At 52.2% G+C, this 116,780-nt stretch overlaps 4 protein-coding genes and 1 long non-coding RNA gene across 13 annotated transcripts; 2 read left to right on the top strand and 3 right to left on the bottom strand.

Annotated features, from left to right (window-relative positions):
- Window positions 1-1,950: 1,950 nt before the first annotated feature.
- AIFM3 (apoptosis inducing factor mitochondria associated 3) lies at window positions 1,951-36,656 on the bottom strand. 8 transcript variants are annotated; one of them, XR_009728021.1, is made up of 21 exons: window positions 36,480-36,656; window positions 28,107-28,249; window positions 23,430-23,643; window positions 20,711-20,820; window positions 18,901-19,010; window positions 18,109-18,153; window positions 16,843-16,939; window positions 16,123-16,235; window positions 13,958-14,044; window positions 11,484-11,575; window positions 9,794-9,924; window positions 9,114-9,229; window positions 8,707-8,778; window positions 8,334-8,397; window positions 7,996-8,072; window positions 7,305-7,422; window positions 5,983-6,081; window positions 5,533-5,608; window positions 3,075-3,250; window positions 2,567-2,587; window positions 1,951-2,153 (listed from the first exon to the last, which is right to left on the bottom strand). XR_009728021.1 is itself a non-coding variant. In XM_061370446.1 (21 exons), exons 2-21 carry the CDS (start codon window positions 28,135-28,137, stop codon window positions 2,114-2,116), a joined length of 1,818 nt encoding a protein of 605 aa, XP_061226430.1. In that variant the 5' UTR covers window positions 28,138-28,249; window positions 36,480-36,656; the 3' UTR covers window positions 1,951-2,113. The 8 variants fall into 8 exon arrangements, 6 of the variants coding, with proteins under 6 accessions (XP_061226430.1, XP_061226431.1, XP_061226432.1 ...); XM_061370446.1 differs by having other exon boundaries at window positions 3,075-3,179; XM_061370447.1 differs by lacking the exon at window positions 36,480-36,656 and adding an exon at window positions 35,211-35,650 and having other exon boundaries at window positions 3,075-3,179.
- A 3,249-nt stretch (window positions 36,657-39,905) lies between these two features.
- Window positions 39,906-47,328, top strand: LOC133221532 (caspase recruitment domain-containing protein 8-like). Its single transcript, XM_061370444.1, has 7 exons — window positions 39,906-40,791; window positions 40,874-41,094; window positions 42,069-42,328; window positions 42,903-43,028; window positions 43,673-43,817; window positions 45,483-45,524; window positions 46,154-47,328. The coding sequence occupies exons 1-7, from the start codon at window positions 40,745-40,747 to the stop codon at window positions 46,411-46,413; spliced, it is 1,101 nt and encodes a 366-aa protein (XP_061226428.1). The 5' UTR covers window positions 39,906-40,744; the 3' UTR covers window positions 46,414-47,328.
- An 839-nt stretch (window positions 47,329-48,167) lies between these two features.
- On the top strand, window positions 48,168-77,365 carry POLE (DNA polymerase epsilon, catalytic subunit). 2 transcript variants are annotated; one of them, XM_061370443.1, is made up of 48 exons: window positions 48,168-48,407; window positions 48,542-48,622; window positions 48,708-48,752; window positions 48,897-48,989; window positions 49,659-49,813; window positions 50,709-50,850; window positions 51,165-51,245; window positions 51,525-51,632; window positions 52,061-52,171; window positions 52,456-52,541; window positions 53,083-53,202; window positions 54,002-54,134; window positions 55,201-55,314; window positions 55,962-56,174; window positions 57,033-57,140; window positions 57,748-57,876; window positions 58,739-58,841; window positions 58,936-59,082; window positions 59,665-59,810; window positions 60,468-60,616; window positions 60,994-61,086; window positions 61,348-61,492; window positions 61,995-62,152; window positions 63,271-63,466; window positions 64,177-64,391; window positions 64,663-64,765; window positions 64,963-65,043; window positions 65,128-65,250; window positions 65,338-65,556; window positions 65,862-66,083; window positions 67,291-67,434; window positions 67,718-67,858; window positions 70,708-70,861; window positions 70,944-71,050; window positions 71,834-72,010; window positions 72,383-72,606; window positions 72,736-72,956; window positions 73,379-73,583; window positions 74,060-74,233; window positions 74,387-74,512; window positions 75,057-75,189; window positions 75,306-75,501; window positions 75,611-75,742; window positions 75,839-76,032; window positions 76,207-76,407; window positions 76,695-76,820; window positions 76,945-77,034; window positions 77,226-77,365. In XM_061370443.1, exons 1-48 carry the CDS (start codon window positions 48,168-48,170, stop codon window positions 77,337-77,339), a joined length of 6,918 nt encoding a protein of 2,305 aa, XP_061226427.1. In that variant the 3' UTR covers window positions 77,340-77,365. The 2 variants fall into 2 exon arrangements, with proteins under 2 accessions (XP_061226427.1, XP_061226426.1); XM_061370442.1 differs by having other exon boundaries at window positions 75,303-75,501.
- Window positions 77,366-98,112: 20,747 nt separating this feature from the next.
- LOC133221497 (uncharacterized) lies at window positions 98,113-99,193 on the bottom strand. Its single transcript, XR_009728008.1, has 3 exons — window positions 98,904-99,193; window positions 98,701-98,792; window positions 98,113-98,165 (listed from the first exon to the last, which is right to left on the bottom strand). It is a non-coding gene; the product is annotated as an uncharacterized LOC133221497 (long non-coding RNA).
- A 2,054-nt stretch (window positions 99,194-101,247) lies between these two features.
- Window positions 101,248-116,577, bottom strand: MAJIN (membrane anchored junction protein). Its single transcript, XM_061370441.1, has 10 exons — window positions 116,386-116,577; window positions 112,702-112,747; window positions 111,362-111,437; window positions 110,241-110,366; window positions 108,966-108,997; window positions 108,064-108,173; window positions 106,508-106,562; window positions 103,161-103,233; window positions 102,604-102,748; window positions 101,248-101,734 (listed from the first exon to the last, which is right to left on the bottom strand). Exons 1-10 carry the CDS (start codon window positions 116,484-116,486, stop codon window positions 101,689-101,691), a joined length of 810 nt encoding a protein of 269 aa, XP_061226425.1. The 5' UTR covers window positions 116,487-116,577; the 3' UTR covers window positions 101,248-101,688.
- Window positions 116,578-116,780: the final 203 nt, after the last annotated feature.

Here is a 116,780-nt window from a genome sequence, read left to right as displayed (position 1 = left end):
GTCACCACCAAGGCTTTCCTTACGACATGTGCCAGATCCTATCCAGCACCTTGGCTAATGCTGACCAGTGGTGAGCATGCCTGGAGCTGGGCAAGGCTGCACTGTCTTCTCTGCCACCTCTTCTGGGACACCTCTCAACCCCCCATGCCAGGAGAGAAAGTTTCCATCTCTCACGACCCCCCCTGTTCCCACTGGCAATGAGCACCAGGCTCTAAACCCAGCTGGGGCTCAGGAAGCTGGTTCACAATCCGCAGCAATATGGCACCATCACATGTGGCTTCACCATATCACCCTTCCAGGGTGCTCACCCCACAGATGTGATCGCCCCCCAGACCCACAGCTGGTGCTGTTCTGATGCTGGGATTTTGCCTGTTGCCCTGCCCACATCTCACCCCATGTGCTGGCAGGACCCAGAAGCCACATGTTGGGCACAGCACCCCTTCCCTTCCTGCACACCCGGGACCCCTTTGGTGGCACCACACCAGGGGACAGGGTTTTCTTAGTTCCCTTGTGCCCTAAGCCTTCGTTTAAAACAAAATCTCTGCTCCTCACTAGGCGGTTTCCCAGATGCTGGAACTGGATGATCTTCAGGTCCTTTCCAACCCTAACTTCTGAGGCAGTTCTTCCCTGTGAGGGTGCTGAGGCGCTGGCACAGGGTGCCCAGAGAAGCTGTGGCTGCCCCATGGACCTAGGATGAGACTTGCAGGCTCACATCCCTTTGTGGATCCCAACTGTTACATACAGTTCTGTTGGCTGCTGAGTGCTGCAGCACGCACATCCCCGTCTGCTGTCCCCTCTGGTCACAGCGCCTAGGAAAAGCCTTGCAGTGAAACCAGAAGAGCCCAAGCGCAGACAAACGGGGCTGTTTCTACCCGGCCAAAAGCAGGAAGTCTGGAAATAAACCCAGGTGACCTGGACACAGATGGGAAGCCTCCATACCGGCACCTGCATCAACCGGCCAACCTGCAAGGATGACCCAAGGCCTTGGAAGGAACCGGAGATGATCCAGATCCCCAGAACAGCACTGCTTTAATCCATGGGGGTCCAATTAAAAATAGAAATCATCTTGCTTTGGGCTGGGAGTAAAACACTGAGTGCAGCGGGAGACACCCGGGCAGAGCACTGCGGGCTCTCTCCAAGGGGGGTTCTTGCCCCCCCCTGGCTCTGCTGGGCTGTTTGGCACAGGGCTGTGGGCTGGCCAGGTCCGCTCCTGAGCTGGAGATAAGGCTCCTCTTCAGCAAGGGGCAGAGAACACAAGAGCAGAGCACCGGCATGGGAAGCCAAGATGAGAAATGCCGCCTGTCAGGAAGCAGCAGGAGGGCAGGAGGAGCAAGGAGTGATGGAGGCCAGAGGATCCCCTCCAGCTACTTGTCATTGAGGAACCGATCCTTCAGTCATCGCTCAGGACACACAGCCCAGGGCTGGGGGCTGCCCTCACACCTCCGCAGGGAGACCCCGCTCCGCTCCGCACCGCACTCACACCGACACTGACCGGGAGCAGCGGGAGCAGCTCCAGCCCTCGGCTGTGCTGGGACGGGAGGCGCTGCTGGTGCTGGAGACTGAGGAGCTCCAGAGCCCTCTGCCGGGGCTGGACGGGGCGAGCAGCGTGGGGAAGGGGCAAGACTCCAGAATGGACTGCACAGAGACCCCTCGGTGCGACCCCATCCCCTGCCTGTCCCCCCGCTCCCGGAGCCATGCGGAGGGGAGCAGAGGTCCGGCTCCGCGGGGATGCACATCAGGACTCTGCGGGAACAAAGGGGATTGTGGATGGGGCCACATGCTTGAAAGCACAGGGAGCAGCAAAAGGCACTCACGCTGCTTACAGGGGTAAGGGTCTTGCTGGGGACCCCCAGTCTGTTGTCAGCATCTGCAGCACCCGTGCCCACCACCAGTGCTGAACCCTGCTCTCTGTGGGGGCTGCTTTTCCAGCATCCCATGGGAATTGCCTGGAAGGCAGAGGGGCAGGGGGTGGTGAGTGCGCAGCACCGGGGCCAGGCTCATCTGGATCTGAAGGGGAAGTGACTCGGCCACGGTGTTCCCGCTCCTGTGTGGAGCTCCCAGCCCATGTCCCCACAGAGAGCACAGCACCAGGAGGGCACAGCCACCAGCGGCGTTAGGAGCCTTTTCCTGTCAGCCAGGACATGTCTCCAGTTCTGAAAGAGAACAAACCAGCAGCACTGTGAGATGCTTCCCAGCATGTGCAAGACTGTTCCTGATGCGCCTGGGCACTGCCCTCAGCGTTGGACACCGGTCCCCATGGGCTGTGCCCCATCCTCCACCCTCACTCTTACATCACTACACCTATCCAAACCATCACGTGCGGATCCTCCAGTCCAGCTCAAACTGAGCTCAAACTGTGGTGTTTGGGTTTTTTTTCCCCCAAAACGAGCCCTTCCTGCATTCAGCTGGGAATTCCTGTGGAAGCCACCCAAGGGCAGGCATCTCCCTCTCCGAGCAGCATCCCAGCCAAAAGGCAGCTGCAAAGGGGATGTGGCAGCCATCCCCACCAGCTCCAGCCACCCCCAGCCCCACACCCAGTGCACCCAGTATCCCAAACCGAACGTACTTGCCATGACGAACAAACAGCCTGAAAGGAGCGAAAGCAGTAGGAGACAGAGAGAGAGAAGACATTCAGGTTTAGGTGATCCGGCCTCCTCCAGGCTCGCTGAGCCCCACTGCAAGGGCCAGCCAGGCTGCCCATGAGATGCCACCTCCCTCCCAGCCAGCAATGCACTGGGGGCACGATGCTGCCCAGTGGCTGGGTGGACCCTCAGCATGGTCCCAGGGATGCCTGGTGCACTGAGCACCACTGTCCCATCGCATCTGTGCAAGGATTTGGATCCTGGTGCTCAGGACCAACACCTTGTGTGCAGGATGCAAGAGCTGGAGGCAGCTGGGGGGGACAGTGATGGGGGGACCGAGTGAGCGGGGCAGAAGGCTACAGAGAGGGGAGCAGTGGGAGGAGCTGCCCAGCGCCATCGGGGCCCTGCCCTGGGGTGCTCAGCCCTGCCCTGCATCCCTGGCCCATAGGCCCCTGCCCCAGCACTGCCAGTTCCCACAGCACCACTACTTACTCCACATCACGCTTCCGGATGGTCCTGCCGGCAGCCAGCACCTCGGCCACCTTGGACACGATGGGGTCGTAGTTCATGCTGGCCACAGCCACCACCTCGTCACTCCTAGGGCCAGGCAGAGCACGGGGTTAGAGCAGCCCTGCACAAGCGCAGCGCCAGCACCCAGGAAGCACATGCTGGGGAGAAGCAGGAAGCGGAGAAACATCCTGGACCTGTCCCAAGGTGTGGACACCATGGGGTCCGTGCTGGTGGGGTGGGACGAGGGGCAAGAGAAAGCTGGGAGCTGGCACAGCAGGCTGGCCCCACCGTGTTCTCACACGTGCTGGCGTGGTGAGCATCACTAGGGTGCCCAGGGGATGGAGACAGCTCGGGGCACCCTGGAATCTGTGGGAAAACACCAGCAAAGGTGGATAAAGCCCTGGACATCAGCAGGGATGCCCAGTGGTTGCTGCCAGCCAGGGAGGTGATGCTGGTGCTGCTGCCCTGTGCTGAGAGAGGGAAGAGGAAGGAGGTCAGGATTTCCCTGACAGTGTGCACCGGGAGGAGAGTCCAAACCATCGGGGGGGCACAGCAGAAGGAAGCACGAGGGGATTGTCCGTTTGGGGCAGCATTCTCAATCAAAAGCATCAGCACCAACCAGAAGAACTGACACCAGAGGAGAGAAGAGGAAGAAATGCTTTCACAGAAGCAGGGCTGGAACTGCAGCCAAGCAAAGTGGTGGGGATGAGCTGGCCAGCGCTCCCCCGGCACCTCCGGCTCTCGGGGGAGGGATGACACCCTGGTACCCAAAAGCCATCTCCAGAGCCCCTGCTGGGTGGCAGAACATCAGAGCCCTGGGCAGCGCCCCTGTGTGCTGGTGGGTCTGCCAGGCATGCTGAGCTGGGCTGCACAGAGCAGGGATTATGCACCTTCTGCAGGGCTCTGCTTTGAACAGGCTCTACAGATGTTTAATTAAAGCAGCCTGACATTTCCTCTCTAATCGGGGCTGGAATAAATGGCTGAAAGCTCCAGCATGGAAAGGGGGAATCAAGGCTTCAAAGAAGATGCTATGCTGGAAGGAAACGTGTACCAGGGCAGGTCGTGGGTGCCTGGCCCTGTCATGCTGCAGCGGACACGAGATGGGATGGTGCAATGGCTGCACGGTGGCTTCACAAGGATGCAGTGCACACAGTGCTGCAAACCTCTGCAGCAAACCTGCCAAGCCCGGGGTTTATCCACCCCGGCTGACACCCATGGAACAAACCATTCATTTTAAAACGCTGCTTTGGCACTGTGTGATTTAACTGAACTTCAGAACATCGAGAGGGTAGGGAGTGACAGCCCCATGGCTGAGGCTGGAGAAGGGGGATGCTCCCCTGCAGCAGCTATGCCCAGCATGGGCACAAACCCACCCTGACAGGAGGTTTTGGCCAAGGGGAGCCCAGAGGTGAACCACATGCGGATGGTGGAGCCCTGTTGCCTGCAGCAGGTTTCTATCCAAGGCACCAGGAGAAGGAGGGTGAGCGCTGGGGACCTGGCTGCTCCTGCCGTGGCCTGATAAAGGGAGCCCTGTGTCTCTCCAAACCTGATGGCCACATCCAACTGCAGACAAAGGGAGCAAGTGGCTGCTCTTGGAGAGGGGGACATAGAGGGGATGCTGTGAGGGACACTGGGCAGGGGACAGAGGGGCCGAGAGCCCTGGTGAGATGAGCTCTGCCTGATGCTGCCACCGGGGGTTTGATCACTGCGCCCTGCAGACCTTCACTTCCCTGGTTTCACTCTCCCCATCCCCACATTAGAAAGCACTTGAAGAACTCCCACTCATCTCCAGGCATGGGGAGACCCTGTGGCCACAGACTTCAGTCTGGGACAGGACAGGGGCAGCACAAGAATAAAGAGCAGCAGATATCTGGGGATAAACCCACAGTGGCTCTCGTGGCTCAGGAACACTGGGGCAGCACATCCCGGCTGTCAGCACATCCCCAGCCAGCATTCCCAGCCCGGGGGGCAGAGCTGACTTCCACACAGGTGTAATGGAAGCTCCTGAACTCTTGCTGATCTTCACAGCTTGTCAGAAGAGGGGGTTTGAGCTTAATCTGCCAACCCATAACAGCAGCAGTGATACCCACGCTCCCAGCCCAGCCCTGGCCATGAATCATTAACGCAGTGATGAGATGGGGAGGAAAACTTTGATGGGAATTTCCAGTAACCCATTAATAGAAGCTGTTATCTGCTCTCAGACACTTTGTGAACAGACCAAGTGCTTCTATCTGGCAGAGACATCATGTCCAAAGACCAGATTAACTTGCTTTACTCTTAGTGCATCGTTTCTCTGGGGCCCTTTATTAATGTCCTGCAGTCTCAGTGTCCAGAGAGGAACAAAACCTCAGGCAGAAGCTCTGGCAAAAATACTTTTCAGCCTAATAGAACAAGCTTAGATGAATGTCTGTGGGTGAATGTGGGGAAGAGAAACACTTACTTGGTATAAAATGCCACAAACTTCAGTTCATCTAAATCTCCCTGAATGACAACATCATCGAATCCTTCCCCATGACCTGGAAGGCAGAGAAGAGGTAGATTCAGCAACAATCCCCCTGGATCCAGCTCTAGTCCCTAAAACAGGATGCTTCAATCCAGACCTACAAGAAGAGCATCCTGCAGTCACCAAGAGACCAGCACTAGATGAGGGTACCAAAAAGCACCCCTTCTTCTTCAGAGTTGAGGGACACTGTTCATGCTTGTGACCACAGCAGTCCCTCTGTCCTGCACACATGGCCATGAGCAGACCAGGCTTTGGAGGCAGGAAGGGAAGCAGACCTGAAGCAGAGGCTGGCACGAAGGGTCCGCAGCAAGAGAGGTGGCTGTGGCTGCTCTATCCCAGCACACCTCCAGCAGCACAGACTCTTCAGTAGGCTCAGGGAGCCCTTACCCGCGTATCGGATGCTCTTCCCGAACATCGCGGTCCACAGGTACGGGACTGTGCTGAGCTCCACGCCGTGGGCCAGCATGTTCAGTGCAGCAACACGGCCTGAAAGAGGAAAGCAGCAGAGTGAGCAGGGCAGCTCTGTGCTGGGGCAGGGGCATCAACATCTCCAGCCTCAGAGTACAGCGAGACCAGGACCTTCTGCTTAGGAGAAATAAAAGACTACAAAGCAACAAGCAAGAGCACCAACAAGAAAGCACAGCGCATGGCATCACCTGGGGCTGGGCTTGGACTCCTCCCCAGCACTGCAGCTCCTACTGCCTCATCACCTCCACATGTGCTACTGAGCCTGGTTCAACACAGCTTCTGTAACAGTGGCAAGGCTGAGAGCTCACTGAGTTCCCACCACAAACAGGGATAGGATGGATAACCACCACCACCACCGCCCCCAAGGGCATCATGGAGCTGTAAGGGGACAGGCCTTACCCACAGAGGCATAGAGCCATAGAATCACAGAATGGTTTGGGGATTGGAAAGGAACTTAGAATCATCCAGCTCCAACCCCTGCCACGGGCAGGGACCCCTTCCACTGGAGCAGCTTGCTCCAAGCCCCTGTGTCCAACCTGGCCTTGAGCACTGCCAGGGATGGGGCAGCCACAGCTTCTCTGGGCACCCTGTGCCAGCGCCTCAGCACCCTCACAGGGAAGAGCTTCTGCCTTATCTCCAACCTGAACCTCCCCTGTTTCAGTCTGAACCCATCACTCTTGTCCTATTGCTACAGTCCCTGATGAAGAGTCCCTCTCCATCATCCCCTCAGACACTGGAAGCTGCTCTGAGGTCTCCACACAGTTTCTCTTCTCCAGGCTGAACAACCCCAATGTTCTCAGCCTGGCTCCATATAGGAGGTCCTCCAGTCCCTGCTCATCCTCATGGCATGTCTGGGCCAGCATTAAAGGGGGCTGTGTCCAAAGGTTAATGCTGGAGGTGTGGTTCCAAAACCTCTCACCCAGGACACCCTCACGGAGGTCAACCTCCTCATGGGGCCGTGGCTTTGGAAAGCTTGAGGGCAGACGATCACACCAGGGTTTGCTGGCTTGGAGAAAGGTCTCAGGCATTGTCAGGCAATGCACATCAAGAGGCTGACAAATGAAGGCATAGAACAGCACCAAATACACATGCTTCAAACTGTTAAACACAACTACCCAGCTCCCCTGCTGGCAGCTGCCTCATTCTCTTGCCAGTGGGTTTGGAAATCTCCTGGGGTATGGAAAAGGCTCTTTCCCATCAGCGGTTTGCAGTTGTGAAGCCGAGGGGCTGCGAGCACCTACCGTGCATGTGGGCCATCTGCCAGTGAGGGACGTTCACCTTCTTATTATTCCTCAAGGACAGTGGGAATGTGACGGCGTCACCGGCCGCAAACACTCCAGGGATGTTGGTCTGCATCATCTGCAGGGGGAAGCAGAAGCGGGCGTCAGCGGGGTCTGCACCCTCCCCTGAACCTCCCTGTTCCCCAGGCAGCCTCTGCTCAACTCTGGGAGCCCATGGGGGGATTTGATCCACCTGCCAGCGGGTTAACCAGTAAAGAGACACATGGATTGGTGTCCTGGACCCCTCTTAGAAGGCTGGGGTCTGACAGGGTTTGAAATAGAGCCTGGCTTATTGCATGTATGAGCAAGGAGCCCCAGCGCCCCGACATGCTCTTGCCGCATAGCACACACCATCCATCAGCACCAGCATCACTTGTACTGGAGTCACTGGTGGTGATGAGGGAAGATAAGATCCTCTGGGATCCTTGAAATGAGTTTCCCTCCAAAATACCCACACCATCCCAGGGCAGCTCCGGGCTGGACCCAGGCCACAGCACCCAGGGCTGCAGGGGAGGTCCCGGGCGCTCCAGCATCACGCACCTTGGATAACCCCCCCTGAAGCACCAGTTTGGAGCTGCAAAGGAGCTCATCTTGGAGGAGAGCACTCAGCTCCTGCTGCGCTCCCCTGGCAGGGGCTGCCCTCCAGGCTCACCTTGTTGACCACGATGAAGCCTTTGGAGTCAATGTTTATGCCGCTTTGCTTGAGGAAGCCCGTTGCTGGGACTGCGCCTGTGGGAGCAGGGAAGAGCTGCTGGCATGGCAGCCAGGCACCCCCACAGCCTTGGGGTGACCCCCAGGCCACACATCTGCCCCCTGCCTGGACAACCTGTCTATGGCAAGGGAGAGGGGCCCTACAGAGCCCCACCGCTCCCACTGTGCAGGGCTGGCACATCACCATCACCCTCCAGGACCCATTGCTGCCACGGCCCCTGCACCAAGCACAGCCCCAGCATCCCCATGGGCTTTGCACCTGCAGGCACAGCCCCTTACCAATGCCAACAACACACACGTCGGCACGCAGCACCTTCCCGCTCTTCAGCACCACCTCCTTCAGCTGCGTGAGACACGGGGGGACAGCATGGTTATTTTAGGACAAAAAAAAACAACCCCAAACCTGTAATAGGAACATGCCAAACTGATGGCTCGCTCCCCTTCTGACCTGCAGGGTGACCATTGGCAGCAGGAGGGTGGGAGCAATGCCACCACCCCACATGGCACACTGGAGCACGATGCTCCTGGGGGACAACCCCCAGGAATATGAATTTCAGGGGCTAGGAAAGCTCAGAACCTCAGCAGTGAAGAGAGCAATGCCCCGGGGGGAGGCTGTGGTGGTGACCCCAGGGAGCCCTTGCTCACACCATACCTTGCTGTCCTGCTCCCGCAGCTCCGACACCTCTGTCTGCATGTAGAACTTCACCCTGTTGCTCTCAAACATCTGGAGGGGGGACATGGGACAAAGCAGGGGACATCAGGACCCCAAAGCACCACTGCTCCTGGTGTTCCTGTGCCCCCTGCACTGCCCTGACCACCCTCTGGGCTCTCCTCAACCCATGTTGCAAACAGGGCTCAGCACCAGCTCCATCCCCAACATGTGTCCAGAAGAAGATGCTCTACAGCACACACGGATCAAGAGCTTGTTCATCCTGTCTAGTCACTGCTGCCATCCCAGCTTAATCAATAAACATCAAATAACAATAAATTAGTGCCCCAAGTGGGACAAGCAGAACCCACTGTCACCAAAACCACCCTCCGGTGGGAAAGCAAGGTCACCTTCATGACAGCGCGGCCAACCCTCTCCCCAAAGGACTTCTTGAAGGGCACTTCCTCCAGCTCCACCACAGACACCGAGTGGGCCCTCTCCGTGAGGTAGGCGGCCACCTCCATCCCTGCGGAACAGAAGCAGGTCCAGGCGGCAGTGGGGACAGCAGCAGAGGAGCAGCCTTGCCCCATCCCAGCTGAGGAGGCTGAAGCTGCTCTACAGGGAGATCTGCTGCTCCAACCATCTGACTGGTTTGGGTTGAAGGGACCTTGAGCTTCATGCAGTTCCAACCCCTGCCATGGGCAGGGAATCCCTTCCACTGGAGCAGCTTGCTCCAAGCCCCTGTGTCCAACCTGGCCTTGAGCACTGCCAGGGATGGGGCAGCCACAGCTTCTCTGGGCACCCTGTGCCAGCGCCTCAGCACCCTCACAGGGAAGAGCTTCTGCCTTATATCTAACCTAAATCTCTCCTCTTTATGTTTGAACACATTCTCCCTTGTACTGGAAGGTTGCTCTGAGGTCTCCATGCAGCTTCTCTTCTCTACCTGGGGCTGGAAGTTGGACAACCCCAAGGTCCAGTTTGGGCAAGGGGTTACCTCTAACCAAGCAGTGACAAACCGTGCAAGGGACTGGATAGAGTCTGCAGGGAGATGTGGACAGCGAGACATGGACACTGCAGAATGAGCACTCACCCAGGAAGGATGCTCCCACAATAACCACGTTCTTGCTGGTGGCCAGCTTCACCACACGGCTGGCATCTTCAGGTGTCCGGATGTTGAAAACATTTTCCACCTCCTTGCCTTTGCAGCTGAGAGCTTTGGGCCTGAAAAACACACAGGTGCTTTTCTTGACCCCATGTTGACAGCTGGGACTCAGACCCTCTTTCCAGGACTCCAGCAGCATCTCAGATCTTCCCTTTTTTCACCTTTCTCTGGGCTGGAGACATAACATGGAAAACCCCAAACGCTGGTGGGCCATGGGCAGAGCTGTCCTGACCCCATCCATGGGCTGGGGAGCCCCTGGGGCTGGGGTGAGCTCAGTCCTGGGCAGTGCAGCACAACGCAGGCTGGGCACGGCCTTGCAAGCAATGAGGGTGGTGAGACAGTGGCGCAGGCTGCCCTGTGCCAGAGAGAGGATGGATGCCCCATCTCTGGAGACATGCCAGGCCAGGCTGGATGTGGTTCTAGAAACCTGCTCCAGGTGAGGACGTGCCTATTCATTGCAGGGGCTTGGACTGGGTGAGCTTTGAAGGCCCCTTCCAACCCAAACTATTCTGTGATTCTAAGCTTGTGTTTCACTGCTGGCATGCTGTAAAAATCTCCAGAAGCTTAATGGGACACAGAAATGTCACTGTGTGCCCCAGCAGACACTTTGGAGCCAGACACTGAGCGTTTCATAACCCTCTGGAGATGCAGGTTCCACTATCTGTTCACAGGAGCATGCTGCTGATGCTGTAGCATTTATTCTTGCCCTCCCCATGCACTTAGTGGAGCCTATGTATTTTTAAATATCTGGCCCCTGCATCCTCAACTCACATCTGGAAATGGGACAGATGATCCTAAATAATTCAGGTACCTAAAACATTTACCCAGTGAACCTGAGCTTGTGCATAAGGATTTTGACATTACCACTGAAGGCTTAATCCTCCTGAACCCAATTAGGTGACTAGTGCAGACCCCAGCACCAGCCCTTAGCATTTAGTAGGGCTGCTGCTGTTACTGGTGGCACAGTGGGTGGCAACAGGAGCCCCTGCTCTGGGTGTTCTACAGCATCCCTTTACCAGATTGAATTCTGCAGGGGCTGCACTTCTCCTACTTGGTTTGTGCCCTGGTGTTGGGAGCACAAGGAAAGGGAGCCAGGGTGCCTCACTTTCATCTTAAAGTGCCAGTTTTGACAAATCCCTTATAGAGAACAGGTCAACCCACTACTTCCAGGGTGGTGCTCTTGGGTGACACAGAGGTGACACAAAGGTTTTTCAGCTTTGGCTGAGCAGACATACCCAGTGCAGATTTATAGAGATAGAGATATATATTATATTGATCATGTAGATATGGATATATAGTAAAATCATAGAATAGTTTGGGTTGGACAGGACCTTCAAAGGTCATCTAGTCCAACCCCCCTGCATAGATAGATATAGATATAGAGATGATAGAGATATAGGTTATGTAGATATACAGATAGATATATAGATAAAGATATATCTAGATAGAGATATAGATAGATAGAGATATATACAGATTTATCCAACAGTTATCCCTTGCTTTTCATGCAAGCAAACACTCTTTGCAAACAAATTCAACCACTACATTTGACCCCTCATTCCTAACATTCTCAGATGTAAGTTTCTCTTGCTTTTTAAAATGTGTGTTCATAGCTTACGTGTTTCCAGTTGCTATCAGCAGCTTGTTGTATTCCATCTTAAATCCATCCTTGAACACAGCTGTCTTGTTCTTGACATCCACAGCCGCAACCTGAAATCATTCCTAAAGTATGTTAAGGGATGAAACCCCAGCCATTCACTCAGCTCCCAGCCCAACCATAGAATCATAGAATAGTTAGGGTTGGAAAGGACCTTAAGAACACCTAGTTCCAACCCCCCTGCCATGGGCAGGGACACCTCACTCTAAACCATCTCACCCAAGGCTCTGTCCAACCTAGCCTTGAACACTGCCAGGGATGGAGCATTCACAGCTTCCCTGGGCAACCCATTCCAGTGCCTCACCACCCTAACAGGAAAGAATTTCCTCCTTATATCCAATCTAAACTTCTCCTGTTTAAGTTTTAACCCATTACCCCTTGTCCTATTGCTACAGTCCCTAATGAGGAGTCCCCTCCTCAGCATCCTTATAGGGCTCTTCAGATACCGTAAGGCTGCTATGAGGTCTCCACGCAGCCTTCTCTTCTCCAGGCTGAACAGCCCCAACTTTCTCAGCCTCTCTTCATACAGGAAGTGCTCCAGTCCCCTGATCATCCTCATGGCCCTTCTCTGGACTTGTTCCAACAGTTCCATGTCCTTTTTATGTTGAGGACACCAGAACTGTACACAATGCTCCAGGTGAGGTCTCACGAGAGCAGAGTAAAGGGGCAGGATCACCTCTTCCGACCTGCTGATCACGCTCCTTTTGATGCAGCCCAGGACACGGTTGGTTTCTGGGCTGCAAGCGCACACTGAAGCCGGCTCATGTTCATTTTCTCATTGATGAACACCCCCAAGTCCTTCTCCTTGGGCTGCTCTGAATCTCTTCTCTGCCCAGCCTGTAGCTGTGCCTGGGATTGCCCTGACCCAGGTGTAGGACCTTGCACTTGGCATGGTTAAACTTCATGAGGTTGGCATCAGCCCACCTCACAAGTGTGTCAAGGTCCTTCTGGATCCCATCTCTTCCCTCCAGTGTATCAATCAAACCACACAGCTTGGTGTCATTGGCAAACTTGCTGAGGGTGCATCAATCCCACTGTCCATGTCAGGGACAAATGTGTTGAACAAGACCGGTCCCAACACCGATCCCTGAGGGACACCACTCGTTACTGGTCTCCAGCCGGACATTGAGCCATTGACCACAACTCTTTCTGAGGGCCATCCAGCCAGTTCTTTATCCACCGAGTGGTCCATTTATCAAATTGATATCTCTCCAATTTAGAGACAAGGATGTCGTGTGGGACAGTGTCGAACGCTTTACACAAATCCAGGTAGATGACATCAACTGCTCTACCCCTGTCCATCAGTTCTGTAGCCCCATCATAGAAGGCCACCAAATTGGTCAGGCAGGATTTCCCCTTAGTGAAGCCATGCTGGCTGTCACCAAGCACCTTGTTGTTTTTCATGTGCCTTAGCATGCCTTCCAGGAGAATCTGCTCCAAGATGTGGCCAGGCACAGAGGTGAGACTGACTGGTCTGTAATTCCCTGGCTCATCCATTTTTCCCTTCTTGAAAATGGGGGTTATATTTCCCTTTTTCCAGTCGTTGGGAACTTCACCTGACTGCCATGATCTTTCAAATATGATGGCCAGTGGCTTAGCAACTTCATTCGCCAGCTCCTTCAGGACCCGCGGATGGATTTCATCAGCACCCATGGACTTGTGCATGTTCAGGTTCTTAAGATGATCTTGAACCAGTTCCTCTCCTACAGTGGGCCCAAGGTCTTCATTCTCACAGTCCCTGTGTCTGCCTTCCAAGACTTGGGTGGTGTCGTCAGAGCCTTTGCCGGTGAAGACCGAGGCAAAGAAGTCATTCAGAACCTCAGCCTTCTCCAAATCCAGATTAGCTGGTTCTGATGGCTTCTGGAGAGGGCCCACGTTGTCCCTTGTCTCTCTTTTATTCACAGTGTACCTATAGAATCCCTTTCACATGCCTAGCCAAGTTTAATTCTAACTGGGCCAAACCAAGCTATCTGTTAGTTCTTAGTCTCCTGTGTTCTTGTGCACAGCTTAGTCAACCCAGACCTTAAACATTCCTGTTTGCCTTTCCACAGATCTTTGCAGAGCTTGCAGTATAAATAAAATACTGGGGAGAAATGCTCAAGCCATCCCTGTCTGCATTGCTTGGAGGCTGGTTATCCTCATCAGAGGCCACTTGGTCACCCCAGATCCATGCAAGGAAGTTCCCAAATGGCAGGCAAGGAATGATGGGCACCGCAGTTTGCACAGGGTGTCCCTCCTGCCACTCGATGAACTGCATTGACTGTAGTTTGGAACAATCACAGGCAACCTGTGCTCTGTGCTGGGGGAGACCCAACATTTCTGCAATGCAACCAGTGAGCTACAAACAGAGCCAGCTGCCACATCTCCTAAACACAGCCCTTGTGTGTCAGCACCTGCAGAAGGTGGCCTGCAGGTACACACAGCACTCCCCTTACCTGCATCTCGGTCAGGACTTCAATGTCGTAGCTGCGGAAGAACTCCTTGGGGCGCAGGGCGATCTGCTCCGGGTGGGAATCCATTGACTGCAAAAAAGCCATTCTCCTGTCAACCACTGTGGTTGAACAGGCAAGGAGAGAAATGCCTGTTATGAACCCAAGTCAATAGTCTGAAGTCAGTCCTTATGGCATGGGCTGGAATCAAAGCCTGGTCAAGTAAAAGTCATCACAAGATGCCAGACTGGTTCCTTCTTCCTGCTTGACACTGGGGTGGCACTGACTGTCCAAGGAAGGACTACAGCAACTGCTTTTGGGTGCAAAGCAGCTCTCACTGCAGCTTCTCATAATCCATAGGGACAAAAAAGCACCCCTGTTATTTGGAAGACAACCAGCTGGAAAACAGCAAGGTCCTTATCGCTGGAGCGGCTCAGTCAGGGGCTGGGATGAGCCCTGCAGGACATCCCCTCACCGTTACTCCAGGTGACGCTGTGCTCAGCAGAGACCCGTATCTTGGGACCTGAGGCACGGGCAGGGTCATACAGATCTTACTGCAAAGTCTTTCAACACCCAACATTTACTGAGAGGAACGTCAGACCCACAGCTCAGGAGCACGTGCAGGGAGGGCAGCACAGGGCAGTGCACAACCACCATGGGTTTGCTCCTGCTCAGTGCTCCAGAGACAACGGGGATGGTGCAGCACACCAGGGAGCAGGTCATGGTCCAAAGGGGACAAAGAGGAGCAGTCTGGTGGGACTTTGGGACAGACTGGTGTCAGCCGTTCAGCAAGACAGACAAAGACAATGCTGTAGTTTCCAGGAGGCAAGTCTGCTGCTTACAGCTTTACATGCTCCTCCTCCAATGACTCTTTCCAAGGTTGGTCCCACTCACTATAGGATTAAGAAAAATACCCTTTGTTTTCTAGCCTGTTCCTGAGAGTTTTGCCTCCTCTTCCATGCGCTTTGTGCACCTTCCCAGAGTGACTGCGTGTTGAGTGGAGAGTTTGACAGACCATGCAGAACATCTCTGCTGTGTGAGAGGTTTTTACTACTTAATGGCAAGTGGAAAAGGCAGTCAGAGACTCATATGGTGGGGATGAATGTGGGGAGAGCTGCCTGGCTGGGACAGGCACTGTGAGCTCCTCCGAGCTCCCCAGCCATCCCTGTGACTCCTGGATGCAGGTTTAAGGCAGCTGCTCCTCATCCCAAGCAGGTCCTGTCCAAGCACAGGAACGGATCGAATGTTCTCAAAAAGTCATGTGTGTATCTGCCTTCCTTTGAAATCACTTTGCCTTGGGTCTGGAAGCAGAGTCAGAGCAACCCTGACAGAAAGGGTTATACATACACCACCTGTTCTGAGGTTATCTCCAGTCTTTGAGACCAAGTGCTGCTGTCCAACCTGAGCTGCTCGCTGGTATCGTGTAAAACTTAAGGATCAGTAATAAAAAATGCAATTAGAAGATCATCTTGTGTCTACAATAGAATGCAAACTGAAATGATAGACAGAAAAAGTGATCTTTGCACTGCCATCAAGTTATCCAGTTGTGATAGTGACTGATAATGCCAGTAATCAGGGCATGGAGCACCGCTGCACAGGAAGAACTGTGCAGTCATTAAAGACCTGGCAGACAACACATTTTTTTCACATGTCCTATTTCATTGCCCTAAAGATTTTGATCCAGAAACATGATAAAAGGATCCATCTAGGTGCAAGCTGCCCAAGTCACCTATAGATAGGCCTGTGAAGAATCATAGGCTCATAGAATGGTTTGGGTTGGAAGGGACCTTAAAGCTCCTCCAGCTACAACCCCTGCCACATGCAGGGACCCCTTCCACTGGAGCAGCTTGCTCCAAGCCCCTGTGTCCAACCTGGCCTTGAGCACTGCCAGGGATGGGGCAGCCACAGCTTCTCTGGGCACCCTGTGCCAGCACCTCTGCACCCTCACAGGGAAGAACTCCCTTGTTCCTGTGCTGGAGCACTCCGTTCAGAGGTTTAACAATCCCTGTTAGGTTTCATATTTCAGTCACCAACAGAAAATGAAATTCAAGGGAGAACCCGAGTTGGGATGAACAAGGAAGAAGAAATGTGCTGCTGCAGTGTGTGGGGAAAGGTCCTAGAGCAAGTTTTAGAACAGGGAAGGAATGTGACATTCCCAAAGGGATACAAACCTTACTGAGCTTTGGTCTGTCGTAGGGCAGGTGTCTGTCCATCGTGCACATCACAATCCTGTCTGAGAACCCCTCCTGGCGCAAGGTCTCTGCGCAGAGCAGTCCAGCTGCCCCTAAGGGAGAAGGAAGACTGGTGGCATCTGAAGGTCTGAGCCCTTTGCTCCTAAACCCCACCAGCTCTGCCGCATGCCAGCACAGCTCAGCTGACCTCCGGGACACAGCATCCCACCCTGGCTCTCAGTCACCCAGCTTCATTTCCAACCCATTCCACACACAGGCAGACTCAGTAGATGGGATTCACTCCACCACACTCCATTCACTCCAGCTTTCTACAAAAACCGCATTACACAACTGGAGCTGGGACAAGAGGGAAGAAGTTGGCAGTTTTGCTATTTCCTGCAGGAATTTGGTATTTTCTGGGAAGATGGAAGAATTTATCTTCAGAGAAGCATCTTGGGGTGAGAGGTTTGGAGCTGCAGGCAGCTGCAGTGGGCTGAGACAGAAATGTGCAGGCTCCAAGAGGAAAAGGTGTATCCACATCACAGGATCCCCTCAGAGGGCTTTACACTTATCAGCTGTGGAAATCGGGGGTTACTGATGTACGTGGGGAGGGTGCGGAAGGAAGAGGGTCCAGGGCACCCACTACAAAGGACTGTGACAGGGAACTCCACAGAGCAGGAGGGGACATACATGGTGGTTCCAGCACGTGCTACACAATACCTGCACCGATGATGAGCACGTTGGTGCTGCTCAGGTTGTAGTTGCTCAAGGAGATGCACTTTGCCATCACCTTTGTCCTTCTCTGTGTCTGAAGAGCCTAGCAACAGGAAGAAAAGTCATTATCTTTTCTCAGCTTTAACCTGGGTAGCCACGTTATTGTCATAAAGCAGCTTGAATCAAAAGGAAACTGCCCCTTTCTAGCCAGTGAGGACTGCAAACCCAAGCACATCCAAATACCCTCCCAGCACCCGGTGCATCACCCCTTTACAAGGTGTAAAAGAAAAATTCATCCATTGCCTTCTGCAGATTGATCCAGGTACACAGAGCTGGAGAGGGGGGATAGAAGCAGCCCAGGTGTGTTTGTATGCACCTCTGCAACCAACAGGCAAGATGGAAATGCAGAAGTCCTATCAGGAACTTTATCCTGCACCTGAGCAGAATCTGTCTGCCTCTGATATCCACAGGAGCTGATGGGCTTGTCCAGCCTACCAGAGCACACCCCAAGACCTATGCCACTATGGCCCTGCTCAGAGACCCCCTGTTCCCAGCCATTGGAGGCCAAACTCTATTTGTGGTAGAGGAGATAGGCTCAATCTTCCTCCTTGTATCCCACCCAAATCAGCTGGTGTAGGAGAGCTGCCATTCAGGTGAGCTCTCTGGACCTAACCCAAGTGCTGTACGGGTGCATCTGGTTCTGAGCCACTGGGCTCACACACGTGTATGTGCAAATGTGCACCAAAAGAAGGCTTCTAGTGGAAAGACAGGTGGCAGCGGCTTGAATGGGCTTCACATCTGGGGGGATGAGAGCCCTCCTTGTTCCCACCCCAGCGGGAGCACAGATGACCTCTGCCATCGCCCTGCCACATTCAGACCCAGCGAGGCTGCTGGGAAAGCCCTGTTTCCATGGGCCAACTAAGTTAACCGTTGCTGTGGGCGTAAGGAAACACGACCAAACCCAGGACAAACACCAGCAAGAGCTGGATCCGTGGACACCCCAGCTCAGGCTTCAGCAGCTGTGGGCAGCTCGAGGGGGACACACCACCTCTGCCCTGCTCCACTCGTGCCTCTGTGCAAGCAGCTGCTTGAGACAGGACCAGGCTGGGTAGACCTTTGGTTTCCCCATGTTGGATGCTCGTGCATCCTCCTGTTCAGGCACTGCTTCCTCTGCCACAGGACCAGAAGAAAAGCATTTCCCTCCACCCTGATGCACACAGAGCAGAAACTAAAAGCATGGGGCTTGATTCTGGGGTGCCAGTGGCCTCTTACCTGCTTGCTTGCTCGGATGTACACCTTCTCCTTCTCAATCTTCACCTGAGGGTGACAGAACAGCAGCAGTTTGCAGGGCAGTGAATGCCTCTGGCATGGCGAGGGTGATTGCTCCCTCTGTGAACAGCCCATGAGCAGTGCAGTGGTCCCATCAGTCTCCTGTGAGAGCAGCTCAGGCCATGGCAGAGCTCAGCCCAGCTCAGGGCTGTGGGATGTTTCCTGTCTTGTATCAACTGTGCACTGATGATCACTCTGAAACCTGATTTCTACCTCTGCCTTATGGCTGGTTCCTCAGTCCCCCCCCACTCCTGATCAAAGGCCTCCCAGACAGTGCATCTTCACCTCTGGGTTCCCAGTGCCCACGGGTGGAAGCAAGGGGAGTACCTGTGCTATGAGGAAAGGCTGAGTTTGTGTTATTCAGCCTGCAGAAGGCTCCAGGGAGACCTTACTGAAACCTTTCAGTACTTAAAGAGGGCTTACAGAAAAGATGGGGACAAAAAGGCTTGTAGTGATGGGACGAGGGGTGATGGTGTTAAACTGAAAGAGGGGAGATCTGGATTGAACGTAGGGAAGAAACATTTTACTGTGAGGGTGCCCAGAGAAGCTGTGGCTGCCCCATCCCTGGCAGTGCTCAAGGCCAGGTTGGACACAGGGGCTTGGAGCAAGCTGCTCCAGTGGAAGGGGTCCCTGCCTGTGGCAGGGGTTGGAGCTGGAGGAGCTTTAAGGTCCCTTCAACCCAAACCAGGCTGGGGCTCTGTGATTTCCTGTGCTTCTGCAGAATGAAGGTCTCACCTGGAACCTGGGCAAGCTGTCCAAGCCAGGGAAGTCCTCTATGTCACCGGTGCTGATGTTGAAGCAAGCTCCATGCCAGGGACAGCGGACTCTTCCTTTGGACAAAACCCCTGCAGGGAACATGGCAATGCAGAGCTGCAGCTGTCTCCTGTCCCTGCCTGCAGCCCACGGAGATGAAGCTGCTGTGACATGGGCAGGGTGGCAGAGGCAGGTATCCCTCCGCTGTCCTTGTGGTGGTGGAGTCCTTGCTTTCGACTGAAGCAGGGCTGACCTCCCGACAGCTGAAGGTTGGTGCCCAGGGCCTCCTGCAGTGGCAGGAGCTGTCCTCCTCAAGGGTCACACTCTGTGACACATCCCCAATGCACTCCTTTACCCAGAGGTGTGACCTTCCCTACAGGACATGTGGCAGCTGCTGTGGATGTGGATACTCAACAGCATCTTGGCTACTTGATGTGGAGTTACCTTCCCTCACACATGGGACTGCAGTAGAGGCTGAACAGTTATGAACTGGGATCCTGAATAAGCCTCACTGACAGTGCCCTTCCAGCAGAGTGGAGCACAGCTCCAGAGCTGTCTGCTCTGCCTGGAATATAACCTTGCTCTGTGGCAGGGCCTGGGGCTGCAGCCTTCAGGCTCTTGTCATCACCTCCACGAGCCCCAGGAGCATCCAGAGCAAGCAGCGCCTCAAGCAGAGCATCACTTGTTTAGAGCAGGCGTGTTCCAGAACACATCCTGACACAGCACAGGGGCTGCCCACTGCCAGGGAAGCACAGGACACACCGGAGCCACAAGCTCGCTCCTCACAAGTGCTTGCTCAGAGGCTGCTACCTTGGACTTAGGCCTTTCCTGCCTGAGAGCTCTGGTTCACAGCCCTGGGGCAGAGTGAACAGCAGCAGCCTGGCCATGCTGGGCTGGTCCTGTGCTTGCACCTTTGGTTGCCAAGGCACAGCAGTGCCACATCTCATCACCCACATGCTGGGATGCAGGAGCAAGTCCTGTATTCCCCAGTGAGATCCCTGTGTGAGCAGCCAGCCTCCAGTGTCAGGGCTGTGACTGCAGGTCTCTGAAAGGCAGACGGGCTCCTCTGCCCCAAGAGGGGCTAAGAGCATCCTCTCCTGCACCCGGCACTGTGTAACATGGGAACCCACTTCAACACCCCACCATCCCACTTCAACACCCTATCATCCCACAGCAACATCCCACATTCCACAGAATTCCACCAGCAACATTTCTTTTTGCTACAGAAAGGATCCCATCAGCCTAAAGAGCTCCCTCACACACCCCCCCCCCCCCCCAGATGTGATTTACAGGAGCTGTGGGTCTGTGGGATTTTCTGATGAAACAACATAAGGGGATGCTTTTTCCCCTTTAAGCCATTTTTCAAATTCAGTGCCTGGGACTGGTGAACAGGATGTGAAAAGCCCCATAAAGCCAGGCTTTGTGTGGGGACAGGGAGCTGCAGCTTTTTCACACCACCCAGAGAGGCTCAGCTCCAGCTGAAGAATGAAGCAGAAGCTGAATTTAACAGTGCCCATGCTAGTTTTTAACTCAAAGTCACCCAAGGAACGCACAGCCCTGTGACAGGCAAACAGGGCTTACCAGCAAACCAGACCTGTGGCAAAGTGCTCCCAGGAGGTCTGTGCACCCCCAGCTCTCTGCACATGCTTTCCCCCAGTGAGAACACACCAAGGTGATGCTGAGCGAGGGCACAGCACTGCCCTGTGCCCAGCAGTGCAGCCAGATGGACACTGGGCTGGCTCCTGCCAACATTCCGATGCTCTGAGTCTCCGAGGAGGTGACACAAACTGACCTTTGACCAGTGGAGCCCCATAGTGGGGACACTTGTGTCCCACGGCGTGGAACTCGCCGTTCTCCTTGATGAGCAGAGCCTTCCCGCAGCCCAGGTCCACTTCCCGCATCCTGGGGAGGAGGAGCATGGAAAACACATGGCAGAGCATCCACCACCCCCTCACCCAGCCCTGGTCCCACCAGGCTCCCCCTCCCCTTCAACCTGCTCACCACCAGCTCTAGGGGTCACCCCATCACCAAGCCAGCTTTGGAGCTGGCTCTGCTGCTCCCAGCCTGGGCACATCCAAGCTGAGCCATTGAGGGGCAGCTTCTTCATCCACCACCATGTCAGGCGGTGGCCCAAAGCACCACCTCAGTTGCTCAGGAAGTGACTTGAGGTCTCCACCCGAGTGCAGGGTGTCAGAATAAAGCTTTCCAGCACGTAGTGGGAGCAAGAAACCAAACTGGTTCCAGGGTGACACCTCCCCTCCTCACCCCAGTATAGCTGCCAGGCTGGTGTTCACTCACTCAGAGCAAACAACATTTTTCAGGCTTGAAATCCAGGTCAGGCGATGGGGCTGTGCTGGGGCCTGGCTACACCCCAGGTCACCAAGGTGGGTCACCTTTTCCTCAGAACTCCAGGCACCTCCATGTACCCTCCTCACTACCTCCGGCTGCTGTTTCTACAGAGGAGATCTCTGCATCCTGGAGGGGCTTTGCCTCTGTGCTGCTGGGGGCAGAGCCTTCCAGCTAACCATGGAGGAAAGCCGGGAGACAAGGAGAGAGCCCTCACTCTGCAGGCAGCTGGAACACAGAGCCGCTCCTCCCTGGAAACTTGCCCTCTTCCAGCCAGAAAGCCTGTCCCCCCGTGGTCTTGATCTGGAAATCCTGGTTGCTCCCGTTGCTCGAAGCGCACCATCTCTACAGCAAGGCTGGCGTGTTGCATTTTGTGTACCAAGTACATCACTGTGCACACAGCAAATCCCATGTGCTTAGGAAAGCTATTGGCCACGGTTGAGCCCTCAACACTGGTCATGTACTACAGGTCTGAGGATCTCAGAAGAATGGGACTCACTTTGCATGCTCATTCCTATTTGGGTAACATCCCAACAGAGCCCTGTCGCTTGCACCCAGGCTAGAGAGACACTTGTCCTGCTCTCTGCTTCACAGCTATAGAGAAGAGACCAGGGCCCAATGCACCAGAACCCTGTACAACCTTCAAACCCACCCTGGGCAAGTCTTTGTGCTCCACCTGCACCAACTGTCCCACTGGAGTAACAGCAAACTCTGGTGTCCTTGCCACCACAGGTGAGAACAGCAGCAGAGCTCCTGCCCTTGGGAGCTGTTTTGTCCCAGTAAATTGGCAGCCCCATTCCAGAGCAATGCAGCTCTGCTCCCTCCCTGTGTAGAACATTCAGCACTTGGAAGTCCCTTGGTCAGCACAAGGGGAATAGAACAGTACAAGTCCTGCTGCATTCCTCAGCTGTGCAGTACTTCAGATAAACCCTGTGGTTAAATGACAACCATAACTCTATGGGAAGATAGATAAGATAAGTGAAAGAGTTTACAACTTACCCAAGGACCTGTGTGACCTGAGGGAGTCGAAAAGAAGACCTGGTATCTTCAAGGCAGCACACAGTCACCTGCAAGCTCCTCATCCCACCCTCACTGCAGAGGATGATTTGTGCTGCGCTGCTCCCTGCTGAGCTATTTACACAGCTGGGAATTTGCCCTGTTGCCCCATTCCACCCCACACCAGCTAAAACTCATCTCTGGTCTGCAAAGGACCTTTGCTCACAGGGAGCACTGGGGCTTCTGTCTGTAGCTCACTGATGTCCCTGCAGTGAGCCTGCTGGGAGGCTGCCTGGGCACAGCAGCACCAGTTTGTCCTCCAGTATCTTTTATGGTTACGCTGAGACCATCTTGGTACCAGAAAGACAGAAACGATGGCATGAAAGACTATGTTGAGTGCTTGCAGACTCCACCAGCACAAGATAGAGGTGCCCAAACACTTGTGCAGTGCCCTACATTGCTGCTGTGCCTATGCACCCACTGCCCAGCATGCCCCTTGAGAGGAGGGATTGAGAAGGTTTTCCAGGATGGAAAATCCCTCCAGTTATCAGAGTCAGGAGGGGTTCCTTTGGTCTGGCCCATTGCTTACATGAGCTACGGGACCTTCTTGCAGCACCTCTGTTTTCAGCTAGACTCAGCCCGCTCGGAAAAATGATGTTGTCACCTTGAACTGAAAATGGTCCAAGCCCGCACTGCACTTGGTGGTGTGTTCCAGGACCTGAGGGCACACACAGCTGAAGTGTGAGCCTGCTTTCCAGACCGGTGGCAGTTTGAGCTGCAGAGCTCCCTGCTACAACCACCTGCAGCCAGGTAGGTTTTCCCAGGCTGCAGCCAGCTCCCTCCTCACCATCCCTGTGACCAGCAGAGCTTTTTGAATCATTGAACAGTTTCAGTTGGAAAGGATGTTACAGTCAGCCTGCTGAGAAATGCTGCTACAGAACACCCCATCTTTTGAAGGCGAGGCCCAGTGCAGATCGTGCAGGGAGCAGCACTGTCTGCTTAAAGAAAAGTTGTCGCTTGTCCATGACATCATTTTTTTAAGATGAAGAAAAGAAGCTTATTTTACCAAGGTAAGTTATCATCTCTAAAACCTCTGAAGAACGAGACATGGGGCTCAATCTGGGGTAGAAGGTCTCTCAGTTCTACCTGTAAAGAACATAGACACTTACTGTCCATTCTCCAGGTCCTTCACATGGCACACGGATGCTTCCACCACGTCCTTTGGGTTGTGGTAGGGGTTGCTGGCAATGGGATGCTCCTCGAGATGATAATGCCGGGCAGTCCCATTGACTTTGTAGATCAGGGGGCTGGCTTTCCCATTGGGTGACATCTCCTCCTTGCTTCTCTCCTTCTCAGGTATCACAACTTCAATTTTTACTTCAACTGCAAGAGCAAACAGACACCTTTATTGAAATGCAGCCAAAGGTTTGTGGCCATTCTCCCTCCTTCCCTGCGCTTCAAAAGGGGCTGACACACACCAGAATATTTTCTGTTGGTCTGCTTGGGAAGACAGAACATTTAGTATCAAACTCAGCTTGATTATCCCAGCCCTCAGTCACAGTTCCTGTCTTGTTTCATGGAAAACAGCTTCAGGCAGCTATATGTGAGGCATACCAAGGCATGGGGCTCAGACTTCAGAAAACCCTTGAATTGCTGGTAGGTGACACTAACTGAACGAGAAAGGCAGAACTGTGTGGTGGGTAAAGATGCTTCAGGAGATGGAGACCATTTAATAAGGCACTAGGAATATCCAAAATCATTTTGCATGGGGTTTGCAGCATGGAGTGAACCTTCAGCATCAAGTGAGAAAATCCATTGGTGAGGCGCTGGCACAGAGAAGCTGTGGCTGCCCCATCCCTGGCAGTGCTCAAGGCCAGGTTGGACACAGGGGCTTGGAGCAAGCTGCTCCAGTGAAGGTGTCCCTGCCCGTGGCAGGGGTTGGAGCTGGATGAACTTCAAGGCCCCTTCCAACACAAACCAGGCTGCGATCCTGTGATGCCAAGGCAGCCCCTTTGCTGGGTACCTGCTGGAGCTGCACTGCTGCTGTGGAGCTCCAAGAATCAATCTGCCCACAGCAGTATTTTATCTTGATGTTTTTTAATGCACTTTTGAACATTTGCAGGAGCTCCTGCAGGTGCCACACTGCAACAGAGGTTCACATTGTCTGTTGGTTCAGTGTGGATACACAGAAAACGGCTTTACTGGATCTGTTCATCACACCCCCTGGTTAATCCTGCCCCTGGTGGGTCTGGCACTTGGATCAACCTCCCCCTTGACCTTTTCCTCCATTGTCCTCTCAAGGGACTTGAAACTAAGAGTGTGAGGCAACAGGGGAAGCTGGGAAGACCCAGCACCCTTCTCTTGCTGCAGGGCTTGCCTTGCTCTTCTGAGGCATGTTCTTCCCTCCTTTTGCCTTTCCTTAACCTGTTTATGTCGTGAGCTTTAGTTTTTATCTTCTGCACAGCTTCTCCTGTTCATGACATTTCTAAGATGAGGAAAGCTCAGCAACCTCCAGTTTGTTTGAGATGTTTCCTCGGTCTCTGGCACTTACCCCCTGGCTCTCTATAGAACTCCCTTGGGTTTATTGTGAATGTTAATGGTTCTAGTTCTAAGAAATCCCTGGGAGCTGAGGTGATGAGTTTGACTTTATAATGTGAGAGCTCATCACTGGCTTCCTCTGCTGCTCCTTTAGCCAGCCCACCCCAGGCAATGGGGTACGGGCGTGTGGGCTCCCCCCCACTGCATGGGGATGGGGGGACTGGCAGCACATCCTTGTCTGGCAAGAGGACACGAAGGGGCACCCCCAGCTGTGCCTTGCTCCATCACTGCCGGTGGCGGCACACAGGGTGGCTGGTGGGGCTCAGGGGTCTCACTGGCTCTTGTGTCCCTTCTGATGGTCAGGGGCAGTTCCTGCTTGCCCCTGGGTCCCCTAGTCCGCAGTAAGGGATGCTTTCATTGTGAAACCTGTTCGGTGGTGTACACTGAAGTAAAACAGCTACCCTTGTTTTTCATAGAACCTCAGACTGGTTTGGGTTGGAAGGGACCTTAAAGCTCATCCAGTTCCAACCACTGCCACTGGCAGGGACACCTTCCACTGGAGCAGCTTGCTCCAGGTTGCTGGGCTTAAACCATGACATCTTCCCACAGTCAACACAGAGTAAACACACCAGCATGGGACAGGTCTGGGGGCTCACAGTCCCCCCCCCGAACTGAGCTCTCCAGGCACCCCCCAGGCTCAACCATGCTGCCTCTGAACTGCAAACCTCAATGACAACAACTTCAGGTGGTCTCAAAGAGACTCCCAACCATTTCTATTAACAATAGCAGAGCTATCAACAAAGCAACTATGTCAGACATGCCCAGGTCTACCTTCCTCTTCCAGATGCCCCGTTCAGCACATGCCACACTCCCAAAAAACAGGAGGTAGGGCTTGCCAGCCAAACCTGGGGGCACCTCGGAGCAAAGCATCCCCTCCAGCAGCGGGCAGCATCCCTGTGAAGGGGACGCATCCCCTGCTCAGAGCCAAAGGCCCCTCTGTGGGAGGATGAAGCACCCCTCAGACACGCTGTGCCATGCCAGAGCTGCCCTCCCATCACGAGCTGAGCCCAGCAGAGTGCAAAGGGTTTGGAAGCTGCTCTCCCATGGCCAGTGCAGTGATGGTGCTGCTGCAGCTCCCAGCAGGCAGCCCCTGCAGCCCCGCCACAGGTCCCTTCGCTCTCACCCGGAGCTGGCTGCCTCCCTGGAGCAGGCGCTGGGTCCCACACAGGCTGCCAGCTGGCAGCTGCTGCGGATGCACCACGCTCACACGGGGAAAAGCAGGGCAAAACTGATGCAGAGCCGGAGAGCGGGGCCTGCGGCAGAGGATCCGGCTGCACAGGGCTCTGCAGCACCGGAGGGAGCAGCAGGTGACGTCACTGCCTGAATATGATAAATACTTGAATATAATGAATATAATTAAACACTTCAGCGCCAGGACGGGCTCAGGCGCTGCTGCAGCACTTCAGCACTGGTCTCCAGTACAGCCAGCACAGCTATTTACTGTTGCAGGGCTCCAGCCCCAAGGCTCTGGTACTTGTGATGTGCTCATCAAGAGCTCTTCCTGGCACTCAGCAACGTGCGTGCAGTGTCAAGGTTATCTCGAGATGCACTGAGGATGCCCAGGGAGGGGACCGCGGGTCTCTCTCAGGTATAAAAAGAGAGAACAGACAAGGACCTCCTGTACATATTTCAAAAGCATCTAAATAAATTCGTATGACTTCAGGCTGCATCTGAAATAGTCCCTTCATGTCGCGACAGCGCTGGTGGAGAAAACAGCCCCTGCATGCAGGGGGTAGGTGGGTTTTCAGATAGTGGGAAGCCCACTGCTCTGCTCTGGTGGGGCAGGGGACAGACAACCAGCACTGAAAGCTGTGAAACCTCTTTGCCAGAACAATCAGCATCTGCAAACGCATGTTTACCCCACTGCTTGTATAACCCGCGGGATGGGGCTCCGCAGGCAGCGGTGTGCTAACCGGGGCTGGGGAAAGGCTTCTCAAAAGCCTTTGAAGTCTGCTAATGAAAAGCAGAGCTGCAGAGAAAGCCTTACATTGCAGGGTGGCATTTTCCGTCACTCAGCCCTGCTATGAAAATACAGCGCTCTGTGAAAATCTGCCCTTCAGGAACTGTGCCTGCAGAGCGCTGTTATCCCTCCCATGCCCCAAGACTAAACACAACTTTGCTGATGGTACGTGGAATAAAGTGGAGCTGCCAGCAGAGTGTGTCACAAGTTTAGTCAACAAAGGCATTTATTCCCGGGGGCATTTTCACTCCTTAAACCTTTCAAGGAAGGCTATAGCCAGTGAGGGTTTTCACAAAAGAAAACTTAAGAGCTCACAGTGTCTGATGCTGTTACCTTGGCTCTGCAGTGATCCACAGTCATCACAGTGCAGGTCTAGGGCAGAAAACCACCTCATTATTGTGGGTGCTGAGTGATTCCCCTCGCACTTGGGCACAAGCACATAACAAGGACAAGGTCGTCCTTCAGCTCCCTCTTAGGTGGCCAAAACAAGCTGCAGGATGAGAGCTCTCCTTGTAGGGAGCTTTGGTAACACCGACTGCATCAGCATCCATTTCAAGGGACCAGCACTGGGGTGATGTGGGTGCTGCTGGGTATGATGAGCTTGGCCTGTGTCCACCCTGGCCTTGAACACTGCCAGGGATGGGGCAGCCACAGCTTCTCTGGGCACCCTGTGCCAGCGCCTCAGCACCCTCACAGGGAAGAGCTTCTGCCTAAGAGCTCAGCTCAGTCTCTGTTCTTTCAGTCAGAATTACCCAAAATTATCCATTTGACCAAACTGTGTCACAGCATCACTGGTAAAGGAGAGTGCGAGGGCACCACACTCATGGGAAATCCAGAGAGAGGAGCAGCCTCAGGATCTGGCCTGGTTGGTGGGATTGAGGTGGTCCTGCTCCTTCCCTGGTCATTTTCTTCCAGCAGGAACAAAACTAAGGGCTGCCCAGTGAATGCCAAAGCTGGGGTAGTAAGGAAGGTGCTGGAGCCACGTATGAGGACCATATGGGGACAGACAAATTCACCCTGGGGCATGAGGGGGCAGAAGCAGTGAGGGTAGTGGGGGCATGAGGAGACGGGATAGGGAAGACCTAGCAGGGGGTGGAGGGTGCAACCCACCCCCAGCACCCCCCAGCACCTCTGCAGCCTCAGCACAGCTTCCTGCAGGAGCCAGAGTGTGGAGGAATGTGTGGGGATTAAGGGGCTGGTAATCCTCCCTGCAGGAGCGAAGAATTAACATTCCCCCGAGCAGCGGCTGCCTCTGACCTACTTCTCCCCATGGGCTGGAAGCAGTCACCTGGTTTGGGTTTGGAGAAGCATCCTCCCATGGCGCTGGGTGAGGCAGGGTTAGCGGGCAGGTCAGCAGGGCTGCAGGCACATCTCGGCTGATAGACCACTGCTCACTGCTCCCATCGGCCTGGGCTCCACGCTGGTCACAACCTGCACCGGGCAGAAAAGCTCCATGAGCACTGGCAGCAGAAGGGAGCAGAACTCAAGCCAGCGCCACAGGTGATGGAGCACAGGGGCAAGTCACACGGAGCCCCAGGCACCCTGATGACACGAGTGACGGGGGAAGATGTGACGCTGGGGTTGTCGTGCTGGAGTTGCAATGAATTTGGGTGCCAAGTTCAAAACTTCAACCATTCTTTCAAAGTTTAAAGTTCCAAAACCCCTCCGATCCTGCACATTCAGACTTTAATCACTTTCCAAAGCCCTGCCTTTGGGAATTAAATCTCTAAGCATGCAGGTCACAGCCCAAATACAATGGTTAAACCATAAATGCATCTCTAGTCAGGTTTGTTTCTTTCATTAGTAGGTGATGGAAAAAGAAATCTACTTTATTGCCCAGTGCTGCAAGTTCGTCCTTTCCAGTAATGCTCATTCCTGCAGAAAACTCATTCACTTTGAAACAAATTATTTGGGAAAGGGGGCTCAATATGAGGGCATTTTGCACCAAAACACCATTTTTTGTGTTATTAAGATAAGATTTTTTGATGTTTAAGTGGCACATGCAAAGAGTCCCCTTCAAGTTGTATTTATCTCATTAACTGATGGTGCACTCTGGTAATCACAGACTAATCATGGAATCATTGAATGGTTTGGGTAGGAAGGGACCTTCAAAGGGCACCTAGTCCAACCCCCAAAGGCTAAGAATTAGGACAAACCTTTTCCATTACACTCCTTCCCTGAAAACAGCAATATTCACACAACACAACTGGCAATAAAACAGAACATTTAATTCGTTTTGCCCATTCACACCTGCACTTGCACTGGTTTGCTCTGAGCTCGCCATGTATTTCCCACGAAGCTTTCTGATCTGGGCAGGAAGTTAGAAACGTTCCCAGAGGATATTTTAACCCGGGTGAAGTGTGTGTTCAAGATCTCTGCAGCGAGAAGATGACACAGCAGTGCCAGGAGGCAGCACCAAGCACTGGGATTTCTCCCCTTTCCTTAAACACCAACTCAAAATACCCAGACACATCCCTTTGTTTTCAGCTGTATCTTTCTAAAACAGACACAGCCCTTCCCACAGACCTTCAGACTCCATGCATGGTGTGAGCTCCACCACGTCCTCGGTGCATTGCAGGAGCACCTTCAAACCTGACGCATGCTGAGTAAGTAATGCAGGCTACAGAAGAACGAGATGGGTGCCCTGTGTGCCGGGCAAAGCAGACACTGAGGAGTGCCAGGACAAAACCAGGACAAAGCCCACACAAGCTTGCCTACAGACTACAGAGTGATGAAATGTGTTGGGAGCCACCAAACGAGCTCATTTGCAAAAGGGGGAACATGAAATAGAGCAGGGAAGAGCCAAGACCCCTTCTCGCAAGAGCAGCAGCATCCAAGGGAAGCAGCACACCAGTATTTATGCAAGCGCAAGAAAATGCCATGTAAGAAGGTACATAAACACAGAGGAAGTTTTGGGAGCACCAGAGAAAAACTGAGCAGTCACAGGCAGTAAGTGCTGTACCAAAATTAGCAGGAAAAAAGGAAAAAAGGGCTTTGAACCAGAGAAAGAGAGACTCAAGCCATTAATGTATCAGTGAGACAGGACAATAAATTAGTGTAAAACATAGAATAAAATGGCATGAAAAGGTTGGCAAAACGGGAGGGAGGAGGTGGGTGTCAAAGAGGAGCCAGTGATTGTGATGAGATGGGGGGGGGCAGGGAGGAATCCAGAACATCCCCAGCATCAATCCAGAAGGGAAAGTAAAGCTGCACTTAAGTGAGTTCACACCAAAGTAAGATGCTGCTGTGAGCAGAACGTGAGCCATGAACAGGAGAGCAAAGAGAAAGCTGAAATGAAGATCCTGTCACCTGCACAGATCCTACACCGAGGTCTGCCATAGCCCAGTTCCCCCGGAGCAGCCGCTTGCTGCGGGTTTCCTGCAGCAGAAAGTAGACACCGAGCCAGCAGGACAGGGTTATCCATTTGCCCAGGCAGCACTGGAGCAAGCCCTTGGGATGCTGCACACGTGGGAGAGCACAGAGGGGACACGCACCCATCCACCCCAATCTGCCAGATGGGATGGATAACACAAGAGTGACTCCCAGATGTGCCCCACCAGAGATATTGATGTGATCTGATAGCCCTGGGACTGATTTCCAACTGGTCTGGCTGGTTTTAGAGGGACTCTGGGGGGATGTCCTGTTCCTAAGTGTCAGCCATTCATCTGAGATGCCTTTGCTTTGTTTCACCTTAAGGACAGCAATCTGCAGCCATCCCCCCAGGCTTGCATCACAACTCCTGATTTCCCCACTGATGCCCTGGGCCCTTTGGAGACATAAACTGTGCTCAGGCTGACTAAGGCACCCCCAACCTCCTAGAGCAGAGCACGGTGCATCTCTAGGGGCCCCTCCTTCATTCCTGGAGTTAACCAGGCAAAAGCAAAACGGTTTTTGTAGGGTTCCAGCTGATGCTAACAGAGAAGGATCCATCGGGCTGCCCACAGCCTCAGTCCCAGCTAGCAGAGATGCTTCAGAAAGTCACCCAAGACCCAGCTGGTTGCAAGAAGGCATCAGCCTGCCCTGCCAGACCAGCATGAAACACAATGGGACCATGCCTCTGCTAGCAGCATCCAGAGGTACGGATCTGGAGCTGGATCCTGCAGGACTCATGGCAAAATCTCCTCTATGTTAGGGAAGGGAAATAAGCTCATATACAACACCATGTAACTGAGCCCACGATCATCTGTAGAGCCTTTCTAGCTCTTAAAGGGTAATGCACTGACCTATACAAAGTCAGGGAGCTGATGTCCATGCCTCAGTAAACCAGTTCATAATCTGTTCCCTGAGCAAAACAGGACTTTGTGCTTCACAGCTGCACAGGAACAGCTTCAGCACCTGCTCCAAGAGGGCAACAAGAAGGCAGGTATCAAAAACATGAGGTTATTCTTGTGGTGCTGAGGAACATACTCTAAAAACTCCCTCATGAATGGGGAATCAGCCCTGCAACAGGCTGTCTGCAAAAGAGGACTCCAGCATCACCCACAGAGAGCACTGCCCAAGAGCACAGATCCAGAGAAACCACCCTGCTCCCAGACACGAGAAAGATGAAAAAGAATCCAACAGGAAAAAGGTGGAAACCAATCCAGTGCTACTAACCCCAAGCACTTCACTGCACAGCAGTAAAGCTGCAACTCTGCAACAAGTTTTTACTGCAGGCAAGGTATGTACATCTGCTGTGACTCTGAAATCCCTCCCAAGTGCTAGTGTCTGTAAGTACACTGTACACTGCAGATAGAAGTAATATTTTCCCCCTGCCCACCAGTCTGTGTCTACTGAAACACTGTCATTTCATCACCTGGTCACCGAGCTCCATCCATCCCATCCAGCTACACCACCTCACGGTCAGCATCTGTTCTGCTGCCGTGGCTGTTCCTGGCTCCCTGCCTGGAAGCCTCACACCCGTCCGAGCACAGGGACACGGGCACCCCTCAGTGTGCCACCCAAGCTTGCTCCAGCTGGGGATGTCAGCCAGAGACCGCTCCACGGGGAGCACAGAGCGCTGCTTGGGGAGTGAACAGCCGTGATTCCCGTGCTGTGGAAGGGGTGCTGGTGCACACGGACACCGCTGTGGCCTCTCCTGGCTCCTCCAGATCCCCTCGCTGAGCACCTTCCCTTTTCACAGGCATCATCCTGACCCGAGCTGCCCCTTGCCTGGTCCTGGCCAGGTCAGCCCCGGGTGGACCAGAGGGAGCAGCAGGGAGGGCTCTTCCTGTCCCTTCTCCTCTTGCTCAGCACAAGTTCCCTGTTGTTTTTGTTGGACAAAAGGGGGGTTTCACCTCCCTCTGCAGCCCTGAGCATGGGCCCTGGCCAGACTCCTGGGGCCATTTCTGGCCAGCGATGTCCCGCTGCTCCTGCAGGACCAGGGCTCCCGCTGTGCCTGTGATGTCTCCACCTTCCCTCCCTGTGGCAGCTTTGTTTTTCTAGTTTTCAGTGATTTGTAGGGAGGTCACCCCAGGCAATGTCCCACAGCTCCATCTTCAAAAGGAGCTGCTGGTTTATAACTGCTCCTGCATACAATAAAATTATCTCTTTACTGTATCTTAGCTCTATTGCCTGCAAATGTGCCTGCTTCTGCTCCAGAACTTTGACCTGCAGAAGCATTATCTGTTACTGCAGATAATTTTTGGACTCACAGTGATGTTACCACCATTCGCAGAACTCGGCACTTTCCTCTCAGGACATCCTTCGTGGATGTCTCTGAAGAGTCTATATCACAACACGAGTCATTTCTTTCCTGCTCAGTGTAAGGACACCTAAAATGGGACTCACCAACACCCTGTGCTCTGCACACGTGCATCTCACCAGCTGCCACAGTATACCCAGGTCTGAGAGAAGGCCCTGGGGCTGGGAGAATGAAGTCAATGCAGGTGTCTGTACTCAGGGATAGCATCCAATGGACACCTGGAGTCTTAGAAAGGCCTTTGATGTCCATCAGTAATGTCTTTTTCTACCACACTCAGGTGAGAGGTTCTCTCCCGTTGTCACACATGGCTTGTTTGCCACCTGAACGCTTCATTCTGGACAGAACTGATCTTCAAAGACAAGAAAGCAAAACTATCCAGGTTGGACAGAGCTTGGAGCAAGCTGCTCTAGTGGAAGGTGTCCCTGCCCGTGGCAGGGGATTGGAAACGGATGAGCTTTAAGGTCCCTTCCTACACAACTCAGGCTGGGATTCTACGATTCTATGCTATCTACAAGCCTGGACACAGGCCACACATGGCCCCCTGACCCTGGGTTCCTCCCCTACCAGCATACGATGCCATGCACACCAGAGGACACAAGGTAGCTCCCCATCTCCTGGAAAACTTGCTTGTGTGCAAACAAACAGCCTTGCCTGCTCTGCAGAGCGAGGACTGTGCCTTTGCCAGCCAGTGGTACCCAGCCCTGCAGGCTGCAACCCCAAAGCAGAGCACAGGAGGAGAGCACGGATGGAGGCTCAGAGCATCTGCTGGTACTCTCTGTACTTGCAGGGCAGAGCTGCCCCGGCTCTGGTCCCCGCTGTGTCCAATAACTACCCCTGACCCCAGAGCGTCCCCTCTGCCGCAGCGTTGCCTCCCTGCCACTTCTCATACGTGCAAATATTGTCTTTAACGCGAGGCCCAGCGGGGAGTGGGGAGCAGCCCCAGCACAGACCTGCTTCAGACACCAGCCCGTCCTGAGAGCAGCCCAGGTGCTGTGCCTCGGGTACAGGGCACAGCCGCTGCCCATCAGGTCCTGAACCTCACAGCAATCCAGGGTCCCCATTTCCCACTCCTCACCCCATGCGGTGGCACCGAGCAGTAGACCCCGTCTCCCAGCCCGACCATCACCCTCTGTGGCTCCATCCCAGCCGCGTTCGGGCCCACCCTGACCCACCACACACCAGGCTCACACGCCTGGTGCCCTCCTAAGACAAGGGCTGCCCATTTCTCTTCCTGCTCTGGGGATTTGGACTCGCACTGTGACTGCTGGAGCTCTGCAGGGGGTCACCACCACCCTCCCGGGCGTCCATTGACCTCATCCCTGAAAAGTACACCCAGATCATCCTCCTCCATCACATCCTCAAGGTCAGCTCCTGTTTCACCTCGCCCCCCCCCGTGCACAGCTTCATGCCCCACTTCTCCTCCATCTCTGCTCAGTGGGACACCTCCAGCCATCAGTGATGCTTCTTACTTCCACCTCCTCAGCAATTCTCAGCAGTTTCTGCTGCTCTGTGGGCAGAGACACTAATAAAAGTATCTAAGTATCCCAAGGGTGCAGCCCCACTGGCCAGCATGCCTACCTGTGGGCACACGGAAGGGCTGCTCCACAGCTCTCTGTGCTGCCTCCACAGTCCTGCAGAGAGCAACTCCATCGACAACCACGGTCGCTTGCTGACACAAAGCCCTGCTGACCCCCCGAGCTGCCCACAGCCTCCCTCTGCCCATGCAGGGGTCCATCCCCCCTGAGCTCTGACACTAAGGGCATGGCCAAGCTGCCACAGCCCACAGCCAGGAAGAGAAACTCCGCAGTTCAGCCTCAGGAGCAAGGACTGGCTCAGCAGAGTCAAACCGCCTCATCCCCGGGACAGGAGGGGCTCTGGTGCCAAGGAAAGCAGGTCTCTCTGGCTGTGGGACTCAGCACGGCCGGAGCATAGCGCCCCATGGAGCGTGCTGTGTGCTCTGTTATCCAGGCAGCGCGCAGCAGCCCGGCTCTGACACCAGGGAGGGGCACAGGCTTTGCCTGCCACGAGAAAAGCCGGTGGGAAGGCAATCAAGTCACACAAGAACGTGATGGGGGACGATGGGTTCAGGGCAGGGAGAATTTGTATTGTAAAATCATTTGGCGATGAAAACAGACTGTCTCCATCCTGAATCTATCCATTCTGTTCAGGAATTGCACTACGAAGGATGAACCCAAGGCTCCCACAGCACCCCAGCCTGGCACCTGCACAGACATGGGCAAACATCCTCATTAGTGTGACCGCCTCTGGTCCCTCCACCTCGAGGATTTTGCACACTGGACACGGTCATGCTGCTCGCAGGGACATGCTGTGCACTGCTGTCCATACCCTGCCTGCGCAGCACATGAGCCAAAATCAAGGGGGCTGGTGCCCTGGAACGCCCTTCTCCCTTCTCTCCTCCTCCTGGCAGCCCAACCTCCCCTTGAGCTCTGCAGCTCTACACCCCCTTTCTTTCCCTTGCACATCTCTCCAGCCAGTTCCCTCCCTCCGCCCAACTCTCATGCTCCCAGTCTCGTGCCATTTCCATACCAGTCCTGACTCTGCTCCAGGGGTTCCCCAGTTGCTGACCCCCAGCACCAGCAGAGCCCCATTGGTCACCTCCTTCCCCTCATGTCCCTGCACCACCGTGCCACCTCAGGGCCCCCAGCCCCTGCCGCCTCCTCAGCACAGCCCTTCCCACTGAACCTTCACCTCTCCAGCTGCATCCTGGTGGGCACCGAGAGCTGCTTTGCACCGCCCTGCAGTGAAGATGGGTTTGGCTTTCCCAGGTAATTTGCCCCAAGGAACAGAAGCAAAACTCATGCTGCAAAGTGCCAGGACTGCCTCACAGCCCCACGGATGCCCACGTCCTGGCACACTTCACCTTGTCTCCTTGTCACCGGCAGTTTGTGTCAGCAGCAGCACAGGGAGTCCTGAAGCTGCCGTTCACCGTGCCCTGCCAGCTCCAGAGCAGTGCAGCGGGAGCACTGTGACAGACTACAGTTAACCACAATTATTTTACTGGCTGCTGATTCAGCACTTTCTAAGCTCCAGGTTAAAGGCTCATTCAGCAGCGCTGTCATTGCCACCCCTCCAAACACATCCTCTGCAAGCTGGATTGGAAGTAATTAAACATGGGATTTCGTTCAGATCTCAAAGGGATGCCAGCAGAAAGTGCAAAGGCTGAACATGCTGCCCAGGTGTAGACTGCCTAATGAAAAAATCAAACCACTTCACAACACAGAGGAGTTTTAATGCTCCATCTGTTCCAGGCAGCAGAGTCCTCTCGCCGCTATTGCCGCCCGTTCAGGATTGCACAAGAAAAACCCGTGCTCCTACAAGAAGCTGCAAGCAGTGCAAGAGGACTTTATCGTGGCAGTGTTTTCCAAGACTAACAGCTAAGACACACCACCAAATTCCAGCTTCCATCCAAAGCACTGAGAACTGGATGTTCCCTCTCAAAGGAGACCATGCCATCACCCACACTTCTGCTAATGCCGTTTCCCCGCTACTCGAGCAAGGCACCTGCAAGTAGCATCCTGCCAGTGCCCCAGCGCTGCTGTGACACCCGGGCTCTTTTTGCTCAGACGGAACCACAGCCCCCAGATCAGCGACAAGCAAGCTTGGAGAACACGCTGGGGAGGGGGCAAGACCCCAAACCCGGTGCTCGGGGGATCCGCGGCTTGTCCCCGACACCCATCGCAGACCGCTCGTTTCTGCACTGATGCCTTAAGCCCTTGCTGCATCTCGAGAAATGCGAACATCATCGGCTCAGCCGCACGGCTGCGGTGCCGCCGGCCGCCCATGCCCCAGCCCCGGCCCCGCAGAGCAGCCTCCGGGTGCGGTGCAGACCCCGCCACCCCCCGGTATCCCGGCTCCCACCGCCCGCTCCCCCTCCCCACCGGACCGGACGTGCGGATGCGGCAGCGGCCCCGCACCACGATTTTCCCCACCAAGCATTCCACCGCCCCCGGCTCTTACCCGGGCAGCAGCGGCGAGGCCGGGGCCGGTGCGGCGGACGGGAGCGCGGCCGCCCCCGGGGCGGGCCGGGGCGGGGCGGGGCGGGGCCTCCGCCCGGGACACGGCACCGGCTCCGGTCCCGTGGCTCGCGGTTCCCGCTGGCCCGGCTCCCAGCGCACGGGATGCTCTCACCGAGCAGCGTGGGGAACACCCGCGTCCGGCCCGTCCCGCACCGCGTGTTCCGTTTGCTTCCCGACTCCCCGTGTCTGCGGTGCCCCTCGGACACAGCGATCTCCTCCCGCTCCTGGCTGCCTGGCGCATCACTGCCCTCCCGGTAAACTGTTTTCTTGTCCCGGCATACCCCGTCTGCACGAGCGTTAGCATTCCAGATCTTACAACCTGAAAGTGCTCAAGGCCAGGCTGGACGGGGCTCGGAGCAAGCTGCTCTAGTGGAAGCTGTCCCTGTCCGTGGCAGGCGGTTGGGACTGGATGAGCTTTAATGTCCCGTCTGACATGAACCATTCTATGACCCCTGTGTGCCTTTTCCTTCTTCTCCATGACTTTGAGACCACTCTGGATACAGAGAAAGGTTTTGTCTCACCTGGCTACAGATTGTCTTATGTCACTGCTGTCTGACACCCTGATGATATGACTCCTTGAGGTTGTCCAGGCGGGTCACTGCCCTCTGATGCACAGCTTTAGTTACTTGCTCACTGCTCCAAATAAGCAAGAGGCCTAACTGGGCTGTTCAGCTGTGATGTTCACTGAGGGTAAAAAGCACTATCCATGGATGGAGCCTGTGGACACGGGCACTCCATGTGCCTCCATGGCGTTGCAAGAGGGACTGTGGAGCACTGAGCACATGCACAAGCAGCAGAGCAAGAGGTTTCCTGCTCTGGAGCCAGGCTGAGAGAGCTGGGCTGGGTCAGCCTGGAGAAGAGAAGGCTCCTGAAGGGGAGACCTTAGAGCAGCTCCAGTGCCTAAAGGGACTGCAGGAAACCTGGAGAGGGGCTTGGGACAAGGGCCTGTAGGGACAGGACAAGGGGAATGGCTTGAACCTGCCAGAGGGGAGACTGAGCTGAGCTCTTAGGCAGAAGCTCTTCCCTGTGAGGGTGCTGAGGCGCTGGCACAGGGTGCCCAGAGAAGCTGTGGCTGCCCCATCCCTGGCAGTGCTCAAGGCCAGGCTGGACACAGGGGCTTGGAGCAAGCTGCTCCAGTGGAAGGGGTCCCTGCTCGTGGCAGGGGTTGGAGCTGGAGGAGCTTTAAGGTCCCTTCAACCCAAACCAGGCTGGGATTCCTCGATAAATACAGAGCTACTGGGCAGTGCATACCCCTGTTACCACTCTCTTGCAGTGCAACCTTAGGCTCTAGGCACTGACTCCACCACTCCCACACTGGGCACTGTCAGGACCACAGCATCTGTCACTGAAAAGCCCTTGTTCCCCCTTTGCCAGGGCAGAGGGAGCTCTGGATGCCACTGGCACTGCCCTGCCCCTGGGTTTCTCTGCCAGGTCCGCAGAGGTGCAGCCCTGCACCGTTACCCCCTCACACACAGCCCACTGCCTCAGGGACAGCACGGGCTGGGGCAGGCAGAGCCCAGGCACACCCAGGACTGGCAGAAAAGGGAGGGCTGGGAGGAAGGGCAGGTGTTGGGGTGACCTGATAACAGTGGGGGACCCTCTGGCATCTGCAGACCTGCTTTCCAGGCTGGGTGAAGGCCTCTGCTGCACCATTCCCTTGGGAAAATGCTTTACCGCTGCCCTTCCCACGAAAGGAAATCCCAGAGGAGGAGCTGGTGGGGGAGCAGGGGAAAGGGAAGGTAATGAGGGAGAGGTCGCATGAACAGAGCAGCCCAGGGGGGAAAGCCAGTGCAGGCAGGGAGGCAGTGAGGTGCAGCGGGAGGAGGAGGGCTCAGCCAAGGCATGACGCTGCTTTGGTCAGCCCTGAGGTCAGCTGGCACTTTCGGTTTCGTAGGGAGGCAAGGAAGCCAGGATCTTGCGAGGAAGCAAGGAGCCTTGGAGTTTTGTGATGGCTGAGAGAGACCCCAAGGAGGGTGCTGGGTCCTTCACCCGCCGCCCTGGTGAGTTCAACCAGTTTAGTGTCTCCATTAAGACTTCGTGGGGCAAAACGCTTTCAGTGGCAGTGTCTCTGGATGGCTCCGTAGGAGCTTACAGTCAAGATGAATGCATAGGACTCCATCATGGCCCCAGAATGTAAGAAGTTGTTCTGTAATTAAAACAGATGGAGGACAACCTGACGCTGTGAAATCAAACCCAACTGCCTTCTGTACTGTAACCTAAGGTGTAAGTGCAGGGTGGCCTGGGGATGGAGGTGATCTGTGTGCAGGCAGTGGAGGGACCTTATCAGGACAACAGGCAGGAAGGAAGGGGCAAGGCTGCTTCTCTCTGTGCACCAGGGAGCTGCCATCACACACAGGCACTGGGAGGTGAGAGGAAGGCAGAGGCTCAGGAATGCCCCTATGGAGGAGGAGGCCAGGACAGAGAAGGTCTCTGCTCCTGGAAGCTGAGCTGATCTGCTCTCTGTGCGCCAATGGGGAGTGATAAAGAGGCTGGGAGGGCGTTTTTGGCCACACGGACAGGCACAAACAAGCAGGAAAAGGTTTGATAGTAAAGACATGAAGAGGGGGAGGAGGAGCAGATAGGAAACCCCTCTGGACATGATGTTGGTCCTGGGATCTCCTCTGCTTTCTGTTGCAGTTGCAATGCAAGGTTATAATGAAGATCTGGATCCTGAATTTTCAGGTAAGGTCATGCCCAGGTCCTCACTGACAGCTTGGTGGAGCTGCACAGTGGTGAGCATAACACCTCAACTCACTGCCTTGTGCTGAGCATGTCCCTGCCACGGTTTGGGGAGGAGGACGTGAAAAATGCAGTAGATGTGGGAGCATGTGATGGTACTTGAGGGGACCAGTGTGGATGATGGGCTTGGGAAGGCGGCGTGAAGGCTACTTGAGGATGCCTTCTTCTCCCAAACATGAGGCAAAACTGACAACATCCTCCTGTCCTTCCAGCCGTAAGGAGGCGCGTGGCAAGCCGTTACAGACCTCTGAGAGATGAAGCCTCGGGGAGCTCAGAGGTGAGGTCCTGCCCAAGGCTGGGTGAGGAGCATGCGGGAATGGGGAGCAAGGCACAGGCTGGGGGCTCCAGGGCTGCCCATCCCTACTCCACTGGGTGTCAGGAGCTGGTGGGTGCTGCCCTCAGGCCCAGGAGATGGAGCTCATGGGCCAGGAGGGCACAGCTCAGGTATCAGCCTGTTTCCTCCCTGCAGGAGGTGGGAGCAGGGCTGGCATTAGCTGGCACTGGGGATGTTGCTCATGTTCTCAGACCTCTCCTTCAGCAGCAAGCACGGCTGGAGGAGACAAATACAGCATGCAAGTGCTTTTCTCTGTGTTTCCCTCTGCAGCAGAGCGATGAAGAGCTGGAGCCGGACCCAGACCCAGACCCACCACTGCAGGGAAACTGCTGCAGCTGCATCAGAGAGGTAAGGGCTTTGCAGGTCACACCAGCGGGAAGTGGGACAGAAGGAGCCAGGCACTGACCTGCCTGTCACCAGGTGCACCTTCACAACCCGTTACTCACAGCAATTCCTCACCCCCCAGGAGAGTCCGGCCCCGTTTCCTGTGCTAACCCACCACACGCTGCCCCAGTTTCCAAGTTTGCAGGAAGACAAATCCCACTTGCTTACATCCTGTATCTATTCTCACTGCTAAACATCCCAGCTGCCCGTGGCCACAGTCCTCTCTGCTGATAGATGATGGCAGAGAGGGAATAGCCCAGATTTACTCACAAGGAAGGCAGCAGCACACAGTTTCTCTCAGGAAACAGCAACTTTCCTATCCTAAAGTTCCATTTGCAAAATGCTTCCTAAAACTCAGTGGGTGAAACACATCATTTGGAGCTCTGGGAGCTGTGTGTCCTACTGCTGCATGGGGGATGCATGGACTAGCCCATGCCTTCCTCAGCCCAGCGGCATCTACCCAGGTGGGGCTGTGATCTCTCTTGGGCACTGCTGCAGGGATCTGAATGCATTAAAGGGGTCACACGGCTCAGAAGTGGCCAGTGCTCCTTTTGGACCCCAGAGCAGAGGGGTTGCCAGTTACTGATTTTTTTGGACTTGTCACTGATAGGAGCAATGCCTTTCCAGGCACCAGGCACAGGCACTGAGCTCCCACTCCAAGCTGCACCGTGCTTCACTGTCAATCCCGGCCCAACACCCCATTCAGACCCAAACTGTCCACACTTGTGTTGCAGGATCTTCCACAAGTGATGCCAAAGATAATCCAAGAGCCTTTGAAGCACAGAATCATGTACCAGTAAGTGCTATGGGGGAAACACAGAGCATTTCCAAAAGCCCCATCCCTGGTGGCATGATCCTGTCATCCCTTCCACCTACAGAGCTCACCTCCCTGGTGCAGGCATCTTCCAGTGCTCCATCACAGGCCTTGGCTTTAAGGTGAAGTCAGCAGTGACCATCACCTACAGATATGCCACCTGGAGCAGACACCTCAGCAAGGCCTATGAGGAAATGTTGGTTCCTGCTGGACCCCTCTTCCACATCAAGGTGCAGCCCAGCGTCGTGCAGGAGGTGCATCTCCCCCACTTCCTCTGCTTCTCAGGTACAGCAGCCACAGGGACCTGGGCATCCCAATGTACCACCCCCCTGCCTGTGTCCCCCAGGACATCTCCTCAGAAAGAGCCAAATTCTCTCTTCCCTCTGAGATTCCCTGTACTCCTTTGTATTCCTCTGCTTTGCTTTGGAATCCTTCCTCCTTCTCTCATCTTCTACCAAGCCTTTCCCCAGTGGTCCTTCACCAGCTCCAGCCCCTCACCACCAGTGTCTCCTCACCCACCCTTTCCTCCCACTGATGACCCCACCAGGGCACTACCCCAGGCTCCCCAAGCAGCTCCTCAGCTCTTTGCATTATGGCAGCTGTGGATGGCAATGGTTGCCCCTGCTCTGCTCCACCAGGGAGGAGAGGCTGGACCACTCCGCGGTAGGATGCAGTAGGTCAGACCTGGCCCAGGCAGAAGAGGAAGTGGAATGGAATTGTCTATTTTCCCTGAGCAACAATGAGGAGTCGCAGGGCTTGGATCTGGGTCCTCTGCCCTGCAGTGCTCTTACCAAGGCACTGCTAATGAGTGGAGAAGGATCATCAGCACCTGAGTGTGCAGAGGAGTCCCAATCCTCCCTCTGTGGCCCTGACACAGGCATGGCTGTGCTGAACGAGACTCCTGTGGCAAATCCATGTCCTCTTCTGAAAAAGAATAAGCTGCAAAAAGAGCTTCTTGTCTGGCTCCATCTCCCAGTCAGCGCCTGCAGGCACAGCCGTGTCAGCCAGACAGTGGCTCTATGCACTCCCCTCTGACACAGCCCTGCAGAGCCAAGAGCTGTTGTTAGAGCTCAGACCTGCAGGTTTCTGGGCCTGCAGCTCCCTGCCAAAGCCCAAAAGCCCAGGGCACACCTGGGACTAAAAGCAGAGCGTGTCATCGTGTGTGCGTGCATGCCCCCTTTCTGTTGCTCAAGCCCGACAGCCTAAGAGGGTGCCAGAACAACTAAACAGAGCCTTGTTGCCTTTGCTGTCTCTCACAGAAGGCATAGACACCAACCTATGCTGCATTGCCCATTTTAAATTTGAGAACATGTTCCTGGAGAGACCAACCAGGGTGGCTGTATTCTCTGCTGTCCTGAAGAATCCCAGCTTCTCGCTGATTGGGGTGCTTTGGAGGAAGATACGGTCAGCCTTGTATTCAATTCCTATGCATTCTTTGGTGCTGATCTACCAGCAGCTCAGGGCTGCAAATACAACTTTTCACCTCTACCTGATCCCAGACGACAACTCTGTGAAGCAGGTAAGACAGAGGGAGCTTGACTGGGTTACAAAAGGATGACATCTGTATGGCTGCGGTAGAAGGGGCTGGATTTGATAAGCAGAGATGCCTCCCAGGTTTGCTGCCTCTGATTCACACACAGCCCCCATCTCCCCCTGCAGGACAGCATCCTTGCTCCTGCCTACCCCACTTCCTTTCACAAACACCTCCAGGAATCACTGTCCGTGCTTTTGGCTGGGGCAGCATGTCCTAGCACAAGCAAAGTCATGGCACAGGATGCTCTGCAACACGGAGCAGGTGTAGGACTCGGGGCCACTGCCAGGCACAGCACTAGGTGGCTGCTCACCAGGTTTTCTGCTGCCTGCAAGCCCCTACCCTGTGTCACAGAGACATTGCATCACCTTGCCCATGTTCCTGCCTGCACACGGGAGCAGGAGCTGCCTAGCTCCTGAAGCACAGCACTGCCCGTGACACACACCCGCTGGTCTGTTCTGACTTGGTCAATCTCTTCATGGATTCCCCAGGACCAGCTCCAGGTCACAGCCCTTCTGGTGTTCTTCTTTTCTCTCTCAAAAGCCATGCTTGATGTTTACAGGCCATAGAAAACCAAGAAAAGGATTGGAATTCAAAGCTTATTCCCAAGCCTCCTCCATTCAGCCCTCTGTTCTTTGGCTGCATTTACCAGGTGACCAGTACAGATTTGGTGGTGATAACACCTGATGTAAGTGGAATTGTTCCCTCCCTGCCTTTTTTCCCCCCAGTGAGTTAGAAGATGCCAGAAGGCTCTGTCTTCAGCCATACTCTGCTGCCAGAACCTGTCTTGCTTGGTCTCAGAGGCAGGGGTGCAGGGAGCTGTACTGCTTCCAAGTGGCAAAGACACTTCATGATATACATCCCCAGAAAGACTGCAGAGCACATCCCAAGGCCCCAGAGAGCAGTTTGAAAGATGACAGAGCCGTGCTCTTGGCAGTGTCAGGTAAAAGCAGTAGAAGCCATAACTTGCAACCTGGGAAGTTCAGGCTGAATGTTGGGAAAAACGTATTACCCGGTGGAGATGCAGCCACCAGAGCAGGTTAGAAGGTGCTACATCCCTGCATCCTGGGGTTTTCAGTGCTCAGCTAGACAAAGCCCTTTCTCAGCACATCTAGACTGGACATCAGTCCATCTTTGGGAGGTAGATTAGAGAAGATGCTCCAGAGGTCTTTTCCAACCCAAATTAGTGCTACTGACAGCATAACAGAGCCCTGACATATGCATCTTCCCTTCTCTTTTCTCTTGCTGGTATAGCCAGGAAACACAGGATGACGTCTGTGAATTCACTGCAGCTCCCCACAATGAGATTCAATTTGCTAATTGTCTTTGCAGGCACACTTGCCATTTTGTTACAGGAGTCCTAAGGAACAGCAGCTCTTTGTTGAGATCTACATCAAGAACATGGCAGAGGAAATTGGGCTCCTTATGATAAACACACGTGATAATACTGAGGTCTGGAGGGCATCGCTGAGACCAGGTAGGAACAGCAGGTCCATCTAGGAACTCATTTATCTTAGCAAAAACAGAGGTGCATCACCCAAGAGACCTCATGTATTTTGTGGTCACAGTTGTCCACGCATCCTGCAGGAAAAGCAAACGCTGCCTGTGTGTGCAAAAACAGGCCACTGAGGATATAGGGACCTGAAAGGACACCCAAATATACATCAGACCAGAGCTTCAAATTTAATGTGAAATTTCACATGCCTGGGGCTTAGGAGAGCATGACAGCACTATCAGCCTCTCTTCTCTTGGCTACTGTTTATGTAAAAGGCTGACTTATTTCTATAAGTCCATGAATGTAAGGAACACCCGTGGATCTCCCAGTGCAACCTCGGTGCGATGCAGAGGAGGTAAACATCAGTGAAAATCAGTATCTTGAACCTCATGAGGCTCAACAAGGCCAAGTGCAGGATTCTGGCTCCTGGGTCGGGGCAGGGGGTCGATAGAGGCTGGGGGATGGAGGGATTGAGAGTAGCCCTGAGGGGAAAGACTTGGAGGCACTGGGGGATGAAGGGTCAGACAGGAGCCAGCACTGTGCGCTTGCAGCCCAGAGGCCAGTTGTATCCTGGGCTGTAGCCAGAGGAGTGTGAGCAGCAGGTCAAGGGAGGTGATTCTGCCCCTCTGCTCTGCTCTGCTCTGCTCTGGGGAGACCTCACCTGGAATCTACAGTCCTCAGTACAGCAAAGCCATGGGCCTGTTGGAGAGGGTCCAGAGGATGGGCACACAGATCATCAAAAGGCTGGAGCACCTCTCCAATGAGGAAAGGCTAAAGCAGTTGGGGTTGTTCAGCCTGGAGAGGAGAAGACTCTGGAGAGACCATACTGTGGCCTTTCAATACTTAAAAGGAGCATATAAGAAAGATGGGGAGAGACTTTTTAGCAGGCTCTGTTGTGATAGGATGAGAGGTGACAGTTCTAAACTGAAAGAGGGGAGATTGAGGATGAATGAGAGGAAGACATCTGTTACCATGAGGGTGGTGAGACACTGGCACAGGTTGCCCAGAAAGGTGGTGGATGCCCCATCCCTGGAGACATTCAAGGCAAGGCTGGGTGTGATTCTGGGAACTTGATCTAGTTAAAGATGCCCCTGCTCTTGTACTGGATGAGCTTTGGAGTCATCTTGGACTGGATGAGCTTTGAAGGTCCCTTCCAACCAAACTATTCTGTGATTCTACCTTTAAAAGCTACATGTTCAGCCAGCATTTCTCTTCCAGGTTGTCTGGGTGTGACACCAGTGTGTGACACAACGCCCAGAGCACATCGGGTTAAGGCAAGGCCACATGGACCAGATCCTGCCTTCCCCATGCATCTCTGCATGGCTGGGTCAGCTCTGCAGGCACCGCACACACCATTAACATCATGCAGCAGCACCCAGCCCTGGGTCCCCTGTGGAGAGGCAGCCCCTCTCAGGCACAGGGTACGGTACTGCTCGTCATGCCTTGAGACCCCCCTCTCTGCTGCTCTGATCCAGCACCCCCAAGAGTAACACCTACAGCTGAGTACTGCACAGATGGGCAGGAACAGTAGGAGAGACGGCCAAGAGCTTTGTGGAGGATTGGGCACCTCAGGAAGATGCAGTGGAGGACTGGGCACCATCATTTCAGTGGTGGCGTTTTCAGTGATCTCTCTCTTTTCATTTTCAGGTGACATTAATGCTCCTGCCGTTGCCTCCATGAACATGTCAGGTCAGTACAGATATCAGGCTTTCTTCCCATCCTTATGATAGTTTCTAGACAAAAAGCCTTCAAAGCTGCAACCTCAAACTGTTGTTCCCACATTGCTGGCAGCACACTCTGTGCCATGCAGATAGGTAAAGTGGCATGAGGCAGGTGACCCTCCCTCCTTGTCCTGCTTCCAGCGCTCCCACCACTGGTTCCTCCTTCCTTGCCCTGCTTCCAGTGTTCCCATTGCTGGTTCCTCCTTCCTTCCCCTGCTTCCAGTGTTCCTATTGCTGGTTCCTCCTTCCTTCCCCTGCTTCCAGTGTTCCTATTGCTGGTTCCTCCTTCCTTGCCCTGCTTCCAGTGTTCCCACTGCTGGTTCCTCCTTCCTTGCCCTGCTTCCAGTGTTCCCATTGCTGGTTCCTCCTTCCTTGCCCTGCTTCCAGTGTTCCCACTGCTGGTTCCTCCTTCCTTGCCCTGCTTCCAGTGCTCCCACTGCTGTTGCAGCTGGTGCCCATCCTAGTTGCTGGAGGGATGGAGCCGCATGGCTGTGGGACAGAGTGCACAGCCGTGGTGCCTGCTGGCTTTGGATGCCACATACAGCAGCACAGCACCCGGCTGCTGCAGCACAGTAATGGAGGCTCGGTCTCTGCTAGGTGGAGCATTCCTGAAGAAGCACAAGGCCAAACTTTGCTCCAGGATGAGGCAGCTCACCATTCTGCCGCACTTGCGGAATGCAAACGTCATCAATAGTGATGAGGAAGAGGAGCTGCAAAGTCAAAACAAGAGTGTAACAAGGAACCTCATTTTGCTGGATCTGATTGAGAAGAAGGGTCTGGAGGCCCAGGAACAGCTCTACCAGATCCTCCGTTTGAAAGACCCATATCTCATTGCAGATCTGGAGAATTCCAGCTAGGCCTGGAAAAGCAGAACTGCTTTTGCTCCCGTTGCTCAGCTTAGGGGAGCAATGGAAGGGCAGTTAAAGTGCGGAATCCCAGTGTTACAATGGAAAATGCAATGATCCCTCTGAGCTTCCTGGTCCCAGGCCTGCGTTACTTGGCTGATTCTGTTGCCAGCAGTGGACATGACAGCTACTGGTGAGAAGCTGCTGGAGCAAGAGACCTTGGTTCCAAATCCAGTGCCAGTGCCTTGGATCTGTCTGCTCCCCTGAGTCAGGGCCATACCTCTCCAGAAGCGCCATGCAGCTGCTGGGAGGTGAAGGAGCCCCTCTCAAAGGAGCCATAGAAAATAACACAAGAGATTCTTGAGGAAGCTGCTCTAGTGGAAGGTGTCCCTGCCCATGGCAGGGCATTGGGACTGGATGAGCTGTAAGGTCCCTCCCAACCCAACCCATTCCATGATTCTATGATTCAGGTTCATGCATCTTCAGGCAAAGTCTGACTCAACACTTGGACACGGGCTGGGAGGGGTGCAGGAATGGACCCATGCAGATGGGAAGGGGAACCAGGAAGAACAAAGTGGGGTGAAGCAGAAAGGTGTTTTAAAAGGGGCCATTTGGTTATGAACCAGGCTGAGCCCTGTGCAGGTCACCACAGTCTGTCCTGGCTTTTTATATTTTCATATTAAACGTTTTTGTAATCATTTCTCTGCATCATCTCGCTCTGAGGTCCGAGTTTGAGTGGGTTCTGCAAGGACCAGATGCCACCTACTGGGGAGACCTGGGTGTGCATCGGGGGATTTGGTGGCACCTGCTGCAGGGGGAAGGGGGTCTTTTACCTCCGGCCACGGGGTGGGAATGGTATCCCCAAAACTCGCTACTGGAGGGGACCAGCGTAATGCAAATGAGTGGTTCTGTGCAGCTGGAGCTGGATCGCGTGTCACAGCCCGTGTGTCTGGTACCAGAGTGTCCCCCCCCAAAACTGGGTGTGGGGGAAGTTGTGCATTCACCAGGGAAATTCAGGCTGGACCAGGTGGTGAGCCCAGGACCCCTGGCGGGTGGGAGGGCTGGGATGCAGGCAGGGGGACCAGGGAAACTGAGCGGATGTGCTGGTGCTCAGGGGAACCCTGAGCTGGGAAGGTGCTGGGAAGGGTTGCACTGGATGAGCTTAAAGGGCTCTTCCAGCCTGGCTGGTTCTGTGACACTTGTGTGACACCAGTGACCTCCTGCCTCTGCCACCCCAGAGGCGGCGGGCACGGTACTGGTGTGTGAGGTGAGTCGGGTGTGTGGGTGCTGACAGCCCCGCAGCAGCCGGCGGCCGCCCGTGTGTCCGGTTCCCGGGTGTCCGGTTCCCGGGTGTCCGGTTCCCGGGTGTCCGGTTCCCGTGTGTCCGGTTCCCGGGTGTCCGGTTCCCGGGTGTCCGTGCGTGTGTCCCGTGTCCTTGTGTGCGTGTCCCCGGGACAAGCGCTCAGCTCCGCTGCACGGGGAATCCGCAGCCCCCGGCCTGGGTAGGATCGCGATTCCCTGGGGTCCAGCGGCCAGGCGGAGGGGGCGAGCGCGGCCACGCCGTTAACTCTCCTGCCCGGGAAACGGCCAGCACCGGGGGCGTGGCGGGGCGCACCACCCCGCATCGGTGGGAGGTGCCGTCTTTCTGATTGGTTGTCTCTCCGAGGGGCGGGGCGGGGGAGCTCTCTCTCGCGGGAACAGGGCCTAGCGCGGGAAATTCTTCCCGCGGTGGCTGTTTGGGGCTGGTGGGCCCGGCCCGGATCGTGATGGTGCTGGGGGGCGGCGGAGACCCCGAGGGAGGGCGGAGGGGCCGGCGGCCTGGCGGGCCCTGGAGGCCTGCGGCGGGGGCTGAGGGCGCGGCGGCTGGCAGGGACGATGGCCCCGCGCTGTCCGCTCTCAAGCGCCTGGAGCGATCGCAGCGCACCGACCGGCTGGACGCGCTCTTCGGCTTCGAGCGGCCAGCGGAGCCCGGCGAGCGGACGGGCTGGCTCATCAACATGCACCCGGTATGGAGCGGCGGGGCGCGGGGAGAGCAGCCAACCCATGGGGCATGGGGAGGAGGCCCCCGGGAGGGCCCGGTGGGGGGGAGTCGGGGAGGCCTCACGGAGGCCCCTTGCTGAGTCCATGGTGCCCTGAGCAGACGGAGGTGCTGGATGAGAACCGGCGGTCGGTGAGCGCTGTGGACTATTACTTCATCCAGGAGGACGGGAGCCGCTTCAAGGTGGGTTCCCCGGGGGTCCGGGTGGGACACGGGATCTCCTGAGTGGAGATCTCCTTGTTGCCGTCACCGCTCTTGTCTCTCCTAGGTGGCCCTGCCCTACAAGCCTTACTTCTACATCGCCACTCAGAAGGTGAGGAGGGGACCCTGGGAGGGCTGAGGTATCCAGGAAAGGGGACAGCAGGCCCCTAGGGAGCTCGAGACGTCCTGGACATCCAACTTTGGGATGATCTCCCAAGGGACAGTGGACTGCTCAGCCCTGGGTGTGTCTTGGCAGGGCTGCGAGCAAGAAGTGTCCTCCTTCCTCTCCAAGAAGTTCCAAGGGAAGATTGCAAGGCTGGAAACTGTCCCCAAAGAAGACTTGGACCTGGTCTGTATTCCTCTGCCCTCTCTACTCTAGTGGTGTTTTTGGACATTGCACATCTCTAGTGAAGTAGGAAGGGACTGAGTGAAGGGAAACAGCATGCTTCAGTCTCCTAGTGCTGCTGTGGTGCCTATCAGCTATGGGTAGCTATGGCTCATTGCATTCTTCTCCTTGAGCACATCAGCCATTTCACAGCATCTTCAAGATGTTCAATTTTGGGAATTAATGGGAGAAGGAAAGGTTACAGTGGGAGGGAGCTGCTCCTCGTGCTTGACCTGCTCTTCTTCCTCTTCCCCCCGTGGATCCTGTGGGGTCCTGCCTGCATCGGCAGCAGGGCTGGCTGTGTCCTTGCTCTTGCAGCTCCTGCACTCTTCCCTGATGTCTCTTCTCGGTGCTTGACTCTCCCACCCATTGACACCTCTTTTGTGTCTGTTTTTTTGGCCAATTCTGTCACCTGTGTCAGTCTAGTATGCCCTCCCCCCCTCTTATATAGAAACATGGAAGTGTTTGGGTTGGAAAGGACTTTCAAAGGTCATCTAGTCCAAACCCCTGCAAGGAGCAGGGACACCTTCAGCTAGATTTGGTTGCTCAGAGCCACATCCAGCCTGGCCTTGAATGTCTCCAAGGATGGCAGTACTCATCCCCCTGAGCTGGCATTGTCTTGCTGCTTTGCAGCCAAACCACTTGGTGGGTCTGAAGAGGAACTACATCAAGCTGTCCTTCAACACGGTGGATGACTTGGTAAAGGTGCGGAAGGAGATCTCTCCTGCCGTGAGGAAAAACAGAGAGCGGGACCAGGCGAGCGATGTCTACACGGCCATGCTGTCAAGGTGGGAGCTCTCCTGAGGGCCTCTCATGTTAATAACTAGGCTCCCTTTATTATTTCTTAGCTGCCCCCAGGGAGCTGTTGTCCTGCCCGGGTCTGTCCCCAGTTATACCACCCTTCTCTGAGGTGGTTCTTCGAGCTCACTGCTGCACCAGAGGCCCCAGAGCCTCAGGGATGTGATGTGCTGTGGTGGTACCTCTGCCTGCCAGGCACATAGATACCCTGTCTCCTGAGAAGGGATACTCAGAGGCATTGGGCAGCCTTACTTCTGGCAGTGACTAAAGGGAAGAAAGCCCCAGCCAACATGCTCTGCCTGAATGAAAAGCAGGAGCTTGTTTGCAAGGTTGGGAGCACAGTTGCAGGCAGAAAAAAAGACCCAGAAAAAAGCCCCAAAACCTGTTTTTTTTTTTTTCCTAAAGCCACCTAGTTTAGAAATATGCAAACTTCACCCTCTCTTTGGGCTCCTGCCCCTGAAGTCTGATCTTAGTTGAAACTTTAGAGAGAATCAGGTGAGATGAGTGCCCCTTGCTCACCTGGAAGTTGTACCGTCCCTCTTCCAAGCCCTTCCCATGTTGCCTTCTTAGACTCATTATCTCAGTTATCAATCCAGTGCCATAAGAACTGTTCATTCTACAGGCACACGTGGGGTTTGTCTGCCTATACCTGTGAGCAGACACAGCTTAGAAACGTAAAGAAAAGTGAATTTAGATGGGAGCAACAGGGCTGCGCTTGCTCCTGTCCTGCAAGCAGAGGGGGCTGCATAGTGGAGAAGTGTTTCCTGTTCTCTCCTGTCTCTGACTCCTGTTGGGTGTCACCAGTGCCATGTGGCTGTCACCTGAGGCCAAGGCTGTGGGGATGTGCACTCGGGTAAAGCAGCTGCTTTGCTCTGCTCCTTGCAGCGCTCTGAGTGGAGGCATCCTGACCACGGATGAAGACGGAGCCTCCAGGAAGGTGGCCAACCAGATGGACAATATCCTGGATATGCGGGAATACGATGTGCCCTACCATGTGCGCCTGTCCATTGACCTGAAGATCCATGTGGTGAGTAAGGAATAGGGAAGCTGGAAGTGCTTCTGTGCTCCTGAAGTGTGTGCCAGGGAGAAACACTTTCTGTCCATGAGCTTTGCAAAGGTGTTGGGGACCACGAGTTCATGTGTAAAGCTTAGTCCCCTACTGCTGGGCCTTTCCCTTAGTTACTGCCGTGCAGCAGAGTTAAATGACTGATGCACAGCCCCAGTTTGAGCCTTTCTGCTGGGCTGCATTTAAACTTGTGCAGGTCTGTCCCCAGCAGCTGAACAGCAGTGACCCACGGAGCTGGCCCTGTGGTCACACTGCCCGCCCTCTCCTCCCAACAGGCTCACTGGTACAACGTGCGGTACCGGGGCAGCACCTACCCCCCTGAAATCACCCGCCGAGACGACCTCGTGGAGCGCCCGGTGAGCGCGGATTGGGCTGAGATGGGTTGGGGTAGGATGGGTTTGGTTGGGCAAGCGTCCGTCTGTTCGGGTGCAGAGCCAGGTCTTTCCCGAGGAGCTGCGGGTGTCACGCTGTGCTGGCAGGGGGAAACCCTGTTTCTGGTCTTGGGTAGGGATTTTGGGTTGTTAAAGCAGTAAAATGATTACTGGGGAGAGTCTGGTTCACTTGCTGGAATGGGAGTTGTGCTGAACTTCAAGTCAGCTTTAGAATGTTTCTCTAATGGATTTGGTCCTGCTCAGGATCCTGTCGTTCTTGCCTTTGACATTGAAACTACCAAACTCCCTCTGAAGTTTCCCGATGCAGAGACAGACCAGATCATGATGATCTCCTACATGATTGATGGGCAGGTAAGGGACAGCAAAGTGGTTTCCTCCATGCTCCAGCAGAAGAGCTGGGGAATAGGCCAATGTTTCCCCTTCTAACCCAGCCCACTCCAGGCTTGTCTTGTTGCTGGCTGTTTGGTGTGTGGCTGTGGAGATGAAATTAACATCTGAATGATGCATGAGATATTTAGTTTTGTGGTACCCAGGTCAGGCTGCTGGGGCTCCTCTGGGGGACCTGGAGAGCACAGGGACAACTCTGCTGTCCCATGTTGTCTCCCTGTGGCCTTCTTTAGCCGATGGCCAGCGATGGTTCAGCAGATAACTCCCAAACAGTTGTTGACCCTTGTCAGAAGCTCTGTCTTTCAAGAGGCAAAATGTTCCGTCATTTGGACAGCGTTTTTGGCTTGTCTGCAGGCCAGGTTGAGCTGACTTCCTCTTTGTCACCTCTCCAGGGCTACCTCATCACCAACAGGGAGATCGTCTCTGAGGATATCGAAGACTTCGAGTTTACTCCCAAGCCAGAGTATGAGGGGCAGTTTTGTGTCTTTAATGAACCAGATGAAGTAAGTCAGTTGTGCCCAGCTAACATGTTACCTGCCTGGTAAGGGGGCTCTTGTTCAGCAAGAGCTAAGAGCTTGGTGGGCTGCTTCTCTGGGGAACGTGGTTGGTTGAGCAGGGCTGGTCGTGCTTTGATTTCTTGGCAAAAAGGATAAGAGGTCAGGTTTGGGCTATGTGAGGAAGAGAGGGGAAGGGTGGGAGAAGCTGGAAGGAATCCACCACCTCTCCATGGAGGAGATGAAGCTACTTTATAAGTATATATCTTTTCTACTCTTCTGTTTTATCCTAGGCTCATTTAATCCAGAGATGGTTTGAACATATCCAGGAGACGAAACCAAACATCATTGTCACATACAACGGAGACTTCTTTGACTGGTAAGATGAGGAGTGAAAACTCAGCTGGTAGGGTGTCACCTGAGCTGTGGGGCAGGCTTGACATCCTTCCATAGCTCACACAGTAGTTGGTGATAGCGTGTGATCCATGCCAACTCTGGCTAGTTTGAACACCTCAGGAAATCCTGTGCCTGCTGGCTTGGAAAGTATGAACTTTCATAGAGTCCCATCTGCTTGGTTTTGCTGCTTTAAAGCCATTGTCCATGTGGCAGTGTTGGTGTGTGGATGAGCTCTGTCTTGGGAGAGCAGGGAGAGGGTCACCAGGAGGATACTGGAGAGAGGAGTGCAGGCAAGCCATTGGGAAGCAAGGGGAAAGGTCCTGGTGCAGGCTGCAAGGAGCAGCGTTGCCTTTGGGTCAGCAGCAGTTCTGCCCTGGGGGAAGTTTTCCCCATAACCAGATACCACAGATAAATGGAAGGAAAATTCTTTAGGTAGTTGGTAACAAAGCAGCTGTGAAACCGTTGTCAAAGCTGAAGGGAAATGATTGTTCTGCTCCTACTCTTTGTGCTGCCTCTTTCCCCAGGCCCTTTGTGGAAGCAAGAGCAACAGTGCATGGAATTAATATGTACCAGGAAATCGGGTTTCAAAAGGACAGCCAGGGAGAATACAAAGCATCCCAGTGCATCCACATGGACTGTCTAAGGTATCAAATGCTGCCTTTTTACCCCGTACCCTGCATCTTTCTCTTGAGTTTATGTAAAAAACCTACAGTTGCATTTGAATACTGCCCTGCTGCCTGTTGGAAGCTGTCGTCTGTTGCACCTCCCGAGGCTGGTGTGATAGTCCATTTCTTTGTGCTGCTTCTCCTTGGCACTCTGCATACCACAGAAGCTGCCAAGCCTTCCCCATGAAGGGCTCTTGGAGCTGTCTCTCTCCCTGCATCCTGCTGGTGACTGTCCTTGGGTGTTTGAGTTCTGATTTGAGGGAGCAGGGAAAGGGTGGGATAGGATCAGGCCATTGGAGTGGGGAAGGGACCGTGTCCTAAGCCAGTAGCCTCCAGGCAGAGACAGAAGAGGAAAGGATGCGTGTGTGCATGCATGTGAGAAAGAAGTTGGGGTTTATGTGGGTTTCTTCCCCTGGAGCAGTGGCTGGACTTTGGCGAGCGGCTGCTTGTTCTGCAAGCATCTCCAGCTGCAGTTCTGCTGGCATCTCCATGGTTAAATGTTTAGTATAAAGGTACCTGAGGGGGTTGGAAGGTGGTAATTTTGAGCAGTGGTGATGGTATGGATAGTGGAGTTTGTCCTGGTTGGAACTCAAGTGCATTGGTGGAAGTGCAGGATACCTAAAGCTGGGCAGCCTCTCACACTTGGATGCTGGGCTCCCGTCTGTCCTTGGAGAGACGTCCCCTTTGCAGTCAAGATCCCATTTGGAGGCCTGAGGCCCTTTCTGAAGGGCAGAGTTGGTTCCTCTGCACAAACTGCCGTTTGCATAATTCTGTCCAGGTGGGTGAAGAGGGACAGTTACCTCCCAGTGGGAAGTCACAACCTGAAAGCAGCAGCTAAAGCAAAACTGGGTTATGATCCAGTGGAGCTGGACCCTGAAGAGATGTGCCGAATGGCTACCGAGGAGCCTCAGGTATTGCCTCTCTGTGCTGTATCTCCTCTGAGCAATTGGAAAAGAAGTGTAGAGTATCACAGAATCATAGAACAGTTTGGGTTGGAAAGGACCTTAAGTTCATCCAGTTCCAACCCCCCTGCCATGGGCAGGGACACCTCACATTAAACCATTTCACCCAAGGCTCTGTCCAACCTGGCCTTGAACACTGCCAGGGATGGAGCATTCACAGCCTCCCTGAGCAACCCATTCCAGTGCCTCACCTCCCTAACAGGAAAGAATTTCCTCCTTATATCCAATCTAAACCTCCCCTGTATAAGTTTGAACCCATTACCCCTTGTCCTGTCACTACAGTCCCTAATGAAGAGCCCCTCCCCAGCATCCCTATATCCCCCCTTCAGATACTGGAAGGCTGCTCAGAGGTCTCCACGCAGCCTTCTCTTCTCCAAGGCTGAACAGCCCCAACTTTCTTAGCCTAGCCACTCTTTCTCAGAGTAGCTGCAATATGATTGAATCTAACTTAAAGGGTTTCAAAATGTTCTTGCTTAATGCAGTCATTCTGAGAAATTAACTCCCTCTGTCTCCCCAGATTGCTGATGCCTCCTCGAGTTTGTGGGGAGAAAGAGCAGGGTTTCTTTGAAGCGGTTGTAGCACTGGCATTGCACAGTGCATTCTCTGTGTTTGTTTATGCCGATGGGAGGTGGCACAAACACTTACAGGCACCACAAAGGGCCATGACTTTCTGAAGGGGGACAAGAACGAGGCTTAGTGTCCAGGTGTTGTGGGCAGGGGATTTCTGCTGAAGCTCTGGTGCAGCCTCCTGATTCCCAAAGAAGGCAACATCTGTGTCATGGGCTCATTCTCCTCATTTCTTATTATTTGAAGCTGACATGTGATGGTCTAACCAGAGCTAGAGCAGGATGTCCTCGGAAGTGAACAGATTATTCTTTACTACCTAAGAGATGGGGAAATACACCTTTCCCCTCTTCCCACTCGTACAAGTGTGTCCAAGCAGTGCAAGATGTTGTCACTGAGCTGCTCTATCCACGTGATTGTGATTGATTTGCCTGTCACCCTTCTTTGACAGACCCTGGCCACCTATTCAGTGTCCGATGCAGTTGCTACCTATTACATGTATATGAAGTACGTGCATCCTTTCATTTTTGCCTTGTGCACCATCATTCCCATGGAGCCAGATGAGGTAGGTGCATTCCTGAAATGTGGCTCTGCAGCCAGCAAAGCAAACATCTCCCATGCTGCAGGGATGCTCTGGCCATGGACCTGATTCCCTCTGCCAGGGCACTTTCCCATCTATGTTAGGGAGGGAGGGAGAGTGGATTTGGAGGTTATTCCTTTTTCTCCACAGCCCTAGGGGGGTTTGAGAGAGGTGCCAAAACACAAGAGATCTGAGGGTTGGCAGTACAGGTCTGAGGGTTGGCAATACAGGTCTGCAGCAAGAAAGTGTGGGTGATGCTCCATGCTCAGCCAAGTTTACTTGCAGTTGTGGTCATGCAAAGTTGGGTCTCCTGATGACTGCCGTCAGCTGTAGGGGGGATGGTTAGGAAGCTGTTAGTGCTAATCATGTAGGAAGTGCCCCTCTGTCCCTTCTTGCTGAATCACAATATGGTTTGGATTGGAAGGGACCTTCCAAGATCACGTAGTCCAACACTGCTGTCATTGGGAAGGCAGATCAGGTTGCTGAAAGCTGCATCTAACCTGGCCTTGAACTGGAAGGGATGGGGCATCCGCATCTTCTCTCTGGAGCATATTCCACCCTGATAAGTAAATAATTTCTTCCTTACTTAAAGTAATTCTTTTGAGTTTAAAACTGGCTTTAATGTCCTTTAGGTGTTAAGAAAAGGATCTGGGACACTGTGTGAGGCACTGCTGATGGTTCAGGCCTATCATGCCAACATCATCTTCCCCAACAAGCAGGAGCAGGAATTCAACAAGCTTACAGAAGATGGCCACGTGCTGGACTCAGAGACATACGTGGGAGGCCACGTGGAAGCTCTGGAGTCGGGGGTGTTCCGCAGTGACATCCCCTGCCGCTTCAGAATGGTATGGGTTAGGGTTAGGGTTAGGGTTAGGTGCTGCCCACCCGTGTCCTCGCGGAGGGTCATGGTGAGGAATAGCCCTCTGCTGGTGTTAAGGTCTCCTGTGTGTCCCTGGGCAGTGCCTGTCATACTTCAGGAAGCCTTAAGCACCTGAAGCTGTATGGAGCTGGGCTGGGGAGGGATAGGAAGAGGCTTCCAACTGTCCACCTGTGCTTCAATGGGAGAGGAAGTGTCATATGTGTCACATGCTGGAAGCAAGCCAAACCTTGTTGACAGCAAGGGAAAATGGTGACGTGGGGTTTTGGGTTTGGTTTTGAGCCAGTGGTGCTTGGAAGTTATGCCTCTGCCCCCTTTGGTGTCCTGTCCTCTGTCCTTCTCCCACCCAAAGTTTCTTCTGAGCCCTTCCTGAGCATCATTCACCTGTTTCTGGTGCACCCTGTTATCACCATCACCTCTCCCTGCCCTGCTTCATGCCTGTATTGTGCTCACAGGTTCCAGACGCAGCTTCACTCTGCCATGTGATGCATCACACTTAGTGCAGTCCATTTTGATGAGTATCATGTAGTGAATGATTGCAGGGGATCGTCCACTGTGTATAAAAGGATCTGCACTCAGTCTAGCTATTTGGAGGGTGTGACCATGAGAGGTGCTGCACAACCAAATGCAACTGGCTGCAGTTGTCCTTGTCTCTTCCCTTCATTCCCTTTTTGCACCTGCCCGTGTCTCAGTATGCTGCCCTGTGCTGCAGGGCCAAGCCTGGAGCTGCTCAGGTCAGGCAGGGACACAGGCAGCAGGGCAGGAGCTGCCAGGCTGCAGCCAGGGATGGCTCCCATGGTCTCAGTGTGGTCCCACACTCCTGCAGAATCCTGCTGCCTTCGACTTCCTGGTGCAGCACGTGGAGAAGACGCTGCGGCATGCCATCGAGGATGAGGAGGGTCTGCCACTGGATCAGGTCACCAACTTCCAGGAGGTCTGTCACCTGTGGCACACTGGGCTTGGCAGCTTGAAAGTGCTGGTTTGGGGTCACTTTATGCTCTACAGGGAAGGACCAAGAAGCCCATCTATGGGCAGAGTAGATGGTGTTAAGGGATGTTATAAGCAGCCACAGCTTCCAACAGCCTGAGCCAGGAATTCCCTTGCCCAGCTGCTGGAGCCCAGCCTGGGAATGTGGGGTCTCTACCCCAGCTGGAGGACACAGTTCCTGCTTTCCCTTTTGCAGGTCAAAAAGGAGCAAAGCTGTGAGAGATGTGGGAAGGGATTTAGTGAGAAGACTGACCTGCTCAGATAGCCCAAATACTTGTGCTCCTCTTGTTCCCTGCTTTTTATCAGCTACAGAGTACAGGTCACCCCTCTCCAAAGCTGAGTTTGCAGTTTCCTGGAGGACATCATCAGTTAGTTACTGGGGACTTCTATCTTTGCTGTTTTCTGCATTAACCCACTTGCACTGGAAAGGTCCTTGGCCAAGTAACCTTTAGGAAATAGTTGCTTTCACCTTCCACATGCCCCTACCAATAGAGCCTACCTTGGAGATCCAACCTAGAGCCTGCAGTACAGGTGGTCTTTTTGTCTTGCCACAGGTCTGTGATGAAATCAAGGTCAAACTGAATTCCCTGAAGGAAGTTCCAAACAGAATTGAGTGTCCCCTTATCTACCATCTAGACGTGGGGGCCATGTACCCCAACATCATTCTGACCAACAGGTTGCAGGTGGGTAACATCAACTTTGTCTCTCCTAATTTGTCTTTCAGATGACCTTGGTGGTCCCTGTTGTTGGATCTACTTAACATCAAAGGCTGAACTTTCTGCTCAGGCTGCTCAGGGCAGGGGGATCAGATAAGACTGACTGAAATTCAGGCAGGCTGCCATGGCTGCCAGGTCTTCAAAGGCTGAGCTCCAACTCAGTCTGAGGACTCTTCCCAAAGAAACAGCGTTGGTTTTGTGGGGTTTGTGTTTCCAAAAGGCTCTGGAAAGGAGAACTCTCTCTGTGCAGTTCTGGCGTCCCAGCATAAGGACATGAGATGTTGGAGCAAGTCAAGGGGAGGCCACAAAGATGATTGGGGACTGGAGCACCTCCTATATGTAGACGGGCTGAGAACATTGGGGCTGTTCAGCCTGGAGAAGAGAAGCTGCATGGAGATCTTAGAGCAGTTTCTGGTCTCTGAAGGGGGCTACAAGGATTCTGGAGGACTCTTCATCAGGGACTGTAGTGATAGGACAAGGGGTGATGGGTTCAAACTGAAACGAGAGATTTAGGTTGTATGTAAGGAAGAAGTTGTTTACTGTGAGAGTGGTGAGACCCTGGCACAGGTTATTGTGGCTGCCCCATCCCTGGCAGTGTTCAAGGGCAGGTTGGACACAGGGGCTTGGAGCAGCCTGCTCTAGTGGAAGGAGTCCCTGCCCATGGCAGGGGGTTGGAATCAGATAAGCTTTAAGGTTCTTTCCAACCCACACCAGTCTGGGATTCTGTGATGTTCACATCTATGCTCTTTGGCCACCTAGTGCCTGTTGTGGCCTGGGTTGTCCTTTGGAGAGGTGTTCCCTAAGACCTGTGTCTCTTCCTTGCACCCAGCCCTCAGCCATGGTGGATGAGGCCACATGTGCTGCCTGCGACTTCAACAAGCCGGGTGCCAACTGCCAGCGCCGGATGACTTGGCAGTGGAGAGGAGAGTTCAGTAAGTGCAGTGCAGACCATGCAGTCCAACCCAGAGGGCTGGCCGTGAATTGCTGCTTCTCCCCTGGGAAACTGATGGCTGCCCTGCTCCACAGTGCCTGCCAGCCGCAGCGAGTACCACCGCATCCAGCAGCAGCTGGAGTCAGAGAAGTTTCCTGCTCTGGCCCCTGACGCAGCGCCCCGTGCTTTCCACGAGCTCTCCCGGGAGGAGCAGGCCAAGTATGAGAAGAAGCGGTTGGCAGGTAAACCCGTAACAAAAGGACTGAAAAGTGACCGTGGTGACGTGGTCAGTGTCTGCAGCCCAGCCCCTGAGCAGCGCTCACCAGCACTTGGCTCTTAGGCTGTGGGGTTGGTCCTGCCTGGGTCTGGTCTCGAACTGTGCTTTGACAGACGTGCTGCAGGACCTCAGCAGGCTCCTGTGCTTTCCACAGAGGGGCCAGGCACTGGTGCCTGTGTCTGTTTCTCCTTTTGTCTGCTGAGAGCCGGGGATTTGAGCTGCAATGTGAATGGCTCCATGCCAGAAGGCTGCTACTTAAAGCCTATTAAAGAAAGGGAAACATAACATTATCCCGTCACTGAGTGATGCAGAAGCAGCCAGGTGGCTGGGGGCAGAGCCTGGGTTTGTGGATGGGCCCTACGTGCATCAGGATGAGTTTATTTCCTGCACCTGCCCCTGCATCTCCATAAGGAGGTGCTGCTTCTCCATGCTGGTATCTTCCTTTGCAGGAGGACTGCCTGATACTTAGATGTCTCCCTGTTCATAATCCCTCTGTAGTGCAGCAGCCATCCCTGAGGAGCTCCCCTCTGCTTCTTCCCTTGACTAGATTACTGCCGCAAGGCGTACAAGAAGATCCATGTCACCAAGGTGGAGGAACGAGTCACCACCGTCTGCCAGCGAGAGAACTCTTTCTATGTGGACACGGTGCGGGCTTTCAGGGACCGCCGCTACGAGTTCAAGGGGCTGCACAAGGTACCGAGCTCAGCTGCTGATGGAATTGGTCTTGCCAAGGGCAGGGACCTCTTGTCTCCCATTGAAAACTAAAGGGTTGCTCTCTTCATCCTTTGTACTCAAGAAGCACGTGGTGCAGCTCCTGACAGCTGTGGCTGCTGGCTGCTGAATCTTCAGTGGCTTCTGCCAGGGCATTTAGTGCCTCTGATGCTGTCAGAAACAAAGCTGCATCTCCAGTTCTCAGGGGCTTTAGCAAATCCTCAGCTCTGGTCTGCTGTATCTGATTCGGCTGGGTTCAGCCTGAGGCATTCTCTCTACATGGAGAAAAGAGACAAGCTGAGAAGCAAGGCCTAGACCTCAGGTTAAGGAAGAGGTGATTCCAGGAGGATGTTCTAGTTCTCTTCTTGTTGAGGTTTGTGCTAGAGGGGATCAAGGCAAGTTATTCTTGGAGTGTGTTGAAGGCAACAATGAGGTGCTGGGACTCTCCTTATGGCAGAATGAATTCATGAGCCATTTGTGGTTCCTCCCAGCTGCTCTGGCCAACTCCTCTGCTGCACAAGGAAAAAGGAAAGTTCAGCCGATGGTGATCTTCAGCAGAAATCCTGTTGTAGAGCTGTAATGCTCTGCTGGGGCAGTAGTGATGTGTGGGGTTGTCCTGACCCTGCCTGTGGCTTGCAGGTGTGGAAGAAGAAGCTGTCTGCAGCGGTGGAGGCAGGAGATGCCTCTGAAGTGAAGCGCTGCAAGAACATGGAAATCCTGTATGACTCCCTCCAGCTGGCCCACAAGTGCATCCTCAACTCTTTCTATGGCTACGTCATGCGGAAAGGGTGAGTCTGGGCAATGCTGGTGCCCTCTGGAAACCCGGATTGTCCTGGGGAGGCTGTCAATCGCTTCCCCTGCTCCTGAAGCACCAGGATGAAGGTAGGTGCTGCCTGGAACGCTCTCCTCTTGCTTCTATCAGTGACTTCTCCTCCTGGAGACCCCCGTCAGACATTAAGTGTTGGGCATAAGTGATGGGAATCTTGTTTGTTAGTGGGTTTCCAGCTTTCTGAACCATCGAAATTAGGGCAAGGAAAACAATCTACCAAGAGCCAGTGTTTATGTATTTCTTGCCCTTCTTCCTCTGGAGGTCCTTCTGCCCTTTCCATAGCTGGGCTAGGCAGGGAGCACTTCATGCTCTTTACTTTGACTGCTCTGCTCACAGAGCTCGCTGGTACTCCATGGAAATGGCTGGCATCGTCTGCTTCACGGGAGCAAATATCATCACCCAGGCCAGGGAACTGATTGAGCAGATTGGGTGAGTATGTGCTGACCTGGGGAAGAGAGCTCTGCCAGCAGCTGGGACAGCTGTGGGTGCATGTGAAATATCTGAGCTTTGAGCAGTTCATGTTGAACATTCAGATTGCTGACACTGCTGTGGTGATTCTGTTGGATTGTCAGGGTTTGCTCTGCAGACCGGACTTCTGCAACAGGCTGCCTCTGCTTTATGGAGGACACAGAGTTGATCCTCACCTGTCAGCCCCTTCCCTCCTGACAGCGACTTTCCTTCCTTGTTTAGGAGACCTCTGGAACTGGATACCGATGGGATTTGGTGCGTCCTCCCCAACAGCTTCCCAGAGAACTTTGTCATCAAGTCAACCAATGCCAAGAAACCAAAGGTGACGATCTCCTACCCAGGTGCCATGCTGAACATCCTGGTGAAGGTGAGTCTTGCTCCCGTCCAGGCCAGCTCTGCAGTCTGGTCAAAAGGAGGTGGAGGACTGAAAAGGGAGGCCTCTCGGAGGCCTCTCTTCCATCTCCGCTCCTCAAGTGGGACACTGGGGCTGATGGCCCTAATTTGCTGCAGAGCTCTCTGCCCCGTAGAGCATCCGGGCAGAGGGAGAGGCTGATGTCCCTGCAGCAGAGTGGTGTGAGAGTGGCCAGGGCTGGTGTGTGCTCGCCTGTGCCACCTGGCACAGTCCAAGCTACAGCAGGGTCCAAATCCACCCTCTGCTGGTCCAGCTTCTTTAAGACAAAATAATGTAACTTTAGGGTCCAAAGCATTTGTCACCTCAACAACAGGTTGGATGTTGTGATTCTTGACATTGTGCTGTAGCTTTCAGAGGGATGCTCAGTGATGCCTTCGGGCAGTGGATGCTCAAGGGGCATGTTGTGTAGCCAACCTGGCTGTTGAGTAAAGCTGTTCTCCTGGGGCTGTGCCTATAGGAAGGCTTCACAAATGATCAGTACCAGGAGCTGCAGGACCCGGCCTCCCTCACCTACACCACACGCTTGGAGAACAGCATCTTTTTTGAAGTGGATGGGCCATACCTGGCCATGATCCTCCCTGCGTCCAAGGAGGAGGGCAAGAAGCTGAAGAAAAGGTGAGTTTCCAAAGCTTGAAGTATTTTCACTTTCCCCCAGAAACACACTGAGGGTCTCTTTCCCTTCATGCATGGGGGGCACATTGGTCTTTGGCCCTGGAGCTGGCAGCATGCTTGATTTGCTGGCTTTAAATGGCAAGTTCCTTACACCAAATCATCTTTGAATCCAGTCTCCAGTGCCATACTATGGCAGTAGTTTAGAAGAGAACAGCAAAACAGCATTTGTCCAACTTGGTGATCAGTGTGATCTCCCTTTTCTGTTCTGAGGTGTGCAGGAGAGCTTTGTCTTATCTTCTGAGGACTGCTTATATTCAACCTAATCTGTTTAAACTAACCAGTTCCTGCCTTCCCATCTCGGGACTTCACAAACTTCCAGAAACATCTAGATGTTTCCCCGTCCTTCTCCATCTGCAAGAATAGGTCCTGCCATTACTGTTGCATTACAGGATAGTAGTACTCAGACTCTACTGATTTCTCTGCAGGCTCCTGATCAGGAACATGAGCTGGAGCAGTAGTAACCACTAGCTAGAGGGGTGCCCACAGACTTGGGTCTGGCTCCAAACAAAGCTGTCCCTGCTCTTCAGCACCCTCCTTTAGAGCTCGTGCTGCTGTATACTTAATGCCCCATTGGATAAGCTTCAGCGTTCACTTTCTCCTGTCAGTGTCCTTCTGCAAGCAGTGAGTCCCTGCCACAGAGGTCAGGGTGATGCCAAGCACTGAGCAGGCTCTGCTCCTAGTACTCTTATCTCAGGGCCTCTCGGTATCTTGTAGTTTGGGGATGTTACAACAAGTGCATTTGTTTCCTGGTCACTCTTCAGCCTGGAGGTGGCTGGCAGGCACCATTGTTGGTGGAGGAACAAAGGCTGTGCCCGCAGGATCATGGTCAGGCGGGAGAAGAGCTGGCCAAGTGATGTGGCTTCTTGTAGCTGTTGTTCCCCATAATGCTTCTGTAGACCAGGTTGAAGCAGTTGGTAGAGCAGCTGTAGGTGTTGGAGATCATTAGTGCTGAGCAGCAGCAGCAATGCTAAACACCTGCCCTGGCAGGAGGGACACCAGGGGGATGCTGGAGGCCGTGTCCCTTGGCACAGGCCAGGCTCTGCCCGTGCAGTGTCTCCTAGGTACGCAGTGTTCAATGAGGATGGGTCCCTGGCCGAGCTGAAGGGGTTTGAGGTGAAGCGCCGGGGAGAGCTGCAGCTGGTGAAGATATTCCAGTCTTCAGTGTTTGAAGCCTTTCTGAAAGGCAGCACCCTGGAGGAGGTCTACGCTTCCGTGGCCAAGGTGGCAGATTACTGGCTGGATGTGCTCTACAGCAAGGTAAGTGCAGCTCAGCACGTTTGTGCTCCCGGGGCAAGGTGGGCAAGAAGCATCAGATCTGGTTGGGCACTGTGGAGAGGCTTGCAGAGAGCAGGGGGTTTGCTATTCTCCTCCATTCTATTTCTGCTGCTTTGGTTCTCTAGGGCTGCTGTTTAGTGTATTTCAGTGCAAGTGCTCTGCATTCAGCTGTAGCTCTGGGTGGGTGGTGTCCTTCTCCAGTCACCTCTTTTGTGGAGCTGGTCTGACAGCCCTCCTCCCCCCAGGGTCGATAGCTAGGGGCAGAGAATGACAGTTGCTGGTCTCTGCGGAGGGTTGTGAGAGGAGCACAGAGCCAACAGATACACAATAACTGGGGGAGAACAGAGAAAATGGAATAAAGTGGGGGGCCTGCTGCCGAGAGGGGGGATCCCAGAGCCTAGTTCAGTCCGTGCATTTTGTGGTGACCTTCGCCAACAATTTCTTGGGGAACCCAGCTACTCCGTGCAGCACAAAGCAGCATTGCCACAGCCCAGCCCTGCCAGAAGCAATGCAAGTCTCCAACCTCCACACTCTCTTTCTCATGTCATGTTGGCAGCTGCCACAGGGAGTAATTTTGCAGGCTCCCTGTAAAAAGCCAGAGCAGCTGGGGATTGGCCCTCCCCGTATCTGACAGCAGCAAGGTTTGATCGTGGGGTTCTTGGTAGGTTTGAGTCTTTCCCCCTCCCTTTCAGGCTGCCAACATGCCTGATTCAGAGCTGTTTGAGCTGATCTCGGAGAACCGGTCCATGTCACGCAAGCTGGAGGACTATGGGGAGCAGAAGTCTACGTCCATCAGCACTGCCAAGCGCCTGGCAGAGTTCCTGGGGGACCAGATGGTGAAGGATGCAGGGCTGAGCTGCCGGTTCATCATTTCCAAGAAACCAGAAGGATCTGCGGTGACAGAGAGGTAACCCCACCTTGAGGGGGGCTTTTGACGGTGCCGGGGGCAAGCAAGAGGGGAAGGGAAGGGTAGCGGGAGGTGAGTGAGCTGGGGTGGTGTTGCCAAGGGGCCCCGCATCTGCTGGCTCAGCCCATGAGCAAGGCCAGTGATGGGTAACCCCATACAGGTAGCAGGTGGTGGCCTCGGGGCAGGGGGAGGAGAAGCTTGGAGGGTGTTCAGAGGCTGGAAGAGGGGGGGTGTGCTGCCGTGGGTAACAGGGGCTTCCCTGCATCCCCAGAGCCATCCCTCTGGCCATCTTCCAAGCTGAGCCCAGCGTGCGCAAACACTACCTCCGAAAGTGGCTGAAGAGCCCTTCGCTGCAGGACTTGAACATCCGCGCGGTGAGCGGGGCCCTGCTGCGGGGGGGAGCCGGCTCTGGGACAGGGGCTCATCCCTTGGAAGGAATGAGCTGGGCAGCAGCTGCATGCACTCACAGATTGCAGTGCTGGGGGCCCTGCCCTGACGAGCCGCTTGGGCCTGCATCTGGTGCTCTTCGACTCAGCTCTCTTTGCTACCTGCTGCTCTGCCCTCTTCGCAGATCCTGGACTGGGACTACTACATTGAGAGGCTGGGAAGCACCATCCAGAAGATCATCACCATTCCTGCAGCCCTGCAGCAGGTATGGGTCGGGGGGGGACATGGGAGAGGAGAGGGCTTTGGTCAGGGTGTTTGGTCAGGTGTGATTTGGAGGTACGTTCTTCAGGTAAAGAACCCGGTGCCACGGGTCCGGCACCCAGACTGGCTCCACAAGAAACTCCTGGAGAAGAATGATGTGTACAAACAGAAAAAAATCAACGAGCTCTTCACTTCGGAAGGCAAGAGACAGGTGAAGAGCATGAGGGAAGGGTACTGGCTGTGGTGGTGAGCCTGTTCTCCTGCAACCCACCTCCTGCTGCTGTCCTTGTTCCCTCAGGTCCTCACCAACCAGCCCCCAGAGGGGACGCCCAGCTCACAGGTTGGTGACATAGAGGATTTTGGGGCTGCCAAGAGCCGTCAGCCAGCAGTTCCTATCGCAAACAAGCGGAAGAGAGTCCCTGCAGCAGAGGAAAGCCAACAGATGTCTCAGGACCTTGAGCTGTCCCAGTCCTGGCGAGAGATCCTGGGTCCACCCCCGCCCTTGGGTACCACCAAGGTAGGTGAAGCAGGCTGGGCACAAGGTGATGTGCTTGTCCACCTAAGCAGCTTGAGTGCTGCCAGGAGCAAGCTGTAGGTCTCCTGAAACCCTTCCATGCCCATTGCTCATGGCTGCAAGGAAAAATGGAACCGGGGGATGGAGAGCACAGGCGCTGATGGAGAAGAGGGGGGCGATGGCTTCAGAGTGGGGGCAGGAGCGTGCTGTGGGGCTGGGGAATGGAGGGTTGGGTGCGTGGCAGGGGGCTGGGGCCTGGGCAGCCGGCGCTGGTGTCTGCCTCCACTCAGGGCACTGTCCTCCCGCAGGAGCAGCGCCTGGTCTGGCTGCGCTACCACCAGAAGAAGTGGGAGCTGCAGGCGTGGCAGCGGCGGGAGCGACGCAAGAGGCGGCGCCTGGAGGCTGGAGGGGAGGCAGTGACCGGAGGAGGCGCCCGGTGCCGGCAGGCGCTCTCCCTCTCCCGAGGGCTGGGCAGTTACCTGCGCCAGGCAGCGCGCAGCATCCTGGACCTGCCCTGGCAGATCCTGCAGGTACTGGGGACAGGCCCTCCGTGGGGGCAGCCTCGGGCTTGAGGCTCGCGTTTTACACTGCTTGTGGGCAACCGGGGCCGTTCGAGGGCTGCTGGTCCTGACACCGCCTCGTGTGAACCTTGGGGAGGCTGTGGGGCTGCAGAGCCTCAGGCTCATACGTGTCCATATGGGAACAGGGGCCCACAGACTCATTCCTGGTGGGGTCCAGCATGCGTGTAGCTCTGCCAGTGGGGCGGTTCCAGTTTATCCCAGGGGATAGCGGAATAGACCCCCTTGTACAATGCCCCTGTACATTTTATCTAACCCCCTTGTACAACCCCCCTGTACACAAGAGGCCACATCAGTTTCACCATGAACTGCTCCAGTTCATCCCAGGGGCAGCACTGTGCAGTGCCTCAGAAACCTGAGAAACACTGGCTGAGAGTGAAGGCTGCTCTGGGGTCTGTCTGCTCCAACCCCCTGCTGCAGCTTGGTGCACCCAGAGCCAGTAGTGCAGGACAGTGTCCAGAAGGCTTTGGAGTGTGTCTAAGGTGGAAGACTGCACAACTTGCTTAGACAGGCCTTGCCAGGGCTTTGTCACCTCACAGGGATAAAGTGTTTCCTGACATGCAGAGAGAACCTCCTGTGTTCAGGTTTGTGCCCATGGTCTCTGGTCCTGCCCCTGGGCACCACTGAGAAGAGCCAGGTTCCATCCTCTTTCACTTCTCTTCAGATATTTATATACACTGATGAGAACTCCTGCAGCTTTCCCTCCTCCAGCCTCAAGAGTCCCAGCAATCCCAGCCTTTCTTCATATGAAAAATGCTTCAGCCCCTCCATCATTGTGGCCCTTTGTTGGACTCGTTACCTGTGGCCCCTTGTCACCCACTTCATTTTCCAGAAGGGCCTTGAGAGCTGCAGGCAGTCTTGGTGCAGAGCATGAGCTTGAGATGAGATGGCTGGTCCAGGATGTCAGAGTGACTTGGCTGACATCAGTGGTCAGCTTGAGCTAGTTGGCCAGCCTTACTGAGAGGGTTTTCTGCATAGTGCCCTAAGACAGTGGTAGGACTTGGGGGCTTCAGTGCTGCAGTGATAACTCTTTAAGCCCCCTGCTGTCTTTGTGGCCACCAATGGGCCATACAGATCCTCAAAGTGCTGCCCAGCTCAGATATAAGCACTGATACCATGTTGGATCTCCCAGCATGAGCTGTACCGCTGTGTCCTGCAGGTTGCTGAGACCAGCCAGCCTGGACTGTTCAGGCTGTGGGCACTCATCGGAAGCGACCTGCACTGCATCAGGCTGAGCATTCCCCGGGTCTTCTATGTCAACCAGCGTGTCCCAAAGCCGGAGGAGGGAGCAGCCTACAGGAAGGTGAGGACCTGACCTTTCTGGAAGGGGGAACAAGTATCTGCCTTGCAGGGCTTTGCTGTCTCATGCCATGGGTGTATCTCATCCAGTACCCAGTCCTTCTGCTAATCCCAGCCTTCCCAGAAAGCAGGTTCTCTGTTATGGGGATTTGTAACAAGCATGAGCATAAACCAGATTTCCTTAGGAGAGAGGAATACCAGGAAGTGGGCTGGCTCCTGCAGCCCTTACAAGTGCCCCACTACTGGCAATGGTGCCATGTGGTGTGATGTGTCCCTTGCCTTGGCAGGTGAACAGGATCCTGCCCCGCTCGAACTTAGTTTACAACCTGTATGAATACTCAGTCCCTGAAGACATGTACCAAGAGCACATCAATGAAATCAATGCAGACCTCTCTGCTCCGGACATTGAGGGGGTCTATGAGACACAGGTAACTTCTTTGGGTACTCGTTTTGAAGGGATGCTGGGTAGCAGCTCATTGGTCTGAATGCCAGTGGAGCAGGAGGATACCTGCCTCTTAGAAATTCAACACCTTGGTGAGACACCAACAATCAAAGACCTTCTACAGCAGAATCCTGGGCAATATACCCATGTTCATCTGGGCAGAGACACTGAGCATCAGCACGTGGTTTAAGGCAGGTCAGGGAAAGGGGCTTTGGTTTATTGGGAGTTAGGAAACCTTGAAGAAGAAAGGCATCATTTAAGGAGAAAGGATGATCTTCCTCCAAACCAGCACCAGCCTGCTGTTCTTTGCACCAGAAAAGATACGGGATATTGAAAGATGGGGGAGAACCCAGCGTGTGTGGAGTTGTACACAGGTCTGAGTGCCTGTCTTCTGAAACAAGGTTGTAAAACTTCAGAGAGAAGAATAGGATACAGCTTGAAAGTTTAGGAAGAGCAAGAACAGACTAAACAGTTTAGTACAAAGCAATCAAGCCAAAATTAAATTTACCAGTGCTATTGATGCTGAAAGCCTGAAAATGAGGAAAGGAAACTGGGATGCTTCTAATGAGGACACTGGTTTGTTCAGCAGCATAAAACCTGGTGACAGGAATGTCATGAAGAAGACATTGTAGTTTCAGGACCTGACCTACATGGAAGTAGGAGAGAAGGTTTTCCAATTGTAAGAGTGAACCTGTATGTTAAAGCATAAAGGTATTTGCTACTAAAAGGCAATGTTGAATTCTGGATCAGAAGTCTTTGTCTAAGTAGGATAAGTTTGGTGTGAGCAGTGGGGCCAAAGACTACAAAATGCTTTCTGAGATGCAAGAGGCTGCAAGGACAGAAAGAGCATCATAGAGTGGGGAGAGTTCAGCTCTGGAAGTTATTGTTACAGCCTGGGACATATTACAGTGAGGCATGATAAAAGAAACCATTTGTAGTCACCTCAAATTTCTGCTTGTAGGAAATCTGGAGGAAGGTCCATGCAAAAGGCAAGGTACAACTCTTAGTAAGCAGCACCCAAAACTCCTTTCACGTTACTGTGCCAGTGTGACTAGGGTGTACACAAATTCATCCTATCTGTAGGAGATCTAGTAGCAAACCTGAGCCCTCTCTGCAACCACAGTGTTTAATAAGTGGAACTAGGTAAGATTTTCAAGGAGAAATCTGAAGAGGAAATTCAAATTAGCAACTGCAGTAAAACAAGGGGCATGGAGATGTTTTAAAGGTATAAAAAGAAGTGAAATGATCAAGGGGTTGCAGCATCTGTCATGCAGGGGGAGGCTGAGTAAGCTGGGGCTTTTCAGCCTTGGGGAGAAGAGGTTCAGGGGGCCTCCTTGGTGGAAGGACTGAAGGAGAGGATCCAGGCTTTTCTGAGGGTTGCTCAGGGAGAGAATGGGAGGCAATGGGCACAAACTGAGAGGTAAATTTTATGTAAGCATCAAAAAGCAGCAAAGGGTGTTTGAGGAAGTTGCCCAGAGGGTTGTGGAGATACAGAGGACCCAGCTGGACTGTGATAATTCTCCGGCTGACTCTGAATACTCTTACGTGTCATTTGCAAGGCAGATGTTGCTCCCCTTGTACTCTCCTGCCTGTTGCATGAAAATGCTCCTGCTTCTTATTCTGGATGCCATGAGAAACATTTTTGATTTAAATTCTTGTCTTTAGCATGAAAGCCTGGTATCTTTTCAGGAGTGTTTATAGCTGAGGAGAGAGAACTCTCTCCCTTTTTGTGGGGGTTTACTTTCTACTGGGTGAAGCTACAGATGCTGTAACCGTAGTGGAGAAGCACTTATTTTGAGATGAAGCCTGTGAGATTTAAGGAGAAGAACACTTATCAGTGCCAGAGGTTTAACGGCTATGTTCTCTACAAAGCTAAGCAGCACCTACTCCTCTGATATTGAGAGTTCTCCTCAGAGGCAGAGTAAGAGATGCTAACTCCAGCTGTGGTAGGCAGTAGCTGGGATTTCGGGATTGGATATAAGGAGGAATTCTTTCCTGTTAGGGTCGTGAGGCACTGGAATAGGTTGCCCAGGGAGGTTGTGAATGCTCCATCCCTGGCAGTGTTCAAGGCCAGGTTGGATGAGGCCTTGGGTGATATGGTTTAGAGCGAGGTGTCCCCGCCCATGGCAGGGGGGTTGGAACTCGATGATCTTAAGGTCCTTTCCAACCCTAACTATTCTATGATTCTATGGACAGAGTCTCCCCAAAAATGTAGCAGGCCTAACACAAGAGAATAATGAGGAAGATGCAAGGAACATTTCCTTGCAGGGATGGGATTTAGGTACCTGGGGATGCTTCAGTTTGCTAAAGGGATCTGAAAATGGGCTATTCTGCAGGACCTATGAAGTCAAAACTGGCATGAGGGAAGAGTAGGCAAGAAATGTTTATTATTACTTGTCATTGTTTTGGGACTTGGTCCCACAGCAAGTCATCCAGGAGCAATCTTCTGCAGCTGTGGAGTTCACAGCTGCAGGGTTCATAAAGCAGGGCAAATGAGTGGTGGATGTCCCATCCTGCTGGTTATCTGGTGGTTCAGATGAAGCCTTTGTCTTGAGGGAGTGCCAAACCACAGGTTGCAGACTTGCAAGATCGCCCAGATACTGTTCCACACATCCTCCATAGGATCTGCTGCTGCCCTGGGTGGTGGATAAGAACATGTGTAAATTAAAATACACGTTCAGTATCTCCAGCACTGGCAGGGAGATACCAAACTCATGTGGAGGCTCCTCAGTTATGTCCTGCCCCTGGTTTTTAAGCCAGGCTCTAGGTCTGAAGCCCCAACCAGTAGCTTGGTAGTGGAATATGGTTCCACCACATCTCTCCCCATCGTTACAGGTGCCGCTGCTCTTCCGCGCCCTGATGCAACTGGGCTGTGTGTGCATGGTCAGCAGACAGCTTGTCGGGCACCTGGCAGGGCGGGAAGCTGAAACCTTCGATATCGATCACCTAGAGATGCGCTCACTGGCCCAGTTCACATACCTGGAGCCAGGTGAGGTGCTTGGGAGAGGGCTGGGGGGCACCCAGGGCCAGGTGCCTGCAGGTCTCACTCAGGATCTGTGCTCTGTTCCTAGGAAGCATTCGCCACATCTACCTCTACCACAGCTCCCAGGGCAGCAAGGCACTCTTGGGCCTTTTCATCCCCTCCCAGCGCAAAGCTGCCGTCTTTGTGCTGGACAAGGTAAGGGGGAACTTGGGGGTTGGAGGGTTGGGGTGCTGGGGATGGAAAGCTGGATGTGTCCCAGCAGTGTGCACTTGAGCCCGCCCCGTGTGCTGGGCTGCACCCCCAGAGTGTGAGCGACAGCTCAGGGAGGGGATCCTGCCCCTCTGCTGTGCTCTGGGGAGACCCCCCCTGCAGCCTCCATTCAGCTCTGGGGCAGCAGCACAATGGGGACGTGGAGCTGTTGGAGCGAGTGCAGAGGAGGCCACAGAAAAGAGGTAGGAGCACCTCTGCTATGAGGAAAAGCTGAGCTGGGATTTTTCAGCCTGGAGAAGGCTCTGGGGAGACCATATCGTGGCCCTTCAATCCTTAAAGGGGGCCTATAAGAAAAATAGGGAGAGACTTATTAGTAGGGCCTGTTGTGATAGAATAAGGGGTGATGGTTTTAAACTAAAAGGGGGGAGACTCAGGCTGAACATGAGGAAGAAATTTGTTAGCATGAGGATGGTGAAACATTAGCACAGGTTGCCTAGAGTGGTGGTGGACGCACCCTGGGCAACCTGATCTAGGTGAAGATGTCCCTGCTTACTGCAGGGGGATTGGACTAGATGACCTCTGAATGTCTCTTCCAACCCAAACTATTCTCTGCTTCTATGATCGGGATCAGGCAGTGGGAGTTTTCTGCCACGTTTTGATAGGGCTTGGTGAAAGGCGCCTAATGATGCACGGAGGGGAGAACCCCATGGCACCATGGAGTGCAGGGTCCTCTCTCCCTGGCTCTGACCCAGTCCTGCTTGGGTGCAGGTCCGCAGCAACCAGATGCCAAATCTCAGCACCCTCTTCTCGGCGGAGCGCAGCGCACTGCTGGAGAAGGTGGGTGAGGAGCTACTGCCCCCAGACAAGCACACCTTTGAAGTGCGTGCTGAGACCGACCCCAAGACCATTTATAGAGCCATCCAGCGGCTGCTGCTGGCCTACAAGGTGAGATGAACGTATAAGGTCTCTGCAGGACCTTGTCCATGCAGGCATGTGGGAAGGGGAGGATGCTGGGGAAGGCACTGCTCAGCTGCTGGCCCACAGGTGAAGGTAGAAAGTGGGTGTTGCTCAAGGGCTTTGTTTTGCTTGGGGTGGCTTGCCTAGGGCAGTGCCAGCACTGAGGCCATCTCAGTATCTCCTCCCAGCCCTGTGCTCAGCTAGAAAGCTGGTTGCACAGGTGGGTATTGCAGGAGCACTGGTGTGTGCTGTCCCCACCATGGGGACCTGCTGTGGGACAGGGTACCTGGCACTGCAGGGGTCCTCCTGAGGGAAGGCACTTCCTGGAGAGGTGCATCAGGACATGTCCTCTTCATGCAGGATGAGCGCCGAGGCCCCACACTGGTGGCTGTGCAGTCTAACTGGGACCTGAAACGGCTGCTGAGCGGGATCCCCATCATTGAGGAGTTCCCTTTGGTCCCCATCCAGCTGGTAGATGACATCAGCTACTCGGTCCTGGACTGGCAGCGCCACGCTGCCCGCCGCATGATCCGCCACTACCTCAACCTGGACACGTGCCTCTCGCAGGCGTTCGAGATGAGCAGGTGCCTGGGGATGCCGTGCCCTTGCTGGGACCATGGGAAGCTGCCTCATCCCGTGAGGGAAGGAACAGGGGTCCCTGTTTTCTCTACAGCTGTGCTCACCCCGTGACCATTCACCTCTCTGTGCCCCAGGTATTACCACATCCCCATTGGGAACCTCCCCAGTGACATCTCTACCTTTGGCTCTGACCTGTTCTTCTCCCGCCACCTCCGTCGTCACAACCACTTGCTGTGGCTGTCACCCACGGCCCGCCCAGACCTGGGGGGTAAGGAGGCTGATGACAACCGCCTCGTCATGGACTTTGATGAGAGAGCCTCTGTGGAGATCAACAACCCTGGCTGCTACTCCACAGGTGAGGAGAGAAGGGTACTAGCACTGCCTGGAGGCAGAACTGGAGCCTGTTCTACAGGCCTTGTAAAAGGATGGCTGCAGTCTCCTAAGAGAGCGTAGTAACAGGCTAGCTGAACTGTTCATCCCTGGTAACTCTAGAACAGGTCTTTCATGGAGGTGGGGGCTGCTCCAGTAAGTTCTGAGCTCCTCTGCTGCAGCTTCCAGACGAATGAGTGTTGCCCAGAGGATCAGTAGATCCAAGTCTTGCTGGCAGACTTGGCCAGGCAAGACAGTCACACCTATGCAAGTGTCTTCCCACTCAGTGTGACAGCACATACAGATCACCTTCTAACTGTGAAAAGCTTTTGTGGCAGACGGGCAAGGGGGAGTGTCCTGCTTGGTCCTTTGCACTCCCTGCCCCTGAGAGGTTGTGTTTGCTGTTAGTGTGTCTGGAGCTGGACATCCAGAGCTTGGCTGTCAACACGGTGTTGCAGTCCCACCACATAAACGACATGGAAGGAGGCTCCAGCATGAGCATCAGCTTTGATGTGATTCAGCAGGCATCCCTAGAAGACATGGTGACAGGGAACCAAGCTGCCAACATCCCCGCCAGCTATGATGAAACTGCCCTCTGCTCCAACACTTTCAGGTATGGCTGTAGGAGCCAGCAGGAGGGGGAGCACCTGGTCTCCATCCTGACAGGTCTTTATGAGGGTCCTACCTCTCATTCCATCCTTTGTTTCCTAGACTTGTGCCAGAAGCAGGGCTTGTAGGGTACTCTAAATCCAAATTCAGGTCTTGAGAGCAGGGCAGACATCTTCTCCAACAGACTTGAAGATCCTGGCTCAGAACTGCCTGGTGGTTCAGACTGCAGATGTTTGGAGATGTTGGTGAAGATCCAACCTTCTCCTGTTTCTGCTTCCTTCAGGCTCCACCAAGTTAGAGAGGCACATATTGACTCTGTGCCTTATGTGTTGAGGGCTCACATGTCTGTGCTCTGGCAGAGTTCCCGCTTTGAATCCTCCAGCATACCTGAGAACACATGCCTGTGTGGAAGGGGAAGGGGGTCTCATGGCTTGTGGGGTCTTTCCTGGCCGGTGGAGTGATGCCTCTGCTCCCTGGCAGGATCCTGAAGAGCATGGTGGTGAGCTGGGTGAAGGAGATCACGCAGTATCACAACGTCTATGCAGACAACCAGGTCATTCACTTCTACCGCTGGCTCCGCTCTCCTTCCTCCCTGCTCTATGACCCAGCACTGCACCGCATGCTCCACAACATGATGAAGAAGCTTTTCCTGCAGTAAGTGAGACCTGGAATGTGCCGGTCTAGTGAATGGGGAAGGGACAGGCATGACTGCTGCAGCCTCCAGAGAGGTGGGCAGTAAGTCTTCCATGGGTTGCATCTGCTCCTGGGGCTTTGCTTTCCTGCCCACTGCCTCCTGTTCCTGTGCAGGCTGGTGGCAGAGTTCAAGCGCTTGGGCTCCTCAGTGGTTTATGCCAACTTCAACCGCATCATTCTGTGCACCAAAAAGCGGCGCATCGAGGATGCCATCAGCTACATGGAATACATCATCAACAGGTGGGGGCTTGCCAAGCCAGGCTTGGAGATCCATCCTGTGGATGATGGAGCAGGGCTCGGGGCCAGGGAGGGGGTGCTGATTCTTTGCCTTTTGATGGACCTGAGCACTGAATTTCTATTTCTGATATATTATTTTATTATTTTTCTTTTGGCAAAGCTATGGGAGGGCTGAGGGTTCCCAGCTCTCTTGTTCTCTTGCTGTCATTCCTGGAGTAGGGATCTGCCCCTTAGCTGTCCTCTATAGGTAACATTTCAAGAGTACTCATAGGCTTCAATCCAGAAGAGACCTTGAGGAGCAGCTTGAGGTGCCCAGCATCTCTTCCTCTGGCTGGCTTTCAGGTCCCATGTCACAGCCACCTTGACACAAGAATAGGGAGCCAGGACTTGTTGGGCATGACTTCTCCTGGGGTCTCTGCTAGTGGTTGGATGGGTAGGGGAGCCCTCTCTTTTCTCCCAGCACCACGTCCTCATGGAGTCCCATGGAGAAGGCTCTGAATTAGGGACGATGGCAGCGATGTGGCTGACTGCAGTTTCTTCCTTCCAGCATCCACTCCAAGGAGATCTTCCATTCTCTGACCATCTCCTTTTCCCGCTGCTGGGAGTTCCTCCTCTGGATGGATCCAGCAAATTATGGAGGTATCAAGGGCAAAGTGGATTCTCGCATCCACTATGGGGAGGTAAGAGACTGGAAGTGCTCAGAACTCCAGAAGCAGGGTGCTGGGGGGCTGAGATGAGTGGGGAGGTGTTGGCTGGGCATGAGGAAATGCTGTGATATCCCTGGGTCCTCCAGAAGGACACCAGCAAGAGTCAAGTGTGGGAGGAGGAGCAGGAGGACAGCGAGGAGGAGGAGGAGGAGGAGGTGGTGGCGGTGGGGGAAGAAGAGGAAGGGGAGCTGAATGTGGAGGAGCTGCTGGAGAACAGCTGGAACATGGCGCAGTTCCTGCCTCAGGCCGCCTCCTGCCAGAGTTACTTCCTGATGATTGTGTCAGGTGAGCTGTCCCAGGGTGGGATGGGGCCGCTTGTGCCTCCCCAGCGGCAGGGAGAGCCTGCGGTGGGGCAGCTGCTGGCACAGCTGGAGCCTTGCCCATGTCTCCCCAGCCTACATCGTGGCCGTGTACCACAGCATGAAGGAGGAGCTGCGGCGCAGTGCCCCTGGGAGCACCCCTGTCAAGAGGAGAAGCACCAGCCAGGTGTCCCAAGAGGCACTGGGAGAGATGGGGGCCCTGCCTGGTGAGTGCTGAGCCATGGGGCAGCCCTGAAGCCACCCACCTTGCGGTTCCCATCTGCCACCATATGGGTGAAGTGCTCTCTGCTCCATCTCTCTAGGCACGATCACCTTCTCACAGGATTATGTGGCCAATGAGCTCACCCAGAGCTTCTTCAGCATCACCCAGAAGATCCAGAAGAAGATATCTGCTTCTCGAAATGCCACTGAGCCTTCAGACATGTTCCCGGTGCTGCCTGGCTCCTACTTGCCCCTCAACAACCCAGCTTTGGAGTTCATCAAGTATGTTTGCAAGGTCAGCAGTATGAGCCAGGCCCCATTTCTGAAGGCTTGTGATCAGGGCTCAAATTCTGGTCCTCATCCACTTTGTCTTGCCCTGCGCCCGGGTGAGGTCATGAGGATGTGAGCTGCCCTGCTGGTGAGGACACTGTCTTCTCTGCGGGTAGACTCACCTGGCTCATTCTTGTAGGTCCTTTCCCTGGATGCCAATATAACCAACCAGGTGAACAAACTGCGCCGGGACCTGCTGCGGCTCATTGAGGTGGGCGAGTTCTCAGAAGCTGCCCAGTTCCGGGACCCTTGCCGCTCCTATGTGCTCCCTGAAGTCATCTGCAGGAACTGCAACTTCTGCAGGGACCTGGACCTGTGCAAGGACCCTGCCCTCTCCCAGGTGCAGCTTCGTTTGTAGGGACACCAGATACCCCAGCATGGCAATGCTGAAGGCTGGTTCATCACATTACCTATCTACTCTCTCAGCCCCTTTGCTTTATAGCTCTGCTTGCTGCTGGTGACCAGTGTCACCTAAAGGCCATTCTCTGTTCACCTCCTTTTCTAGCTGCTTGTGACAGGTCTGAGCATCCCTTGGCTTTGGCTGATGCTCTGTCCTCTCCAGAAACCAGTTACCACTTCCCTGTGTCTGGGACTCCTGCTGCTCACCTCCCATCTCTTTGCCCCTAGGATGGGTCAGCGGTGCCCGGCTGGGTCTGCTCCAACTGCCAAATGCAGTATGACTCTGATGCCATCGAAGCAGCACTGGTGGAAGCCCTTCAGAAGAAGCTGATGGCTTTTGTGCTGCAGGATCTGGTGAGTGTGGGACTCCCCAGCTCTGCCCATCCCCCTGGCTGGCCGAGGCCGGACACATTCACTCTGCCCAGGCAGAGAGGTGAGCAAGGAGACAAGATCAAGCCCAACACTCTTTGACCTCAAGGTGTGCAAGAAGTGTCATGGTGTGAAGGAGAGAAACATGCCAGTGTACTGCAGCTGTGCTGGAGACTTTGCCCTCACCATCTCCTCCCAGGTACGCCTGCACTCTCATGCCAAGCCCAGTCCTATGCAGTAGCTCCCAGAGGGGCATCAAGGAGCCCTGCAGTGCCCTGTCCTGCTCTGTCTCCTCTAACTTGTCCCTGGGGGACCTGCCCTGCCCAGCTACCTCCTGGAGCCCCCAGGAGTGCTGAGTTGTGCCTTCCCTCCCTCTTGCCTTCTCCCCAGACCTTTATGGAGCATGTCAAAGTCTTCCAGAGCATCGCCCGGCACTACAGCATGGCCTATCTGCTGGAAACCATTGAGTGGCTGCTGTGCACCAATCCGCAGCTGCAGCAATGAGGGGTTGGGGGGTGCTGCTCCTCCTGCTTGCAGCGGGGGCTGTGTCCTGCCCGCAGGAGTGTGCTCACGGACAAGAGGAGCTGTGCCCTGCTCCTGCCCCAGGGAGCCGTGCCAGGGCTGGGGCTGTCTTGGCCCCAGTCGGCTGCAGGGGGAGCTCGTGGAACAAGGGGCTGGAGCTGTGCTCCACAGCTCGATGCTGGCCCCCCCCCTACTTTTAATAATATTTCTATAAATAAATGGATTGTACAATCCTCCAAGGAAGATACCTGGGATGTGTTTCCTCCTTGCTTAAAGATCTCTCCTACACGATGCCCCTGGCTCTATTACAAAGCACTTCCCTTAGCCATTTAGCCTATTCTTTACCAACCTGAGATCCCAGGTAGCAGCCCCACACTCCTCCAGGCAAGGTAATTGAGATGTGCTTCATTTTCTGTCTGGAGATCTCCACAATATTCCTGCCTCCTGCGTATTTCCTGGAATGATGCAGTCTGTTTTTTAGAACCCTGAGCTCCCAGGTAGCAGCCCCAGACTCCTCCAGGGAAGGTACCAGAGATCTATTCCCTATTTTGCTGAAAGATCTCTCTTCCAGGATGCTCCTGGCTCTGTTACAAAGCAATTCCCAGAGTCCTTTAGCCCATTCTTTAGGAATTGGAGATCATAGGTAGCATCCGCACAGTCCTCCAGGGCAGGTACTTGGGATGTGCTTCCTTTTGTTGCTCAAGATCTCCCTTCCAGGATACTACAGGCTGTCCAGCATAGTGTTTCCTGGAATGCCTCACCCTGTTCTTTGGGAATCTGAGCTCCCAGGTAGCAGCCCCAGACTCCTCCAGGGAAGGTACCAGAGATGTTTCCTCTTTTTGCTGAAAGATCTCTCCTCCAGGGTGCTCCTGGCTCTTGTGCTTAGGATTTCCTGGAATCATTCAGCATATTCAAGAATATGAGAGCCCGGGTATCAGCCCCACAGTACTCAAGGGAAAGTACTTGAGATGCGCTTCATCTTTTGGTTGAAGATCTCTCCTCCAGGACGCTCCTGCCTCTCCAGCACAGTATTTCCTGGAATCATTCAGCCTCTTCTTTAGGAATGGGAGATCCCAGGTAGCAGCCCCAGACTCCTCCAGGGAAGGTACCAGAGATCTATTTCCTCTTTTGCTGAAAGATCTCTCCTCCAGGATGCTCCTGGCTCTGTTACAAAGGAATTCCAAGGCTCAAGCCTATATTTACAAAGTCAGGTCCCAGGTAGCACCGCACACTCCTCCAGGGCAGGTACTTGGGATGTGCTTCCTTTTGTCACTCAAGATCTCTCTTCCAGGATACTACAGGCTCTCCAGCGCAGTATTTCCTGGAATGCCTCACCCTGTTCTTTAGGAATGGGAGATCCCAGGTAGCAGCCCCAGACTCCTCCAGGGAAGGTACCTGAGTCAAGTTTTCTCTCTTCAAAGAGGACCTCTTCCCCTGGGATTCACCCAAGACTCCTCCAAGGCATCTCCCAGAGCCTTCTGAGATCTTCTTTAACAACCCGAGATGCTGGGTAGCAGCCCCAGACTTCTCCAGGGAAGGTACCCAGGATGTGTTTCCTCTTTTGCTGAAAGATCTCTCCTCCAGGATGCTCCTGGCTCTGTTACAAAGCAATTCCCAGAGTCCTTTAGCCCGTTCTTTAGGAACTGGAGATCATAGGTAGCATCCGCACACTCCTCCAGGGCAGGTACTTGGGATGTGCTTCCTTTTGTCACTCAAGATCTCTCTTCCAGGATACTACAGGCTCTCCAGCACAGTATTTCCTGGAATGTCTCACCCTGTTCTTTGGGAATGTGAGATCCCAGGTAGCAGCCCCAGACTCCTCCAGGGAAGGTACCAGAGATGTTTCCTCTTTTCTAAAGATCTCTCCTCCAGGATGCTCCTGGCTCTGTTACAAAGGAATTCCCAGGCTCATTAGCCATATTTAACAAAGTAGGTCCCAGGTAGCACCGCACATCCTCCAGGGCAGGTACTTGGGATGTGCTTCCTTTTGTCACTCAAGATCTCTCTTCCAGGATACTACAGGCTCTCCAGCACAGTATTTCCTGGAATGCCTCACCCTGTTCTTTACGAATGGCAGATCCCAGGTAGCAGCCCCAGACTCCTCCAGGGAAGGTACCAGAGATGTTTCTCTTTTTGCTGAAAGATCTCTCCTCCAGGGTGCTCCTGGCTCTTGTGCTTAGGATTTCCTGGAATCATTCAGCATATTCAAGAATCTGAGAGCCCGGGTATCAGCCCCACAGTCCTCAAGGGAAAGTACTTGAGATGCGCTTCATCTTTTGGTTGAAGATCTCTCCTCCAGGACGCTCCTGCCTCTCCAGCACAGTATTTCCTGGAATCATTCAGCCTCTTCTTTAGGAATGGGAGATCCCAGGTAGCAGCCCCAGACTCCTCCAGGGAAGGTACCAGAGATCTATTTCCTCTTTTGCTGAAAGATCTCTCCTCCAGGATGCTCCTGGCTCTGTTACAAAGGAATTCCAAGGCTCATGTAGCCTATATTTTAACAAAGTCAGGTCCCAGGTAGCGGCCGCACACTCCTCCAGGGCAGGTACTTGGGATGTGCTTCCTTTTGTTACGCAAGATCTCTCTTCCAGGATACCACAGGCTCTCCAGCACAGTATTTCCTGGAATGTCTCACCCTGTTCTTTAGGAATGGGAGATCCCAGGTAGCAGCCCCAGACTCCTCCAGGGAAGGTACCAGAGATGGTTCCTCTTTTGCTGAAAGATCTCTCCTGCAGGATGCTCCTGGCTCTGTTACAAAGGAATTCCCAGGCTCATGTAGCCTATATTTTAACAAAGTCAGGTCCCAGGTAGCATCCGCACAGTCCTCCAGGGCAGGTACTTGGGATGTGCTTCCTTTTGTCACTCAAGATCTCTCTTCCAGGATACTACAGGCTCTCCAGCACAGTATTTCCTGGAATGCCTCACCCTGTTCTTTAGGAATGGGAGATCCCAGGTAGCAGCCCCAGACTCCTCCAGGGAAGGTACCTGAGTCAAGTTTTCTCTCTTCAAAGAGGACCTCTTCCCCTGGGATTCACCCAAGACTCCTCCAAGGCATCTCCCAGAGCCTTCTGAGATCTTCTTTAACAACCCGAGATGCTGGGTAGCAGCCCCAGACTTCTCCAGGGAAGGTACCCAGGATGTGTTTCCTCTTTTGCTGAAAGATCTCTCTTCCAGGATGCTCCTGGCTCTGTTACAAAGCAATTCCCAGAGTCCTTTAGCCCATTCTTTAGGAATTGGAGATCATAGGTAGCATCCGCACACTCCTCCAGGGCAGGTACTTGGGATGTGCTTCCTTTTGTCACTCAAGATCTCTCTTCCAGGATACTACAGGCTCTCCAGCACAGTATTTCCTGGAATGCCTCACCCTGTTCTTTAGGAATGGCAGATCCCAGGTAGCAGCCCCAGACTCCTCCAGGGAAGGTACCAGAGATGTTTCCTCTTTTTGCTGAAAGATCTCTCCTCCAGGGTGCTCCTGGCTCTTGTGCTTAGGATTTCCTGGAATCATTCAGCATATTCAAGCATCTGAGAGCCCGGGTATCAGCCCCACAGTCCTCAAGGGAAAGTACTTGAGATGCGCTTCATCTTTTGGTTGAAGATCTCTCCTCCAGGACGCTCCTGCCTCTCCAGCACAGTATTTCCTGGAATCAGTCAGCCTCTTCTTTAGGAATGGGAGATCCCAGGTAGCAGCCCCAGACTCCTCCAGGGAAGGTACCAGAGATCTATTTCCTCTTTTGCTGAAAGATCTCTCCTCCAGGATGCTCCTGGCTCTGTTACAAAGGAATTCCCAGGCTCATGTAGCCTATATTTTAACAAAGTCAGGTCCCAGGTAGCATCCGCACACTCCTCCAGGGCAGGTACTTGGGATGTGCTTCCTTTTGTCACTCAAGATCTCTCTTCCAGGATACTACAGGCTCTCCAGCACAGCATTTCCTGGAATGCCTCACCCTGTTCTTTAGGAATGGGAGATCCCAGGTAGCAGCCCCAGACTCCTCCAGGGAAGGTACCTGAGTCAAGTTTTCTCTCTTCAAAGAGGACCTCTTCCCCTGGGATTCACCCAAGACTCCTCCAAGGCATCTCCCAGAGCCTTCTGAGATCTTCTTTAACAACCCGAGATGCTGGGTAGCAGCCCCAGACTTCTCCAGGGAAGGTACCCAGGATGTGTTTCCTCTTTTGCTGAAAGATCTCTCTTCCAGGATGCTCCTGGCTCTGTTACAAAGCAATTCCCAGAGTCCTTTAGCCCATTCTTTAGGAATTGGAGATCATAGGTAGCATCCGCACACTCCTCCAGGGCAGGTACTTGGGATGTGCTTCCTTTTGTCACTCAAGATCTCTCTTCCAGGATACTACAGGCTCTCCAGCACAGTATTTCCTGGAATGCCTCACCCTGTTCTTTAGGAATGGCAGATCCCAGGTAGCAGCCCCAGACTCCTCCAGGGAAGGTACCAGAGATGTTTCCTCTTTTTGCTGAAAGATCTCTCCTCCAGGGTGCTCCTGGCTCTTGTGCTTAGGATTTCCTGGAATCATTCAGCATATTCAAGAATATGAGAGCCCGGGTATCAGCCCCACAGTCCTCAAGGGAAAGTACTTGAGATGCGCTTCATCTTTTGGTTGAAGATCTCTCCTCCAGGACGCTCCTGCCTCTCCAGCACAGTATTTCCTGGAATCATTCAGCCTCTTCTTTAGGAATGGGAGATCCCAGGTAGCAGCCCCAGACTCCTCCAGGGAAGGTACCAGAGATCTATTTCCTCTTTTGCTGAAAGATCTCTCCTCCAGGATGCTCCTGGACCTGTTCCATAGCATTTCTCGGAGTCAGTTAGACTATTCCTTCGGAACTGAGATCCCGGATGGCAACCCCAGACTCCTCTGGGGAAGATACCCGATATACTTTTCCTCTTTTGGAGGCAGCTCCCTTATCAGGGATTCGCCCAGGCTCCTCCAAGGCATATTCCAGAGTATACTCGGAGCTTCTTTACCAACCTGAGCTCCCAGGTAGCAGCTCCAGACTTCTCCAGGGAAGGTACCAGAGATCTATTTCCTCTTTTGCTGAAAGATCTCTCCTCCAGGATGCTCCTGGCTCTGTTACAAAGCAATTCCCAGAGTCCTTTAGGCCATTCTTTAGGAATTGGAGATCATAGGTAGCATCCGCACAGTCCTCCAGGCCAGGTACTTGGGATGTGCTTCCTTTTGTCACTCAAGATCTCTCTTCCAGGATACTACAGGCTCTCCAGCACAGTATTTCCTGGAATGCCTCACCCTGTTCTTTTCGAATGGCAGATCCCAGGTAGCAGCCCCAGACTCCTCCAGGGAAGGTACCAGAGATCTATTTCCTCTTATGCTGAAAGATCTCTCTTCCAGGATGCTCCTGGCTCTGTTACAAAGGAATTCCCAGGCTCATGTAGCCTATATTTTAACAAAGTCGGGTCCCAGGTAGCATCCGCACAGTCCTCCAGGGCAGGTACTTGGGATGTGCTTCCTTTTGTCACTCAAGATCTCTCTTCCAGGATACTACAGGCTCTCCAGCACAGTATTTCCTGGAATGCCTCACCCTGTTCTTTAGGAATGGGAGATCCCAGGTAGCAGCCCCAGACTCCTCCAGGGAAGATACCCGAGATGTGGTTCCTCTTTTCCCTGAAGATCTCTCCTCCAGCATGCTCCTGGCTCTGTTGCAAAACATTTTTCAGAGTCATTTATCCTATTTCTTTGGAATCTGAGCTCCCAGGTAGCAGCCCCAGACTCCTCCAGGGAAGGTACCTGAGTCAAGTTTTCTCTCTTCAAAGAGGACCTCTTCCCCTGGGATTCACCCAAGACTCCTCCAAGGCATCTCCCAGAGCCTTCTGAGATCTTCTTTAACAACCCGAGATGCTGGGTAGCAGCCCCAGACTTCTCCAGGGAAGGTACCCAGGATGTGTTTCCTCTTTTGCTGAAAGATCTCTCTTCCAGGATGCTCCTGGCTCTGTTACAAAGCAATTCCCAGAGTCCTTTAGCCCATTCTTTAGGAATTGGAGATCATAGGTAGCATCCGCACACTCCTCCAGGGCAGGTACTTGGGATGTGCTTCCTTTTGTCACTCAAGATCTCTCTTCCAGGATACTACAGGCTCTCCAGCACAGTATTTCCTGGAATGCCTCACCCTGTTCTTTACGAATGGCAGATCCCAGGTAGCAGCCCCAGACTCCTCCAGGGAAGGTACCAGAGATGTTTCCTCTTTTTGCTGAAAGATCTCTCCTCCAGGGTGCTCCTGGCTCTTGTGCTTAGGATTTCCTGGAATCATTCAGCATATTCAAGCATCTGAGAGCCCGGGTATCAGCCCCACAGTACTCAAGGGAAAGTACTTGAGATGCGCTTCATCTTTTGGTTGAAGATCTCTCCTCCAGGACGCTCCTGCCTCTCCAGCACAGTATTTCCTGGAATCATTCAGCCTCTTCTTTAGGAATGGGAGATCCCAGGTAGCAGCCCCAGACTCCTCCAGGGAAGGTACCAGAGATGTGGTTCCTCTTTTCCCTGAAGATCTCTCCTCCAGCATGCTCCTGGCTCTGTTGCAAAACATTTTTCAGAGTCATTTATCCTATTTCTTTGGAATCTGAGCTCCCAGGTAGCAGCCCCAGACTCCTCCAGGGAAGGTACCTGAGTCAAGTTTTCTCTCTTCAAAGAGGACCTCTTCCCCTGGGATTCACCCAAGACTCCTCCAAGGCATCTCCCAGAGCCTCCTGACATCTTCTTTAAGAACCCTTGATGCGGGGTAGCAGCCCCAGACTTCTCCAGGGAAGGTACCCAGGATGTGTTTCCTCTTTTGCTTAAAGATCTCTCCTTCAGGATGCCCCTAGCTCTATTACAAAGCACTTCCCTTAGCCATTTAGCCTATTCTTTACCAACCTGAGATCCCAGGTAGCAGCCCCAGACTCCTCCAGGGAAGGTACCTGAGTCAAGTTTTCTCTCTTCAAAGAGGACCTCTTCCCCTGGGATTCACCCAAGACTCCTCCAAGGCATCTCCCAGAGCCTTCTGAGATCTTCTTTAACAACCCGAGATGCTGGGTAGCAGCCCCAGACTTCTCCAGGGAAGGTACCCAGGATGTGTTTCCTCTTTTGCTGAAAGATCTCTCTTCCAGGATGCTCCTGGCTCTGTTACAAAGCAATTCCCAGAGTCCTTTAGCCCATTCTTTAGGAATTGGAGATCATAGGTAGCATCCGCACACTCCTCCAGGGCAGGTACTTGGGATGTGCTTCCTTTTGTTACTCAAGATCTCTCTTCCAGGATACTACAGGCTGTCCAGCATCAGTGTTCCTGGAATGCCTCACCCTGTTCTTTGGGAATGGCAGATCCCAGGTAGCAGCCCCAGACTCCTCCAGGGAAGGTACCAGAGATATTATTTCTCTTTTGCTGAAAGATCTCTCCTCCAGGATGCTCCTGGACCTGTTCCATAGCATTTCTCGGAGTCAGTTAGACTATTCCTTCGGAACTGAGATCCCGGATGGCAACCCCAGACTCCTCTGGGGAAGATACCCGATATACTTTTCCTCTTTTGGAGGCAGCTCCCTTATCTGGGATTCGCCCAGGCTCCTCCAAGGCATATTCCAGAGTATACTCGGAGCTTCTTTACCAACCTGAGCTCCCAGGTAGCAGCCCCAGACTTCTCCAGGGAAGGTACCAGAGATCTATTTCCTCTTTTGCTGAAAGATCTCTCCTCCAGGATGCTCCTGGCTCTGTTACAAAGCAATTCCCAGAGTCCTTTAGGCCATTCTTTAGGAATTGGAGATCATAGGTAGCATCCGCACAGTCCTCCAGGGCAGGTACTTGGGATGTGCTTCCTTTTGTCACTCAAGATCTCTCTTCCAGGATACTACAGGCTCTCCAGCACAGTATTTCCTGGAATGCCTCACCCTGTTCTTTTCGAATGGGAGATCCCAGGTAGCAGCCGCAGACTCCTCCAGGGAAGGTACCCAGGATGTGTTTCCTTTTTTGCTGAAAGATCTCTCTTCCAGGATGCTCCTGGCTCTGTTACAAAGCAATTCCCAGAGTCCTTTAGCCCATTCTTTAGGAATTGGAGATCATAGGTAGCATCCGCACAGTCCTCCAGGGCAGGTACTTGGGATGTGCTTCCTTTTGTCACTCAAGATCTCTCTTCCAGGATACCACAGGCTCTCCAGCACAGTACTTCCTGGAATGCCTCACCCTGTTCTTTAGGAATGGGAGATCCCAGGTAGCAGCCCCAGACTCCTCCAGGGAAGATACCCGAGATGTGGTTCCTCTTTTCCCTGAAGATCTCTCCTCCAGCATGCTCCTGGCTCTGTTGCAAAACATTTTTCAGAGTCATTTATCCTATTTCTTTGGAATCTGAGCTCCCAGGTAGCAGCCCCAGACTCCTCCAGGGAAGGTACCTGAGTCAAGTTTTCTCTCTTCAAAGAGGACCTCTTCCCCTGGGATTCACCCAAGACTCCTCCAAGGCATCTCCCAGAGCCTCCTGACATCTTCTTTAAGAACCCTTGATGCGGGGTAGCAGCCCCAGACTTCTCCAGGGAAGGTACCCAGGATGTGTTTCCTCTTTTGCTTAAAGATCTCTCCTTCAGGATGCCCCTAGCTCTATTACAAAGCACTTCCCTTAGCCATTTAGCCTATTCTTTACCAACCTGAGATCCCAGGTAGCAGCCCCAGACTCCTCCAGGGAAGGTACCTGAGTCAAGTTTTCTCTCTTCAAAGAGGACCTCTTCCCCTGGGATTCACCCAAGACTCCTCCAAGGCATCTCCCAGAGCCTTCTGAGATCTTCTTTAACAACCCGAGATGCTGGGTAGCAGCCCCAGACTCCTCCAGGGAAGGTACCCAGGATGTGTTTCCTCTTTTGCTGAAAGATATCCTTTCCAGGATGCTCCTGGCTCTGTTACAAAGCAATTCCCAGAGTCCTTTAGCCCGTTCTTTAGGAACTGGAGATGGTAGGTAGCATCCGCACACTCCTCCAGGCCAGGTACTTGGGATGTGCTTCCTTTTGTCACTCAAGATCTCTCTTCCAGGATACTACAGGCTGTGCAGCATAGTGTTTCCTGGAATGCCTCACCCTGTTCTTTGGGAATGGAAGATCCCAGGTAGCAGCCCCAGACTCCTCCAGGGAAGATACCAGAGATGTTTCCTCTTTTGCTGAAAGATCTTTCCTGCAGGATGCTCCTGGCTCTGTTACAAAGGAATTCCAAGGCTCATGTAGCCTGTATTTTAACAAAGTCAGGCCCCAGGTAGCAGCCGCACAGTCCTCCAGGGCAGGTACTTGGGATGTGCTTCCTTTTGTCACTCAAGATCTCTCTTCCAGGATACTACAGGCTCTCCAGCACAGTATTTCCTGGAATGCCTCGCCCTGTTCTTTAGGAATGGGAGATCCCAGGTAGCAGCCCCAGACTCCTCCAGGGAAGGTACCAGAGATGTGGTTCCTCTTTTCCTGAAGATCTCTCCTCCAGCATGCTCCTGGCTCTGTTGCAAAACATTTTTCAGAGTCATTTAACCTATTTCTTTGGAATCTGAGCTCCCAGGTAGCAGCCCCAGACTCCTCCAGGGAAGGTACCTGAGTCAAGTTTTCTCTCTTCAAAGGGGACCTCTTCCCCTGGGATTCACCCAAGACTCCTCCAAGGCATCTCCCAGAGCCTTCTGAGATCTTCTTTAACAACCCGAGATGCTGGGTAGCAGCCCCAGACTTCTCCAGGGAAGGTACCCAGGATGTGTTTCCTCTTTTGCTGAAAGATCTCTCTTCCAGGATGCTCCTGGCTGTTACAAAGCAATTCCCAGAGTCCTTTAGGCCATTCTTTAGGAAATGGAGATTATAGGTAGCATCCGCACACTCCTCCAGGGCAGGTACTTGGGATGTGCTTCCTTTTGTCGCTCAAGATCTCTCTTCCAGGATACCACAGGCTCTCCAGCACAGTATTTCCTGGAATGTCTCACCCTGTTCTTTAGGAATGGGAGATCCCAGGTAGCAGCTCCAGACTTCTCCAGGGAAGGTACCAGAGATCTATTTCCTCTTTTGCTGAAAGATCTCTCCTCCAGGATGCTCCTGGCTCTGTTACAAAGCAATTCCCAGAGTCCTTTAGGCCATTCTTTAGGAATTGGAGATCATAGGTAGCATCCGCACAGTCCTCCAGGCCAGGTACTTGGGATGTGCTTCCTTTTGTCACTCAAGATCTCTCTTCCAGGATACTACAGGCTCTCCAGCACAGTATTTCCTGGAATGCCTCACCCTGTTCTTTAGGAATGGGAGATCCCAGGTAGCAGCCCCAGACTCCTCCAGGGAAGGTACCAGAGATGTGGTTCCTCTTTTCCCTGAAGATCTCTCCTCCAGCATGCTCCTGGCTCTGTTGCAAAACATTTTTCAGAGTCATTTATCCTATTTCTTTGGAATCTGAGCTCCCAGGTAGCAGCCCCAGACTCCTCCAGGGAAGGTACCTGAGTCAAGTTTTCTCTCTTCAAAGAGGACCTCTTCCCCTGGGATTCACCCAAGACTCCTCCAAGGCATCTCCCAGAGCCTCCTGAGATCTTCTTTAACAACCCGAGATGCTGGGTAGCAGCCCCAGACTTCTCCAGGGAAGGTACCCAGGATGTGTTTCCTCTTTTGCTGAAAGATCTCTCCTCCAGGATGCTCCTGGCTCTGTTACAAAGCAATTCCCAGAGTCCTTTAGGCCATTCTTTAGGAACTGGAGATGGTAGGTAGCATCCGCACAGTCCTCCAGGGCAGGTACTTGGGATGTGCTTCCTTTTGTCACTCAAGATCTCTCTTCCAGGATACTACAGGCTCTCCAGCACAGTATTTCCTGGAATGCCTCGCCCTGTTCTTTAGGAATGGGAGATCCCAGGTAGCAGCCCCAGACTCCTCCAGGGAAGGTACCTGAGTCAAGTTTTCTCTCTTCAAAGAGGACCTCTTCCCCTGGGATTCACCCAAGACTCCTCCAAGGCATCTCCCAGAGCCTTCTGAGATCTTCTTTAACAACCCGAGATGCTGGGTAGCAGCCCCAGACTTCTCCAGGGAAGGTACCCAGGATGTGTTTCCTCTTTTGCTGAAAGATCTCTCTTCCAGGATGCTCCTGGCTCTGTTACAAAGCAATTCCCAGAGTCCTTTAGCCCATTCTTTAGGAATTGGAGATCATAGGTAGCATCCGCACACTCCTCCAGGGCAGGTACTTGGGATGTGCTTCCTTTTGTTACTCAAGATCTCTCTTCCAGGATACTACAGGCTGTCCAGCATAGTGTTTCCTGGAATGCCTCACCCTGTTCTTTGGGAATGGCAGATCCCAGGTAGCAGCCCCAGACTCCTCCAGGGAAGGTACCAGAGATGTTTCCTCTTTTTGCTGAAAGATCTCTCCTCCAGGGTGCTCCTGGCTCTTGTGCTTAGGATTTCCTGGAATCATTCAGCATATTCAAGAATATGAGAGCCCGGGTATCAGCCCCACAGTCCTCAAGGGAAAGTACTTGAGATGCGCTTCATCTTTTGGTTGAAGATCTCTCCTCCAGGACGCTCCTGCCTCTCCAGCACAGTATTTCCTGGAATCATTCAGCCTCTTCTTTAGGAATGGGAGATCCCAGGTAGCAGCCCCAGACTCCTCCAGGGAAGGTACCAGAGATCTATTTCCTCTTTTGCTGAAAGATCTCTCCTCCAGGATGCTCCTGGACCTGTTCCATAGCATTTCTCGGAGTCAGTTAGACTATTCCTTCGGAACTGAGATCCCGGATGGCAACCCCAGACTCCTCTGGGGAAGATACCCGATATACTTTTCCTCTTTTGGAGGCAGCTCCCTTATCTGGGATTCGCCCAGGCTCCTCCAAGGCATATTCCAGAGTATACTCGGAGCTTCTTTACCAACCTGAGCTCCCAGGTAGCAGCCCCAGACTTCTCCAGGGAAGGTACCAGAGATCTATTTCCTCTTTTGCTGAAAGATCTCTCCTCCAGGATGCTCCTGGCTCTGTTACAAAGGAATTCCCAGGCTCATGTAGCCTATATTTTAACAAAGTCAGGTCCCAGGTAGCATCCGCACAGTCCTCCAGGGCAGGTACTTGGGATGTGCTTCCTTTTGTCACTCAAGATCTCTCTTCCAGGATACTACAGGCTCTCCAGCACAGTATTTCCTGGAATGCCTCGCCCTGTTCTTTAGGAATGGGAGATCCCAGGTAGCAGCCCCAGACTCCTCCAGGGAAGATACCCGAGATGTGGTTCCTCTTTTCCCTGAAGATCTCTCCTCCAGGATGCTCCTGGCTCTGTTGCAAAACATTTTTCAGAGTCATTTATCCTATTTCTTTGGAATCTGAGCTCCCAGGTAGCAGCCCCAGACTCCTCCAGGGAAGGTACCTGAGTCAAGTTTTCTCTCTTCAAAGAGGACCTCTTCCCCTGGGATTCACCCAAGACTCCTCCAAGGCATCTCCCAGAGCCTTCTGAGATCTTCTTTAACAACCCGAGATGCTGGGTAGCAGCCCCAGACTCCTCCAGGGAAGGTACCCAGGATGTGTTTCCTCTTTTGCTGAAAGATATCCTTTCCAGGATGCTCCTGGCTCTGTTACAAAGCAATTCCCAGAGTCCTTTAGCCCGTTCTTTAGGAACTGGAGATGGTAGGTAGCATCCGCACACTCCTCCAGGCCAGGTACTTGGGATGTGCTTCCTTTTGTCACTCAAGATCTCTCTTCCAGGATACTACAGGCTGTCCAGCATAGTGTTTCCTGGAATGCCTCACCCTGTTCTTTGGGAATCTGAGCTCCCAGGTAGCAGCCCCAGACTCCTCCAGGGAAGGTACCAGAGATCTATTTCCTCTTTTGCTGAAAGATCTCTCCTCCAGGATGCTCCTGGCTCTGTTACAAAGCAATTCCCAGAGTCCTTTAGTCCATTCTTTAGGAATTGGAGATCATAGGTAGCATCCGCACACTCCTCCAGACCAGGTACTTGGGATGTGCTTCCTTTTGTCACTCAAGATCTCTCTTCCAGGATACTACAGGCTGTGCAGCATAGTGTTTCCTGGAATGCCTCACCCTGTTCTTTGGGAATGGAAGATCCCAGGTAGCAGCCCCAGACTCCTCCAGGGAAGGTACCAGAGATGTTTCCTCTTTTGCTGAAAGATCTTTCCTGCAGGATGCTCCTGGCTCTGTTACAAAGGAATTCCAAGGCTCATGTAGCCTGTATTTTAACAAAGTCAGGCCCCAGGTAGCATCCGCACACTCCTCCAGGGCAGGTACTTGGGATGTGCTTCCTTTTGTCACTCAAGATCTCTCTTCCAGGATACTACAGGCTCTCCAGCACAGTATTTCCTGGAATGCCTCACCCTGTTCTTTAGGAATGGCAGATCCCAGGTAGCAGCCCCAGACTCCTCCAGGGAAGGTACCAGAGATGTGGTTCCTCTTTTCCCTGAAGATCTCTCCTCCAGCATGCTCCTGGCTCTGTTGCAAAACATTTTTCAGAGTCATTTAACCTATTTCTTTGGAATCTGAGCTCCCAGGTAGCAGCCCCAGACTCCTCCAGAGAAGGTACCTGAGTCAAGTTTTCTCTCTTCAAAGAGGACCTCTTCCCCTGGGATTCACCCAAGACTCCTCCAAGGCATCTCCCAGAGCCTTCTGAGATCTTCTTTAACAACCCGAGATGCTGGGTAGCAGCCCCAGACTTCTCCAGGGAAGGTACCCAGGATGTGTTTCCTCTTTTGCTGAAAGATCTCTCTTCCAGGATGCTCCTGGCTCTGTTACAAAGCAATTCCCAGAGTCCTTTAGCCCATTCTTTAGGAATTGGAGATCATAGGTAGCATCCGCACACTCCTCCAGGGCAGGTACTTGGGATGTGCTTCCTTTTGTCACTCAAGATCTCTCTTCCAGGATACTACAGGCTCTCCAGCACAGTATTTCCTGGAATGCCTCACCCTGTTCTTTACGAATGGCAGATCCCAGGTAGCAGCCCCAGACTCCTCCAGGGAAGGTACCAGAGATGTTTCCTCTTTTTGCTGAAAGATCTCTCCTCCAGGGTGCTCCTGGCTCTTGTGCTTAGGATTTCCTGGAATCATTCAGCATATTCAAGAATATGAGAGCCCGGGTATCAGCCCCACAGTCCTCAAGGGAAAGTACTTGAGATGCGCTTCATCTTTTGGTTGAAGATCTCTCCTCCAGGACGCTCCTGCCTCTCCAGCACAGTATTTCCTGGAATCATTCAGCCTCTTCTTTAGGAATGGGAGATCCCAGGTAGCAGCCCCAGACTCCTCCAGGGAAGGTACCAGAGATCTATTTCCTCTTTTGCTGAAAGATCTCTCCTCCAGGATGCTCCTGGACCTGTTCCATAGCATTTCTCGGAGTCAGTTAGACTATTCCTTCGGAACTGAGATCCCGGATGGCAACCCCAGACTCCTCTGGGGAAGATACCCGATATACTTTTCCTCTTTTGGAGGCAGCTCCCTTATCTGGGATTCGCCCAGGCTCCTCCAAGGCATATTCCAGAGTATACTCGGAGCTTCTTTACCAACCTGAGCTCCCAGGTAGCAGCCCCAGACTCCTCCAGGGAAGGTACCAGAGATGTGGTTCCTCTTTTCCCTGAAGATCTCTCCTCCAGCATGCTCCTGGCTCTGTTGCAAAACATTTTTCAGAGTCATTTACCTATTCTTTGGAATCTGAGCTCCCAGGTAGCAGCCCCAGACTCCTCCAGGGAAGACTCTTCTTTAAAAGATCGGTAGCAGCCCCAGACTCTCCAGGGAAGGTACCAGGATGTGTTTCCTCTTTTGCTGAAAGATCTCTCTTCCAGGATGCTCCTGGCTGTTACAAAGCAATTCCCAGAGTCCTTTAGCCCATTCTTTAGGAAATGGAGATTATAGGTAGCATCCGCACACTCCTCCAGGGCAGGTACTTGGGATGTGCTTCCTTTTGTCGCTCAAGATCTCTCTTCCAGGATACTACAGGCTCTCCAGCACAGTATTTCCTGGAATGTCTCACCCTGTTCTTTAGGAATGGGAGATCCCAGGTAGCAGCTCCAGACTTCTCCAGGGAAGGTACCAGAGATCTATTTCCTCTTTTGCTGAAAGATCTCTCCTCCAGGATGCTCCTGGCTCTGTTACAAAGCAATTCCCAGAGTCCTTTAGGCCATTCTTTAGGAATTGGAGATCATAGGTAGCATCTGCACAGTCCTCCAGGCCAGGTACTTGGGATGTGCTTCCTTTTGTCACTCAAGATCTCTCTTCCAGGATACTACAGGCTCTCCAGCACAGTATTTCCTGGAATGCCTCACCCTGTTCTTTAGGAATGGGAGATCCCAGGTAGCAGCCCCAGACTCCTCCAGGGAAGGTACCAGAGATGTGGTTCCTCTTTTCCCTGAAGATCTCTCCTCCAGCATGCTCCTGGCTCTGTTGCAAAACATTTTTCAGAGTCATTTATCCTATTTCTTTGGAATCTGAGCTCCCAGGTAGCAGCCCCAGACTCCTCCAGGGAAGGTACCTGAGTCAAGTTTTCTCTCTTCAAAGAGGACCTCTTCCCCTGGGATTCACCCAAGACTCCTCCAAGGCATCTCCCAGAGCCTTCTGAGATCTTCTTTAACAACCCTAGATGCTGGGTAGCAGCCCCAGACTTCTCCAGGGAAGGTACCCAGGATGTGTTTCCTCTTTTGCTAAAGATCTCTCTTCCAGGATGTGGCTCTGTTACAAAGCAATTCCCAGAGTCCTTTAGGCCATTCTTTAGGAATTGGAGATCATAGGTAGCATCCGCACAGTCCTCCAGGGCAGGTACTTGGGATGTGCTTCCTTTTGTCACTCAAGATCTCTCTTCCAGGATACTACAGGCTCTCCAGCACAGTATTTCCTGGAATGCCTCGCCCTGTTCTTTAGGAATGGGAGATCCCAGGTAGCAGCCCCAGACTCCTCCAGGGAAGGTACCTGAGTCAAGTTTTCTCTCTTCAAAGAGGACCTCTTCCCCTGGGATTCACCCAAGACTCCTCCAAGGCATCTCCCAGAGCCTTCTGAGATCTTCTTTAACAACCCGAGATGCTGGGTAGCAGCCCCAGACTTCTCCAGGGAAGGTACCCAGGATGTGTTTCCTCTTTTGCTGAAAGATCTCTCTTCCAGGATGCTCCTGGCTCTGTTACAAAGCAATTCCCAGAGTCCTTTAGCCCATTCTTTAGGAATTGGAGATCATAGGTAGCATCCGCACACTCCTCCAGGGCAGGTACTTGGGATGTGCTTCCTTTTGTTGCTCAAGATCTCTCTTCCAGGAAACTACAGGCTGTCCAGCATAGTGTTTCCTGGAATGCCTCACCCTGTTCTTTGGGAATGGCAGATCCCAGGTAGCAGCCCCAGACTCCTCCAGGGAAGGTACCAGAGATGTTTCCTCTTTTTGCTGAAAGATCTCTCCTCCAGGGTGCTCCTGGCTCTTGTGCTTAGGATTTCCTGGAATCATTCAGCATATTCAAGAATATGAGAGCCCGGGTATCAGCCCCACAGTCCTCAAGGGAAAGTACTTGAGATGCGCTTCATCTTTTGGTTGAAGATCTCTCCTCCAGGACGCTCCTGCCTCTCCAGCACAGTATTTCCTGGAATCATTCAGCCTCTTCTTTAGGAATGGGAGATCCCAGGTAGCAGCCCCAGACTCCTCCAGGGAAGGTACCAGAGATCTATTTCCTCTTTTGCTGAAAGATCTCTCCTCCAGGATGCTCCTGGACCTGTTCCATAGCATTTCTCGGAGTCAGTTAGACTATTCCTTCGGAACTGAGATCCCGGATGGCAACCCCAGACTCCTCTGGGGAAGATACCCGATATACTTTTCCTCTTTTGGAGGCAGCTCCCTTATCTGGGATTCGCCCAGGCTCCTCCAAGGCATATTCCAGAGTATACTCGGAGCTTCTTTACCAACCTGAGCTCCCAGGTAGCAGCCCCAGACTTCTCCAGGGAAGGTACCAGAGATCTATTTCCTCTTTTGCTGAAAGATCTCTCCTCCAGGATGCTCCTGGCTCTGTTACAAAGCAATTCCCAGAGTCCTTTAGGCCATTCTTTAGGAATTGGAGATCATAGGTAGCATCCGCACAGTCCTCCAGGGCAGGTACTTGGGATGTGCTTCCTTTTGTCACTCAAGATCTCTCTTCCAGGATACTACAGGCTCTCCAGCACAGTATTTCCTGGAATGCCTCGCCCTGTTCTTTAGGAATGGGAGATCCCAGGTAGCAGCCCCAGACTCCTCCAGGGAAGATACCCGAGATGTGGTTCCTCTTTTCCCTGAAGATCTCTCCTCCAGCATGCTCCTGGCTCTGTTGCAAAACATTTTTCAGAGTCATTTATCCTATTTCTTTGGAATCTGAGCTCCCAGGTAGCAGCCCCAGACTCCTCCAGGGAAGGTACCTGAGTCAAGTTTTCTCTCTTCAAAGAGGACCTCTTCCCCTGGGATTCACCCAAGACTCCTCCAAGGCATCTCCCAGAGCCTTCTGAGATCTTCTTTAACAACCCGAGATGCTGGGTAGCAGCCCCAGACTTCTCCAGGGAAGGTACCCAGGATGTGTTTCCTCTTTTGCTGAAAGATCTCTCTTCCAGGATGCTCCTGGCTCTGTTACAAAGCAATTCCCAGAGTCCTTTAGCCCATTCTTTAGGAACTGGAGATCGTAGGTAGCATCCGCACACTCCTCCAGGCCAGGTACTTGGGATGTGCTTCCTTTTGTCACTCAAGATCTCTCTTCCAGGATACTACAGGCTGTGCAGCATAGTGTTTCCTGGAATGTCTCACCCTGTTCTTTGGGAATGGGAGATCCCAGGTAGCAGCCCCAGACTCCTCCAGGGAAGGTACCAGAGATCTATTTCCTCTTTTGCTGAAAGATCTCTCTTCCAGGATGCTCCTGGCTCTGTTACAAAGCAATTCCCAGAGTCCTTTAGGCCATTCTTTAGGAATTGGAGATCATAGGTAGCATCCGCACAGTCCTCCAGGGCAGGTACTTGGGATGTGCTTCCTTTTGTCACTCAAGATCTCTCTTCCAGGATACTACAGGCTGTCCAGCATAGTGTTTCCTGGAATGCCTCACCCTGTTCTTTGGGAATGGCAGATCCCAGGTAGCAGCCCCAGACTCCTCCAGGGAAGGTACCAGAGATCTATTTCCTCTTTTGCTGAAAGATCTCTCCTCCAGGATGCTCCTGGACCTGTTCCATAGCATTTCTCGGAGTCAGTTAGACTATTCCTTCGGAACTGAGATCCGGGATGGCAACCCCAGACTCCTCCAGGGAAGATACCCGATATACTTTTCCTCTTTTAGAGGATGCTCTCCTCTCTGCTATTCACTCCAGCTTCCTTGCAGTTATGTCCTGCACACCTTAGCTCTCTTCTTTAATGACCTGAGATCCTGGGTCTCAGCTCCAGACTCCTCCAGGGAAGGTACCAGAATGGATTTTCCTCTGTTCAAAGAGAATCTACCCTCTGGGATTCACCCAAGACTCCTCCAAGGCATCTCCCCAGTTATACTGGGATTGTCTTTATGAACATGATATTCTGGGTAGCATTACCAGACACTTTTAAGGAAGATCCCTGAGATATTTTCTTTTTCCTAGGAATCTCTGCCCTGGGGATGCACTCACATTCCTTGCAGGCATCTCCTGGAGCCTGTTTTATGAGAGCAGATATCTCATTTGGTAGCCCCACTGTTCTTTAAGGGAGATACCAAACATATTGCTCCTCTTTTGGACATTACACTGTCCTCTGATGTCCATCCAGTGCTCCCCCCAAGAATACCCTGGTAGTTTTGGGGCTCTCCATTAGAGATCAGGGAGCTGGTGTAGCAGTCCCAGACTACTCCAAGGAGTACAGCCGAGAGGATTTTTTCCCTTGGAGACAGGTATTTTGTCCAGCATGAGTCTGCTGCCTCCTCATATGGGGACCAGAGGAGGATTAGGGACTTCCAAGGAATAAACAAAGATGTTTTTTCTCTTCTGGAGGAAGTTCTCTTCTCTGGATTCGACCTGAGACTCCTCTGAGCTGAGAGGACCATGGCAGAGGCCTTATAGATGTCCATATTGCTGACATCCATAGCTCTTCCCTTGTTCACTGATGAAATCACTCCACCATAAAAGGCCATCAGGTTGGTTAAGGCAGGACTTGCCCTTGGTGAACCCATGCTTTCTGTCTCAAATGATCTCCCTGTCCTTCATGTGCTTTCACCTAGCTTCAAGGAAGAACTCTTCCCTGATGTCCCCAGCACAGAGGTGAGGCTCCCAGGTTGCTGGTTCCCAGGGTCCTGCTTTCAACCCTTTTTAAAAAGGGGTGCAGTGTTTCCCTTTTCCAGTCCCAAGAACTCCACCTGAGTGCCAGCTCCCTCAGGACTCTGGGATGCACCTCCTCACATCCCACACACTTACGTATGTTCAGGTGGTCTCGAATTTGATCTTCTCTTACTGTGGGGGGACTTTGCTCCCTCAGTCCACTGCAGTGGATGATGTGGGATGTGGAGGAACGAGGCCATGAGGTGAAGGGATTGCTGAGGTGTGCTGCAACACCATGATAGGGGTGATGGGCTGCAGTTGGGGTTAACAGCCTTAATCCTGATGCCCTTAATGCTGCCTCAGTAGGGTGGAGGAGAGAGTGATGTTTCAGGGCTCTGTTCCACCCTTGTAATGCCCACAACCCTTGAGCAGCCTGACTCACCAAAGTGAGCAAGTGGTTGCCCCTCCCATCCATGACAACAGCAACAGGTAACTTGACTCATCTCCCCTCCCCTTCTCTCCAAAGTATGAATTTGGCATTCCAGCTCCTCCATGGCAGAGGATGAGAATATAACCCCACCTGCAGAAGAGGTGATGGCCTTGCTCCTCTCTGCTCTGCAGAGCAGGGACACCTCTTTGGCAAGATTTGCATCTCCAGCTATGCTGGGTAATACCTGGGTGGACCTAAACTGAATGAATTAGCAATTGCTTTTTTCTTTCTTTTTTTTCCTCTATATGAGCTGAGTTAACCCCTGGGTTTTGGTGCTAGTGCAGGAAGTGAACTTACCAATGGCAATTCCAAATCTGCATTTCTGTGCTTCAATAAACCTCACTATTTGTGAATCCACAATGGTGGCAGTTCTGATTGAGCTCGACCAGATGGTGATAATAAGAAATGAATGCCAGGTTCCTGCAGGCACCTGAGCTCTGAGGACTGGCTGGAACACAAGGGGCAGTGTTTTCTGTCCAATCCCTGCACTCTTACACCATAGGAGGAGAAGTCAGTGAAGACCAAAACAAAAAAGCTGTTGAGTACCTCAGCCTTCTCCTCACCCATTGTTACCCATTTGCCAGTCATGTTCACTGCGGGGGTTACATTTGCTTTGACCTTCCTGTTCTGACTGACACACCTGTAGGAGCCCTTCTTGACACAGCCCTGCTGGTCTCATGCCTTCGTCTCCTGATTTCTTACACCTGGAGATCAAGAGCTCTTGTGCTGTGGAAAGCATCTGTAAAACTCTGCCAGCTCTACCCTGCTCCCTTGCCCCTGAGGGCAGTTTTCCAGGGGCTCCTGTTGGCGAACTCCTTGCACAGAGGCAAGTTTCCTTTCCTAAAATGAAGCATCTGCTCTCCTCTTTGCCTCACCGCTATCCCTCAGAACTCCACCAGCCATGATCACTGCAGCCCAGACTGGCTCCAGTTGTGACGTCACTGATGGTGTTTGTGACCATCAGGTCCAGTAATGCACCCCCTCTGGGAGGGCTGTTTGTTACCTGGCTTCAGCAGTTCTCCTCGCCACTCTGCAGGAGTCCCCTGGGTTGTCTATAGCTCACCGTGCTACTTTCCCTACCGACGTCAAGAGGGCTGTCGAGATGGTTCCCAGCAGGACGAGAGCCTGTAACTGGAGTAAGAAGGCTTCATCAAGAGGCTTCCCTTGATCCAGTGGCCTGCAGTAAACACCAACCACAAGGTTCCCTTTGTTGCTTCAGTCTGTAGTTCTCACCCATGAGCTTTCAGCCTGCTCATGGCCACTCTGAAGAGACAGCTTTTCATAACCTACCCATTCTCTGACATTCCCCCCTCTTTCCTCCCTGTTCCTCTGAACAGCCCACAGCCACTGATAGCTGCCTTCCACTCATGGGGTCCATCCCACCAAGTTTAAGTAATGGCAACAACATCACAGCTTTCTAGCAACATGCATAGTTGGCTTTCAGTTCCTCCTGGTGTTGCCCATGCTGTGTGCATGGATGCAGAGGTACCTCAGCTGTGCTGTCAGCCATGTCCCTTTCTTAGAGCAACACACCTTAAATCCCTTCAGTTATCAAAAGCAGCATGGCCAGCAGGGGGAGGGAGATGATTCTGCCCCTCTGCTCTGGTGGAACCCTACCAGGAGTGCTACGTCCAGCTCTGGAGTCCCCAGCACAAGACAACAGGAACCTGTTGGTGCAGGTCAAGAAGGGGAACACAGAAATGATGGAGTACCTGTGCTGTGAGGAAAGGCTGAGCTGGGGCTGTTCAGCCTGGAGAAGGCTCCAGGGAGCCCTTATTGTGGTCCTTCAATACTTTAAGGGGGCCTGTAAGAAAGATGGGGAAAAAACCTTTTAGCAGGGAGTGTTGTGACAGAACAAGGGGTGATGGTTTGAACTAAAGGATCTAGTTTGGACGTAAGGAAGAAATGTGTTTACCCTGAGGGTGGTGAGGCACTGGCACAGGCTGCCCAGAGAGGGGGTGGACGCACCATCCCTGGCAACATTCCAGGCCAGGCTGGACAGGGGCTCTGGGAACCTGCTCCAGATGAAGATGTCCCTGCTCATTGCTGGGGTTGGACTGCATGAGCTTTGAATGTCACTTCCAACCCGAACCCTTGGACGATGTCACTGTTTTTCCCTGTTGGTTCTCGTTACCTGTGGAGCCCCTGGCTCAGCTCTGTCAGACCTCCTCTGTGCTGGAGCACACCCAGCCTCAGGTGGAGAGGCAGCCGGTCCGGCGGGTGCGGATCTCTGCCGGGTGGATGCCGCCGCTCAGCTCCTCTGGAGCGCGATGGCCACTGAGCGAGCTCGCCTCCGGAGCCCTTCCGCACTGCTGCCCCTCTGGCAGCCGGGGCTGCCGCTGCTCCGTCTCCGAGCCGGCGCCCTCGGCACTGGACCAACCGCTCCGTTAGAGCGCCTTTAAACCTTCCGCCGTTGCCCTGGCAACGCGCACGCCTCGCTGCCAGCTGCCTGAGCGGGGCAGGGAGGGGCTTGTTTCTCTTCGCTGCCCTGGCAACGGCCGTCTGTCAGGTGGGGGTTACGTGCTGAGACAAGGGGGAGGGCACAAATTACAAGATGGGATGTAGAAATCCTTAGAAGTATCTTTAAGTAATGTTAAGTTTGACGGCTTTGTAACAGTAGCAATGGAAAGTTACTGAGGTGCAGGGTACATAGAGAAAAATATATAGAGAGAGTGCAGCTAGAGAACGTAGTGAGAATTCTCACAAGATAAATCGTTATAGTTGACATAGCTTTAAGAAAAAACAGCCTAGAAAAACAGGACACAGGGATAAGGGGTATCTGGGAACTGCAGGTGTCCAGGATGGGCTACAGTTAAACAGATAAGTAGGAGGATAGGAGGATTATTATGTCTCTGGTGCTAACGAACCAATTAAACTGGTATGAGCATCTACTGCGCGTGCTTCAGAGGCTGCCAGAAGTGATGAAGATCGTTGGAAGAAGTAACCGACCCTCAGAGACCAGCACCACAATTCTGTACACATGAGGGGAACTCTCTGGAAAGTGATGTAATCCATACGTAGCCTCATGAATATGTATGTATGCCCAGGGGCTATATAAGGATGGCTTGTATAGCAATACGGGGACACACGTTAGGAGGAGTTATCCCAGTGTCTCCCAGCGCCGCAATAAAGAATACCTGCTTGTCAGCTTGAAAGCTTTGTTGGCAAGTTTGCTCCTGGAGTTTTCTCCGAACCAGTGCAGGCCACGGTCGCTGTGCAGCTGCAGCCGTGCTGCTTGAAACCGGGCTGTGATGAGAGTGGGCTGAGGGACTCGGGGGTGCAGAGACTTACCATGGACCGGCAGTGTACACATGCAGCCCACAAAGCCAACCCTATGCTGGGCTGCAGCAAAAGAGGTGTGAGCAGCAGCTTGAAGGAGGCAGTTCTTCCCCTCTGCTCCAGTGGTAGTGTTTGGCTTTGGGGGTCCCCAGTGTAAGAAGGATGTGGGCCTGTTGGAGTGAGCCTAGAGAAGGGCCACGGAGATGCTTCGAGGGCTGGAGCAGCTCTGCTCTGGAGGAGGCTCTCGGGAGAAGAGCTGCAAGTCAAGCTGAGGGGGAGCCACAGAGCTGTGTAGGTAGACAGCCCACAGACCCCCGACTCTGCTGCTGACAAGGGAAACATGGAAGCAAAGGGACTTCCTTCAGTTTTCTCCTCTCCACTGAACAATGTATTTCTTATTCTCCATTTTCCTCGGGCATTTCTGTTTGCATTTTTAGGGCTTTCCATCCCTTATTACAGTTCCCTCCTCAGGTTCATGTGCAGAAGAGGTTTAACCATCCTCTCAGACAGACCCACTACACTGTCCTGCATCTGAACAGGTCACCTGTGGTCAGCCTCTGCCTGGGGCAAGAGATGCCTGCTCCTGGCTGGAGTTCTCCCAGTCCTCTTGCTGGCAAGAGCAAGCTGAGAGCACCTACCCTGTGCAGTGCCTGGCCTTCTCCTGCAAGGAGAAAGTCTGTCTGCCTGGACATGCTCCTTCTGAGGGTGTTGTCAGGTACTACAGAGAGTACTGGCAAAGTAACAGCTACTTGGTGTTAGGTGTGAGCCCAGCACTGTGCACGTAATGTGCTTATGGTGCCTTAGCTCAGGAGACGGCTGAAGAGTGATGTTTGTTGTAAATGCACTGGTGTGATGGCAAAAACCTGCCTGAGCATCTCAATTGAAATCTCAACTCCCAGCCTCACCCCACTACTTATTGAAGGTGTAAATAATTACACGACTTGTAGTGTGGTGGTAAGAACATAATTCAAAATATTGCCACCAATTTTCATTTATTTAATGGTGTGAAGCATAGTACAAGAGTCCATCTGATACCAGAAACCTCTGCTTCTTCTGGGAGGGAAAAGGCATTTTCTGCCTGCGTGAGACTGATTAAAATATCACACAGTCCCATGGTGATGCTAGTTGATTTTTATTAGAATCTCACAGGATTTTTAATTGCAAAATTCCCAATTTATGACACTCAAGGATCAGAATCTTAAAGCATGTTGCTCTTTTCCTAAAACAGTCCAGGCTGTGAAGAAAAAGACACTTTAACCCAACATCTCCAGTATGTCAACTTGAACATTAAAAAAGGTAGAACTTCATTTAAAGCATTTCAAAGCTGAGACAAGTAATGTGAAAAGCTGAACAACACAGGAAACAATCCCACCCCACAGTCACGCTGCAGGTTTACTTTTCCACAACTTGGTGCTTCCAGGTCAGTTCTTTCCACCAAAAAGAAGCTGTAGTGGTGTCAAGATCATGCTGGGGAAATGACAAAGAGAACACATTCAGAGTAAGTATTTTAAGTATAACGACGTCCACACAAAAGACACAACCCTAGCTCAAAATAGTACAGAGGAAACTTGAAAGAATAGAGGAAACAAAAACTAACTTGTGCCGTACCAGTGGAGTCTCAGCAGTTAATGGCACACATTTCAAGTCACAAGAGTTTTCATTTCTCCCACAACTAATTCAGCTCCCAAACAAACAGTTCCTGCCACTATTCAACTTGTGCCATGCAGTGAACAGACCGCTCTTGGGGTATACAACTTCAACAGCTTTAGAGCAACCTTCAGTCAGCAATGCCCAGCAACTGTCTGCATGGTTACTTTAATTTTGGTTTAAAATGGTGTTTTTTGGAGTCAAAGTTACATAGGCCACAGTTGCTAAGTGGCCAAATAAAGGTTGTACTTACCTTAACGGGGCTGAGGGTCTACCCTGGGAAGGCCCTGTGAGAAGGGGGAGTGTTTAAGTCCTTTAGAAATGGGGCTGGAGATGGCACTCCTCATCTGCTAACAGCCACACTGTATGGGGGCTGTGGCTGTGGGCAGTAATACTCATGTGAGGGTTTTCTTTTTCCCCAAAGACTCAGAAGAGTCAGAAAGATCAAAAAAGTGCCCCAAAAGCTCAGAAGAAGAATATTTACTGGGGATGTTGCACCTTACCACAAGACAAAAGGACACCCCTGCACGTTCCTTTGCCTTGGGAGACTCTGGTATAACCACAGGAAAGAGGGATGGACCCATTCTTCAAGATAAGGTGGAATCATCTGAACTGCCAGAGTCAGGCATACTCTCGGACACAGTCTCGGGCACAGCTGGCCTGCATCTGGTCATAGCCACAGGACATACCTTTTCCAGAACCCTGAGAGACCTCTTCCTTCCAACTCCATGTCTCCTTTGTTTACCATGCAGTCCATTTGCTGCAGTAGCTGCCCTGCACCCTCAGCCTGACCGGTTGCTCTTCTTTGTTCAGGGTGAGGCACAACAGGTCCCCCTGTAAGAAACAGCAGCAAGAACAAAACCACAAGCTCGCTCCCTGCACACCCCCTGCACACCCAACAGCAGATGCTGAGGCTGAAAGGTGTCTCCAGACTGACCAGCCTAATGCCTGGCAGGTTTCAAAGCAATCCCAATGCAGGCTGGCTTGGAAATGAGCTCCCATTTCACAGCCCAGCTCTGAAAGCTGTGCACCCCAGCTGTATGGGTGGGAATTCATGATGGGGGAAGACAACCTCAGTCAAAATCATGGGTGACCTACAGCTTTATGGTCATTCTAATTCCCAGTCTCACCTGCTGGAAAAGACCAAACACAATTCTTAAGGGAAAACTAGTAATGATGTAATCCTTGCAGCTTTTGCTTTGATATGACCAATGTGAATGAAACAATCTGGGAATTCCTTACTTACAGAAATCCACTTGGTTGTAGTCCATGGTAAGAGATGCTGGACTAAACTCACGCTCATTTTCTCTTGAGGAATTCTGAAAGGAAGGAACCCAGGAACTGTTACACAATGTAAAATTTCACTGTACAGGAGATTTTTATTTGTTTCTTGCTTTAAGAACTAAATGGCAAGGTCTATACTCTTGTTTCATGATGTTTTTTCCTGCTACTATGAGGGCTTTCTTCACTAATACCTTTCTGCCCTTCTCAGGACATTCAGGGATCTAAGATAAGCTGTAATTCATTGAGTAGACTTCAGTACAGCAGACAGGAAAGAGAAACAACAGCTATTGCATAGACAAAGATCTGAAAACACATGAACAGAGGTGCTGTGGGAAGTAACAGCCACTGGACAATACAGGCTCCCAGACATTAGCCCTACTAACACACAGCCATAGGAAACAGAGAAACAGGGAAGGGACAAAAGTGAAATGCCAGAAGCAAGAGGTGAGCCAGGAATACTCATTAGGAAAGCTATCAGCAATACAAAGGACCACAAACAACACCACCAGCATGGAAGCTTCTTTAAGACAGGGAGAAATAACTGTCATAGAGAGAAGATAAAAGAATAGATCCCCTCCTCGATGGTGTTTCTCTTGCACTACTATGATCTTTCCAGTTAAGTCTCAGAGCATGAACTAAGTTAGGAAAGTTATCTGCAGTGACAGGCTGCGCATCTCTTGGCTCTCTCTTTCATTCTTTCTTTGGCTTCCTGTGGGCACTTGGTAAGTGGAAAGACACCCAGGCTCAACTCCAGCCATCCCAACCAGACAGCCTACTGTCAAAATCATAGCCCTAGAAGGCTGAGAAGATGGATGAGAACTGAAAATGCAATCTATTGAACACCCATGTGGCTGCAGCACTTCCATTTCCTGAACCAGTGCTGTAAAGTCAATCCTACATGTACTGAGTAGACAGATTTCCTTCTTGTTTTATAGGACCCTTCTCAAAGTTGCACTCTAAAACACCAAGTGGATTTTGATCCAAAATCATACACTGCTGCTAAACTGAACAAGAGCCTGGAGGAATGATCAGAAGAATCCTGAGAAACTACAGGAATGACTGATGTAGTTTTTCCTAAACCTGATCTTCTTTCTTGTTCTGAAAACCAGAAGAAACCAGACAGAAAGCAACCAGCTGGGAAGCACATCACAGGAGTACCTGTCTGATCGGCTAAATAAAAAATGCACATGAAGGAGAAGTCCTCTGCCCATGGTTTCATGCATTGCTCCTGACATCTGGTCTGCTATTCATAAACACAACAGGTTTGACATCTGGACATCTATCCCTCTCACTGCCCTAACCAGTGCAAATTTCAGGGACAAGCATGTGTTCTGGACAAGGTTTGTCTCACCTGAACTGCTGATTCACTCATCACAGTTCCAGTTTACCTGGAAAGAGCTCAGGACATGTCCTTTCATATTAGTTCACACAGTACAAGGTCACAGTGATGTCTGCCACCTACCACATTGTTCCTCAGGATCCAACATGCTAACCTGGAGCTCCAGCTTTTGAGGACTGTAATATTAGTTTGTGAAATCCAGCCACTATACAAGGAGCATTCTGGGGACAGTGGTTAGCATAAAGCAGGGAATAAAAAAGCATTTCAGAGGATGACCCTTATTACCCCACCAAGAGGGTGTATGGAGCACCTGAGGAAAGAAGATGGGAAGGGCATTGTGTACAGACCTGTCACTGATCCTGCAAAGATAAGCTGAGGGGTGGGAAGGAATGGGGGGGGGAGGAGGTGATACAGGTTTTAGAGATAAATGAGCCTGCTCATTTTAGAGAAGTTCTATAATGAATGCTTCTGAGAGGGTACCAAGCAGTCTCCTTCCTGTCTTGAAAATGTAAGAAAGCCATAAATAAACCTCTTCTGAAAGAACACTTTAGGCTTTTGTCCTGGGTTCAGCAGTACCAGTTGTTTTTCTCCTTCTTAGTAGCTGGTGCAGTGATGTGTTTTTGACTTTCAGCCTGGGAACAACACTGATAACACCAATGGTTTTAGTTGCTGCTCAGTAATGTTTACTGTGACCAAGGACTTTGTGAGGCTCATGCTCTGCCAGGGAGGAGGGGAAGCCGGGAGGAAGCAGAGACAGGACACCTGACCCAAACTACCCACAGAGGTATTCATACCACAGCACGTCATGCCCGCTATATGAACTGGGGGCAGTTACCCAGAAGATCACTGCTCAGGCTGGGTTTGATATCGGTTGGCAGGTGGTGAGCGGTTGTATTCTCTTCCCTGGTTATTTCCCTTATCATCATTATTATTGATGGTAGGAGCAGTGGGTTTGTGTTATACCTTAGTTACTGGACTGTTCTTATCTCAACCCATGGGAGTTGCATCCTTTTGATTCTTCCCCCCAACCCTCTGGGAGCAGGGGTAGGAAGGGGGAGAGGGGAGTGAGCGAGTGGCTGCGTGGCTCTGAGTTACTGGCTGGGCTTAAACCTTAAACCAACTTCCTTTGTGGACAATTCCAAGAGGAATGAGCTTGCCTTCTGGGAAAAGACTCTCTGCTAAGAGCTGGAGAGGAGAAAAGGCCAGGAAGGCGATAGTGTGGCAGGGATTTGAACTAAATTTAGAGTGACTATCAGTATCCAGAAAATGGATGTAATGCACTCGGACATTTGGGAGAACGGGCAACAGCCAGGAGGAGGAAAACAGGGGTGTTAAGGAAAACCCTGTTACCTAACAGGTTTGCCTAATAGCAGCTTGGTCAGAGTAGGCTTTCAGCCTGAGGGCTAAAATAGACTCTTCCCTACTAACAAAGCCTTGGGAGAACAGTGGGTTTAGAAAGCAACCGACAATCCCTCTGGAACAATCCCATTGTAAATCTGCCTTCTGATGACCTGGTGAGAAAAGTCATGGCACTGTTTCCAGAAGAGGGAGATGCCTGCAAGGCCATCTAGCCTAGAGAAAGGACACTGGTGTGTAGTGACAAGTACTCACACTGAAGCAGTGTGAAGGTGTTAGCACCCACTGCTAGCCCTTCATGGAGTTCTGCACAAAGGGGCATCTGAGGTAAAAGAGGACTGGAGTCGTGAAGACAAGGCAGGGCGTCTTCAGGTCCACCTCTGAGAAGCTGAGAAGCTAAGCTCACCCCTAGAGTTTGTAGCTGGACAGTCAGAAAACCTTGTTCCATCTCCCTGTAAAACTCATGGCTAAGTTTGTTGAGCAGGAAACACAAATGTCTTGATGCACATGAAAAGGCAAGAAGAATTACCTGAAGGCATCTTTTACGCTTACCCCTTTAAGAATCTAGGACTAAGCAGAAGCTGCTGGCTCTTCCTGAATCCTCTGTAGCCTACCTTTTCAAATCCATGCTTTGCTTTACTTGTATGGTGAACACACTCAGCTCCAGTCCTAAAAAAAAAGTCAGATAAGAACTGAGTTTACAAAAAGTCACAAAAAGGAAGCAAACTTGTAAATGGCTACTCCAAGTACTTCATTAGGAATCAGGATTTTAGTACCTCTAGCCAACAAGGTACCCTTAATCTATACTTGTGCTCATGTTTCAAAGTCTCACTTAAAAAATGAAAACATGCACTTGTTCTCGTATTAGGCTTTCTCTTTTTCCAGTAAAACCAACGAATACTTGAAAAGAAGAACTGTTATATGACATAGAAACGGGGATGAGCAGTGAGTTGAGAAAGCTTGCAAATCCTCACAAAGAGAAGGGCAGGTAGCAAAGAATCACAGAAAGACCCTACAAGATGCAGCCACAGAGCAATAAAATGGCAGAGGAAACTGTACAGAGAGGTACAAAGTGATGCACATGGGGAAAACAAATCCTGGCTTCACACACCAATAGTGCTCTTTGAGCTGATCAGTGTCACTGGGGAGATTCTCAGAGCTCAGCACTCCCAGAAAATCCAAGGCAACAAGGGAGATGATTTGACTTGGTCTGTTCATGGCTGTGGAAAGGGAAAGGTGAGAACAAACACTTCTGATCACAGTGTTGGATCTGGGACTCTCTGCCACACACTTGTGAAAAGAGACGAATTTCCTGTTTTGAAAAGCTACACTCTGTGAAAGAAAGAAGCCTGCTAGACTATAACTAATAATGCGCCTGCCTCAGAGAGGTAATCAAGGACTAAGCTTGAAGTTATCCACCATAAGCCAACATTGCATCCTCATACTGAAGGAGGCTAACAGCATCCAGAGCTGCACTAGGAAGAGTTTTGCCAACAGCTCAAGGGAGGTGACCCTTCCCCTCTGCTCAGGGCTGCTGAGGTCAGTCTGTGTGCTCTGCCCAGACTGGGATCCCTTTGTGACTGCAGCTGTGGTCAAGCACTGCAGCCAGGTGCCCACAGAAGTTGTGGTGTCTCCACCCTTGAAGTCCACACAAAACACAAAGGGACATGTCCTGGGCAATCTGCTCTGGATGACCCTGCTTGAGCAGGAGGGCTTGGACTTGATGATATCAAAGGTCCCATCTAACCTCAATGAATCTGTGAAATCAACAGATAGAGATCTCAGCCTAAAGCTGAGAGGCAGCATCCATCAGCCCACTCAGAGGAACAGGCTGGGGTGCAGCTAGAAAACTGTTGGCAGTTCTTTCCTTGTCATCCCTGGCTTAGTTTTGAAAGCCAGCTGCCGAGTTTGCATCCCACTGTGATTCTATAGATAATGTTAATACAAAGGAGATAAACAGGGAGACCTCTAGTTAATGGCATGGGAGCCTGAAAACATAAAACAACTTTTCTGCAAGTATGGGCAATGCTACTCAGAGCCAGTCACCTATGGAAGAGAGGAAGGAATAAAATGGGGCAAAGGATTACACAGGAGTGAAATATGAGAAAGGTACATGAGACATTAAAAATACTGATATGTGCCCTTGAAGACTATTCTGTAGTTAACTGACCTGTCAATACCCGACTGTGGGCATGAGGTCTCTGCTTGGACTTCCACTCTTCTCCCCTTCACTGATGCTTGCCCTGCAGTACTTTCTGACACTTCATTTCTCCTCTTCACCTTCAAAACATTGCAAAATTGGCATAGATAAAATTTGATGTTGACTTTTCTATTTTAGAACAGAACTCAGAGTTAGTACACATTCATGTTTTGCAAAATTGTTCATGTCCATACAGTGAAAACCAAAAAATGAGTCCAGAATAAAAGGTGAGCAACCTTATTCAAACAGAAGATAAGCACTGAGAGGCCATCCAGAGAATTATGCTCAATGGTGTTAAACAGGAAATACTGCTCCCCAGGACATCCCTTTTGCTCCATCTTCAGAAGAGGGCCTAGGATATAATTAGCAGGAATGCAGTGCCAGGAGGGTGAGGGGGTTTTTTGTTTGGGCATTTTGGACAGAACATCTTCACTAATTCACTCCATCTCCAGACACTTCCCATATTGAAAACAAGCCTGCTCTGAGCCCTCACTAAACAAAAAATTTCCAAATAAGCTTAACATTGTTGCTTCTGACACATGCAGCACCCAGGAAACTATTTAATTTTTCTATAGACTCTCACAGACTCTCACAATGAAGAAACCATTTGACAGCTCAGCTCAGACTTGCAGAAAACACACGTAGCTGCAGCCAGCAGGACTCTCAGGTCCTTCATTCAGACTCATGGAATTGACAGGAAGATTGCTCTCAACTTGGATGGTTCTAGGTGAGAATTCAGTGCCACCTAACATTGCCTGCCTGACACCTAGAAACAGGAGAACCACAGCATTGCCTATATATTATATATCCTGTTCCTCCAAGCTATTTGAAATATAACTTAAAAGACAAACAAAACCACACACACAACTTACAAGCTCATCACTGCCCTTGTTTACTTCTTTACCTGTAACAGAAGTATTACAAAATTTGGTGAATATTTAGGCTGGACATTCTTTAACCATCTTAAAACGACATTTTTGCATTGCACCCCACTTTCTGAGAACAAGACAAACTACTTAGAAATTATACTGGACTTTGCATACGAGATGCTGACATTGAAAAACTGCAAATACAGCTCCTTCAGAACTAGAATTCCTGGCTATGAATACCACATGTTGAGGGGATGGGGAAAGCTGCTTTTCTTGAAGAAGTCCAAGGAGACTTCAGAAGAGCAGAAGGTACTGAAAAACTGTTAGGACCTGTGTTCTGTGCACCAGGTGGAAGATGCAAGGACAGCTGAAGCATAGACTCCACAGAATATTGGCCACCACACTTTGATGCATGGGATCCATACACGTTTCATTGCCAGAAAGTAACAGCACATTATGCTGTGCATAACTGTAGAATAGAAGCATTGCATAGCTATATGGAGAGGGTAGTTAAATACTGGGGCAAGTGTACAGGGAAGGGGGTGATTTCTCCATGTTTAGAAGTTTTTAAATCCAAACATGGTCTTTTTGGTAGGGGATGCTACACAAGCAAATGGGTGAGACTAAGCAATGACTTGTCCATTTTATAAAGGGGACAAGAATATCTCTACTAAGCAGTCGTAAGAAAAAACAGCAGCTTTTTCCAGGGACCAATAACCAGAACAGGAAATAGTAAGAAAAAACACTCAGTTTTCACAACAGAGGAGGTTAAATGCGGAGTCCCACAGAGGTGTCAGCTGGGGCCTGAAGCTGTTCAGGGAGTTAATAGAAAACTGGAAAACAAGACACTAGGGAGGTGACAGCATTTGCTAATTTTACAGAAAACATTATTCCCATTATTACTATCATTACTTAGAAAAATACATTCTTTCATTGGGAAAAGTATGTAATCAACCCCAAGGAAGAAAAACGTGGTCCATAGACATGTGCTAGCCCCAGCCCAGCCACTGACATTAAAGAATTAAGGTTGGGAACCACTGGGTACTGCTTCATAAAAATACTAGCTGAAGAGTGAGCAGTGACAGAAAAGGCAAAGAGATTCAGGAAGTTTTAGAAAAGCAATACACACTGTTCTGCTCTGTTTCAAATCCATACTACAGCCATACTGCACGCAGCTCTGCTCCCTCTAATTCAAAGACACAGTAGAGGAAGGGAAAGGGAAAAGACAAAGATACAGATGCTTCCAGAAATTATGCAAACATACCCATACAGACTTACCACAAGGTACATTTTGCCAAAATGAGTTCAGTTCTAGATACATAGTGCAAATGTAGGGATAAGGCACAAGATGGACATTCTCATGTTTGAATCTCATCTTCGACACTCCCTCCCATTTACTCAAATCTGAGAATGATGATAAGACTTAAGAACATGGCGCTAACATTTCAAAGGAGCAGGAGTTCTGACAGTGTCCTCTTGTAAAGCTTCTAAAGTCAGACCATACCGAACACACGTATGAGGGAACAGACACAACTTGTCAAATGAACTTTGTAACAACAAAACCTGCCTATGAGAATATTCAAAAATTAGCTTCTACATGCTGATGCTGTGCTATGGCACAAAGCTTTCACACTCCTGTCTTTTGACAGCAGCTATCACCACTGCAAGGTTTAGAGGAGGTGGAAAAAAGCTGGTGGCTGGTCGTAAAGGAGTAAGGGGGAAGAATAAAATACGGTGAATACTGGGTGAAGGACATTTGTTTCACTTTTATGCCTAGACTTCAAAGACTACACTGAAGAGGTGACCCAGATAACTGAGTGACAATCCTGCAGGATTTGTGTGTTCAAAAGCCTGCTTCAAGTCTTCCAGCTCTCAGCTTAACTACTTCTAGCACAACTCACTCTGTGAGGTGACTTTTGCTCCTCTCAGCCACGTGTGTGGGTACGTAAGCATATATTCACATTCACTCCCACCCAAGAAACAACTTTTATATTCAACATCCCTTTAGGCAATGTAAGACTTCATGGGAATGTTATCCTAGTCCTTCAGGTTCAAGCTAACTTCTTCCTTTACAGACTGAGGACAGCTTCACAGGTACAATTGATCCTCAGAGGCTCATGGATGTCATTTAATCCCAATGTACCTTGCAAGAAAACTACTGCAGTCTTCTCTCCTACTGAGCCTGTGAGGAGCATCTTACATTTTAATGACCTCCTGAAATCTCTGGTGCCTCTGGTAAAGGCAAAACCTGAGGAGGATCTTCAGCTAACATAACGCTGCAAAGCTCAAAGCAGTTGTACTCCAGCTAAAGACCTGCATGGTTTTGGACATGAACATCAAACTCAGCAATGCCCCACAGACACAAGTCATTTCTTTGATGAGTAGGAAAAAAAGGATACATGGAAAAATAGTGAAGTGGTCTGTAGAAAATGGATGCAAATCATCAAGATTTCCAAGGATTACTCGAATAGCTTCCTGGAGAGGCCAGAAAAAGGGAAGAATATTAAGAGTACAGCCACAATTCCACTATCAAGTACAGTTTTGAGGCTTGGGAAAAATTTAAAATTACAGTTTGCACAAACCACAGAAGAGCAGGTTCTAGATATTTTGCTTTTCCTCATCCCCTTCTTCGCCCATCACCTTAAAGTGAACTGCACTAACAGGCTCATCGAAATTAAAGTGAGTGAATGTCTTAATCTTGAATTAACATTAACCATTACTACAGAGGGTGGAGATGTGCTTTTAAATTTAACAAGTTTTACATTTAAGAAGTCTCTTTTTTCCAGGAAAACACATGCAGTATTGACCTGTTTTAAAACATAAACATATTCCCCTTTTTCTGGATATTGACCCAATTCGATGAGCAGGAACTGTAATTGTGCCCCAACAAAACCCTGCTTCAAAAATGGGAAAATTTTTCTGGTAATACCTTTCAGTACTTTTCAAAAATGAAAAAAAAAAACCACCACCAAACCCCCCACAAACCCCCAAAACCCAAACCATTCAATTTCCTGTATCAGTTAAACCCAGCACATTTTCTTCAGTAATTTTTGTAATGCTATTGTTGTCCTCTGAAGACTTTTTAAAATGAAGTAACAGGAGCACTTTTAAGCAGGCAATAGAGTTGTCTCGTTTCCTCAGGAATGGCAGGGCCTTCTTTCTGTCTCAGGAAGAAGATGACAGTAACAGTTGCCACCAAGCTTGGTCACAAAGTAATGGCACCATTAAAAGAGCCACCACTGATTCCAGTAGCTCCACAGCTAGGAGGAAAGCATGTGCAACTGAGCATTAGATCAGTCTCTGTCAAGCTAGTTCCAGTACTGACACAGCTCCTGGAAAACCAGGGGGTATTGACAGCTAGTCAAGCCTGAGAAGTTAAAAGCAGTGGTCAGGTCTGGGACTGAGAGCAAAACCATGGGCAAGTGCTACTGCAGGATTAATCTGAACAGGAATCAGAGAGGAATGGGGGCAACTCACTCAACAAATAGGCATTTTCATTTGTCTAATGCTCAAAGTCTAGCTTCTTTGAGATATTTCAACTGTCTTCTATGCTAATGCTGCCTGTAAAGGACAGTTTTCATTTATACCATTTATTTACCATTATACTCTCCAGAAAGGTTCCCCACCACTCTCACTCGAAGCACTGCATCTTACAAAATGTCCTCAGTCCCATCACAAACAAAAGATTTTCTCAGCTGAACTTTCAGCTCAGTTTCTGTGAACCTGCTTCATCTCCTACCTCTAACTCCTTGACAGCACTTTCCGTGTTGTCGAAATCAGAAGTACTGTGAAACAAACAGAGAGAGTTAGTCCCACCCCAACCAAAAAGCAACAGAGATATCCTTGTTGTAAAGTTTAAACAACAAAAAAACATCATTCCCATTGCACAGAGAAAATACTCAGTGGGCAGATTAATTCCTTCTCCATTATTCCACAAGGACTTTTCTTGTGAATTTTGTGGCCATTTATATTTTGTGGGAGACCAGATCTTTCCAATCAATTCTCAGTAACCTTTAGGGTTGTTTTCTGACAAGGTGCCCTCAAACCAGCCCCTCTGTCTTCCAGCCTATCACGATGCCCTTCTGGCTCAAGGGACTACAAGAAGGAACTGGCAGGACATGCCTTTTAATCACCTCCATGGTGCAAACCTGCAGAGGAACAGGCCTTCACAGCATTGGATGCTGGGAGTTGTGTACTGCCTGCAACAAACTGTGTTCCTAAATATTAGCTACATCCTTTGTAGGACAGTTTCTCAGAAGTTGTTTGCTGTGAGGTGTCAGCCAACAATAAAATGCAGAAGAGAGAAGGTCTTACAGAAAATCCAAACACATTAGAAAGTAAAGAAATCACACAAATGTCACTTGGAAATAAGCAAATAAGTGGAGTGCAAGCAATTATGCCATGCAAGCATTCTCTGGTACATGGCTTAGTAAGCAGCCATTCTCATATCCTCCACATTCAGAGTCCCCAGCCAGAACTTGGTCAGAGATGAGAGCTTCCCTTCCTCTTCAGAAAGTCTCTCTCCTTGCCTGGTATGGCATAAGTTAATGAAAGGAACTACATTCCTTTCCTGCAGCGCACTACAGCAGGACAGGTATCACCTACCCAAGACTTACACTGTGGTCACCAAGTCTTCATGGATGAGCAGGAAAAGAAAACTATGATTCCAGAAGGCACGTTGTAATGGTGATAAGAAGAGGGTGGGAAGAACATCCACCCAGGGTCTCCTGACGAGGATGTCAGGCCTGCCATCTGACTGCAGGGCATTCATCGCTTGGGTTGCGGGCCTGGGGAGGAGGGGGTGAATACTGTCTTTTAAGCTGCAGTTTAGAGATGCAGAAAGAGTCTCATCTTTAAAGAACCTTCATTGTTCCCTGGTTTTTTTCTGTGGATTCAGGAGACCTTCAGTGAAGTTGACCTCGCTTTAGCAGTATGCTTGATCAGCTCTATGATCAGCTCTTGCAACTCTGTCAATGTTCTTTTGGAAACCTGGCCTCAGATTAGTTACCATCTTATTGCAGGCAAAAGGAGTTTCATTTCCCAAATCTGCAGTCAGACTGATAGCATTGCTTTGGACATAAGGCTATGGATGCAGTTAGGACTTACTCCTTCTCTCTCTCTTAGGAACTGGGAGTGAACTCAGATGCTCTGAATAAGCACCCCCACTCACCACAATCATGACACAGTGAGGAAGTTTCACAAATTTTGCTGTACAAGGAGCTGCTTTTGCTGTACTGGACCATGTGGACATGAAAACGTGAAGACAGACTTGACAAGCTCACTAACAATTCCAGAAATTACTGTGAAACAAAAGGTCTCACCTCCTGCTCCCTCAAGTCTACCAGTGAATGCACATGAGACATGCAGGGGTAAAGACGGACTCACTCAGACAAAGGCAGCGCTCTCTTGACCACCAGATCAAACACCCACAGGCTCTTTAGAAACATGCGCACACTACCAGCAGAGCCTTCCAAAGGGGTTACACTGAGGGAAAGAGCTCGGTTACAGACAAGAGCAACATTTCAAGGATCTTTTGAACACCACATGACACCACAAGCCAGACAACACATCTTCCTTTCCAAGTGAACGAGAGAACAAAACAAGGAGGAAGGTTAATCCTCCTGTATGTGACACTGTTCCAGGAAAAATGCTAACAAGCAAAGCTAAAGAAACAATGGTTGTTCTACTTCATCCCAAAATAAAGTCATGCAATAGCATTTCAAAGACCCAGCCTACTTCCACAAAGGAAAAAGGAGACAAGTGTGGCAAGAGATTTCATGTAGCTTCAGGTATAGAGACAGCCTATTTGGCATGATGCTGCCAGAGCAGCTGAAACTTCTGTGTTTACAGATCACAAGCTCCAGGATTCTGAGCCCTCTCCCAAACTAAAACCCCAGAACTCCTTGAGCGAGCTGGTCAAGGTTTTGCCCACTTGCAAAACACTTGCCCATCATCTCTGTGTGTCTGACCAGCACACTCAAGTAGATTCCTCAGGGATAGCCTTTTCTTTTACCTGTAAAAGATTACCCTCTTTATGTGATTTACAGCTTTCCTATCTTGTGCTTTAGTTACTTTGCTGGCTACTAACCCCAACTTCCTATTTGAGGCTTACCACACAAATGTTACTCCCCACAACCCTATTCATTGTCCCCAGCACACCCAAAGGCAGTTTTCCTTCCTTTTTCCTACATGCCAGCAGTACCACAGACTAAAATACCCTCCCTTCACTTCTCACTACAGTGCCTCTAGAAACTGAAGCAGTTACCCTAGAAGTCCTGCTCAGCCCCTCTGCCTGCAGGAGAGGCTCGCTCTTGTTTCAAAACAAGACAGGTTCATCACAAACACGTATGAAGGAGGCAGTGGAAAGGGAACCTTGAGAGAAAAATTCCTGAGAACACAAAACCAGCTGCCAACAGCCACAGAGAGCTTCCAAAGGAGCCTCCCCACTTGAGCGCCAGATTACAACGCCAGTGAAGGGCACATTGCTAACAGCAGACAGCCCAAGAAACAAGTCCATACTCTCCAAGGCAGTGCTGCTTCTGACTGGGATTCACTGTTAATTTTCTCCATAGTAGCTTGGATGTGGCTATGTTCTGGATTCCTGCCAGAAGCAGTGTTGACAACACAGGGATGGTTTAGCTACTGCTGAGCAGTGCATAGACAGCAACAAGGCCTGTTCTGCTCCTCACACTGGCTATCTGTGTGAGCTCACTGGAGCTGCACAAGGAGTTAGGAGGGGACAATGCTGCAACAGCTGCCCCCAGGTGTATTCCAGACCACAGGGCGGACGTCATGCTCAAGCAGTAAAACTGGGAGGGGAGAAGGAGGAAAGGGAAACACTCAACTGCCTTACGGCATTTGGCTTCCCAAATAACAGTTAAGCATGATGGAGCCTGGAGACGGCTCTAAACACCTGCCTGCCAGTGGAAGCAGTGAATGAATGCCCCACTTTGCTTTGCTTGCACACATGCCTTTTGCTTTACTTATTAAATTGTCATTATCTCAACCCATGGGTTTTCTTACTTTTACCTTCCAGGATCATCTCTTTCATCCCATTGTGAGGCAGTGACTGTGTGACCATGTGGCACATAGGGGTTGAATAACTGCAAAGGCTGGGGAGCTTCCCACTTAAACACTTAGAAAATTCAAAATACTGTCAGGAAAAGCGGCCCCTTCTCCCACTGCAGCACAAACTCCACATAAGGCAGTGAAATGAGAGCATTTTTACAGCTCAATTTACTCTCCCAGGCCAATACCCAGCATGGGAAAGTGCAGCAGCAGCTTTCAAGTGACCACTTTCAGTGTCTGTGAAAGCAGGCAGGAAATGAGGAGCTCCCAAGATCTGAATTTAGGGTTTGATCTTAACTCGCTGCTGCTGCTGCCACCAGACTGCAGGTTGCTTTGGCAGCTTTACCATGCTCACCTGCTGAAGTGGCCATACCGGATTTTAAACTTGTACACACGCCTCCCTGCGTGAAGAAACCTTGTTTCAGGTAACGGACAGGTAAATGGTTTCAATGGCATCTTCCTCCCTGAATGCCAGCCTAGGGAAGGAGGAGAGTCAAAGGGGAATTACTAAATCTTCCCCAGCTCTCTCCTGTCACACAACAAAACACGAAAGCAGCTGTCGCCCTAGAGGAAACGTGCAGAGCGAGCACCCCTCCTGCAGCACCTCCCTCCAGCCCAACACCACCGGGCCGTGCGGGCCGATGGAACCGGGTGTCTGCAGCACGAGCAGCGGACAGGCTGGAGCGGACGCCGCTCTGCCCTGAACGGTGCTCCCGGCGGCCCTGGAGCTTCACGGGCCTCTCGCTCCCG

This window comes from Neopsephotus bourkii, unplaced genomic scaffold, assembly GCF_033783945.1.
Source record: "Neopsephotus bourkii isolate Nb327-2 ecotype Australia unplaced genomic scaffold, CSIRO-AGI_Nbou_v1 NB_1542, whole genome shotgun sequence".
Lineage (NCBI taxonomy): Eukaryota > Metazoa > Chordata > Aves > Psittaciformes > Psittacidae > Neopsephotus > Neopsephotus bourkii.
The sequence above is the reverse complement of the archived record's forward strand: the minus strand, read 5'-3'. Positions and strand labels throughout refer to the sequence as shown.

What these genes read in the sequence shown, in the direction of transcription:
- AIFM3 (XM_061370446.1), bottom strand. Translation starts at nt 28,137, where the DNA reads ATGGGAGGATGCTTCTCCAAACCCAAACCAG. An exon ending in TGTGGGAGCATCCTTCCTGG is followed by an intron (nt 9,230 to 9,793) that starts GTGAGTGCTCAT and finishes TCTGTTCCGCAG; the next exon opens with GGATGGAGGTGGCCGCCTAC. An exon ending in GAAGAGCATCCGATACGCGG is followed by an intron (nt 5,609 to 5,982) that starts GTAAGGGCTCCC and finishes TCTGCCTTCCAG; the next exon opens with GTCATGGGGAAGGATTCGAT.
- LOC133221532 (XM_061370444.1), top strand. Translation starts at nt 40,745, where the DNA reads ATGCCAAAGATAATCCAAGAGCCTTTGAAGCACAGAATCATGTACCA. An exon ending in ACGACAACTCTGTGAAGCAG is followed by an intron (nt 42,329 to 42,902) that starts GTAAGACAGAGG and finishes TGATGTTTACAG; the next exon opens with GCCATAGAAAACCAAGAAAA. An exon ending in TGCCTCCATGAACATGTCAG is followed by an intron (nt 45,525 to 46,153) that starts GTCAGTACAGAT and finishes GGTCTCTGCTAG; the next exon opens with GTGGAGCATTCCTGAAGAAG.
- POLE (XM_061370442.1), top strand. Translation starts at nt 48,168, where the DNA reads ATGGTGCTGGGGGGCGGCGGAGACCCCGAGGGAGGGCGGAGGGGCCGG. An exon ending in ATCCACATGGACTGTCTAAG is followed by an intron (nt 53,203 to 54,001) that starts GTATCAAATGCT and finishes AATTCTGTCCAG; the next exon opens with GTGGGTGAAGAGGGACAGTT. An exon ending in AGAGATGGGGGCCCTGCCTG is followed by an intron (nt 75,743 to 75,838) that starts GTGAGTGCTGAG and finishes CCATCTCTCTAG; the next exon opens with GCACGATCACCTTCTCACAG.
- MAJIN (XM_061370441.1), bottom strand. Translation starts at nt 116,486, where the DNA reads ATGCCATTGAAACCATTTACCTGTCCGTTACCTGAAACAAGGTTTCTT. An exon ending in ACAAGGGCAGTGATGAGCTT is followed by an intron (nt 108,174 to 108,965) that starts GTAAGTTGTGTG and finishes AATGTTTTGAAG; the next exon opens with GTGAAGAGGAGAAATGAAGT. An exon ending in CTCTCAGGGTTCTGGAAAAG is followed by an intron (nt 101,735 to 102,603) that starts GTATGTCCTGTG and finishes TCATTTCCCCAG; the next exon opens with CATGATCTTGACACCACTAC.